The sequence below is a fragment of the Pezoporus flaviventris genome, unplaced genomic scaffold, assembly GCF_033815535.1.
Source record: "Pezoporus flaviventris isolate CSIRO_AGI_PZ_B2104156 unplaced genomic scaffold, CSIRO_AGI_Pfla_v1 ptg000176l, whole genome shotgun sequence".
Taxonomy (NCBI): domain Eukaryota; kingdom Metazoa; phylum Chordata; class Aves; order Psittaciformes; family Psittacidae; genus Pezoporus; species Pezoporus flaviventris.
In genome coordinates, this window is record NW_026892724.1 from 886229 (window position 1) to 1010692 (window position 124464).

Consider the following 124464-nt stretch of genomic DNA (forward strand, 5'->3'; position numbering starts at 1 on the left):
CGTATTAACCACCAGGCTCTGCTAACTGCGAGCTGGAGATCACTGCCCTCATTTATTGGGGCACTTATCTATTAGCCCAGCAGAATTCACATGCTAATCCTCATCTAAAACTATCCCCTTTGGGCAAGATCCTCTTCAGGCTCAGCACCACAGCTGGAAGCTACCAGAGCCCTGCTTGCAGTCGCTGACCCCATGGCAACAGTGCCATCACAAGTGACAGTTTCAACCCCGGGTCCAGAGAAGCCCATTGCTCAAGGGGCTGGTATAAACCTCAAGAGCTCTGCAGCAGGTAATGAAAGTGTGTGACTGCCTCTCATCCTTGGCTAAAGCAGAGCAGAACCAAAAGAATACATGGGTTTTTTTTTCTCCTACGCTGTGGACAATGAATCGGATGAGCAGGAAGGCTTCTCCTCCCGTGCTCCCACACGATGATTAATCTTCCCAGCATTTGAAGATGTTGGTCGTTATATCCTGGCTCGCTTTGAAATCCACTCTTAAAAAGCAGCAGCAGCAGGAGGTTATGTTTATATGATGAAAGATTTTTGTGAAACACGCATTTGTTTCAACGTCCTTGGAGCAAATCTAACCCAAACCCTTTAAGGAGAGCAGAGATTATCACAGCTGGGGGAAAGCAGAGACTGCTGCAGACGGCGATGTCTCTGGGTTCGGGCCTGACAATGGACTACACAGCTGATGGTCCAATGGAAATTCACCCTTTGAATTCTTTTTCCTTCAAAGAGAAACCAGTCTTCAGTGATGATTACTAAAAGCCTGGCAGTTTCTGAAGGCATCATTCTGCTTGCTCCTTCTGTGGCTGGAAGATTCCTGTGTGCTGTCAAACAGGCTCCCCGGCGCATTTTGGAGCCATGCTTGGTCCCCACCACCAAAAGGGAAGACTGTAACCTCCTGGTTTCTTTCCAAGGAGTTCAGATGAGTGCAGACTCGTTAGGAGACCTTGAATAGCCAGATTTTACCTGAAAAGGAGAGATCTTCCTGCTCCAAACAACTCGAGATAAAGCCTGCTATAGACAGAGCGTCATTCATTCCCCAGGATGCCATTGGCCCCACCACATCTTACACAAACTGCTTTTTGGATTGACTCCAGGCACTCTTTTGACCCATTCCAAATATTTATGTTTGGTTTCAGACTGTTGGGTTTTCTTAATGCTTCTGTTTGTCAAACCCCCTCCTTGTTTCCCTTTCCTTGGAGTGCCGAGCAGTTTCATCAGCTTGTCTGCGGTTCTGGCCAGCCGGAGCTGCCTTTGCTGACAAGTCAACCCCTTGCCTGAAGATTATTCTTGGCTCTTTCCACTTGGGATCTTATTTCTGAAGCCATCTAAAATAGGACGTTGCTCCACATTCACGACAGCAAATTCATTGCATTCTCATGGCCCTTACCTTACTTAAGGAGGGGAAAACAGAATACAGACACTCTGATGATGCTGGATTTAATGGGAAACAAACCCAGCTTGTGTAGGCTGCTACATTAGTCACCTGGTGTTCCAAGAAAGGAATAAACTAGAACTGCTTCTGCTCTTTCCTCCCTGTACCTTATGCTATGTTTCTGGTTTTGCATTATTCTTCCTCTTGTTTTCTATTTTCCCTGGCACAGAAGAGGTTAAGACTGTGGAGATGTAGACCTTTACCATAACTAAGCAAGATTCTTCCTCTTGTGAAAGCTCATTCCTACCCAGTTCTGGTTTAAGAGACATAGAACAGATTGTTATCTCAGACGTGAATGGCTTTTTCCCTTGTTCCTAGAAAACATAATGCTGGCTGAGGTTATGGTGGGTTTCATATTGTGTAAATGTCTCTCCTGCTAGCAGAGAACTGCCATTTGAGTTCTCACCAAGGCTTCCGTGCAGCCCTAAATGTGAGTCTTAATTCAGATAATTAATATCTTCTATATATGAATGCGGAGTGAAAAGGAAAGCAGTGAAACCTGCAGAGCAGTGCATGATGATGTGTCTCAGTTCAGAGGTTTGGGGGCTAGATCTGCTGTTTTATGGCATTTCAATAGCTTCCTAGGCAGGGTGAGGTGACTGCCTTCTCTGCATCAGCCATTCGCTTTTGACTGTCAAAGGGATGAGCAGGCTTGGAAGCCCCTTGCTTTACAGGTTTGGCACATAGAATCATAGAATGGTTTGGGTTGGAAAGGACCTTAAGGTTCCAACCCCGTGCCATGGGCAGAGACACCACACACTAGACCATGTCACCCAAGACTCTGTTCAACCTTGCCTTGAACACTGCCATGGATGGGGCATTTATCACTTCCATGGGCACCCTGTGCCAGTGCCTCAGCACCCTCACAGAGAAGAGCTTCTGCCTTATATCCAACCTGAACTTCTTCTGTTTCAGTTTGAACCCATTACCCCTTGTCCTATCACTACAATCCCTGATGCAGAGCCCCTCTTCAGCATCCCTATAGGCCCCCTTCAGACACTGGAAGCTGCTCTGAGGTCTCCACGCAGCTTCTCTTCTCCAGGCTCAACAGCCCCATGTTCTCAGCCTGGCTCCATACAGGAGGTGCTCCAGCCCCTGAGCATCCTTGGGGCCTCCTCTTGTTCCAACAGCTCCATGCCCTTCTGTTGAGGACACCAGAACTGCATCCAGGGTTGCAAGTGGGAGTTTTTATGCCTGCACACCACAACCAAAATGAAATTGGGATATAATCCACCACTGGTTTATCTGTTCTTGTAACTTAACAGCCTGCAAACTTCCTCCTTGGCAGGACAAGATGGTCAATGGATGCTGACAGGATCATTTGGAGGAGGAGGAAGGCTATTCCAAAGATGCCTTAAACTTTTATCACCTACTTTATACTTTAGTTTTCTGGCACCATATGGAGGCTGGTACCCCAGGCTGGAGGGAACTTACTCTGTTGGCTGAAGTTATCTGAACTATACAGACACGCTGTCTAGGTGACATTGCCATGGTTACGTTATTATCATCACTATTATTACATTTCAGCCTTTCAGGTGTTTTATTAGAATACCTCCTCCCAAAACAATCCCAGTAATCCATCAGCACATGGACTCATCTAAACAAATGTGCTTTTCACTTTGCTCTTTAAGTAACCCAAGGCACACTCTCCTAGGTTAAAAGCAAGCTACTACCTACCCTGTGAAACTGCAATCCACTTTCCCAGAGCAGATAACGAAGTCCTTAATTATCTGGGCTGCTCAGGAACCCTGTGTTCTGTGCCTGTATATCTAAAACCTTAAAATAATCAATATCAGACAGTTATCAGCCTGAATCCTTATGGGCCATCAGGGATTGTTTCTCTCATCCTCACTGCCTGTAGATGAGGGAGTTTAGGGCTGTTGTTTGCATAATGTATCAGCCGGTTTAAATGCATGGATTTACCCTTCTCTGATCACAACCAGATAAAAGGAGGGCAGCAGCAGTGGGCCTGACAGCCTACACACATCTAAGCCTTTAAATGGTCATTAGGGCCTCGCTGCTTGCAGGGGAGGAAGAGCCGCCTTGGGGCTGCACAGAGATGGACGATGCCTCGGAAGCTCTGTCCTCCCCACATACAGGGGAGAGCTGGGTGGGAGCACCCATCCCACATGGTGCAAGCCTGCAGGGACCCGGCAGCTCCTCAGATCAGGCTTCAGGAAGCAGAGCAGCAGATGAGGCTCCGCGCCGCCGGGAAGCCTCAGAAAGCCCTTAACGGCGTGCGGAAAGCCGGCACCTTGTTCTGTCAACTGCCGAGCTTGTTCTCTCAGAACTAAAGGAGCCCTTCCTTTTTAAAGCTGGCAATTTCGCCCGGTTCTGCTGTCACTACCTACGCTTTGTAGTAGCTATCAACAGTTTAGGTGTTGTCTGGTTTACATGCTGAGGCTGCCCTGCTTTACAATGCATTTCAATGCACTTATCCCTTTCTTTATGCTTGCGTGAGACAAAGCGGGGTGGTTGGGTTTGGGTTTGGGTTTTCTTTCCTTTTGCAAAACCAACTCTGTTAACTCTGAAACTGGGCCAGTAACAGAGAGGCTTCTCTCCATCTGCCTGCTCCATCCTTTCACTGCCCTGATGCCTAAAAACCACAGGTTTCAATGGTTCTCAGAGTCACAGAGGGCTTTCTGGCTACCATTGGAGTGCTGCTCGAGCACCAGGACACATCTCAACCACTGCTGCAGCCTCAACAGGAGCATTTCCTGCTGTGAGAGGGGGAAAAATACAGCCTATTTTCAAAGACAGGCTGGAGGCTTGAGCGTAATTATCTTGCCAATCTCTTTTGCCTTGAGTATTATCTATCACCCTGTAGTTTTCTTCCTCCCAGAAAAGCAGATATTAAATTCTACTTTTCTTATGGCCATAAAAGTAATTTTCTCCAAATTATTTCTTCCAGTCCTGCTAAAAACAAGACTGATAATGCAGCAGGACCCCCATCCTCCCAGTAATTACACTCTGCCTCCTCACTCCTTCAATACCAATTTCTCAATTTATTTGGCTTCTGTCTGGAGCTGCAGCCACACACAGACTGGGCTCTCTGTCTTCTTATTACACAGACGAAATCGCTTCAAAAATGTAATTAAACGTTTACCTTGAAGACAACGCTTTGTCTTCTTTAAGAAGCATGGTATCTTAATTTAACCTCATTTAGAAAACCTTGCCTTTCTAAGCTTCTACCTTCAAGACATTACGCTAAACACCAAGCAAAACAGAAAGAGTTCTTCATTTAACCTAATTAAAAGATAAGCTTTCAACTTCTCCATCAGTGCTGTGTGAAACAACGAGCTTGGCATAGCCTTTTGGTTTGATCCAAACTGTCTATTTTATTATCCCTCTGCTTCGTTCTCAGCTGTCAATTTTATTATCCTCCTTGACGCCCACAAATCCTCTTAGAAAGCAGCATTCTCCAACCTTTTCAGTCCTGGGCCCATCTGTAAGAAGATGAAGGGACCACTATCACAGTAGTGGAGGGTTTAGGTCTGGGGGGGGGGGGGTTTGCTCAGGTTTTGGTGTTTTCTTTATGAGGCTGATACAAAACACAGCTTGAGGTCCCCCTGGGGAAGAGGAGGTCTGAGGAGGGTGAAGGATTATTACATTTAGTCTGAGGCCAAGGAGATAGGGGATGGAACAAGGGATGAGGGAAGCCCATGGTCTGCTGCTGGTCCCTGGGGACCACCGTTAAACGCACAAGGCAGGGCAGCAGTGGAAGCGCTCCCAGCTGCACCAGTGCTCCCAGTGATGGCTCCGGCAGCTGGCTGTCAGGGTTCAGGACACATCATCACTGAGCCTCAATTGAACAGCTCAAAGTGAGGGGAGCCCTGACCCAGGAATCAGATCAGGCATTCCATCCCCGTGCTGTCTGTTGCTTAGGAAGGAGCACACTAAAGCACAGGGACTCAAGGAGCAGATGACTTCTTCCCTCGTAGCTCCAGCTCCTTGCCAGCCTGCAAAACGTTCTCTTATAGCTCTTACAGTTTAGTCACATCAGTGGCTGCAGCTCACCCTCTGCTGTGAGCCTGCTGCCCCTCTGCCTCACGCTCAGTCCCACCTCTGGTGACCTCCTCCACTCCCCAGCTCTGAGCAGTTTCAGTTGCCTTTGGGCGCCCTTTTTTCTCTTTCCTCCTAAGATTTTGCTGGGGTTTGGGGGCTTTTTGTGTTTTTTTTAACATTTACGATCAGAAACCCTTTGGTTCACCATCCTCCCCTCCGGTACAGCACAGCTCACAGGGGGACTGTCAGATGTGGTTAGCGCTTGTACGGCACACTGACGGTTAAGGCGTGTGATGAGGCTTTAAGCACTCGGGATCCAGGTGTGCCTCGTGGCAGCTGGCTACGGGCTTATAAACCCCAACGGGGCAGGTTTGTGTGCAGAAAGGCCGTTCCCGAGCCCTCTCCGAGGCTCCCGCTCCTCACCTCATGCCAGGCCCCTACGGACACCCACGGACACCCACGGACACATCACCCCGGGCACCCTGACGGCCGCGGGCCTCGGGACCGCGCACACCGGGAGCAGCAACGGAGAGACGAGTCCCGCACCTGCGCCCCCCGCCCCTGTTTGAAGCAGCCGGACGCCCCTCGGCCAATGGCAGCGGGACTGGTCGCCCCCGCAGCCAATGGCAGCGGGACGGGCCGCCCCCGCAGCCAATGGAAAGCCCGCTGGAGGGAAGGGGCGGGGCGAGCGCGCCCCCGGCTGGAGCCGGGCTGCTGTGGTAAACAAGCGGGCGGGTCTCCCGCTTCCTTGGCGTTCAGGGCAGCCAATGGGCGAGCGGCTCCTCCGCCACCCAGCCAATAGAGAGCGAGGGCGGGGCGCGAGCGTCACGGCGGGCCTCACCCGGTCCGCTGATTGGCTGGCGGCGCCCCCGCCACCTCCCCCGCGCGGCCGGTGGCAGGGGGCGTGGCTCGGCGAGGGGCGTGGCCGGGGCGGTGCTGCCGGCGCTGTCGCAGTGAGCGGCGGGTGCGGGCGGGCAGCGGGAGGCTGCGGCGGGGCGGGAGCCGAGCGGCTCCGAGCGAGCGGGGCTTTCCCCCGGTGCCGCATGGGCAGAGCGGGAGCCGTGCCCCGGGAGCGCGCAGTGCGGCCGGCATCGTCCGCTGGGGTTCGCGGGCAGGGCTGAGGTGTTACCACTGCGGGACCCGGAGGGGCTGGGGCTTGCCGGCGGGTGAGTAACGGGGTGGGAGAGCAGCGCGCCGGGGGGGGGGGGTTGGCGGCGCCTTCGGGGTCGTGCCCGCCCGGGCGAGAGGGCTGGGCTGGGCTGGGCTGGGGCAGCTCTTTCGGACGCGTGCGGCTGCTTGAATGGGGTCCCGCTCCCGTTCCTGGTCCGAAAGTTAAGCTTTGTCTCCTCCAGTGCCCGTAAGGAAGGGACTGGGGGGGAGAGGCAATGGAGAACTCTTTACAGCGAGGCAGAGGTTTGGGAGAAGGGGGGAATTTGCCGGGATCTGTTCAGCAAAAACAAAACCCGTGGAATTTTTTGCCTCAAGAAACTTATCCCGAGCCGAGCTTTCTCGTGGCTTGTTACGAGCCCGCCCGTCCCCAGCCCCTGACAGCTTGGAAAGCGGCGGAGAGGAGCCCCTCGTCCCCTTCGCTCTGGCCCCTCCGGGGGTTCCCTCGCCGGGTGCGGATCTTCCTCTCCGCTGCCCCGCCAGAGGAGCCCGGAGCCCTGGGGACGGTGCAGAGCTGGGAGCCGCTTGCAGGCTGGGGACTTGGTGGCAGATCCGGATAGGGAAGCCGGGCAGGAGGGTGGGTGAGCGGCTGGGGAGACGGCAGCTCCTCCGGGACAAAGGCTTACACCGCCGGCTGCATCCGTCCTGGTGCTGAATGAACGCGCTCTTCTCTCCCCCGCCTCGCAGGGATGCCGCAGCATGAACCCACCGCTTAGAGAGCAGCGATCGCGCCGCCTCGGCACCGCTCCCTGAGCCAGCCCGACAGCAGCGTCCGGCGCGGAGCCTGCACGGGGACTGACGCCGGGAGCCGCTCCGCCGCCCGGCTCCGGCGGGATGCGATCGCCGCCGCCTTCATGCCGGCAGCAGGGACTCTGAGCCGCCGCTCCGCGCCCTGCGAGCCCCTCGGGCAGGGACCCCGGGCAGCGGCGGGGCCCCGGACGGGAGCCGTGCACGCATCGCCCGCCGGCGGCTCCCGGTGAAGGCGCCCGCTGCAGCCGGCGCTGCGAGGGGGGCACCCCTGAGCCTTTCGCCGCCGAGACAAGCGGCGCATCCCGGGGTGGCGGCGGGTCCCACCCGGCGGCCGCGATCCGGTGCCCCATGGTGCTGCTGCGGAAGCTGCCGGGCATGCCGGGCTGGCCAACGGCGCTGGGGCTGCGGCTGCCGCAGAAGTTCCTGTTCCTGCTCTTCCTCTCGGGCCTGCTCACGCTGTGCTTCGGAGCCCTGTTCCTCCTGCCCGATTCCTCCCGCTTCAAGCGCCTCTTCTTGCCCCGCCGCGCCACCGCCTCCACCTCCTCTTCTTCCTCCGCCTCCTCCTCCTCCGCCGCCGCCTCCTCCTCCACCCGCGACACCGACCTGCCCCGCAGCCCGCCCGCCGCCGCCGAGCCCCGCCACGCCAGCCCCGCCGCGCCGCGCCGCCTGCGGGAGAAGCTGCGCTCCGCCGCCCGGCCCGCGCCCCGTGCCCGGCAGCAGGTGCAGGGCGACGGCCGAGCCGAGCCCGCCACCGGCGCTGCCCCCGCGCGGGACACGCGAGCCCCGTTCCGCTTCGACTACGAGCGGTTCCGCCGCAGCCTCCGGCACCCGGTGCGGGGCAGGCGGCCCGGCGAGGACCCCGAGACCCGCGCCCGCAGGATGAAGATAAAGGAGGTGAGGAGCAGCCGCGGCCCCCTCGCTCAGCCCTCGCAGCCTCTCCACTCTCCTCGCACCCCCCTCGCTTCCCCAGCCGTGCCCCCGCATCCCACACGTCCTCCTTGCGCCTCCTTTTCCCAAGGAAGGCGGTGGGAATTGGGGAGGGTCTCTTTCCAACGGGCGTCCCGCAGCATGGCCCCACACACGTGCCGGTCAGCATCCGCACGCATCTCCTCCCTGGAGAGGAAAGGTGAGGGCAGGCTGTGACCTGAATTTAAAGGGATGAAATTAGGCAAAGGGAAATCTCATCTTGGTTATTAGGGTAAAAAATCATGCTTGGGGTGCAAGAGGCCGCCCTGGTGTCCATGTAAACGTGGCTGAGCTGCTCACTGATGAACGTTGTGCTGGTCCATGGGGATGGCGGGATGGGATGTGCCCCTGTGGCTGTCCCGTAACCCGCTCCGGTGCTTGCTCTGGATGGAGCTGGCCTGGGGCTTGTAACCCACTAACAGCGACCCTCCGAGCCCAGGGAATGTCACCAGCAGGGAGGCACGGGGGTGACGGCGGGGACAGGCTGGCCTGGTGCCTACAGCTTGTGCATAAAAGCCTGGCACAAGCAATGCAGAGCAATCTGTGACCCAGTTAACTGAGAGCTATAGATTCTGTGTAGTATTTGATTGTGTTTGTCGTATCTTTTGCTATGATGGATAACCAGCTTGGAGGGATTTCTGGTCTAGAAAGAGCTGCCAGTAAGTAAAATGCATGGATGTAATTAAGCAGAGTACAATATTCCTGGGTTTGCTCTCTCACAGAGGTGTAGGCATTCACCAGAGTTGCTGCCACAGGTTGAACAGAGAAGGAAGTCACAGGTAACATGCCGAGGGCTTTCATCCACCATATCCTGCATTTTAAAACCAGGGGCTTTTTAAAGCTCCCCTCCTGGTATCTCTGACCATCATGAAAACAAAGGCTGCACCGCTGGTAAAATTCCAGCTTCTCTGGCAGACAGCAACCCAAGGTGCTGTGTTTCTTCATGATCCCAAGCAGGATTGAGCCACCCTGTCCTGCATCTTGGCTGCAGGGTATTCAGAATATTCCAGTTCCCACCCCTCATGTGCTTGGAGCTGTGGAGCGTGTGCTTGAATGTGCTGCGTATTCCCACTGTCAAGGTATGCTGGGGTAGCAGAGCACACCCATGAATAACCCAGCTTCTACTCTGTACAAACAAATCGAATTGGAAATTGCATTTCTGGAAGCTAGTGGCACACAGTGCTTTAGTTGTAGTTAATTAGTTCTGAAATATAGGATTATTCCAAGTTGCATGGATTCAGCCCCATCTGTTTATAACAGCCATAATCAGTGCCGGGGAGCAGAGCTAGATTTTTTTTCAAGGATGAGAATCCATAAGTACTGGGTTTATGCTGACAGCTAATTACTCTTCAAACAGAGCCCTTATTCCTTAAAAGTGCCTCTGCCTCTCTTTATGCAGAGCAAGAGAGAAACAAACACCGTGCTGAGATGGGAGCCTGAATGCGCAAAAGGGACACAAGGTGCAGCCTGTGGGAGGGATAAGGTATGTTCTTTCTTCATGACTCAAAAAGACATGAAGAGAACAAACCAAGAGAGGCTGGAAGACAAACGCTGTATAAAAAGAAACAGATAGGAAAAAAAAAAACACCAAAGAAGAAAGAAGTCATGATGCAGCATTTGGGTTTAGCAGAGATTCTTCACGTGATGTGAGAGACGCCAGCAGGGGCAGGCAGTGGGTTTGCTGCTGTTGGAAGGTGGTGTGTGCAGTAGCTTTTCTCTCCTAGAGCTCTAAGCCCTCGACTTCGATAGAACGTGTTGCTGACTGGCCTGGTACTTAAAGCTTTGGGTTCCCTGCCTGCTCTCCTTTAGCCCATTCTTGCAGGTCAGCACCTCTGTAACAAGGAAGATGGATAGGGTTAGGATTTGTTTTCCTCCAGCTGTCTGCCAGAGCCTAGATGAAAGCCAGGAGAAGGAACTGGTGCAGGATCAAAGACTAGGGCTGATGTGCAACCTGGAGACTTGGATCTTTCTATCTTCTGATAGGACCCTTCCATCTGAGCAGGCGTCTGCTCTTTCCCACCCAGCCTCTAAGCTGCTTGATGCTTCAGCCAAAGAGGAGGATGTATCATTAGTTTCTTGGCTGTTACGCGTGGAAAGGATCAGCTAATGTCCTGTTAGACATTTTCTGCTTAGAAGACAGTGCTGCCCAGAGTAGGAAACCCACCACTGTGGTGGCTCCCACTTTACTGCTGCCTGGGAACACTGAGCAGTACTGGGGCATCAGAGCTGCTTGGAGATGGGTCTGGCTGGGGGGTTATCTGCCTCACTTGCCATGTGCTTTGAGTGCTGTGTTTCCTACTAATGCAGCAAGGAAGAGAGGTGGGTTAGAGGGTTGAAATGACTCCTAGAAGCCTGTTAAAAGGAGTAAGTGGTGCACTGACCTGAGCTGTTGTGTGCATGCAGGTATACTGGTTTGCACTGGTGAGTAACTTAGCAGAGTGGCTGGCCGCTTAGGTTTGACTTAAGACAATTCCAGAGGCAATGAGCAGTTGTTTTCCTGAGAAGGAAAGAAGAGATGCTCTGTATTGCACTGGCTGCTGGCTGCAAAAGGTCGTTGGTCACCTGGAGAATTGCCTGGGATGTGCTGCTCCGTGGTCCTGTGGGCAGCCGAGTGTCGGCGGCACGCTGACCTTTCAAAGAAGGCTGCAGTGAAACCAGGTGACAATCTCCCTATGCTGCAGGCTGGGAAACATAAAAGGGCCTGGGATTATTCATCTCTTAAAGTGAGCTCTGAGACACGTTTCAGTTGTGCAGTTGATCAGTCAGGCTTGGCTTCGGGAATAGCTGATTTTTCACACGTGCCAAAGGGTAATCACTGATGTTCAAGAAAGGATAAAAAGAGAAGGGAAGTGGCTGCAGAAACGCCACAGTGGGATTCCAGAGTTATTTGCTCTCAACAATTTCCAGCTCAGATTGTGACTTTTCACTGAGCCAATGGTTTCCCCTCCAAGTGCCACTGCTGCGCACTCAGAGCTGGGAAAATCCGACCGTGTGGTTTCTGCCTTTTGCATCATAATCACTGAGAAAGGTGATGCTGTTGGAGCTGAGCTGACAGCTTTGCTGATGCTGGGTGAAGCAGAACGGAGTGCTCCGTGCTGTTGCTGTGTTGGCTTCGTGGGTCTCACAGGTAGGGAAGTAGTGGGGAGAGAGAACAGCTCTTCCCTAAAGTATTTTTACACCAGCTCTGTTAATGCCACCCAGTGCTTAAGGACAACAGCTGTGACAAGCTGGACCAGAAAGTGTTCATCAGTGGGATTAAGCTAGCGATCTGTCTTCTGGTCATGAGATGATGGGGAGAATGGAACAGTGAAAGAGATTTACTTTTTCTTTTCCTCTTTGGGCACAAAAAGCAAGTTTCCTTGCCTGGTGTCCGAGAATACCCAATTCCTGATGGTGTCCTTTGTCCCTTTCAAGTAAGGGAATATGTCAAATTCAGGCAGGCTTTTAGCCCTCTGCTGGGATCGTACCCTTGGGTTTGACACATGCATTCATTTCCTCCAGACTAGTAACACTGAAGCCTATTCATTTTACAATATGGTTCTCTTCATCCTGGCTTTTCTCCTGTCTCCACCTTCCTCTCCCTCTCCTTGCTGTCTCCTGGCCTCGTTTAACACAGCTCTAAAGATGGATTGGCTTTTGAAAACCAGGCCCCAGGGGGAAGAAGTCCATCAGAGGCGGTGCACGCAGCTACCCTGCATCGCTCTCCTGTTAAGCTTAGCAGCTCCTGTTAAGGTAGATCAGTCTTTCAAACACAAACATATTGACAGTTTGTCACGAGAGGATCATTGGCAAGAAGCAGGAATGGTATCAGGAGCTCAGCTCTTCCGGACAGCTTCTTGGTGCTGGCTGCTGCTCCCATTGTGGGGTTTCACAGCCCTGAGCTGCCATCCGGGAGCAAGCTCCTGGTCTTGGGAAGCTCTGCTTGTTCTCCTGAGCCCGAGATGCTGCCCTGGTGGGAGACGTGCCTGGTGGAGTGGGGCTTGGAGCAGCTCTCAGGTGAGTTACAAGGGGCCTGGTCACACACCTGTGAATCCCATTCTTGGTTGTCCTGAGCTATTTCATACCTGAAGCCAGCAGGAGAAAGACTTCAGACTCTCCCTTTCCCTGCCCTGTGCTACTTGTATTCCTGGAGAAAAAGCCTTTTCTGTCCGTAATCTGGGGGTGAGCAGTACTGCAAGCAAATAACGGAGTCCCTCAGTGGCTTCCACCTGTATTTAACACCACAGCACGTCCCCATGCACACCTTTCTCACTGAGATCCATGGAAAACTCTTATCTGAGAGCATTTCTCCGCACTTTGAGGCCCTGGCTGCCTCCAGGCTTGCTGGAATTTGCCTTTGCTCCCTCTTCCTTCTCATGCATTTATTTGCTGAACCTGTGCAAAGGGGTTTTCTATACTGCACATCCCTCAGGCCGTGCATCCAGTGTGGGTTTTGCTTCCCCAGCCTCCAGTGGATTCACACAAACAAAGTTTAGACCTCGCCTGTCTGAGACTCTTTTGGCTGTTGAGGATGCAGGTAAAGGACTGAAAACTTATCTGTCCTATTGGCATGATGCATGAGTGTAGATAGTAGTTCCCATGCTGTGATCCGTGCTGCAGTGCTGTTTGCCATAGAGGTGCCAATGGCACCTTAGTGCATTTTGGAATTTGGGATACCGTGAGGATGTTTGTTCTTACCTACAGAATGCAGGAGGAAAGCACTTGTTCCACAACAGCTGAGTTTGGTGCAAGGCTGATTTGGAAACTACCACTTAGAGACAAATGCACTGCTCATCACACGACAAACTGGCTGGAGTGTGGACCTCTCCAGGCAATGTCTGACTGTGTGTGCTGGCTGTGGGGAAATGAGCTTCCAGGACACACACGTGTTGTGCAGAAGGATTTACACCTTGTGAATGCACACAGGCTCTTTGAAAGTTCTCAGCTATACGGACAAGGGGGTTGGGCAGCAGGGCTGGAGCCTTGGTACCATCCCATACCCTGGGGGGGGGCAAGACCAGATGTGGCTATGTCTGAAACAGGGGGTGCATGGCTGGGGGGGTGCATGGGGTGAGGTGCCCCTTGCTAGGACCTAGAACTAGTATGGGCCAAGCTCCCATCACCCCTTCAGGCATCAGGCTGGGGACTGTGTGTGTGCACTTGTGCAAATATTTACTACAAAGCAGTCGCCTGGGTTAAGATTCCATCTTTCCAGCCAAAATATTTATAGGCTCCTGATTAACTTTTTAATCAACAATTAAATCTGCCCCTTAATGGAGAAAGATTTTTGCATCTAGTGTTCTTTCCTTTGGATCTGTATGCAGGGCTTTACCAGATGATGTTAATCAGTCGTGTTTGGTTTACTCCATCAGCCTATTATTGTTTAGCTTGTTTATCATCTCGTTTGGATGCTTTTCAGTATTTAAAGCAATTCAGATTTTAGATGGGAGACAGAGGGGGAAAGGAGAATGTATCTTGGATCAGTCTGTCATTGGGTTCTGAATATGAGACTTAGATGAAGCTGCCAGAAGGGGAAGGAAGGAAACAGCATTCACCTCATTGGTGGGAAGAGGGAATCGTGCGCTTGGAAAATTCTAATTTTTAAATATTCCCCCCCCAAAAGTCCTTTTCCGTGAATGCTGTGGCTGGATTTGGCAGGAGGAATGAGCACACTCCATGACTGCTGTCTGTACTGCATATCCCCGTGGTGCTTCAGGTCATCCTGTGACACAGTGTTCTGGAAGAGCTCCAGAGAGGCTGTCACCAGCAGTGGTGTCAGTGAGCCGTGCTTAATGGGAGTGGATTGTGCGTGATGGACCCAGACCACTGCAGGACACAGAGCACAGTGGGAACACTGAAGGACTGGGTAATAAACATCCTCTATTGATGGCACAGGGATGTTACTTGTTTGTAATCATATTAGAGGGGGCAGAGCACCTACTGTTAATCAGACCAGGACACATGGTCCCAGGTTCTGTTCCTGATGGCAGATTCATCGAGTCGCTCTATGGATCCAATTTGCATCTCTGTAAAACGGACACAGGGGTTTTTTATCCCTAATCCAGCAAACTGATATGTGGCAAAACTGTTCCAGGCACTTGAACATTCCCTGGGAGTACTCCGGAGTGTAAGTAATGGCTAGAGGTTGTACTCAACTGAAGTGACTTCAGTGCTTCCCTTTTGCATCCGCTTATCTTGACAGCGAAGACGCAGAGTCCCTTGTGTGGATGTCTGCTGTGTGCTAGAATCAAAGGCGAGATCTCGACGGTGTTTGAAAAGGGAAGGTGTGAGGTGTGCTCCTCAGACTGACTTCTTCCCTCAGCAGAAAGGTAACGGAGCCTGGCTCTCTGGCAATAGGAGTCCTGTTGTGACTTTCCCCTTCCTTGTGTCTGTAGTTCCTTCTGTGTCACCCACCCCTGCCCAGTGGCGTCTTCCTCCTCCCCGTGTCTGTGTGAGCCAGAGGTGATGCTCCAGCTTCAGGTGCTGGTACCCACAGCTGCCTGCAGCAGCCTGTGATGCTCCCCTGCCTTCCGTGGGGCACCCTGCGGGTCCCCCCCCAGCCTGGGGGCTGTTTGCCCTGAACTTCTTTGTGTTTGTGACCTTTACCCTCTGTCAAACCCCATTGGAGTTTTCCAGCTCAGGGGTTACTGAGGAGGACAGGCAGGAGACAGCGGAGCAGAAAACAGTTCTCAGGCTTCTCTGAGCTAATTGTTGTTATGGTCCCGACTGAGTGGGAGCCAGGAGCTCATTAGTTCTAATCTGGCTTCCAACAATTCTATGGCATGGCCACAGAACTGTTGTTACCTTTCTCTCCTGGTTTATTAGTGGGTAGAGCGATTCCTAAGAGGAAGGCTGCAGAGAATAATAAATGCAAGAGATTAAGAAATTCTGCAGCATCTCATGGTGCCAACAGCACTTGCACAGGATGATGATATACAATGAAGTTATACATTCAGTACATCCTAGAGAATGTCTCTTCTCCGAGAGCTGGTACTTGCTTCAGAGGATGTCTGACACAGCTCCCACTGATTTATGGAGCTGGATGGCTCTGAGAGGCTGTGCTGAGAACTGGAGCTGCGTTAGTAACGTCCGAGCAAGCCGTGCTTAGACCAGGCTGCTTGCTCTAATTGTGTTAACATGATTTCCCTGGGCACTAAAGAAAGTGCATAACCGTGTTCTTTGCAAAGTAACGAAGGTAATTATAATGTAATCACATTTCATCTGTCCTGAAACCCTCGTGCTGTCTGGGTTAGCCAGCCCAGCTCATGAATAACAGAATTCCAGTGGAAATGGGTTGTTTCTGGCTCTTCCTCCATCCGAGCCTCTGTTTTAATCCAGAGCTATCTAGGAAGGAGACATGTTTATGTTGGTAGCTCAGCATCATGCTGGATGAACCCAAACCAACCCTTGGCCGATTCCTGCCGCTGTTTTGACTTTCTTGAGAGCCTTGCTGCAGTACTGAGACCACATTAGGGTTCCTGCCGTAGTTGTATTTGATTATCTCATCTATCAGGCGTTTGTTCTGCGTGTCGGTGGCCCTCTGACAAGCAGAAGGTTGTCACTGTTGGGTGTGGATCTGCCCACTCTCATCGGTGGCTGCACAGTGCAGTAGTTCCAGTGATGGAGCTTTTGCGGCAGCTCCCTGCCTGGGGTAGGGTGACGCAGTGGGCGGTTGTCTCCTCTTCTGGGTCTGTCACTTCTACATGTCAGAGCCTTAAAATAAACATTTGAGTGGAATATTAGGGTGCAGTTTGGTAACCGGAGCAGTGGGAGTTTGTTCCTCAGGTCTCGAAGCACAGTCAGAGCAGTACTGTGGGAGCCATTTCTGCGTTGACAGGGACATCGAGTTTCTGACCTGGGAGGTGCCTTCTGTCTCTAATTTTGATGAATCCTTATAGTTCTTATCTTTAGTTTATTACCCACATCCCTGAACTTGCCATTTCTTGCTTTATTCTTTCAGTAGTTCATTAATCATTGTTGTATGATGACTGTCTAGTGCAGTGCTGGAGCGAGGCCAGGCACTGGTCCCTGCCGTGATGGGAGGTCAGGCTAAATGAAAGCGAGCCCTTTTCCTCCTGCAGCTCAATTCCAACGTTGTTCCAACATCCACTCCACCCGCCTCGGTTATATTAAAGATCCAGTATCTGCAGCCTGATTTCTATGATTTATTGCTGCCTGTGGGACTCTTGGAAGAGTTTGTCAGCCTCTGGCTAATAAATTTGTTACTGTGGTCCAAGAATTCCTTGTAACACTTTTGTAAGGTGACAACTCTGACTTGGGGCTCTAGGAAGGCTGTGAGCAAGATTTTTGTGTCTGTTATTAGCTATTACCTTTGATAAATTATTGGACTGATCTCTGCTGTCTCCTCAATGCTTGCGAATTGCTCTGTTCCTCTCTTCAGAAGTTCACATCACCAGTAACTTGAAACAGGAGAGGAGGCAGAGGACAGCGATGCTCTGGTCTGCGCCTCGGAGCAAAGTCTGCAAAGACAGATGGGGAGCAGGTGAACCAGCAAGAAAGCATTAAACTAAACTCATCCTCCCACATCTCTCCTGTTAAGCCATCCAAGTGTGCGATAAAGCACGAGGTGTGCTGCCAGTCCTTGACTTCCCTCTTTTTGGCCTGTTCCAGCATTTGGATGGAGACAAAGGCAGTTTTCAAACACATTGAAAAAGAAAGAATAATGTCCCCACACTCCCCCGCCCCGCAGTCTGTCCGTTTTGGGTTAGTTATCACTACAGCTTCTTTTAGAGCATCCCCTTGGGCGCTGGCTTTCCAGAAATGAGAATCCTGTGCAGATGGTGTCTTTAGGGAAGGAGAAAATCGCTTACCTTGTCATAATGCAGGTGTGGAAAACCAGTCCCTGCTTAGCTTTTGTGTTTCATCTACCTTCCCTTTTAGTGTGGGGGTCCTTTTAGTGTTCTGGCCTGGGTGTTTAATTGATGGATGTGCATAACTGACCTGGAATGCTGGTCGCTTTTAAAGAGAATTTGTAGTCTGTGTGCAATTAGGGCTTCACTGTGAAGACTGTGCTGTACATGCTTGAAGGGATGTAGTTGGAGTGTAAGAGCCCTAAGGCAGCCCGTAGGTATGTCACGGTGCCCAAAATCTTGAGAGCTGGGGGAATTTCCTGCCTGATTTATGCTGCAGGCGCTAAGCTCAGGAGGGGGACTCGGAGGTGACATTTGAAGGAGCACACTTACGAGGTAAGTCATGGTTTCCAGTTCCTTTCCTCAAAGCATCCTGGAATGAAACAGGAGTCGCTAAGAAAAGCCATTGCCAGAGTGCCCAGCCTAGAGGTGACTCGAGAGCCCCTGCTGATGGTGCCAGGCACAGCATGTTGCTCGCTGTCGGGGTCCGCCTGCCATGCATTGTGTTTGCAGCCTGGCTGTAGCTGTGGAGTTGTGTGTTTGACAGACATCTCCTATGCAACTTCGCTAGCAAAAGTAATCTTGGGAGGTGAACCATTGCACGAGGATGTAAGGGTGATGACCTGTGACATAGCAGTAGTGCTGGGGAAGATGCTTGAGATGCCTCTTTATGCATGGAAGTCTGTACAGATGCGTTTGGATCCATGGCACTGGCGCTTCCAAAGTGCAGCACATACAGTAATCCCTGAAATGAGCATCACAGAAAGTATAGCACGAGTGATGGAGTTCATAGGTATATTTTAACACTTTTATGGATCTAATATTCTAATATTAGAATATTATTATTTAGTATTCCAGTATTTTACAAAAAGACATTTGTTTCCCATCTCCTGTTGTTGCTTGAGCACATTCTGATGCCTTCTACTTTGAAATCACTTTGAAGTGCTGCAGACACATCCTCACAGCTTAAATTTGCAGGTTTGAAATCTGCATGCACGGAAGCAGTAAATGAGAGCTAAGGTCAAATTTTGCAGAGACTCAAACCCCCCTTAAGGACCTTAAATTGCTTTCCTGATTTCTTCATACTCACAGATGTTGCTGAAATTACTACTTTTGCCTTCATTCTGCAGTAATAACAAGGGAGATGGGAATGATTCCTGTGCTCATCTCTCTGGAAGTGTCCTCTCCAGGTTTTGATCTTTCCTGTATCTCGCTATTCCCTTTCTGTGTGTTTGCTGGCAGGACATCTTCACAAGCTGTACTTAGATTTGCTATTTGACAGTGACCCAAATGGTTTTTGCAGGATGCCCAATTACCTTTTGAGTGTCCATCTGTGAGAGAAACCATGTCTCAAGTCTGACAGAGTCTTAACAAGGGGTGATGGGTTCAGACTGAAACGGGAGGCTCAGGTTAGATATAAAGAAGTTCTTTAGTGTGAGGGTGCTGAGATGCTGGAATGGGTTGCCCAAAGACACGATAAATGCTCCATCCCTGGCAGTGTTCAAGGCCAGGTTGGATGAGCCTTGGGCAACACGGTCTAATGTGAGGGTTGGAACTGAATGATCTTAAGGTCCTTTCCAACCCAAACCATTCTATGATAAGAATCTTCATGGGCTTGTTGCTTGCTCTGTTGTACAGTGTCAGCTCAGCCGTGCTCTGGGATACTGTGTTTGATCAGTCCCAGAGGCTGACAGCATTGGGGTGGCCGAGAACACAAATCCCTTTTCTTTCTCTTACAACTTCCCACAAGCTCTCATTCCGGGAAGCGAAGGAGATGAGGCTCCAGCTCTGCTCGTCACTCCACTAAATCACCCCGTGCCTTGCTCTAGACTTGCATCTTTGCTCTCAGACCCGCTGCCGTCCCCTTGCAGGCTGGCATCTCATTAGGAAACTAACTGCAAAATCAACTGCTCTTGCTGACATGTTTCCTGATTTAGATGCAGCTGGATCCAGCTGGGTCTTAATGCCTCAGACAGCCCTATCAAAGGATTATTATTTTTCCCCTCTTGACACAGTTAAATCTAGTTGCATGAGGAATTTAATTAGGAGTTACTTTAATTGTGTTTTGAGCTGTTCTCTCTCCTATTCAGCTTCCCTAGCAGGGGCTGTGAGTCAGGAAGACTCTTGGCTTCTATTTCTGTCCTTGTCACTAACACTGACGACCTTGGACTCTGTGCTGGGTTTCTTCAGTTCCCCCAGTGTTCAGGTCCTGCTTTTCTCCTGGCTGTGGTGGGAGGGAGGGAAGGATGCTTCCCCCTGCCCCTCTGAGCTCTGTTTCACCCTGCTGCACCCGCTGCCTGGGAGCAGAACCTGGAGCTCTCCTTTATTGCAGCTTGCTGGAAGGAGCCCTGTGGCTGTCTGATGGAAGGTGATTTCTCCTGACTTCATAGAGAATTCCTCCTTTGCTTGCAGTGCTGGAGACCAGTTTTCTGTGCCATGGTCTGCTGTGTCTTTGGCTGTTGTGCAGGAGGGAGTGAGCCGATGTGATAAAAACCACCCGTGCAAGTTGCAAAACAAGCTGCCAAGGCTTTGCCAGACACAGCTGAAGCAAAGCCCCACTCACCCGCTGCCTGAATTGCTCGGTTATATTTGCTTACAGATGCAGCTACGTGTAGCAAGTAATTGCCAGTGTCTCTCGCCCATCTAACACGGAACAATCAGCTGCTGTATCTGCAGGCAGTTGGCTGCCATGCTTTGAAATTTGGGGTTAGGATCTGTTGCAGGAGCTGGAGCCCATGGGAGGAGCTGTGTGCTCAGGCTGGTGCTTGGGCTGGGGAACACCAGCCTTTATCTCGTGCTTAGGGAGCAAGCGAGTACAGCAGTGGCAAAGGGAGCTGTCAGAGAGCAGAGGCTTTCCTGAGCCTTGAGCATCATTCCAAAGGGTGTCTGTGCAGGAACTTGCTTTGGAGGAGGTGGGTTTGCAACAGGAACCAGTCCTGTGTTATCTGGGGGCTGATTGACCTCCTACCCTGGTACAGCATGTGTAATCCCAGCGTCCCACCGCACACATCACCTCTTACACCTAAGGGTGTACGGGGAGGGTCAGGAATGGGAAGCAGAGAGGAAATACCCCTCCTGTTGGAGTCAATGAGGTTATCTCCACCTGGCTTTGGCACTGGGTACAAACAGCCTCAGGTTTCCTGTGCAGTCACCCCTTCACCATCAGCTCAATCAACATGATCACGTTGGATGGACACTGAGATGAGGCTCTCAGGAGTTACCAGTTGTGTGAAGGCCATGGATGAAAACAGCTGCAATTCACTGGTTTATTCCAAGGCAGAAGCTAACATGGATGCTATAAACTAGGCGGGCTACCCAGCATGTCACTAAATTGCTCAAGTTCCTGTTGGGATCTATTGGATTTACTGTAATCTTTAATTATAAAAGGTAATTACTTCCAAATGGATTATCAGTGTTGGTGTCCGTTCCCGAGGGTTGCTTGGTAACGTCTCTCATGTGCTCAAGCACTGTGTTTTGTGAGGAACAGGCTCGGAAACTCGGCAGGGAAAAGCCAGTGAGTGGATATTAATGTTGCCTAAATGGAACCTTTCCATCACCTGGAGTTAACACGCAGCCTTTTTGTTCTGATTTTGCTGTTATATAAAAACCTTTCTAAGGGCAGTGTCCCAAAGAAGCGGCCTGAGAAGTTATTCAGCTTCACATTAAATTCTAGTATTGTATAACATTCTGCCATGCTGTCTGTATGGAGGTGTCTATATATATATCTCCATATGATAATGTTGAAGCAGCAGCAGATAATAAACATGGTGCTGTTCCATTACCTTTCCCACAGCCAATCCTGAATTATACAAGTTTATGCAAGTCTGATTAGGAGACAATACCATCCATCATTCCCAATCGGAATGGCTCATCCTGATGTGCTCGGGCAGACTTTTACTGTCTGCAAGACTGACAGTTGGTTCCTCTTTTTTTCTCTGCATCTGGCAAATCATTTTTATACAGCTGGGGAAAATGGCATTATATTGCAGGTTAAAACTCCAGCCCAGACAAGGGCTATTCTGGGGTAGCAGGAAGGTTAGATATTGGAAAGAACAGGTCCTAAAATTGAGAGTAATGACAAGTCATCTTCCTCCTGCTGAGAAAGGAAGAGAAACCTTTCCGGTAATTTGAGGTGGGAAAAACCAAGCAAGAAATGCAATTGGGAAAGAAATACTTAAAAGTACACCCACCACCCCTTTTTACTTGGAAAAAAAACCCAACCCACCACCACCAAACCTGCAACCCCCCTGGGAATTTCTGAGCTAGCCTAATGGTTCAGTATTTGAAGGGGAGTTGAAGAAACGAGATTAAAGAGCCACAAAAGTGGTTACCTTGTGAAAATAATGGCTTTGTGTAATGTTCCTTGGAAGTACATGGAAAGGGCTGCTTGGTTGCTATATTTAGATTTCATCTTTTAAGCATTTGCTAATTATCCCAGCCGAGATGGACAAAGCTAATCAAATAGCTGTGTGGGAATGCTCCGAGTCTGCCAACAAAAGGAGGGCAAGTGGAAGGGGGGGATTTGGTCTTTTCCCTTCTCATCTCTCTGTGTTTTGCCAGCACAGGACACCAGGGACTGTCAGTGGTTCAGTTATTACGTCTTAAAGAACATCACATTTGCACAGCTCTTCAGGGTGAAAGCACTTCCTTGGTCAAGTTTTTATCCTGAGCCCTGGTTCTTCACCAGCTGGATCACTTGCTATAGGTCTTTTGGGGCTGAATTCTTCCCGACTGCCTTTCCATTGGAGTTTGATTTTTCCATGACCTCAGGTTCCCTGAAAATCAGGGAAGATGCTTTTGTTTCCTGGGCCTGGAGTGGGGACTTCCAGTGTGTGGTTTGGCATATTTGAGCTCAGAAAGCATGAGGAGTCTTGCTAAGGCACATCAACAGCAAATGGTAATGGGAGAATGGGCAAAGCTGTGGTAGCAGCGTAGGTGCTGCTGTGGTGTGCTCATTAGGATGGAGAGGTTTGGGGTGTCAGTGGAAAGCATTAAATACTTGTGTGATTTCCTGTAATCTATGAAGGAACACAAGCATTTAGTGTTTGACCCAGTATTTTAAAGGAGAGTGCTTGTAAAGCTGATTTCCAAATGACAGTATTTCCATACATTGAAAAGAAAAGCCCTGGAAGCAGTTTTAACCTTGTTCTACACTGGGTTTGTGCAACCTGAACGCTGAAGTGTCAGGACCCTGCTAAGATGTAGTTGAAGACCCTGAAGCAGCAAAGAGCTTGGTGCAGGACAATGCCTTCAGTACCTGGCTCCGCATGGCTGCAGGGTGCAGCCCCTGTGACATACCTGGGGGCTTGTGAGTGATGTCTCTGTTGGGCTTGGCTGGAGCAATCACAAGCAAAGGTAATGGCTTGAATGATCAAAGTGGCAGGATTCAGTTTAGCTCCTTGCAGTTGATTTAACAGGTAATCATCTGGCCGGGAGCTGAAACTTCTGAAGGTAAAAACTCCCTCTCAGGTTATAGAAAAGAGCCAACCTGACAAGTTCCATTATAAATTTGGCAGTCTCTGCTATAGATCAGCTGAAAGCCAGGGTGCGGCGAGTCTCAGGGCCAGCTAGATGATTGTCTATCAGAAGGCACACTGGTTAGAACAAAATCTAAAATGATGGCTCTATTTCCATAATTTTGGTGGTTCTGGTGCCATTTTTCAGATCTAAACTGGCATAATGCTAATGCTGACGTATTGTGATCTCTCATGACGTCAACGACATAAAATACTTGCTTCTAACGTTGGCATCTCATCGCAAAGCTGACTTGAGCACCTCGCTGTGCAGTTTTGCACCTCTCGGCTCCATCCCCTTCTCCTTCAGCTTGGCATTCGGAACCTCTGTCAAAGCTTCTGAAAGCTCCATCTCAGTCCTGCATGCAGTATATAAATGTGGAGTCCCCACTTTTAGAAACTTGATGAATCTCTGTAGTGGTTTGGAAGTGGAACTGCTAAATTTGGATTGAAAAGACAGCTGCAGAAAGCCAGAATGGGCAGAATGGTGCAGATGCTTTTGGCTTCTAAACTTTTCCCGTGGCTGCTTTTGGACCCATCATTAGAGGGAGGAAAGCTTAATCTTGGAAAATGGAAGGGTACCACGTTATGCATCCTGCCTCCCAAACACAGAGGGTTTAAAAGCAGTGAGCAAAATCCTGCTCACGTATAGGAAAGCTGTCAGTTTGATGCCGCAGAGCCTCATCCATCCCCTGCCTGATGATCAGCTCAGGGCAGAACAGAGAAGGGGAGTTTTAGACACTGCAGCCAGCACAGCCCAGGAAATCGTTTTGTAGTGGAACTTTTGCAGCACTGTGACAAATGCAGCTTACATGCTTCAATAGGCAAAGAATAAATGTATTAATTCAAAGCACAAGAAAAGGTAATGGCCTAAATGATGAAAGTGACAGTGAGTCACTCCAGGGACTCTGCAGCAGCCTCACGCAGCTCCTCCTTGTGCCAGGAGACAGCAGGAGAGGAGGGAATTGCCCTGGTAGGATCTAAGTGGCTGTTGGAGGGAAACCTGGGGTAGTTTTTTGCCCGTGATAGAGGTACCAGTGAGCTGGTCCCAAAGAGCCAGGGATGGGGCAGAGGGGCCTGCGTCTGGTGCAGGCTCTGCAGAAGGAACTTCAGCCCCGCTGGGATGGAGCAGTTAAAGTTGAGGGAAGGACATGGGTTTCATACTCAGCTTAAAATGAGGCTGATTCAGAATTGCAACACGAGGAGTTTCACGCAGCAGAGCAGAGCCATTTCCACATCCTGTCCATGTCCAGGCTGTCTGTGTGCCAGAAGGGTGGGTCCTCCTTCCTCAGCTCTGATTTAGAAGAGAAGTGAAGCGAACAGATTGCCTGGCTGTTTCCTGCCCGGGGCACGAGCCCTATCACTCACTGGGGGAAAGCTGTCATTATAGGAACACCATCTTCCCAGCAGTAAGCTTCAGGATCAAGCTCTGAGACATGCAAGCATTCACTCAGTACCATCAGAGGGAGTGCAGACATACCCTGTTAGGTTAATGAAGAATGAGAACTTCCCGCTCACAGTAATGCTGCCACCAAACCCCCCCCAAACTCAAGTGAGATGATGGAGATGTGTTCGATGGATTCCGTGGAGGTTTCTCCCCGCTCCCTGCCTGGCCATGGTTCAGTTTCTCGGGAGCAGAGCGCTCCAAGTGACTGACTGCTCCACGCTGGCTGTGTTTGCCCAACATTCCTTCTCTCGGTGGTGCCGGAGTCCGAACGTTACCAATCGATTCAGCAAATGTTTATCCTCGTCCGTAGGAGCAGCTCTGGGAAACTTTGCTTTGGAAGGCTGATGTTTGGAAAGGGGAGGGGGGATGTGGTGGGGGGGCTCTCGGGGTGTGTGTGCTAGTGAAGGAGAGGAGGTTGCCAGAGGCTTGCGGTGTTGGGTTTGTGGAGCACTCGGCCGGAGGGAAGGAGAGTAAGAGCTGAAACGATGCTGGCAGTTTCAGACCAAAGAAGCCTACGTGTTCTGGTGCTGAAGCAGAGCAGTAAATGCTGTTGCAGGCACTAGACAGGGGTGCTCTGTAGAGGAATGATTTGGTTTAAACTGTCATTTTCTCTCAAATGTCTTGTTTGAGTGAAGCGTGTTCGAGGTCTCTTCTCTCTGTTGGCTGGCAGTGGAGAATCCTGTCAATGCTCGGAAGCAGCCTTCTCCCCTTGGTTAGCTCTCTGCCAGGGACTGAAGCAAAGAAGGTGCAGGTCACCGCCACTGCTCCTTGTCAGGCTGTGGGTATTCTAAAGGGCAGCTTTCTTTAAGGCGCTCCTTAGAAGCTGACAACCCCAGGCCCTCCTGCTGAGCACGGGGTACTTGGAGGTTTAAGTTTTCCTACCAGCTGGAGCCAAAGGGGCAGGAGGACAGAAAAAGCTGTGCTGGGCTCTGGGGCTGTGTGTGTTGGAACCTGCACAAAGACACTGCCTTGCGGTCCTCAGGCAAAGGTCAGTGGGCTGAGCCCGGGCAGGACAGTGCAGATGTCCCAAAAGGAATTGTTGGAGTTGGAAGGGGTTTCTCAGAAATCACCCAGCCCATCTCAGGACTCGCTTGAGGAAGCACGTTTGAGTTTCATAGGAAGACACCAAAATGTCCTGGGTCTCCCCTTTCTCCTTTATGAGCGGACTCGGTTAATTCATAGAAAACTTCAGTGCAGTCCTTAAACAAAGGCCAATTTCTCCTTTGCTCACTACTGTGTTAAGTGCATCCTGTTCCTTCGTGGGCCTGCATGTGGGAGTGCTTTTGCAGTTTGATCAAGTTTTATTTGCGCTATGATAAAGAAATGGGAAAACCAAGAAGGGAACATCCCTGTAATCGGGGATGCCTCAGCTTTGGCCTTAGGTTTTTAGCCCATTTTAATCCCCATCCTGTGTAACCTGCTGGAGGTGGCCCTGCCTTGGCAGGGGGGTCAGACTCGATGATCTCCAGAGGTCCCTTCCAACCCCAGTGGTTCTGAAATACTGCTGCTCCATGGAAAAGGTCAGGACTTCTGAGATGGAGACATCTTCCCATCGTGCTGGGAATTGGGGTAGTGCAGGAATGTGCCGGTCCCAAGCTCTGCCCAGGATGAGTCTGAGGCTCCAGCAAACCGCTGAGTGCAGCGCTGTGCTCAGTGTTCGGTGCCAGCTGAGGTTTTATAACGGGTTGGTTGTTGGGTTCAGCAGTGAATGGGAAACCCCTGCTCCTTCCCGGGACGCTCGCAGTTCTGTTAAGCACTTCCACTCAATTTTTCTTTCTGCAGATGATGAAATTCGCTTGGGATAACTACAAACTCTATGCACTTGGGAAAAACGAACTGCGACCGCTGACCAAGAACGGCCACATCGGGAACATGTTTGGTGAGTCCTGGAGCAGGGTGGGTGCAGTTGCTTTGGGGTTTTTGAAGGGCACACATCCGTGTCCGTTCCTGTCTCTGCAGTGCACTGAGGTACCTGTGGTGGCCTTGATTTCTTTCCTCTTTCTGTTTTTATGACACTTCCAATACAACTCCTAGGGGTTACCTGCCCACATCCCATCGCCGGGAATCTCATTCCTACAAACATCCCTCAATGCCCAGCCTGTATCACCTGTGTACAGACCTAGCACCAAGCATGTCTGAGAACAGTGCTAAAACCAACCAGTGTCTTTATTCAAACATGAAGGCAGTCCAAACCTGACGATGCTGCTGTTTCTCTGATCAGATAGACAGCAGGACATGACCAAACTGAGCATTTTCTCTCTTGTTGCTCCACTGTTGAGCAAGATGTGAATCCCATAAAATATTGAATGTCTGAATCAATAGTAAAGGCTCTTTATACCATGTGCTTACTGGGCTGTTTAGTTGTACTCTTTAGCAGATTACCTCTCATTGTATGAGCCACTTGCATCATTTCAGTGCCATCCCCTGCCTGTTCCAGTGGGATACTTGTTGACCTTGGAGGATATAAGTTGCCTCTTTCCTCATTTGCACTCAGAGCTTTTCCCTGCTCTGCTCACTGTGCCCTACCTTGCAGCTTTGGGGAGCTGCAAAGGTACATGTGGGAATGAATGTTTGCAGGTGGAAATAGCATCCCAGGTCTGCTAGAATGGCCAAAACCTTGAGGAGCAGCAGTCCGGTTTGGCCTCTGGACTGCAAGGGCAGGTGGCCCTGCTGGAGATGCTAGACGAAGGGCTGGCTTTTAGTTTAGCCACAGCACAGAGAGAAACCTTGGTGCTCTGCTTGTGCCGCCACCACCAAGTCCTTTTGTTGTTCCAGGTGAGGCACTTGGCTCTTTAGTTCCTGCAGAAGTACCAAGAGCGTTAAGTCACATCTGGCTGTGCAATGCTGCGTGTTGTGTGGAAGCCACGTTGCCAGTTGCTGAGGTATCTGGAGTTCTGGACGTGTGCCTTGTACTGCCAGCACAGGCTCTGTGTGACCAGCCCCTGCTCTGGTCCACTCTCACTCGGTCAGGAGCAGTGGTTTGGGCTTGTTTGCCCTTTGCCTTCCCCTTTCAACACCCCAGGAGCAGCAGGTTTCTTACTTGTGAATGAATTTGCAGTCACTTCAGCAGGATTTAAGCGTTTTGTGACTTTTCCATTCTGGCAAACTTGTCAAAATTCCTCAAGGAACGTGCTATAAACAGGCAAAGTATTGAAAGCTTTTAAATGCATTTATCATGCTGAAACAATTGGCAGTACTTCCGTTTGCTTGCAGCGTGCGGGTGAGCACTCTCAAGGAAAATGCTTGGGAGCACAAGGATTTGCAGACAGTTGCAGAAAAGAAGCTACGTGGTACATTTCAGACTCCTGATGAGCTTTTCCTCCTTGTAACTGTGGCTGGGAAGGAATGGGAGCATTAGGCAATCCATTCCTGCAGCCCTGTCCCTCTTGTCTTCAGAGACTTCTAGAAAGGAGGACAGGGCACTACTCACCTTCTTCATTGTTGCCTCTTCCCCCTCCTGTCACATCGTGCATCTCTGATTCCAGACTGGATGTAATGGAGGCAAATTGGGTGCTCTCTGGGCTGGAGGTGTCAATATTAAGCAGAGATTTCTCTGCAGCTGCTTCCATGTGGGAGGGGAGGAACTTTTCACAGTGTTTGTGTGCACGAGAAGCAGTTGAGCTCTTGAAGGGTGATGCGTTTTCCTGTTGTGGATGCGATGCTCCCGTGGAGGCCAGCCTGGGGGAAGGGGGGAGATGGTCTTTATCAAATATTCTCTCTAATCGAAGTAGAAATACAAAATAAACACTCACTTTCTGCTCCTTCATAGCATTCTGCTGCTCTTAACAGCCCCGAGCCAGCATCCCTGCCCTGCATCTGCCCAGATGGCAGGAAAGTCACTGGCAGAAACCTCTCGTATCTCCACCCGAGTTCATCTCCTTTCTCCTCTGCCTTGGAAGGCAGCAGCTCACATCTGGGAGGGTATCTGTGCAGTTTCCATGCTGCTTCATAGCCGGAGATCAGAGCTGCCCACTACCCAAGTAAGTGCAGGGCTGCTCTGTACAGGAGGGCCGCGTTACCACTCACTTGGACTTCGATCTGGTGACTTGGTCTTAACTTTCTTCCTTGTCATTGGTGCCCTCCAGGCTCTATTGCTAGGGCATCAATTTCATCAAGATTCTCCCATGTTCTCATGTGGCTTATTTGTACAGAAGTCTTCTGATTGCTGTAATTCACAATCATTGCAACCTGAAAGCCCTTTCATTAAACCCACTAGCTGTGGTCCTTTGAGAAGCTTTATTTATTCATGTGTGATGCTTGGGATAAGATGCACTGTGCTAAACATCCCATTCCATGCCCTCCAGTGGGGTAAATATGTTTTATACTTGCAGCTGTTTCAGATGTGTGATGATTTCCCTGGAAATTACACCATGGAAGTGGGCAGAGCACACTAGTAGGGTGGAAGGATGATCTCTGTTAGTATAAAACCTGCACCACAAGATTCCAGTCGGAGTGGCTGCACCACTGTGGGGTTTTCAGGGTGATCTGCAGCACTTCTCTCCACACTGCAGCGCTCTCAAGGAAGACCTGCAGAGTATCTGGCCACTGTTAGAATCAGGCTTGTTTAAAGTTAAATGGCGTAGCTGGGCCATGGGTAAGGGTGAAGGCTGGAGGTGCACAGGCGTGGATTCTGCTCCCAGTTATTTTACCCTTCCTACCCCAGCATCTCACCATTCCCGTCTTTGGTGCTGTGAACATTAAGATCATAGAATGGTTTGGGTTGGGAAGGACCTTAAGATCATCCAATTCCAGCCCCCTGTCATGGACAGGGACATCTCACACTAGACTGTGTTGAATTCCTTGGAGTGAGGCTGCTGGAGAGATGCTTCAAGATGCTCCTGTCCTGTGGTACCCAGCATTAGGTGGCTGTATTCTCATCTGCCTGCTCCCTGCGCCTGTCAGAACCACTTATTTTTCTGACAAAATGGTTTTAAACTCCTGTTAGCTTTACAGAGTTTCTCTGGCTATGGGAGAGTGAGCTGGCATCTATTTCTGCTCGTGCATCAACTGAACTGTCAGCTACATTTGGATTGCAGAGTCTTTTAACAAAGATAAGGTAAGAAGCCTGATTTTCAGATATGTCTTGAAGTGTGCAGTGCTGGCAGCAGAAGAATCCTGCTTTGACTTTTAACCTGAGCCAATTTGCTCTGAAATCAGTGACAGCAAGTAAATATGGAACCTTGCTGTGCTGTTAGTCATTTTCACCACCGAACTACACATTAGTGTATTAATGTTCGTATAAAAATAGCAATCCTTAACTAGGTTCCCCCCCCCCCCCCCTTTTTCCCCTCTCTTCATTTGAAATCATACTTAAAATCATGCCATTGCTTTTCTCAGCATATGCTGGGTTTGTGCATCGTTGTGAGGCTCTGTAGCTTTATCTGATGTGAATCCATGTCGCAACCGTCACATCTAGGACACAGCCAGGTCAGCAGGCCCGGGTGGCGAAGACCTGAGAGCAGCTGGAGCTAAAAGATGTAACGTGTTTAGGCTGCATCCCGATGTTGTCCCACGTTTGACTGCGTGGTGACGGAGCGCTATCTGCGCAGGATGGATAACAGTTCCTGGAAGAAGCAGTGCTCAGGCAGTGTTTGCGTACTCGGCTCAGCCCTTGGCCTCAGCTGTCCTGACAGTTTGTTTTGCGCACAAGAGGTCGTTGCTCTCGGTTGCCAGGAAATCCTTTGCTATTTTGGCTCTCCAGGATAGGGAAAGGGTTTGAAGCGCTGGGGAGGAAAAGCAGTGACCACATGGATATGGCCAGAGAGGCCTCTAGAACGTACCAAGGTGATCCTGGCGTTCAGAAACCTTCAGGTGTTTTTCCCCTGGCAAATGCAGGGCGATCCCACCGCAATTCCCCTGCTCTGTGATGCTGGGAGCATCCCAGCCTCTGCTCTGGACGGAGGTTCAGGTGACATCTCCCTGCAGGACCTGGCACACCAAGCTCCTTTCAGCAGGTAGAGAGCTCTTTGCCAGCCACTCCAGTGCTGGACCCAGTTGGACACAGAAGGCTCCGCATCGCAGAGTTGGTCCCTTCAAGCAGCCAGTTCTGCCTCGTGCGTTTTCCAGATGGCTGCTTCCTTCCTCAGTGGTTTAGCTCAGAAGCCATGGAGCAGGCAGGGAATGTGCCCACCTCAACTAGAAGCAGCAGGAGTTGATGTATGAATATTTAACATGGGAAACGTAATTGCATGAAAATATTAATTTAGCCATATCCACCCTACCAGAGGAGAAATGGTAACCTCCAATTGTGCCATCATTTGGGGCAACTTTTCTGCCCTGCCTGTGAGGCTCTTTCCCTGTGATCACAAAATTACAAACCCCTGGAGTGTCCTTTTATCTGATTCAAATAATAATAACAATAATACTAATTGCTCTCTGAATTTGTATGCTGAATTATTCCTGCTGCACATGACACTGGATGGTTGGCTCCATGGGCTCTTTAAAGAGAAAAACATACTGTAAGGAAGGTGTTGCCAGAGCACTGTTGCTCCCTGACTTCATCATCCTTCTTTCTATGCATAATGTTACTCAGTTGAATCTTACTTTCAGGAAGGGCATTTTGAGTTGACGTTGGCTTTTGCTGTCACTGAAATCTGCAGCAGTAAACTTATTTCCTGTCAGCAGGAAGCAGTGAATCAGGATATCCTCCCAGTACCAAACTGTTGGAGATTGGTTGCATGAATCATGTTAGAGCTGACATTTATGCCTGTCATGTGTTTCTTTTCCCTGCTTTCTACCTGCCAAAGATCACTCCTTCCAGGCACCAGGGTTGTCATAGGAGATGTGTTCAACTCTGCTCTCACCTTGGGTCCTGCTGAGAATGGTGGCTTCCTTCAAACGTGCTGTTTCAAGCATGCGCTCAAACATGAGGGTTTTGAGCCCTAAATTCATGCAGAGATTTAAGCTTATTACGGTGGTTCAGGTTGTAACTTGTCAGCTTGAAACAGTCATTTAAAGAGTTTAAACAGAAAAAAAATCATTAATGTCTCATGTAGTGGCCTGGGGCCTTCTTCAGACACTCTTGCTCGAGCTGGACCCGGTCAGCGCTGTTGTGGCAGCATTCTTGACAAAAATAATGTATTTGAACCCAACAGATTCATCTCCCCTCAGCTGAGATGAGAAACACCTTAGAAACAGAAACAAACTCGAGAAACCCCATGGGGAACAGCCTTGGCTCAGAAGCAAAGAGCAGACGCACGTTCCAGTGTCCTGTTGGGTTCAGCCCTTCAGATACGAGGAGAGCTGCACGGAGTGGGCAGCAAGGGTTTGGTCTGAGCCTGCCTTTAGCAGGAGGCCAGGCAAACTCCACGTTGTCTCAGGGTAAAGCCATTAATCATCCCAGGCTTCCTTACGAGTCTCATGAACTTTCCATTGACCCTGAACAGAGTCCTGAGTTTAATGAGGCCTTACAGTAGAAGAATGTCTTGGGATGTGTCAGAACTACTTTGCACAGCGAAATGGAGGAGGAGGAAACAAGAACATTTAGGAAAAGAGCCCTTAGAGCAGCGAACAAAGGCAAAAAAGGAAGGAAATTGTGTGGAGATGGTATGATCAGAGAGGGTTCTTTGGGACCTCTTTGAAAGATGCTGCGGAGTAGAACATAGAGTGGCGTGGAGGAAGCAAGCCACGTGTGCGCAGGGGATGGGTCCAGGCTGTAACTGTCTCTCTTCAAGGGACCTTCTCTTCAAGCTTCTCTCGTCTTTCTGTTTAATCACCCCGTTATGGATGTTGTTTGTGCCTCATTCTGGACCCTGATTATGCGGAAATAATTGTCTAATCTTCAGAGATATCGAGCGTGTGATTAAAAGGCAGCTGCGAGTGGGAGTACTTGGACTGCTCACCGCTTCCTCGCTGGATTACAGAGGCGTCGGTGGCAGCTCCACAGCGAAAGCCGAGCTGGAGCTTTGGCTCTTCCAACTGGCTTCATCCAACATCTTAACCGGCACCCGCTGTGGCAGCTTGGTAGTAACACGGAACGTAGGGAGCTGGATGCCACGCTTGGAGCTCCTGACTGCACACAAACCCGTGCCTTGGTCAGAATGTGTCTCTCAGAAACGCTGAGGGCTCTTTGTCTTCCAGCCACCGTTTGCAGTCAGATGCTTTCCACAGGGTCTGCTGCAGACACGAGCCCACCTGCAAGATGTGCGCTATGTAAAACAGCAGAGCAAGTGCAGAGGATTTTCAAATGTGCTTTTCGCTCTGCATTTTTATGTTGGAAATATCTTGAGGCTTCTGGTTTTCATATCTGTATCCCTCTGTATTTAGCCTTGCCTTGTTTATTCAGAGGAGATGGATGGCTATAAACCGTGTTAGCAAAAAAACCCCACTGATCTTCTGTGGTTTTAATTCATTCCTTTTCCACTCTTGAAACTTCTGAAGAGCTGAGGCAGGTTCAGAACTTGCTTTGCTGTGGTAGATCTCACATTTAGAACATAACTGCTTTATCAGGGAGCTGTTGGAGCGGGTCCGGAGGAGGCCATGGAGCTGCTGCAAGGGCTGGAGCAGCTCTGCTCTGGAGCCAGGCTGAGAGAGCTGGGCTGGGTCAGCCTGGACAAGAGAAGGCTCCTGAAGGGGAGACCTGAGAGCAGCTCCAGTGCCTGAAGGGGCTGCAGGAAAGCTGGAGAGGGGCTTGGGACAAGGGATGTAGGGACAGGCCAAGGGGAATGGCTTGAACCTGCCAGAGGGGAGACTGAGATGAGCTCTTAGGCAGAAGCTCTTCCCTGTGAAGGTGCTGAGGCGCTGGCACAGGGTGCCCAGAGAAGCTGTGGCTGCCCCATCCCTGGCAGTGCTCAAGGCCAGGTTGGACACAGGGGCTTGGAGCAAGCTGCTCCAGTGGAAGGGGTCCCTGCCCATGGCAGGGGTTGGAGCTGGATGAGCTTTAAGGTCCCTTCCAACACAACCCATATTCTATGAGCACATCTCTCTTTATGCTACTGCTGAAGTTTCTTGCCACCTTCATTATGTATCTGGTAGATTCTGCCATTCTTCTGTTCACCCTTAGACGATCACATCTCAAACAGCTCCTGCTCCAGAACTTTCTTTTCTAGAATTTCTCCAGGTCCTTATTTCCAAATTGTTTTTTTTTATAGATATCTACTGCCTTTTGTGATGAGCAGTCTCGTATCTCACTTGATCACTAGGTTTAACATCGTCCTCTAGGATGCCGACTTCCAGATTTGTCATGGGTTTCAAGGTTGGATTTATGTGTTCAGAATGTTGTGGAAGGCATTTGTCATTTGAAGACCTTGATACCTTTAAAACACACCCCCTTTCAGCCTCCTGGGATTGTTCTTGTTGCTAGAGTGAATTGTTTGGAAGCTCAGGAAAATCCCTTTAGCCTTTGCTGGAGGCATCAGTGTGAAGAATAGGGAGGATTTTTTTGGACTTACTAAAATTGTTCATCCTTCTTCTGATGTTTTATTCTCAAACGATCTGCTGCACCCTAAACCACCCTGTAATGCAGCTCCCAAAGGAAAAACAGGGGAAGAAACTCAGTGCAGGGAAAAGAAGGTATTTCAGGTCCAAGTTCTAAAGGCAGAGGTTATTTCCATACCAGTCTCGATATACCCATAACTTCCTCACTCTAATACAAACATGCGGTTAAGAACACCTGAGTTATGCCTCTTTCTTGCCCTGTTCTTGGGGGTCTCATTGCTTCACAGAGCTGGAGGATGGGCAAGCACACACAGTGTGAGTGCTGAAACGGAGTGTGCTCCAGCATCACAGCATTCCTGGTGATGGTCATCGCAGCAGCCTTGGTTTGTCTGCCTCTCGTCTCCATTTCCAAACTCAAATCTCTGCTGTGTCCCACGAGCAAGAGCAGGTAATTCAGGAACAAAGAAACTGAGGATCGAGAGAGCTTTCACTGAGGCCTTCTTCAGGCATCTGGAAGTGGAAGTTGCCTTCAGGCATTAAAATTAACACCTTTTGACTAGGCTAGAACATTCCTTCTCTCTTGGCAGGCTGCATCCTGGTTGCTGTGGGAACCGGCATTTTTAATTTCCTGACTTCTGTGTACATCCAAAATTGTAACTGTGATGTGCTCTGTCACTAAGGTAGCTCTGGGGCTTTGCAGGGAATAGAGCCATCAGAAAGCATTTGACATAGCACTTCCTGCCCTCGGAATCACTTCGGTGCGTCTCAAGGGGCATCTTCGTGAGGCTTTTTTGGGGACCTGCAATTCGTATCAGCTTGATGAGTAATCACAGAATAAAATAGGAACAGTGAGAGGTTGTTTAATCCTTCCCTTCTTCAGCTATCCCTAAGCTACCCCATGTTGGAAAGTCATCACAGGCATTCTGCTTCAGTGCTCTCCAGTGTTAAAGCTTGCACTGGTGTCTGACCTCGCTCTCCTGGGGCAAGTTAAGCTGTGACTGCTTGGCCTCTCCTGTGTTGTGCAGAAGGATTTGCCATCCTGTGCTTTGCAGCATCTCTCTGCCTCTTTGCAAAACGATGCCAAATTCCCTTCAGTCTTCCCCCCTCAAGGCTGAGCAACCCCAGACCTTTCCAGCTTTAACTACAGGGCACGTTCTGTGGCCTTCTCAGGGCCATTGCTCCCCAGTGATGTCTCCAAATGAGCCAAATGTTTCTTGGTGGAGTCTGTGCCCTGGCTGAGGCTCTGCTGGTGCAGAGTGGAGCCCATGAGCCCTTCCATGTCCCTGTATCCATCCTGGGGTGGGGTTTGCTCCAGTTTCCACCATTACTGCATTGTTGGTTGGAGCTGCAGTTGTGATCTGCTGATGCCTCAACACTGTTTGCTGCAGCAAACCATGTATTCTTTATGCTTCATGGTTCGTTGTTCTTCCCTCAGGGCGAAACACATTGTGTGTCCTTATTGGATTGCATCCTGGTTATTTCAGGCTATTTTCCCAATTTGCTGAGATTATTTTGATACCTAATCCTGTCAAGCAACATGCTGGAGAGCATTTGGAGACTTTCAGCCAGGGTCTTGTTGACGGGACTTCAGCAGTGCGGGAGAGAAAAGGAAGAAGATGGACAGATGGTTTCAAGTGGTGGAGTTACCATGGCTTGATGTGTTCATGCTCATCAGCTGAGACATGGTAATCGGCCACTGGCCCTCTGCATTCACAAGTAACATGTATTTAGGTTCTGTCATTGTTGATTATTAGGAATCTTAGCTCATGTGCACAAACTTGAGTGCTTAGCAGGATAGGGGTTGACAGGAGGTGTCCAGGCCCAGAACCTCCCATTCTGTTGCATACTAAACACATAATTAATCCCATTGACTTTCTTTTGAGGTTCCTCTATGTTTGAATTCTGCCCTCACATCTGGGCTCACGTTAAGGACCAGGTCATTTCTGAGAATGTTCTGTGAGAGGTGATGTTTGCTTGTCTGGACTATAGATAAACCCACATCAGGGATGAGGAGTTTTAGAACCCAGAGTAGAACGCACTGTCTGTTCTGCAAAGCCCTTCCAGCACTATCTTATCTGCTGATGGAAGTCTGCTGCCTGGCGTTACAAGCTGCATCTCCCTCCTGGGCTGTCATAACACACCTGCCACAGCCGCTTTTTAGGAAGAGAGTTGGGAAGATAGAAGGGCACCTTCTTCCTGCTTATTATAACAAAGTGTCTCTCCTTGGAATAGCAGTCTCTGCTCATTAACTGCTCCCTGGGTCTCCTGGAGCCCATGGATAATAATTGCAGGTAGGATGTGCGTGTTTGTTTTAACAGGCCTGTTGGGACTCCTCGCGTTAAACGATGCAAGTCCTTCAGGAGCTATGTGAAGTAACAATAAATAGTATGTAATCAGATTACCTTTACCAGTTAAAATTAATTGCAGGCATCCAGAAGAGGAGAGACCAGCAGTGGTTTGCCCCACTAGTACTGCTGCTCCTGTTTTAACCTTCTTGAACTGTTCCTCCCAGGATCGCTCCTCGCTTGCCGAATTACCTGTATTTGCCAGAAGCAATTTCCTCCGCTTCACTGGCATCTGAGCCCCGTTGCCCAAAAAAGTGCTCCCTTCCCAAAGGAGCATTTGAATGATTATTGCTTTCAGTTTTCTGCTGCGCTCTCTGGAGCCGGCAGAGTCTGCCTGCGGTAGAATCTGCGTGTCATGGGTTGGGTACGTGTGGAGAGTGGATTTGCAGTTATCTCTCCTGTATCGGGGATTGTGCTCCCGAGGCTCAGTCGAACTGCTTCCCCCTCTGTGACACTTTCAAGTAGGAGCAGTTTGATTTGAGCTCCAGGAGGTCTGGAGTCACGCAGTGATGGGACAGTGCCTGGTGTTAGAGGATTGCTAAATGATGAAAGATGGTTGGAGAAACTGGGGAGAAGAGGATTAAACTGGGGAGCTGCTGCCAAGCATTAAACGCTTAAGACTCAGTCGGCAATATGTGCTTATTGTCTGTCTTCTCTCCCCTTCTACTGAAGGAAACAGATATCTGAAGGGCTGTTACTGTGACAAGCAATTCATTTTTATGCTGAACACCTTTCTGTTTCTTTCCCCAGTGTGCAATAAGAGTATTGCTAACCTGTTCCCACCAGCCTGATCTCCACAGACACATTCTGCTTTACCACGTTCCTAAATGAGCATGAGCTTTCTCTTTCTGTCTCTCCCCCATCACTTGTTCAGGGGAGAGCTGCCAGTGCTCGTTCAGTTTGAATGATAGACTTAATTCTTTGGGGGAAATGGATATTTGAAAACCATGAGTGGTTCGTAATCCAAAAGAGCTGTTTCTTCCCCAGCTGGAACACATTCTGTATTAAATTTGATCATAGCAACCTAAAAGCCAACACTTCAAGATGCTTCTCTGTGATGCCAGATTCACCTAGAGACTGTGCAGCACATCTGCTGACACCCATTGCTTGGTGCAGCTGGAACCCTGAGTCATTATCACTCCCTGTGAAGTCGCTCCTGCTGACAAGGAAGAACAGATTGAGCTGTCTTGTGGGCCAGACGTTTGGGCCATCTCCCTAATGCCTTCAAAATCCCTTGCCTTTAGGTGGGAGGTGCATCATCCTTGCTTGGCAGATGGCTCTTTCAAGGTGGTGTTACCTTTTAGTCTCTGCACAGCCTGATGTACCACAGGCTCTGCTTCTTCCCAACCACATGCTCCGGTATTAGCAGCTCTCCTTCTTCTAAGCAACTTTTCAGGGAATGATCAGCACTTTGATCTTTCCTTAGTTGGAGCAAGTGTGATAGTATCCACGTTGTAGGGTATAGGAGTAGGTTTTGAGTGGATTTAGGTATAGAATCACAGAATAGTTTGGGTTGGAAAGGACCTTAAGAGCATCCAGTTCCAACCCCTGCCATGGGCAGGGACACCTCACACTAAACCAGGTCAGCCAAGGCTCTGTCCAACCTGGCCTTGAACACTCCCAGGGATGGAGCATTCACAACTTCCCTGGGCAACCCATTCCAGTGCCTCACCACCCTTACAGTAAAGAACTTCTTCCTTAGATCCAATCTAAACTTCCCCTGTTTCAATTTGAATCTGTTACCCCTTGTCCTGTCACTACAGTCCCTAATGAAGAGTCCCTCCCCAGCATCCTTGTAGGCCCCCTTCAGACACTGGAAGCTGCTCTGAGGTCTCCACACAGCCTTGTCTTCTCCAGGCTGAACAGCCCCAACTTTCTCAGCCTGTGAAGCTCATAGAGTGACAATAACTTCAGCATTATGTTGAGTGATGCCCTGCAGTAGGTCCACAAAGTATTTCTTCCCGAACTGCAGGAAAATCTGCATCTTAGCATCAGATGATTGATAGCTGAAGAGATCAGAGCCAGCTGGTAGCCTGCAAGGCAGGGTCATGGGCCTGTCCGCCACCAGAGCTAAACCTGTAAGGAATCACGATATGGCAGGGATCAGAGGTGGCATGACAGCGTCAAGGAAGCAGGGCTGGTGTGCTGGGGTCTGCGGAGCCTCGGCACGATCCACCCCGTGTCTGTTGCCCCTGCTGCAGGGCAGGACAAGCAGCAGGGAGAGGCAGGCTCTGAAGGCAAGCAGCCTGGTGATCTGCAGCCATGGCAATGTCCGTGTGTTGCCTTTGCCTGGAGGCTCCCTATGGTGGGTTCTGCTCTTCTGCACCCTCACCCCCTGCTCTGCCCATCAGGGGTGAGGGTAGCTGGGGGATAACCTTTCAGCCAATATCTGCAGAGAAGGGTGAGGGAGATTAATGTGAAGGAGATGGAAAACAACCTTGGGTATGAAGTGTTCCGTGCCGAAGTCCCTGAAGGACAGGTACAGGGGTTTCTTTGGAAAGCAAATTAAAATGAGGTTGCTCAAAAGCTAATGGATTATATATTTTTTGTAGTCTGCAGCAGAATGTGGTGATAAAAAAAAACACATAGATCTTTTCTAATTGGGCTACTTTGTGTCCCCTTTATCTCTCCACTGCTGCCTTGTTACTCAGACGCAATTTGTTGAGTTTGCCTTACGTAAAGGGAATGCGGTTACTCTGGGTTGTAACTATCAGGTTCAGGGACAAAAACCTAAGGAACTGAGAGGCAGTGGCAAGGCTGTAACTCAGCTCTGGTGGAACTGGCTTTGCTGGCATTGTCTGCAGTACATAGGTGCTGTTCACAGGCAGCTGAAGGACTGGGTTATAATGAGGCACTTGTGAAGGTGTAGTTCTTTCTTCCTGAACAGGCCCATAACCTGTTTCCTAGTTCCTTTTGGGGTTTCTGGTTAACTTGTGTCAGCTGAATAAATAGCACCAGGCATGTCCTAGAGGTCACTGACAGCCGGCTTGATTCTACTTGGAATGTGAGCAGGTTGGTTTTCTGCTGGAGAGTATCTTCTGGAACCGGAGCATCCCTCCAGGTGCTGATGCCTCATGGGAGGTTCCTGTGCTTGAGGGCAGCTCCGGCAGGACAAGTTAAAACTCAGCTGGTGGGCTTGGTTTTGTGTGGCCGTTCCAGGGGGGATATGAGCAGGTCCTGCAGGGTGCTTATGAGCAGAGGCAAAAACATGAGCTGAGACAATGGTGGGTAAACTCAAGTGATGAAGGCAGATGATGAGAGAGCAGCGGACTGGGGGACAGGCCAGCACATGAGGGGCTGCTTCCTTAGTGTCAGAGGAGCAGCATGTGCCTCGCTGCCTGTTGACTCCTGTTTCTTGTCTTGCTGCGCTGGGACTGGGTAGAACAGACTAAAGCTTTGGTCAGCGGAGGCAGCACTTCTCCTCAACGTGGATTTGTAAATCTCTTCATTTCTGTAACCACCACGTTACCTTTATCTAGACGCTTTCCTCTTGGAGGCAAATGCATCCTGGTATTTTGCTGACAAAAGAAACTAAGGCCCAGAGCAAGCAGGGAACTCTGGCCTAAACCTGCATCCTAAGGAGCTCAGGATCCCCACACTTGTGCTGCCTGAGGCAGAGCACTCTGCAGAGAGCACGGGCAGATCTCTGCTGCAAAGCACTTTGTCCAAGAAGCTGTGCAGTGGTTTTCACAGTTTCCCAGGGCCAAGGTGAGGAGCTGGACAGTGCCACCCCCAGAGTGTCTGGTGACGTGATCCCAGCCGGCTCCCAGGCTTCTTGCACAAAGCTCTGGATAAATGTCAGCCTCAGCCTGGGCTCCGAGCACTGTCAAGGAGAAAAAGGGACCAAAGGAACAGAAAAGCAGCGCTCAGAGGTGGTCGCTTTCCATTCTCCTGTTTTACCAAGGCGCTGATTCTGATCAAAGCCAGTCCCAGCGTTTGAAGCCGTCGCTGCCAGCATCACCAGAAGAAGGGATCGCAGTGTTTTCGGTTCTTGTTCTTCCCTGCGTCGCCCGCACCCCAAGAGGTGAAGATAAATAACAGTAACGACTGGAGTCTTTTGTGCTTCGGCAGTTACCGAGTGCTTCGTGTTTCGTAGGAACTGCATCCTCATTTTTATTCCAAACAAGATTTCAGCTCTAATTTCTGTTTTGACAAATCCAACCTGACATCAGAGCAGTGGGAGTCAAGACCTTTCATTTTTGATCTAGGTTTACATTGCGCTGATCTAAATTCCTCCCCCTTTCGCTCCTGCCTTTCAATTGTAAACTTGGTTATTAAAGTTTGCAGAAAAAGCTATTGGAAACTCTCTGCTCTGTAGCATATAAACAGGCCCGCTCTATGCAAGATTAAGTATGATAGCTTCCTAATGACTTGTGCTGTTCGTTTGAAGCATTGGCACAGTGTGTTACTGTACAGACTTTTTAAATGGCTTTGTTGAAAATGAAGGATTTGGTTTCTGTTCACTGAGAAACTTCATAAAGGCTCATTTGCCAAATGGCAGGGCCAGGCCCCCTGGGGCTTAGTCTCCGTGACATTGGAGATGACATTGCTTAACCTCCTTGCTCTAGTGCTTTGGCGCTGCCTGCTGAATAGTTGTGTTGGTGAGGTTAGGTTGGGCTTCCATCCATCTCTGTGGCAGAGAACTCCCAGCAGCAGGTAAAGCAACAGCAGGGCTATGGGAATCTCTAAATGCAGGTGGTATGGCACGAAGTAGGATTTTATTTGAGCTAAATCCTCCCATCAGGGAGATGTGTTGAAAAGCTGGTGAAGATGCTTCCATCTCCAGCTGCTTGGGAATCATAGAATGGTTTGGGTTGGAAAGGACCTGAAGATCATCTGGTTCCAACTCCTTGCCATGGGCAGGGACACCTCACACTAAACCAGGTCACCCAAGGCTCTGTCCAACCTGGCCTTGAACACTGCCAGGGATGGAGCGTTCATAGCTTCCCCGGGCAACCCATTCCAGTGCCTCAGCACCCTCACAGTGCAGAACTTCTTCCTTAGATCCAATCTAAACTTCCCATTTCAGTTGGAACCCATCACCCCTTGTCCTATCGCTCCAGTCCCTGATGAAGAGTCCCTCCCCAGCATCCCTGTAGCCCCCTTCAGACACATTCCTCACTGCTCTGAGGAATCCTGGCACCGTGTCCAGTGTTGCACAGGCAGTGCCTGTAGGCACACGCTCAATCCATCGTTATTCCTTGCAGCTAGCCTGCAGAGCTGGTGGGGTTGGAGGCAGGGAGCCAGCCTCATTGCAGGAGGTGTATGTGCCGGTTTAGCCTTGCAGCAGGGCGGCCACACTTGAGGTCCTGCAAGCCACCGTGTTTGGTGGCTGCCCAGGATCACAGTGGCTGTGGGAGCTGGGCAAAGTGGCTGGTAAAAGGCACTTCTCCTTCCTGATGGAGAGAGCTATTAAAGACCCCACTCTCAGCTACCCATTGCTGAAGCATCGCTTCTGCAGCCTTTTTAAAGACTCTCAAGGGGCAGACTTGCAGCTGGGAGCCCTTCAAGTCTCATTTCTGGCCCCTGATACTCCCAGTTGGCTATTTTGGGAAGGAGGGAGCGATGGAAGGCGACTTTCTCTGTCCCTCCCATCACAGCTGCTCCACTTGGGCTGGAAATTCCAACGTTTGCTAAGCTATGGAGGCTGAATAGGTCCTGGGGTTCGGCCCCTTGTTTAGCCTTTGGGAGAAGCAGTTGCAGGTCTGTGTGCTACGTCTGGGAGCAAAAGGACTTAACAGGTAGATCCTCAGCCTGTAGGTACCATAAAGGGCAGAAGGAAGAGCAAGGTCTTGGTCAACTGTATGAGCTGGTGCAGGGAGCATGGCACAGGGGTGTTCTGTGAGATGCTGGAGTGGAATGCAAGCTGCTGGACTGGCTGCCCCTTCTCTTTGGGCCTGTTCTGCATCCTACTTAATACAAACCCTCTTGAGGTAGGTCCGAGGTAACTGCTTTGTTATCAGTGAGTCACTCTGTTGCCTGACTATTGTCTCTTCTCTGGTCAGTGAGTCACTGACACCTCATTAGAGCAGCCTACAGACCCCAGGCCCTCTTCCCACTGGAAGGAGCGTGGTGGGGCTGTGTTTGGACTGTATCAGCTGAGGGTGGCATGAGGCTGCAAGGTGGATGGGTTTCCTCTGTTACAGGTAACAGTTCAGCGGTTTGAACTGGTAAGAGCAGGAGCAAAGCAGGGGAAGACAAACCCTTTTCTGAGCACAGCAAAAACCACAATTTATCTCCTGGTACCAAGGGAACGCATTGAAAATATCCTGGGTGCTCTCACAAATGCTCTGCGGTCTCTTTGGTTTTCATTTTTCTTTCTTCTTAGCCTGGTTCTGTTCCTCTTTCCTGATTTTCGTGCTTCCCTTCAGTCCCTGCTCACTCCTCAGTCCCGTAATAAAGCGTACCCAGGACTGTGCAGCTCAGCTTGCTCTTGTTTGCCCGCAGGGTGCAGAGGAGGCAGAGGTCCTTGCAAGCTGAAGGTCTTGACCTTGGCTGCAAGGAGCCCCTATGAAAAGTTTCTCTGACATAAACTGTCTCCTGTTGCGTGCAGCTCCCACAGAGACTGAAGGAGAAAGAGCTGGACCCAGGCTAATGTCACAGTCTCCTGATTAAAGGCAGTTCTTTGGTGTGAAGACTTTGTCTTTTGCTCTGCAGATCATCTTCCTAAAGAATGTGATCCTGTCCTTTGGGCCCTTTCTAATGGAGGGGCTCAGCTGTGCTGTGGGAGCAGTGCCTGGATCAATGTTCTGGCCTGATAAAACATGTGGGCACCCCTTGCTATGGAAGCAAGCCTGGGTTGTAAATGTGAGCAGATGCAAAGTGTTCACATCAGCTGAATGGGGCTCAGGAAAGCTTCAGCAAGTCGCATGTAAACTCATATTGCTCGCCTGAGGATCAAGCATGCGGTTTCTGTTGCATACCTGATGCTGGTGGGTTTGATTTTCCTGTTTCTGCCTAAATTGTCGGGTTTGCTTTGCAGATAATGGGTAGCTAAAAGGAAGTTCACAAATGCAGCAGCAGTTGTGCTCCTTCCACAGTTGTACTTAGTCCCTGCTTGGTGCTTCGCAAGTGCTTTTCAAGTCAATTAGCCCTTACACGTTTGGCAGGAGGTAGGGCAGGTATGCTCCACCTTTGATCAGCCCTCATGACCTCCCTTTAAACTATATGCTGAGAAGAAAGCTGTTCCCTTTTCTGCTCCAGGCACAGGCCTGTGGGATGCTGGAGGAGAGCAGGGCTGTGATTGACGTGCAGAGGGGCCCCATGTGCTACGCGGAGGTTCTCCACTCACCTCACGTGGAGGCTTTCACCCTTCACAGTCCTCGCTCAGGTTGTGAGCTGCACCTCAAACCTGGCACTTCGTGACCAGTCTTCATCCGTGCTCTTTCAGATAGCACTACCGTTAATTGCCATGAAGGCCACCCTGAGACTGAGTTGCTTGAATGGTCTTGCTCCTCCAGACAAGCATTACAGCCCATTCCCACTGAGGCTGTGGGGAAGGGGGTGTGTTCAGTGCCACCTCCTCCCCGTGGAGCGCCCCATTCAGCACCTTTCACAAGCAGCAGTTAATGGGATGTTTGTTGGTGGTTTCTGTGGCAGCGTTCACAAGCGAGCGGGTGGATGCTCATTGCTCTGGGTGGGTGGAAGTCGGAACAGAGCAGCCTTGTTGCCAACGTGGATGTCTCCATTCTTCTCATGCACAAAAGAGCAAATACACGTGGGGCTTGGACGGGGTGGTACAGGACCTCCTTCAGCTCAAGAAAAGATGAACCTTTGTATTGCTACCATGAGCTGCTGCTTCTGGTGTTCTGCTGCTCCCTCAGGGCTGGAACTGCAGGCCCTGCTGCTTGCTGCCACGAAGTCCTCCAGTTAGAGATGCCCCTGGACAAGCCCCTGTGTTGTGCCTGAGGTCCCAGTTCTTCCCACCACTCCCAGTGCAAGGTTCCTCCTTCCATTCAGGATGGCCGTGGGCTCTCACTGGGCAGTGTAGGAGCTGGTGTGGATTCCAGAGCTCTGTCCTTCCCTTTTGGCCATCGGTGAAGTGACCTTGCCTCTCCTGATCGAGGTGTATCTCCACCCCAAGAAGCCAGTTTTGCAAGCAGGATCATAGCACACAGGGCCTTAGATTTGTGGGGGCAGGTAGAATCTCAAGCATGGAATCCTGCTTAAATCATTGCTACCATTTCTGGGTACTTCCAGAAGGGTTTCTTTTGAGAATTTCATGGTTTCTACATCAAAACTCCCTCAGAGGGAGTACAATGAGGCTGAAACCAGTAATTTAGAGTGGGGAGTGTCAGCAAGAGTCAAAAGTGACAGAGTGGGTTTTGACTCCGTTTCCTTCTGAAGCTGCTTCCCCTTTGATTATATCCCTCACATTACAACGTGCAGATCTGGAAAGGTGACTGGTTTTTAACGTCTCTCAAAATAAGCAGCATGTTAAGCAAATATCACCACCCTTGTAAGCGGTGCCTGTGTATTGTAATAAACATGCTACAGTATGTATAGCACCATCTTTTGACAGCTGAGTGTAATCAGAGCCGTTGGACATTGTATCATGAGCTCTGTCCTGATGTGATGGAGCAAAGTCTGAGCAGGAAGGAAGATGCTCCTATAGTGAAGAATGAACGTGCCAGTGTGCACAGGGGAGTCAGGATCCTTCCTCTGCATCCTCTGTCCTGGCAAGTACCAGGGTGCTGATGCCCGGTTTGCTCTCTGCATGGTTGTGGAGGTTCTTCCCTGTCATTCCCGTGATGGCTGAAGCTGCCATGGTGGCTCTCGCTCTTGCGATGGCCGCAGTTAGGTGCAGGAAGAAGGCAGCCGTGCAGTTTGCAGTTGCTTCAAAGCTGGTGCAGAAGAAAGGAAGCATCAACAAGACCCTTGTACCGAGCACGCAGCCTGCGGTTCTTCACATAGCCGCAGTTCAGGGGAGTGTTTAAACAAATGTTTGACAACCCAGCAGGGAAGCAGGCTTTGCCTTCCGTGGTGTCAAGCACAGGGGAGGGAAGCTAAGCAACTCCGAGCTACGCTTTAGTGAGCATGTTCCTAATCCCCAGTGCACTTCGTGTATTTATCGCACTTACTTGCTAAAAACATACAAGGCTTCCTCAGGTCGAGCAATATTCTTCACTTCAATTGATCATCCCAGAAACTTGTCTGTCTCTTTGCTCAGTTTGAGCAAATCCAACTTTTCTCCTTGTCTCTCTGTAGATTATGAAAGGCTTCGTGGATTAGATCATGAAATGCAATCGAGCCTGGTGGTGTTGCGCGCAGAGTATCACAGTGATGGGCTGTGCTCAGGTGGCATTGCCTTTCCTTCTCCTTTGAAACTGTTCTGCCTGCGTTGCTGTGAGCTGCTGTCTCTCCCTGCTAATAGGAATGTGCATAAAGCTCACATAATCGTTAATATTGAAGAATCATTAAGGCTGATAAAAGCAGCTCTGGCTGCGATTATGTTGTTCTTCATGGTCACTGCTTGTGGAAAACATGATAGACAAACATCAGCTCAGCTGCCTTTTAGAACCCACCAGTTGATCTAGTGGCTGTTTGACTCCATCTATTGCACACTCGGAGATAGCTCCAGTTAGATGCTCATTTTGCAAGCCTGCAGGAATAAATGGATTTCTAGAGGCTGTCTCTGCTGCCCTCATCCTTTTTCCACAGCCCCTGTTTCTGATGCAGACAGCGTCCGAAAGGCAGCAATCTGTAGCTGAGCACTGAAGTCTAGGTTGGCTTTTTATTAAGGCAATGATGTGCTGACTGGCGGAAAAGTGTCAAAACTGCAGTCTTGTAACATCAACAAAATAAGGCAGGTTGCCTTCCTCATGGGGACGAGTGCTGAAAGCAAAACGGAGCCCTGCAGGAAACCAGTGGATCTGAGCGCTTCTGCTGTGGGAAAAGCATCCACAGTTGCTTTTTTCCCTTAATAAGGAAAGGCCAAAGTCCGAAGGTTCATGACTTGACTTGCCTTTGCCTTCCTCTCCCCTCTGCAGTAGTTCTCAACAGTGCATCCGGCCGGGTTTTCCCTCTCAAGCAGAACTGGAATTGAAGTAACACGGCAGGTGTTACAGGAAGGAGCATGCAGTGAAAGGCTGGGAAGGCTGGGGGGATTTGGGGTAGTGTTCTAAAGCCTGTAGGTGAGCAAAAGGAACTGGCCTGCAGCAAATACAGACATGTCTCAGGAAACCCCCTGGGCACGAGCGGGGTGTGTGAGGCTTTGTGCTTACAGTGGGAAGGGAGATGATGGGGACAGAGCCTGTTCAAGAAACGAAACCTGAACCTCATCCAAGTGATTTCCAAGAGACTCAGCTCTGGCTGTCAGGGGGTGGTAGGAGCGGGGCTGCAAAGGAGCTGTGTGTGTGGGCCCGCACGTGCAGCCTGTCACAGCAACACAGAGGCAGCTTCACGCTGTGGCCCTGGTGCGTTACATGTGCGGAGGGATGAGTGATGAGGGTTCCAAACTGGGATCCTCCACGTGAGCATTAGTGTTTGCAGAGTTACCCAGGAAAGCAATGGCCTTTGTAATGAAAGCACAGAGGGGTTTGAGGCACAGTGTGCTTCCCTACCCTTGGCTTTCTCGTGCTAGAAATAATTCTAGGGAATGCTAACAGAGATAAAACTAGCACTGAGATGTTCCAGACCCAGGGTTGTCAGCATGTCTCATTTAACCTCAACTGCTACAAGACTGACTGCCTCCACAGCCACTGGAGTTTTCTTGGCATGCCGTGCCATGCCACTTCATTCTGTCTCACTGGAAGTTGTCCTGCAGCCCGTCTGTGTAAGACAATGCTTGGCATGCAGTTGTTTTGCATCAATGGGCCAAGTTCTCGATTGGCATTTGCTTCATCTGCATGTGTCCCATTGCCATCTGCTGGAGGCTGGTGCGTGTGCTCCTAGGGACTGTTGTGCCAGGCAGAGGAAGGGAGCTGCCCCTGAGGCCACCCACTCCCTGCTAAAGATGCGTTGAGGTTAGTTCCTGGTCTGTGCTGCTGGTGATGTGATAGTGCTGTTCTCTGATGTCCTGGTAACCCTAGGTCATGGGATGTGCCTCTGATAACAAACACCGCGTCAAGGACAGAATGACCAAAGTCCTGTCTTGGATGCTCTTGCACAATAAAAGCACCAATTCTCTCACCTATGCTTGTAACTGGGTTAGAAAGAGGCTGAATTTTGGGTTACAGCTGAACAAAGAGTAGGGGTGGGATTGCCGAACCGCTTTGGTGTAGACAAGACTGGGAAGCAAGGCCAAGGCGTGCAGCATGCCCGGTGGCTTCAAGTGTGGACCCTGAGCTCTTCCTCGGGGGTATTGTTTCAGAAATGGAAACTGGGCCTCTCCAAAGCAGCCTGTTTTGGATAGCAGAGCTCACTGGTCCTGTTAGCCACAGCCAGTCTGGACCCCATCCAGACATCCCCACTACTGGGACTGGAAGCTGCTGCCTGTCCCAGCTCCTGCGGATTGATGTAGAGCTAAAGAAGACTGCATGGATGGGGCTTCATCACGCTGTTCTGTTTGCAATGCAGGAGGCCTTCGAGGAGCTACAGTGGTAGATGCCTTAGATACTCTGTACATCATGGAACTCGAGGAGGAATTCCAAGAAGCAAAGAAGTGGGTGGAGAAGAGCTTTGACTTGAACGTGGTGAGTCAGTTCCTGGGAATGCCTGTCCATGTCACCAAAATTCCCTGCATTTGGTCACTTCTGGTCACAGCTTTCTCAGAACCATTTGGGGAGGGGAGCTGTGGAGTCTGGGGGGGGAGAAACCACTGTCATGATTCTTCTGCCTATCCAGGGCTTCCAGCCAGGGGCCATCAGCTCAGGCTCCCAGTGTCTACCTGGAAATGAGATTCGGTGTTTAATGTTTCTTGTGTTTTGGTCTGGGTTACAAAGGCAGCTGTAGTCACTAGATGTGCCAAGGAAGTTTATTCATCAAAGAACAAGTTCTGTTTCATCTCAGTTAAATGTCTGCTTGTGGTAAGACAAGTTTTCCTTTTGCATTCTGTAGATTAAGATGGAAAACGCTGATCTCATTGACTGGGTGCTTTGTTGGTATGTCAGTGCTGTGAGCACAGCAACGTGCAGTGTCTCCACAAGTGTCCACGCTCCACAAGTGTCTGCACTTGGAGCACTGTCTGCAGATCATGTCTTCAGCATAAGATGGACATGGAGCTGTTGGAGCAAGTGCCTGGATTTGGAAGGAAGGGCATCGCTCTCTGGGCCCCTGTCCAAGCCACTTCCCAGAGCTAGTGTTAGAGCTGCTGGGCCTCTGGGTGCAGCACAGTGCTGTCAGATGAAGGATGCTGTCCTTTATCTCACTTTGTGGATGGGGCCCCTTGCATAGCTCTGACTGTTGTCTCCCAGCCAGCTCTCCTAGTTCTCATGGAAGAGCTGATGGGACCTTGTCAGGGGCATATGGAGAATGTTAAAACCCGAGCAGGGTTTAAACTTTGAGGTTTTTAATGCTGGCCCTGTTGTCTGTTGTGCAAAATGGTTCTCCCCATTGAAACAATGCATGCAGCTGCCTCATAGAAAAGCATCATTTGGGAGGGCACGACTGACATTCATGTATTCATAAAAGGAAGACCACATCTGATAAATCTGGTGAATACTCTCAGTACGTTACTGAATCAATAAACAAGGGACAAAATCAACTGGGAGATAATTTATCTGGATTTCATAAAAGCTTTTAATCTTGGCCTGCAGAATAGATTGATCTGCAAAGACAAGAGTGAATGCTCTGGATTGATCGGGGGAGTCAGGCAGCGCAGCAGAGGGGGAGAGGAGGGAAATTCATTACAGGTTGGCTCTGTACAAGGAGCACTGACAGTCCAGAAACGGGGCTCCAGCGCCCACTGCCTCTGGTTGAACCTGGGTACCGTGATGGCTCGTGCAGTTTCAATCATCATCTGAAGGAAGCACCTGCTCTGCTCTGTAACCTGCAGGTGTTTGGAAAGGGCAGGCTAGTGCAGAGGTGTGGGTGCCTCTTTGTTGCTGTGTTGGTGGAAGAGCTTTCTGAGTTTTGGCTCTATCCACGTGAGGGTAGGAATCTTTTCTCATGCAGATTCAACAGCCAGAAACACCTTGTTTTTGACAGTACGTTTTGCATGCAGTCATTTTGACGTTGGCTGCTCATCAGCTGAGTAGGTAGAGCAAAACGTGTTCCAGGTGAGCGTGTTCTGGAGTGATTCAGGGAAGCGTAGCCACGTGCATCTGCTGCCTGTGGTGGTGGCACATGGACACCACGCAGGTTGTCTCTGTCAGCGGGCCTGCCACAGGCTCCCTGCAGGCTGCGGTCCTCTCTGAGCCTGCAGATGGGCGAGTTCTTGAGTGACAGCAAATACCTGCCAAAAGCAGGCAGCGCACCAGGTCTGTCTGGTGCAGTGCCCTCTTCACAGGGAAATGCAGGAAGTCGTTTTTCCTTGTGGCTGCACAATTTTCTCTTAAATGAAGCATTTCAACAGGCAGATTTTTGCCCTGAACTGACAGCTTTCTGCAAGGCATGACCCAAGTCAGGGTTGGATGGATGGACAATGCACCTGGACATACTGTCAGCTGGGGATGAATAGGCAGTTTGGGTATTTCTCCTCCCTTCAAGCTCCTTGTGTCACTGTAGAGCAGATAAAGTGCTGTGAGATCTTAGACAAAAAGCTACGTTTCACTGTGGGTGAGGACTGGGAGACTTTAAGTGTCTGCCTGCAGTCTGTTCCCCTTAGCTGCCATTTGTGTGTGCAGACTTTGCAGTCACGTCTATCATTATGTATTTTCAGAACGGAGAAGCATCCTTGTTCGAGGTGAACATTCGCTATGTTGGAGGACTGTTGGCCACATACTACTTAACTGGAGAAGAGGTTGGTTTCTGCAGCTCTGCATGTCTCACACAGTCACCACTAATGAACTGAGAGGGTTCTCCAGCAGCTCTTCTCTGAGCATCAGAAGATCCCTCCATGAGAACAGGCCAAACCTGTCGTTTTTCTCAATATCAATATGCCACTAATGTTCTTTTAATTAAGTCTCACATAATTACCTTGCACACACTGTGCATGGCTCATTGGTAAATCTGTTCTCCTGTGGGCAATTCCAGCAAGACCCGTTTTCAGCTGGATACAGTGTTCCCTGGTGAAGTGCCATTTGCAGTCATCATTCTCTTTGCCCTTGTCTCTTTGTATTTTAAACATAGGCAGGATTTCATCAAGCATCATTCCAGATTCCGCCTCAGACTAAGGAGGGTGACTGCTTAGTGGCAACTGCCCCAAACTCCTAAGTCAAAGTGCCCTGGGCTGCAGGGAAGGGACCTGCATCCTGCCAACAGAGTGCTGCAGCAATGCACCATGTTCCCTTGCCGAGCAGCTGTGGGTGCCACAGACCCATCATAGGGAAGCCACCCTGCAGTGGATGCTCCCGTTCTGGCTAGAGCCATTTCCCTTCTTTCTCTCCAGCCTGCAGAGGCCAGGGCTTAATGCCATAATCTGTTTTATAATGTGCCTGGCCTGCAATTCCACAACTGGCTGTAGAGAGATGAAGAGATTATTCCTTTGCTCTGGAAGTCTTAGGCAAGCAGAAACTCTGATTCAAGGGGGAGTTTTGTGAGTGAAGGAGCTGGAAGACCGGTTCTTAAATGAGAGCTTATCTCCCATGCCAAGCAATGACCATGGCTGGGTGTTGTCCACCTTAATCGGATGGGATGGCTCACCACTGATCCGTGGAATCACAGGAGCAGCACAATTACTTCCATTGCATTTTAAATGAGTTCCAGGAATGGCTTCTTTCCGTGATATCCCTCCAGGGAAAACTCTCACAGACTCCAGTGCCCCAACTCGGGCCTCGTCTTGATCACAACTTCAACAGGCTTCAGATTAACAGAGCAAAAAGAAACAGCATTAAAGCACAGAACTCCAGCAGTGACCTCTTGAGATGCAGTCAGCAGTGATGCTCAGCAGCCAGGGCAGTGCCTGGCCTATTCCCACTCAGGGTCACCACACTGAAAGGCAAACCTCATGTCCCACTCTCTTGCTTTCCCTTCTGAACCAAAGCCCTGTCTCCTTGGGAGCGGATCACAGGTCTGCAGCCCCACAGGAGAGCTCGGATTTCCTCAGTGCTGTATTTTTAGAGCAATAAATTCCTGCTTTCTGTGCACTCCTGTGAGAGCTCGGGCTGGTGGGGGGGGGGGGCTTCATCTCCTGAGTCACTTACAGGCTTCCCTTGATCAGAACTAATCTCTGGAGCAAAGATTGGTGCTTGTATCAGCTTGTGCCAAAATAATTGTGTGCTGCCTTTGTGCTGCAAGCCACCATAAGCTGTAACTCGATTTGAAAGCCCAAAACTGAGGCATCACAAATGGAAAAGGAGCAGCTTAGCCACGAAACCATGAATCCTTCCTGGAAAAGAGTTGCAAGTAAAAGATTGATTGTTGGAAACCACGTTTTTTCCAACAGGAGATGACACAAGTGTTGTCAATCTAACAATGCTGCACCCTCGAAAGATGTCTTTGAATGCTAATTCAGTCATTTCAGCTCCCTGTGTCCTCTGCCACCTTGGGAAAAGGGTGGAATTTGGCCCCAAAGACTCCTCTTTGGATGAGTTCAGATCCCAGAGGTCTGCTGCTGAGACACTGGGGTGTTCTGAGCTCTGCAGCTCTGACTGTGCTCAGCCAGGCTGAGGGTTTGGCAGGGGCTGGGCCAGCTCTAGGGGAGGTTTTTAGAGGACATTCGGGTAGATCCCAACATTCAGCAAGAGTTCTGGTTCGGGTCTGTCGTGCAGTGGAGCGAGGGCAGCAGCGTACCTGGAACAGCAGGCTCTTACAGTGCAGCAGGCGGAGGTTGTTATAATGGTGTATGTGAAGGAACCCGGTGTGACTGGTGCTCACAAGCAGCCCATCACATACCGATCCTCTCTTCTTCTTTTAACAGGTCTTCAAGAGCAAAGCTTTGGAACTGGGAGAGAAGCTTCTGCCGGCTTTTAACACCCCCACGGGGATCCCGCGCGGCGTCATCAATTTGGGCAGGCAAGGCTCACGTCCCTCCCAGCGCATCGTTCTGGTTGTGGATGTTTGTAAAAGGCCAGGATTCAGGCAGGAGCAGCAGCAGCTCCTCAGAGGTGCCCCCCTCTAGTGCACATTCCTCCAGGTCATTTGTTTTGCCAACTCAAACCCCAGAGGTGCCTTGGCAGGGATTGCAGGGGACTCAAGTTAAACCCAGCTGTGTTTCAGTAACCTGGGGCTCTCTGCAGTTTCCTCCTCTACCTCTTGGCAGGGCTCCCTGCTGCAATAGCAGTTTCCTCACCCTCATCTGCTTTGGAAAGTGATGTGTAGTCTGCACCCAGCATGCATGTAGCTCTGTATCTTTGGAGAGTGCCCAACAAGATGAGGGTGAATTTATCCATGTTTGGAAAACTTGGGAAAGGAACTGGCTGGGCCTGGCTGACAGGTTTGGTGCTAGAAAGGGGGGTACTGTACAGATCCTCCAGTTTTCTCCTTGCTGCCAGCATTCAGCCGTTCTCCTTCACTGGGAGCCAGCACGTTTCATGTCAGGTAGGTGGTGGTGTCACGCTGGAGGGGAGCTTTGGGTCAGATACCTTGCTGAAGGTCTCTGAGCAGAGGCACACGAGGCAGCCAGAGCACCAGCCTCTCATTCATGCCAGCAGACAGTGTTCCCTGCCAGTGAGGGCTCATTGGCTCCTTTTGATGCCTCCACACAAATCCCCCTGGGCAAAAGCTGCAGCTGAAGCAGAGGCAGTTGGAAATGGGGGTTAACCAAAGCCTTTCATCCTCACCTCTTGCAAAACTCCGAGTAGGAACCATGAGAATCATTCCAGCTCTCCCGTTCCGTTCGTGTCTCTGTGCAGTGCAGGACTTTCAGGTGTTTGGCTCAAGCTGCTCCATTGCTCAGGTACCACTGACACCCTTCAGTTGTCTCGTCTGCACGTGAGCCTGGTGAAAAATGGAGCCACCGCAGCCACTTTAATTGTTGCTTTCACAGAAGAGACTTTCTGCTTCCTCTGTGGCTGATGAGGGCTCTGTGGCACAGAGAAACCTTTCACAGAAATGCCAAACCTCCCCTGCCCTTCCTGGAGACAATTGGAACAGACTCTGCCTGCCTGGGCATTCCCAGCATGTTTTGCTGATGACCTTGACTAAGAGCAAAGCAAAGCAGCACTGAGCCTGCAGTCAGAACCAATGTTACTGGCTTAAGCCCTGGCTTCAGGGCCATGAAACCGCTCTGAGGGCTCAGAGGATCGATTGCTCAGGAGCAAGGATGAAGTAGTCTGACTATTTCTACTGACTGCTACTCCTAAATCTGTAGTCTGACTGCTGCAGGCACATGATGAACAGCCAAAGGCTGTGAACCCAAAGGGGCAGGGAGCTACTCAGTGTGAGGTTGCATGCGGAGGTGGAAGCAGAGGAGAGCGAGGTGGTGCTGTGCACGCACACTGACCCCAGTGTCAGGGCGAAACCAAAGCCCAGAAGGAATTCTCTCTCCAGTTCTACTTTCGCAAGGATGTGCTAATTCCAGAGAGACCTCATCAACCCAGAAGGGGGGGAGCCTTGCCGCGTGTGTAGGTTCTGGTGGTGTCGGCCCGGGGGGGTGTTAAGAATGACATCCAGAGATTTGAAACAAACAGAAGCTGGCATTAAGTCAATTCCTACACGGGTTTTGAGGCCCCAACTACCCCAACCCCTCAGCTCTTCCCAGAGCTAACTGCCTTTATCTCTTCCTATCACTTCACACCACCTTTTCCTCTTGTGTCCCCTTTCCGCTGATGTGCTTCCCTGTGGCCTCCTGTTTTCGCACAGGCACTGTATCATCTCACACAGGCTTGTTTTCCATCCTGCTGCTCCAACTGCCACGCTGTCTGCCAGGTGCTGGAGTACATTGTCTTCCCAAGCTGCTGCTCCGTGCTCCCTGCCTATGTGTTGCTGCACTGTGGTTGCTCTCCTGATGCCTCCCATTCTGGGTCCGTGATCCCTGCTTTCCTTCCCTTAAGCCCTCTACACCTCCAGATTTTTCTTCATCATCCTCTCCTGGTCTTTCTCTTGGTTTGGCTTTGGGTCTCTGTGAGGGAAGGAGATGATCCAACCCCGTTCAGCAGCTTCCAGGTCCTGCCTGTCTGACCCGGCTCAGAAGACAGCTTCTGTTTGTGAGGTGGTGTTTGTTAGAGTGTCCCTTCAGGGCAGTAAATAAAGGAAAAGTAATTGACTCCTTTAGATAGAACATGGTGGGATGGTTTCACACCCCCAGTGGCTGCCAGGTGGTGTCCAATGTGATATTAAAACCAGCATCAGCCTGGGCAGGCTGAAGGCTGCACGGGGAGGTTTGTGCCATAGGCGCTCCATGTTCCTGGGTACCAATTTCAGCTGCACACTGTGTTTTCGAATGAAAAGCTGGTGCTGCAGCCTCCTGACATTTCCCAGGAAGGCTGATGCTTGGCAGTGACTGAGCAATTGGAAACAGTGTGAACATATTGCTGATCTAATGGCTTTTTTTGTCTGGAGGCGAAACAAACAGCTCTGGACCTGAAATGGTTTTCCATAGATCACATGGAGGGGAAGCTTTTTTTTTCCCCCTCGGAAAGACCATTAGTTTTGGCCTCCTGTAAACAGCAGAAACCCTTTTCCTTCTCCCAGACACTTTTCAGGCGCCATCTAGTGCTACCCTCCCCATCACTGGAAACCTGTTCCCTCATCAGAGTCAGCTGCAAACAGAGATGTGAAAATCAAACAACCACTTCCGAGTCCTGAAACTGTGTCCTGCTGGGACGTGGTGCATGCTGCAGGCACATAGCAAAGGCAGGGTCTGTGCTGGGGGGACCTCAGGCTGGTTTTCTTGGCAGTGAAGGTTCTGTTTTCTCTCTCTGCAGCGGCATGAGTTGGAGCTGGGGCTGGGCATCTGCTGGGAGCAGCATCTTGGCAGAATTCGGTACCTTGCACTTGGAGTTCCTGCACCTCTCGGAGCTCTCTGGCAACCCCGTGTTTGCAGAAAAGGCGAGTACTTCCCAACCTGGTCTTTAGTGAATTGGTCTCTTTATAGTGCTGGGTCCGTGCTGGAGCAGAGCAGCACTGTGGTCTGCCTGCAGCAGATAACATGGCAGCAAAGTGTTCCTTTTCCCCAGTACCAGTAGAGCTCACCAGAGGAGAAAGCTTCCGGAGTGGGACACGGGTTCAGAAACCTGTCTCCAGGCCTCAGAGCATCTCTGAGAAGGAGGCAGTGAGCTCCTGTTGGAGATCCTGCCACACCAAGAGGCCTTGGAAGGCAGCTGCCCCAGTGCTTCCTTTGGCTGTTCCCATTTGCTGCAGCCCCTTTGCCTGCCTCTCCATCACTTGCAGCCCCTGAGGAGACAGAGATGTCTTTTCCAGTGTCTGTTGTGTGAAATTGTAGAACAAACTCACTCAGACAAGGACACAGTCCAAATGAAACCATCTGTTGGATGAACAGATGAGAGAGGCTGTGAGGATAATTGTTAATTCTGATATCCTAATAGTAGTGCCTTGTACTTGCAGACCTCTTCACTCTAAATAGGCATTAAATGTACGCTCCAGCCAGCAAGAGTTCTGCTGAGGTTTCTTGTGTAGGCAAGGCCTGACAGTTGACATATTGGATTCCTTTTGTGGAACTTGTAACTGAAAATCTATTAATATTATACATTACCTTGAGCTTTTTTTTCCACAAGTGATCTTCTAGTGCATGTGAGAGCGACTTAATAAATATGCTGCTGGATACCAGCAAGCCATTGACTTGTGCTGCACGTCCCTGAGGAACCAGCTTCGAGGGAGACAAACTGTTCCAGTTAGAATCCAAATGCCCCCATGAGCCCAAAGGAAAGAGGGCCTGTCCAGGGTGGGCTGAAAACAGGCAGTGGTTCTAGGAATGCCAATAAAAAGCTCAAAATGTGACTTTTCTAGGAAATGCCCAGTGCAGATCTGTCAGTTGTGAAACAAGAAGGGAATGTGAAGAAGAGACAGGAAGAGAAGGAAGAAGCTAGGAGACCAGAACGGAGAATAGGATGGAGTGTACGGAAAGCAGTAAGGGTGGGGTAAGCAAGAGGAATGTCACAGAGGAGTGAGCAGGAGAGGAAAGCAGAGGGTGAGGGAAAGCTAAGAAACCAGGGGAACTCTGTAGGGGAGATAAAAAAGGACTGGTGATTTGAAACACAGGAGACAGGCTGAAGATCCCTGAGGACAGTGATAATGACAGACTGCTCAGAGGAAGGGGGGAGCTGAGGAAAGACCAGTAAAGGAAACAGTGGTATGGAAAGAAAACGTGTGCGAAGGCAATGAAGGGTGGGGGAAGAAGATGAGCACTGGAATCACAAGGGCAAGAAGATGCTCTGTTAAAAAACTAGAACGGGATCCATGCTCTAGAGCCAAACTGTGGCATTTTGAGCCAGAGTCAAGCCTTTTCCCCAAGCTCATAAGCCCAGGGAGGGGTAAGGGCAGAATGTTTCTACTGGAGCCTGCTGAGCAGAGTGTGCCACAGGACATGTCCTCGCCTTCCTGCTGCCAGCCTCCGAGAGAACACAGAGGATGGTGTGGGCTCCATCTGCCCATCCCCTGGGAAGCTGCTTGAGAGGAGCAGATTAACTCATTAACTTGCAGCTTGGGACTGGTGTGATTTTAGCAGGAGTAGAGTCCATCTGTGTCTTTTATTCAAACATGTCATTACTGTGCCACGCTGCTGGACTCCCGTGAGTGCTCTGCAGCACGAGGACTTACTTGGAAGCACCAGCTTAAGTCTGCAGCCAGCTTTTAGTATACACATTCTCTAATTTGATAAAAGGTTTAGAGTGTATTAGCTGCTCTGTAGGTTATAATAGAATATTTATGCTGCATACCATTTAACTTTGTCCCTTATGGGAAGGGCCTATTGGAGTTAATGGGGGTGAAGCCAAGGGAGGTTTTAGAGCTGTTCTAGTGTATTAAAGAAGCTGTCTGTTGTTGAAATTAAAAGCCCAAATTTATCATGTTAAGTGACCACATGGTGAATTCAGGTAGTATGTGAGTCACTCATCCCTGCCACTGCTTTCCTTTGGATCATAATAAAAATCACATACCTTTCCACCCTCAGGACTGCTTCTGCAGCACTGTGAGTGAGCTGTTGCCACTGCTTGCTGAACTGAACTGGGCCTTGCAGGGTTTGTAGGATCATCTCTAAAACCCAGCACTGAGGAGCTGCAGAGCTCTCAGTGACACTGCAGGACCATTGGCTTCTTCAGCAGAGAAGTAACAGAGCTCTTGTCTCTCATCTCTCCTAGGTGATGAACATCCGCAAGGTCCTGAACAGAGTTGAGAAGCCACAGGGCCTCTATCCCAACTTCCTCAGCCCGGTGACAGGGAATTGGGTGCAGCGTAGGTATCACTGCGTTCACAGTCCTGCCGGGAGCGTTTCAGTCTTTGCATTGCTCTTTAGGAAGCAATAGTAACTGTCAGAGCAGCACGCCAAGAAAATGTCTTGTCAGGCAGCCACTTATACACGTGATTAGATAACACAGCCCCATTTGTAAGATGCAATATAGTAATTGTACGCTTATTCCATCAGGCTTGTTTCCACCTGAGTGTCTCACCTCCAGGAAGAATTAGGGCCTTTCTTGCATGGGGGAGGATAATGGTACATGGTTCATCACACACATGTCAGAAAGCAGCACAGCTCTTTTAAGACCTCATCCTGCAGGCATCACATAGCCCACAGGCCTGCCTGGGAGTTGCATGTGTGGCTGTGAGCAGAAGCACAGTAAGATTTCCTTCCCAAGTGTGCTGCAGCAAGTAAGGAACCACCAGGAGAGGCAGAGGGCTTATGGAGCCTCACATCCCCTGAGGGTCTAGGGATGCATCCTCCTGTATGCGTCCGTGTACCTCTTACCATGGTACCTCTGTGTGTTGCAGTTTGGTACAAGGGTACAACAAGGATGTATTCTCTCTTGTTGGGAACCCAGCACTGGCCAGCAGCGAAGACATGGGCATTGAATAGATGCTGTTCTGATACGAAAGAGGAGCAATAACTAGGAAGGGACTTGAAAAGAGCAAGGAAATGATAGAAGCAGTGTAACCAGGGGAAGGTTATTTACTTCCCTGCTCTACCCACACAGCCCCTTCCTTACCCAGAAAAGAGACTGTACTTCTCTTTTTGTGCCACCAAAGGGCAGAAGCTTGCCTTCTGGTAGGCACATGAAAGGCTACTTCTGCTGTTGTGCCCCACATCTCTGACCTCTCTGTTGGGGATTTGCTTGGTTTGGTTGCTGGATTTCCTGTTGCTCTGTCAAAGGAAAGAAAAGTCTTGTTTTTTTTTGCAGAAGCTGTTTTTAACCTGTCCCTGGGTTATGTTTATCTTGTTGAAGCCGTTTTCTTCGAGTTACTGCATTACGTGGTGTTCTCCTGACTCTTGCACTGTTTGCTCTGCTCCAGCCCTTTCTAACTACTGTGCTAATGGCTCTGATTGTAGCTGACAGGCAGTTGCATGAGACAGAGTGGGAGCTCTAACCCTGAGCAAGCTCTGGTCTTTCACTACCGCAGCAGTACCTCTAATGATAATTGACAGGGCTTGGCTTGAAAGGTGTCCCAACAAAGCATCTGAATGGCTGCGGTTGTCCCATTAAACCGGAGCTGGCCTTTGGTGCCATGAGGAGAGAAAATAGGCTTCTGTGTTTGTCCCATTCATTGATGTTCAAAGTTATCCAGTCCCTTTGTAAGCAGTTCAGCTGCTCCTCCGCACTGCTCTCTGCAGAGTTGCTGCAGTATGTTCCGCTTGGAAAGCAAATCTCCCGCACCCTGAGGTGCCATTTTCCATGGGTTATTCCCAACCAGCAGCCACCCTTCACGTTTTACCAGACACAGCATTAGTTCTGCCTATTCAAGGGTGCTGAGAGCTCTCCTAGAGCTCCAAGTCATGAGGGCAGCTCATGGGGCAGGCTGTTTGCAGCAGTGGTTCATGATAGAGCCTTGCGGTCTGAATCAGCCTCTTCTGCATGTCCAGTGGTGAGAAAGAGATTAGGACCGAAGCAGGGAGGCAGCTGCAGCCTGTCACAGAGATGTCCCCTGTAGGTGCCAAGCTCTCATTTTCTCTCTTGTCATTAAAGCTCTTTGCAGGAAGCAGTTTTTCTTGGAATTGCTGTGATTTTCTTAAAAGGTGTATCTTTGACCTGCCTGAATGAGCACATCTTGCAATGAAGACGCAGTGCTGCGCCTCTCCCGAGTGCAGTCCTTACCTGGAGAGAACTAAAGCACAGTCCCCTGATGAAATCAAGAGTTTGATTATGCAGTGCCTTGGAGGCAAATGCTGGCAAAGCTGGTGCCATATGGAAAACAATTATGTACCAGAGCTCCTGCTTTGGTGCTTTTATGAATGACACGCTCAGGATCACAGAGCTGCTCTGTAAAGACAGGCTGTGCAGGCCGTGTTTGCAAATAGTCTGTCCTCTGTTTTGTTGAATTCATGCGTCTAATCTCGTTGTTTTGCTTTGGATTATTCCTGGATCATTGGGCACACTGTATCAGCAATATTTGCTCTTCAGGTCAGGATGTCATGGCTGTTGATCACTTCTTTTGCTAGGATTTAGCATTTAGGATAAGTCTCAGGACGTTATGAATGTACAGAGGTAGGGAAAACACAAATCTGACCAGCTAACTCCAAACCCTGCTGCATCTGCTTCATTGGCAATGAGGACGCACACCAAGAGGTGGACACTGTTCCTTAGCAGGGATGGTACAGTCCGGGGTGGGTAATTTGTCTTGCTCTTCTAAAAAGGGGCGAACTTGGCTGCTTGGAAGAATAGATGCTGCCTTTCCCCCTGTGGTACAATTTACAGACACACTGCAGCCAGCCTTTCACCCAGGCAGGATCCTGCCGCTGCCATCCCCATTTCACAGTGCAGTTCTTCAGCATCCTCCTGTAAGGTCACAGCTCCGTGTGCTCAGAGCCGATCGCCTTGAAAATCTCTGCAGAAGGAAATATTCAGTGCACATCCTCGGACCTGACTTTATCATTTTAATATGCCGACAGCCCCAGCCTTCCCCAGGGCACTGAGTCCCACCATGAGCCAGGAATACAAATGGCATGATGGAGAGGTCCCTACAGCAGCCCCTTGCTGGCAGCTCTGTGTGATCCAGCATGCTTTTTCCCTTTCCTGAGGCAGGGAGGCAGCACCCAGTGGCTTCATATAAGTAGAGATCTATCAATACCTGCCATTGCTTTTGGTTTATGAGGCTGGGATTTATGATGATTGCTTCGTAAATAAGAAGCATCTTCAAGTTGCAGTATAAATAAGTTGCAAAGTTAAGACCTCTGCATAGTTTTGGTAAGGGATACTGATGCTTTGTAAAATGACTGAACATTTTTCTTCTGATTGCACTTTCCACCTTTCTTGCTTTTTGAAAAAGAAATGCTGCAAGCTCTCCCCAGGAAACTGGAAAGAAGACGGAGAGAACAAGGGCATTAAACAAGACATGGTTGTTTGTTCTTTGTAAAGCAGCTGCTCACTGTATATCATGAAGCTGAAGTTCTCTTCTGGCTTTCCCACTACAGATCACGTCTCCATTGGGGGGCTTGGGGACAGCTTTTATGAATATCTCATCAAATCTTGGCTGATGTCGGACAAGAAAGACTCTGAAGCTAAAAAGATGTATGATGATGCACTAGAGGTAAGGAGCAAATTGCTGCTCTATATTTTGGGGGAGGAGGACATTGGTTGTCAGACTGTTTCAGGCAAAAAATATCCCATATCTTTGGGTTCTGTGGTATTTACTCCACTCCTTTCCACTAAGTAAATACTTAATAAGCGACTTGCTGTCCATTATGTATCTCAAAATCCTGGTTTTCATCCCTTTAGGCAATAGAAAAGCATTTGGTCAAAAAGTCAGCTGGAGGATTGACCTACATCGCTGAGTGGAGGGGTGGTGTCTTGGATCACAAAATGGGCCACCTGGCTTGTTTCTCTGGGGGTATGATAGCCCTTGGAGCTGAACACGCTGGAGAAGAGAGGAAGCAACATTACATGGATCTCGCTGCAGAGATAACAAGCACATGTCATGAGTCTTATGCACGCTCAGGTAAACCTGTGGACTGCCTGGAAAGTATTAGTAAGGGGTCACCTACAGCCTTAGGAGGCTCAGCTTTGGTGTGGCAGAGGTTTGCATCCCTGTGTGTGATTTTCAGTTGTCTTTTCTGGGCTATCTAGAAGAGAAAGCAATGTGGTTTACAGCTGGAGCAGAGGGACAGGCAGATGGGAGCTCCTGTGGCAGAGCTGGGAAGACAACCCACAGCTTAGTCCCACCCTGAGTCACAGAACTGGCTTTCTCCCAGCTAGACTATAGTTTGAGTCTATCTTTTCACATCCCTTCGCAGACAAAAAGGGGAGCTTAACAGATTAATTGCAAAGCATCCCACTCGATGGAGCAGAGCAGCTGAGAAGCCCAGCAGCAGAGTGTGGGAGGCCTGCAGCTGCTGGTAGGAACAAAACAAATGAAGTCTCTGCTGCTGTTGAAGAGAGGCTGGCTAAATCTTGCTCCTTCCCAAGGCCTGGAAAATTAGTTTCAGCACCCAGTGTGCTTATCAGGGAGGGCTTTGGGTGAGCAGTGACCTGATGAATGAGAGTCTGGGTTATTCTGTGCCTGCAGGGCTTTCAGCAAGAGGGGCTTGCTTTGGACACCACTCCTTCCTTTGTAGGCATCTCTGTAGCTCTTCTGAGACTGCAGGCAGCGAAGCAGCACGCTGCTTTCTTGGACCTTGTCAAGCACAGGTCTGTCTGCTCAAACTGTTCCCAAAGGTTGTTTCACACCTTCACCACATCAGCAAGCCCATGCTGGCAGCCAGTGTCCAGCACGTTTGCCCAATGAACTTCAAGCTAACCTGAAATGTTCACAAATAACTCTCCTTTTCCCCCCAGCGCTTCCAGAACTAAACCAAGTCACCCAAACTAATAACCCTCTGGTTGTGAGTGCCTGGAGCCAATTTTCACCTTCAGCAATACCCATCAGCATAGAAAGGACGGTAGCAACCTGCCCCCACTGGTGACAGTGCTGTCACTTCAGCAAGCTCATTGATTTACAGAGAATGCTTGTGCATGTCACCCTGGCTCTCAGCAGATGGCCCAGCACTGTTAGATCCCTGGGGGGAAGGTGTGCAGCACAGCTGGAGAAAGAAAATGACTCCCTGAAACACGACCACACATGGGAACAGCAGGAGAAACCTTGTGGCATGAACACAGTCATAGAGTCACAGATTGGTTTGGATTAGAAAGGATCTTAAGATCATCAAGTTCCAGCCCCCAGCTTTGGGAAGGGATGCCTCACACCAGACCATGTCGCCCAAGGCTCCGACCAACCTGGCCTTGAACACTGCCAGGGATGGAGCATTTACTGCTTCTTAGGGCAGCCTGTGCCAGGGCCTCACCACCCTCATGATCAACCTCTGTGCTCAGTTTCCCTGGTTTTTGAACACAGAGAGGGTTGGTGTTGGAAGTAGGGATCAGAGTGCTAGCCAGTGCTTGCAAGAGGTTGAGATGCTCATGTAAGGGAAACTCCAAAAGACCCAGGTACTCTGAATGTGTTACTTACAAAGTCCCAGTGAAATCAATGAAGCCTTCCCCATCATCCTGATGTCTTCCTTCTCAAAGAGGCTGCTTGTGGACCAGAGGAAAGGCAGAAGAAACGATTGCAGGTCCCAGATACCACTTCTTACAGCCTCCTTGCTGCAGTGCAGCTGGAACAGCTCAGTCTGGTGGACAGATAATTGTGAGGCAATTCCTAGGAGCAAATAGCAGCCCAGCAAAAGTGCTAGGCCATGGGGTAGATTTGTGCCTGCCCTCTGCATGCTCAAATCTGCTCCAAGTTTGTGTTTTTTCCCACCCTCAGAAACACTTCACCCTCACCTGGATAGTACCCACATACCACAGCATGAGCAACGCCTCGAGCAGCAGTGGGCACAGCTTGTGCACTCTGTGGAGCTGCCCCTGTTTTGACATCAGCGTGAGGCTGATCTGATAGACAAGCACGACTGCTCTGCTCATGCAAGCCTTAAGGACACGTTGGCAGCCTGAGCAGTATAAAAGCACGTGGAGAGTCTGTTTCCTTCTGCTCAAAATGATTATTGCATGTGTGTGATTTTTGTCCAGATACCAAACTGGGCCCCGAAGCCTTTCGCTTTGATGCTGGCACTGAAGCCATGGCAACCAGACTCAGCGAGCGCTACTACATCCTGCGGCCAGAGGTGGTGGAAAGCTACATGTACATGTGGCGGCTGACACACGATCCCAAGTACAGGCAGTGGGGCTGGGAGGTTGTGAAGGTATGGTTGGAATAACGCTTCCAGGCTGCTGCATTCTTACACAGCTCTTTCCTTTGGAGAGAAAAGAGCAGACTCTCAGTTGTGTTGGGCGCTAAGACACATTAGCCGTGCGGCAGGAATGCACAAAACAGCTCGATGTAGTGCGGTGTCTGTTGATCATTGTGAGTGTTTTCTTCTCCCTTTTGGGCTACACTAAAAACAGTCAATCAGAACAGTGGAGGTTTATGGAGAGGAGTGCTGCAGACAGCAAAACCTGCTATTAATGAAGCAGCCCTCTGCACAAAGGAGTCAATGTACTATCTGCAGTATCTAGGCTGCTCAGAACCATGGGTTTGTAATGGGCCAGGAAAAAGCAGGAAACCTGCCTTTGCCCTGGCTTCTGTCTTCTTCCCACAAAGACCTCCGAGCCAGAAAGTCCCTCACCTCTTTCTAGCTCATGCAATAGCCTGTTAGCCCCTGCCCACATCCTAGCAGGAGCTGCATTTCAGTGGCACAGCTGTCATTTGTCTTCTTCCTGGAAAAGAGCCTCCACAAGCAGCAAGTTACCACTTGAGATCTGGTTGTGCTATTTCTGTAACATCAAGGTCAATCAATCAACTAACTTAGGTGGTTGATGTTTCTCTTGCTATTTCATTAGAACCAACTTTATTTCCAGAGTCTGGAGTAATCACTACACTCCTTGTGAGAGACAGAGCCTACTGTAATCCCAGAATTTGATTTGTAAAGCTGAATTGTAATGGACCTGATGATGATTAATGAGTTCCTACTCCATGCTGTTGTGTGTTACTGAGATTTCTTTTCCTTTCGCAGGCCCTGGAAAAGCATTGTAGAGTAGAAGCTGGTTTCTCTGGCATCCGAGATGTTTATACCACAACCCCGACCCATGACAACATGCAACAGAGTTTTTTCCTCGCTGAGACTCTGAAGTAAGTCCAGTGTCACAGAGACCTTTCAGAGTAGCATAATTCCTGCAGCATCAACACTCGTCTGCTTAATTAGTCTCTAATAATAAGGGGGAAGTCTTACTCTCTGTGGGGAAAACTGGGCAAGGCTGTGGGTGCTGCAAAGCTTTGGCAGTTTCCTCCTGTAGCACTATGCTGTCATTGGCACTCTCAAGGTTTTTGCTCATGTGGGGGATTTAAAGGACTCTTCCTGTGATTTACTGCTGTTCTAAGTGGGAGGCTCTGACTGCTGAGCTCCCTTGTATTTAGCTAAGAGACAGCATGTCTCCTCTGCCAGGCTGATGCCCTGTATACAGAGATGTGACTGTGGCCTGAATTTGCTGCCCCTTGGTGCAGAGCTGCCTTTCACAGGTAGCATGAGCCAATGTTGTTGCTGATCACAGATGCCCTCCCCGTTGTTCCACCTTTGCACCAGGGCTGGTAATTTCAAGCAGGAGAGCCCGGCAGGGAGTGAGGGAACGTGTTACCATAAACTGTGGCAGCTGAGGCCAGTGGCAGCCCCCATCACAGTCCTGCTGCCAGTGCTTGTGTGTGCCTGGAGTCCCACTCGCGTTTCCTTCCATCTCCCTCCTGGCTCCAGGTACCTCTATCTTCTGTTCTGTGAAGATGACGTGCTGTCTCTGGACGACTGGGTGTTCAACACAGAGGCTCACCCCCTGCCAGTCAACCACACGAACTTTAAAGCAAGCGTGCAGCAGTGAGGCCACTGCCCAGGCCCTGCTGCTGCAGCCTCGGCGCGTTACAGCTTTTCCTTTCCATTAAAGGAATTTGCATTGTTCCTGAAATGGTATTTTGGGGCATAGTCCAATTCCGGACAGTATTGTATGGGGAAGATGAAACCGTGATGTAAGCACCTTCTTTTCCTCTGTGAGGAGCAATATTAGCCTGATACTGAGATGTTTATTCTGGGCCATATTGTACACAGTTCATAGACATTCCTTTATACAGAGAATTTATATGAAATCCACTGACTTTGCTTTATAGTGGCCAAAGGACTGGAAGTTTGCCATAAAATAGACTTCACACACACACAAACATCCTCCTTTCGTTTCTCAGTTTCATTCTTGCCTTTTATATACTCCTGGATTGATCACCTTTGTAATGAACAGTTGCCAATATACGATGCTTCCTAGGCACTTAGAAAGGGCAGGACAGGAGCATGAGGAAGAGGAGATGCCCTTTATGTGGGAGAGCAGGTGGAGCGCATGGAGCTCCATGCTGACTGTGAGCTTATGGGTTAGGATTGAAGAGAAGACATACAAGTGACATTATAATGGGTGTCTGCTATAGGCCACCTGACCAGAAAGAGCTCACTGATCAGCAAGACAGGGAACCTGATTACATAGGACATGGAAACAGTTGAAATACCAAATGTCACCTTTGTCTCAGTCTTCACTAGCAAGACTTGTCTTCAGGAATCACAGGTTCCATAGACCAGGGGGAAAGGCTGGAGCAAAGATGTACCTTTGGTGGAAGAGGATCAGGTCATGGAATACTTAAGCCAACTGGACATAGATAAGTCCATGGGCCTTGAGGGAATGCACCCACAAGTGCTGAGAGAGCTGGCAGATGTCACTGTCTCAATAATCTTTGATTGACCATGGCAACTGGGAGAAGTGCTCAAAGACTGGAGTAAAGCAAATGTTCCTCCTGTCAACAGGAAGGGCAAGGAGGAAGACCCAAAGAGCCATATGCTCATGAGGCTCACCTCAGTCCCGGAGAAGGCGACATTATCCTGGAAACCATTTCCAGGCACAGGAACAACAAACAATTCCTCAGGAGTAGCCAGCAGGGCTTCACCAAGGGGAATCGGGCTTAGTCAACTTGCTAAACTTCTATGCTGAAATGACTGGCCTGGTGGATGAGGGGAGAGCAGCAGATAGAGTCTTCCTGGACACTGTCAAAGGAGATCATCATAGACAAGCTGTTGATCTATAGGCTGAGCAGCCAGTGAGGTGGGTTGAAAACTGGCTGATGGTTGGGCATAGAGGTGGTGATCAGTGGCACAACGTCTGTTAGAGGCCAGTAGCTAGCAGAGTATCGCAGGGATCAATACTGGTCCAGTCCTGGTTAATGTCTTCATTAATGATCTGGATAATGAGGCAGAGTGTACCCTCAGCACGTTTGGTGATGACATAAAACTAGGAGGGGTGGCTGATAGACCAGAGGGTCGTGCTGCCATCCAGAGGGACCTCAACAGGCTGGAGAAATGGGCTGGTAAGAACCTCATGAAGTTCAGTAAGCAGAAGTGCAGAGTCCTGTACCTGGGAAGGAACAAGCCCATGCTCCAGCATGTGCTAGAAAGCATCTTGGCAGAAAAGGACCTGGGGGTCCTGTGGACACCAGGTTGACCATGAGCCAGCAATGGGCCCTTACTGCAAAGAAGGCCAGTGGTATACTGGGCTGCATTAGCCCCAAAGCATTGCCAGCAGGGCGAGGGAGGTGATCTTTCTCTGCTCGGCCCTGGTAAGGCCACAGCTGGAGTGCTGTGTCCAGTTCTGGGCTCCTCAGTACAAGAGAGACATGGACATAGTGCAGTGAGTGCAACAAAGGGCCACAACAATCATTAAGGGACTGGAACATCTCTCCTACGAGGAAGAGCTGAGAGCTGGGACAGTTTACCCTGCAGAAGGCTCAGGGGGAATCTTTTATATATACATGCATTAGGAGGGAGGGTGCAAAGAGGATGGAGCCAGGCTCTTCCCAGTGGTGCCCAGTGACAGGACCAGCACAAACTGAAACACAGGGGAGTCCTGAACATCAGGAAACGCTTCCTGTACTGTGCTGGTGACTGAGCACTGCACAGGCTGCCCAGGGGGCTCTGGGTGGCCGTGCTTGAGCAAGGGGTTGAACCAGATGCCCCAGAGGCTCCTGCCAACCTCACCCATCCTGTGATTCTGTGGTGTCAAAGCTGTAACTAAATCAAAAGCTGTCTGCAGAGTTCTTGATTCTAACGTATTTTTGTATACTTCTTCTGTGCTCTTAAAACACATTTCCCACACGTGACATCTCATTTCACTGCCCTTCATCGGTTTTGTGTTTTTCTACTTTCATTTGGAACTAAATGTTATGAGTCACTTGTAATAATTTCACTGCTGTAATAGTCAAATCTGTGAAACAGAATAAAGTCTTGTAACATAAAAAGCATGTTTGGGTTGATCCTCTGTCAAGCCATCTGGCAGAGACCTGCTACATCATGCTTGGAATAACTAGGTGACAATACTGCTTGATTTCAAGAGTATTTCACAATAGATGTTGATTTCCTGAGTACTGTAGCCAGTGTGTGTGGACAGCAATTCCCATCTGCACCAGCTCTCTTAAACTGCTTCTTCCCCATCTGATAGGGGTTAGCAGAAGCTCTACTAAATGTCTCGTTTTTCTAGCACAAATAAATAATCCCCAGCCAAGTTTGCGCTTCCGTGTGCGTTGTTTCTGGAATGAAGTAACACAAGGAAAGGAAAGGGAAAAGCCCGAAGCCAGGTTGTTCCATGCCCCAGGCCCTGAGCCAGCGTTCAGCCCGTGCGTCCTCTGAGCGGGACGAGTGTGCAGGAATGCTCACGCACAGCTCCTGCTCCAGTTTTGAGTACCTGCTTCACGCTTCTTGCAACAAGGGCTGGATCTGGGATCTGGAATCGGCCTCCTCCCTCCCAGCAGCCGTTCCTCTGGTCGCTGCAAAGCTGCACGGCCCTTGGTGAAGGGTTCTGTGCCTTCTCTCGCTAACTGCTTCATCCAGCAACTTGGGAAGAGAAAGTTGCTTTGAGCAAGCTCGAAAAACAAAAGATGTGTTTCTGAATTCATGCCTGTGTAATTCCCCAAGAGAAATACAGTTGTCAGATGGGGACTTAGCATTATCCCAGGGATAAAGCTGCTGGCTGGTAAGCTTGGCCTAGAGGAATGGGTTTTGGTAAATAAACATCTTGGGAGTGAGTTACCAGAGAGATTTGGATACCAGGAAGCTGGTTTAGCTCAGAGGGGTTTTATAATGGATTAAGGGAATTCCATAAATAAAAATGTCCTGCTCTTGGAGTAACTCAAAGCTCTTTGCCTGGCAAAATGTAAATCCCCAAAATAAATAGCATGGTTCTAGTTTCCTTTAGAAATAGATCCTTGGTATTATATGAAAACTCTCTGCTCGTTTTCTCTTCCACACAAGTGAGCAAGAAGAGTATTTGTAAAGTCACATCCACACACTGCTGAAGGAGAGCTGCTGCTTCCTGCACCTCAGTGGCTGCATCACAAACAGAGAGGGGGTTCAGCTGCCTGGTGATGTAAATCTTACTGATAAATTTGCTCACCAAGACACTTGTATGGGGCTTAGCACCAGCCACAGCAACAGCTTTGTGCTGCAAACAGCCATGCTTGGAAATTGCTGCTCTCCCACACCACAATCCTGCAACTATTTCTGCCTGTGTTCACAGATACCCACAGTTAAAGCCCTGAGGCCAGCGGATTAATTGCAGGCACCAAGTTAAGCATGCATGTGTTTAGCAGGAATAAAGATTCATCCCAAGGATCAGCTTTGTTCCAAGGACTGGCGCTGGTCCACAACTGGGATTTTCTGTCCTATGACAACAGAAGTAACGGGGATGTTTCCCCCACTGGTGTGTTGAAAAGCTCATGCTCTTGCCTTGCTCCTCTGCACACTCGAGCCTTGGCTGGATGCTCTTCCTCAAGCAGAGCCCTCAGCTCTGGGAGCTCTGTGTGCAGAAGCAGGTTCTGGGATGTCCCCTCTCATTTTCCACCTACCTTGTGTCCTTCCTCCTGAGTGGGGTGGTGGGATGTCTGCATCCAGATGGACGATGCACATCTTTGTCTTGGAGTAGGTAAAGAAATGGGGTGTCATGTTGAACCAGAGGTTTGGTTTTAAATGTCTAATGGAAAGGACCTGGGAAGATGTGTGTGCCTGAGCTGCTTTCCTGCCTTTCAGTCTCAGGCATGTGGGACATCAGTAGGAATGCTGCTCTTAATTTACAGTGGGTTTTTTTTACTTTGGAGTTTCCTTACCAGGAAATGCGACGGGCCTACATGATTTCCCGTTTCCCCTGTTACACTCACATTCAGAAGCGGTGGTTCTCATGTTAAGTTTCACCATCAGAACATGTGGCCTTATTTATGTCGGCAGGAATTTCTTGTAAATGAAGTTCTAATGAGAAAGTTGCATCAGTCAGAGAGATGAAAGCTCCTATGGCTCGTAGAACGCCTTAGCTGTTGTCACCGCCCATACAAGGAGGGAAGACAAAACCATGCAGAAAACAAATGCATCTTTTTGTAAGCCACACTTCATTTTTACAGCGTTATTCAATTCCCTTGGAAGGCTTTCAGTGCAATTGGTTATTGAATTCAAAAGCCTGGCAGCCATGGGATTTTTCCACATACATTTTGATCTGCTCTATTTATCTGATTGTTCCACATGTGATGCACTAAGCGCTGGCTCCCAGTGGCAGCACTTTCAAAGTGTCAGCAGTTACTTCTGATCACGTTTGGGTCTTTGGCTTCATTCCCTGGGGAGCCTCAAGCAGGTACTGTGCTGTAATTAGGAATCCTCTCAATAAACCACCCCTGCATTGTAATTGCTTTTGTTTAGTGAGAGCCGGTGAGTGTCAGAACTGCAAGTGACCCACCAGGTTGGACTGCTTCCAATTGGAATAGGAAAGGCCAAGGGGGAGTTAGAAATTCAGGCCCATGGGAACTGGGTAGGCATTGGCTCTTGCTCTTCAACTAAATGGTCTACTTTGAAATGTCTCAATCAAACTGCATTTCACTCTGCAGCCTTTGCTGGGCATTCTTTCCCAGGATGAACTGTACGCTTCCCATGGCTGTGAAGCTTGGCACAGTGCATCCCGGAGCAGGATTCAAACACCTATTCTACAGTAAACACACCTCTCATTTTCTTGTTCCCTTCAAAAAGCCCATGTGAAAGCAGACTTGAATACTCCTTTTTCCTTACTTCTTCCAGAGGTAATCCTGGTTTGGGTTTGGCTCAGTCTGATTGGGATTTGCTTCCTCCAGGGGGGGAAAGGGGAGATCTGTTTCCAGGTGCTTTCTCAATCTGTGCATAGAGCTCATATTTTAATGCCATCTTCCATTACACCATGACGGCTCTGACTTTCAAACGGGCTGTGGTTTCAGGCTATGGGAATAGGCTATCAATTTAAACAGTTCCTCTGCTCTGGAATGTGGAGTTACTGCATGGACTTTCCATATGGAAAACCCATCCCACTACGGCAAAAAAAAGTCAGTCCAAGTTTTTCATCCCTGCTAGGGATCTGTCAGTATCTTTCCTACCTTCAGCCAGGCTCTTTCCCTGCTGGCAAAGGGGAAATCTGGGATAGTTCTTCCTGCTGGGTGCATTTTCTTGGTTCTTTCTCTACCACAAGGATTTCCTTTGATACAGGTGTGCCTGAACGGGCCACATGGCAGATGTCTGGGTACTTAAAATGCTTCGTGAGCACTGTAACCCATCATCTCGGGAACCAGCAGTGTAGAGCCAGGAGCTGTTGGGTTCATTCTCTTTTGAGGAGAGTTAGTTCCCAGCGGATGCCCTGAAGTACTTCACCTTGTGTCTTTCATTCTTTTTCCTAGCAAATAATTCATCCATTTGTCATCTTTATGTGGTCGCTGATGACACTGGAAATGATTCAGATGTAAAACGAGCCCCTCTGCTTCTTGTCTAAATGATATCATCTTGGCTCTGCCAGCCACCCTGTCAGGTCTCCTTCTTCATACAGGTGTCTGCGGGCTTGGTCAACTCATCTCACCTCTTGCGCTCACTCCAGACACGCAAGTACATTTATCCTGTTTCAAAGCTATCTCATCCTGTTACATTTTGTGCTCTAAAGGTACTTGCTAGGTTATTTGAGGTAAGCAGCCGCTCTCCACACCTCGCTGCCCAACCTAATGAGTCCGGCAAGTTTTAAAGCACATCTGCTTGAAGTGCTTTGAGCGCTTAACTCATTCACACCCATCTCTGCTGCCAGACGCTATTTCAATGTTCTGCTAATTCAGTTCTTCTCATCTCCTCCCCATGGCTCAAGCACCAGTTCTTTGATGGATGGGGAGGTGGAGGGCAAAGAGCGGTGGCAGTTTCATGAACGTTTTCTTCTGTGGTGGAGCCGGCAGAAGGAACCTTCTCCTTCCTCCATGGGCTGTGTAGATGTATGACACTGACCTGAGTTACAAATAACCCGGTGTTTATGCTGTTGCTGGGCTCCCCAGTCTGGTCCATTGCGTTGCACCATCACTGCAGGAGAAACACCAGGGGCTGTGTGAGGATCTATGGCAGGGAAAGGAACAGTACCCAAGGAGAAGGCTGTGCCTCACCTTCACTGCCCAAGCCCTGTTCCCTCTGGTCTGGCTTGCTGGCAAGATCTCCCCACCTTCCAGCTTGCTCTGCCTAATATTAGCAGCCTCTTCCTCCTTGCTTGATGCAGCTGCCACAGCCCTCTTAATGGCTTGGTCATGCTCCCCTCATCTCCAACCAGAACCCTCTTTAAACCTAAAACAAAACTGATTAGGCAGGCTTAGGAAACAGCCAAAGCTTCAAAGGATTAACCGCTAAAGCTTCCTGCTACCCTTGGAGAGATCAAACACTGGATGCTGTTAGCCCTACAGCAGCAGCAAATGGTACTAAATCTGCCGCAGCAATCAGGGGATTTCCGTGGCAGAGCAGGCTTGCAGGAGGAGCAGGGGCTGAGCTGTGAGATTACAATGACTAACCTGGATCTCTTGGCCAAGCCACCGCTCGGGGGCAACGAGACAACCGTGCAGAAGAACCTGGAAGGCACAAAGAACACGGGGAGGGTGGAAAAGTTCAGGTTGGGGTGTTGTAAAGGACAGGAGAAATGGTTCAAATTGTGGGGTGATGGCAGCAGTGGCTCAGAACTTGGGGATCACAATGTGGTGGCAGGAGGATGGGGCTCGGGCATGGCTGTAGATGGGCACCGTCACCCCATGGCTGCAACATCCATCCCAGCCCCTGACTGCCATCCCTATCCCTGCCATCCATCCCTTCTGGGGCTAAACCCCAGTGAAATCACTGCAGGTGAAACCACCCGTAACAGGAAGGGTATCCAGCTGTGAGCTGAAACCAGCTGCAAGAGCAGGATACGGCTTCTGGGGGGAAATGCTGACTTAAGGACCGAAGATGGATTTGTTAACCCATGGGGGCAGGACACAGCCCTCTCCCATCGATAATTAAAAGCAAACCCCACTGAAAGCGATGGGGCTGCTGAAGAGCCCGCTGATACTGCAGCAAATTTAAGGCCAAAACATGGGTTTTTTTTCCGGTCTGCGCAAAAGCCCCCACGGAGCCGGGGGCGGGGAAAGGGGCCCCGCGGGGCGGACGCAGGCCCCGGCCCGAGCCCCGGCCCCTCCTCGCCGGGCGCTGCCCGCCTGACGCCTCCCTCGGCCGGGCGGCCATGGCGGCGGCGGGGCGGCGGCGGCGCTGAGCGGCGCGGCCATGGCGGGTGCCGGCGCGGCCCATCCGCGCCTGGCGCTGGCTCTGGCCGCTCTGGCGGCGCTGGTCGCCGTCAAGTACTACCGGGACGCTGAGGCAGCCCGGCAGCAGGTACCGGGCAGGGCGGCGGGGCGGTGCTGAGGCCGCGCGGCCCCTCACGGAAGGAGGGAGGGTTGTGAGGGAGGGTTGAAATGGCGGGCGCCGCCGTCGTGAGGGAGCGGCGGGGGCGGTGGCGGGGCCCCCGGGGGTGAGGTGGCGGCTGCTGAGCCGATGGGAGCACCGCACACGAAGGGGAGTAATGGGCGAAGGGGCTTCAGGTGGCCACCGGTTGAGGTGAGCGCCGGGCATCGGTGGCCACTGGCTGTAAGGTAGCAGGGCTGAGGTGAGCGCGGGGATGAGGGGGGTGCCGGGGGTTGAGGGGACCGCCACACACAGTGGCCACTGGCGTTGAGGTGGCTCAGGTCACCGCCAGGTATTGGTGGCCGCTGAGGTGGCCATGGGGACCGAGGTGACCACAGAGGGGTGGTGGCTGCCGCTGGTTTGTGGTAGCCACAGGGCACTGGTGGCTTCAGCCTTGTGGTGCTCACAGAGCAGGAGCTTCACACCTCGTCTCGCCAGGTCCTTCCTGCCTGCCGTGTTCCCTGGAAAAGGCCCCAAACTCTCAAGTGTTCGTGGGGTTTTTCTCGCTAGAAACGTACTTTTTGTGTGCCCTGATGGATGCTGGGTTTGGCTGGAATTCTGTAACTCAGATGGCTGCTGTGTGCTTTGGAGAGGGCATGTCTCTGCTGGAGATCCTGCTTCCCAGGCTCTTTGCTTTGGCATCCTTCAAAGAGGTTTGTGGAAAAGAGCAGGCTTCTCGATATTTCTGTGGCGAAAAGACAAGTGTTTTTAAAGGAGGCCTCTTCCCTTTGTCTCTTCTTGCACTGCAGGAAGGGGAGAATGGCTCAAACCAGGTAAACAGAAGAGTTTGTCTGCAGGGACAGGAGGGTCGGGACAGTCCTGGCTGGGAGGACCCAGCCCTGCCTGGCAGAAGGCCAGGGCTCCAGGAGGTTTTTGTGTTCCAGAGCACAGGCAGCAGGCTGTGAGTGGGGGCTGCTGGAGGGAGCAAAACATGACCAGAGCAAGGGGTTGGTTTGTCCTTCATTTTGCTTAAAACACGCATCCTGTCGCTTCCATAGGGATGTTTATGTAGCTAAACAAGGCACAGGCAGGTGGGGGAAGAAAACTCTCTGTGAAAAAGCCCAACTCTCCTCCCCTGCAGAGTCCAAGGAAGGTCGGCTTTACTCTGGCACAAAAGGGAAACTTTTTATTTCTTACAATCCCAGATTATAAAGAAAAAAAGAGAAAATCCACAAGCTCTGGAGCGCTTGCTTTGATGTGAATGCTATCAGAAAGGAAAAGGCCAAGCCCTGACATCTCACTCCCCTTTTAAGCCCAGCTTTCATCATCCCTTTGGACTGGTGCGTGCTCTGGGAAGCCGTTGTTGGGCTCCTCCCTGGCTGGGGTCTCCCGGGCCAGCCGGGTGCTCCAGGGTGCCGGTGGGTCAGGCTGTGCCCGTGTTCATGCAGTGCTGTCGAGCAGGAATGAGTGTTTCCAAAGGATGTGTCCCGTGAGGCTGTGTGGAGCCATGTGCTGTCAGTGCTGCCTGGAGCTGGAGATGTGGCTGTTTTGCCCTGCAGGGACAGGGCAGTGGTGTCCATGAGCAGGAGGCTGTGCTTAGCCAGCTGCTGGCATGTGTCTGACCACAGAGCTGCCGTGTCTCTGGCCACTTGCTGTTGTAGAAGGACATGGAGCTGTTGGAGCAAGTCTGGAGTTGGGCTACAAGGTCAAGGGGGCTGGAGCACCTCCTGTATGGAGACAGGCTGAGAACACTGGGGCTGGTCAGCCTGGAGAAGAGAAGCTGCGTGGAGATCTCAGAGCACTTCCAGTGTCTGAAGGGGGCAACAAGGATGCTGGAGAGGGGCTCTTCATCAGGGACTGGAGTGATAGGACAAGGGATGACGGGTTCAAACTGAAACAGGGGAAGTTCAGGTTAGATATAAGGAAGAAGTTTTTTACTGTGAGGGTAGTGAGGCACTGGCACAGGGTGCTCAGAGGAGTGGTGAATGCTCCATCCCTGGCAGTGTTCATGGCCAGGTTGGACAGGGCTTGGAGGAACATGGTCGAGTGTGAGGCATGCCTGCCTCTGCAGGGGGTTGGAACTGGATGATCATCAGTCCTTTCCAACCCAAACCATTCCATGATAATTATCTGATGGTTCTGCAGCTGGTGGGGGTTTATTGCTTCACCTGTGTGAAAGTGCAGGCTGAGGGGATGAGAAAGTGCTTTCAGTTCTTGCTTAAAAACTGATCTTTGGATGCTAACATCCAACACCCAAGCATCCATGTTGTCCTTCGCATCCTGCTGTTTTAGATGCAGTCAGAGATGTTCTTCTCTGTGTGGGGGGTGTGACTGGTTCTCTTTCTGCTTTCAGCCCTGTTAAGCACTGATCGTGACTTTTTCCTACAGCAGCAGGCAGTCTAACCAACTACAAACTTTGTTGCTCATTTGCCTCCCATCCCTTGAGGTCCCTGTCTGTGAAGTGCAAAAAGAAGAGAGACTCTAAAAGATTCATCAGCAGGAAGTGGCTGATGTGCTGTAGAGACGACTGGGAAATGGAACATCTTTTCAGAGCTCAGTACACATCCAGGACAGGCTCCCCTGCAGAGGAGAAGCCATCATGCTCCAGGCCTGCTTCCCTGCTCTAGGAGCCCACTCTCAGTGAGCAATCACATGTGAGGTTAATGCATTCCATGCTGTGCACAAGCTTGCTCAAGAGGTTAGAGGGATACTGAAACCTGGCCCAAGGCTCCATGACATGACCCTGGCACCTGGCTGTTGGGGAAGTTGCTCAGGAAAATTATTATCGATTTACAGGGGTGGGCATCCCTGTTCATTTGAGGAACAAAGGCATATTATCTGGCCCCAGAAACATGGACAGTCCAGAGGATTGTTCCTGTATGTAGATAATCCTTCATTCCTTTTTTCAGCTGTACAGTTCCTGCACGCTCCCCTCCTTGTCTTTCCACAGCCATGTCTGCTTCCAGCTCTCTTGTTTTTATTCCAGGGTCTTTATTTCTGTCTGTCTCAGTCCTGAATCTGCCCTGGAAGGCTCTTAAGTGCTTTTGTTGCTTCAGTTGACAGGAGCAAAGCCTTCCAGGCTGTATTAGTGCTGCTTCAGGCTGGCAGGCAACAGATGGAGAATAAACTAGTTCAGGAGCTCTGGGGATGGTGGTGGTGCTGCAGGCAATAGAGAATAAACACCGTTAAACAGCAGAATACAGAGTATTTATCCTGCAGCTTTAGGCTTTTACAGGGGTGGCAGGGGAAGCTGTCCCAAATGATGGGTCACAGGGGATGTGCTGCAGGCTGTCTGCCAATGATGTGGCTTGTCTGACTTGCTCTATGTCTCTCTTTTCCTCTCACACCAACATGGAGCTCTCTTATTCTGCCTGTAGGTTGTCCCTTTCCCTTCAGTGCTCAGTGCTGCAGGGTAGAAATGACCAGAAGCATCTAAAGCCTTTCTGGAGCTGCTCCAGGGGAGACATTGCATTTCAGTGGTGTTTTCCACTGGATGAGCTCCCAGTGGACTTTGAAGAGAAGGAAACTGAGGCACAGCGTGGCTGGGGTCTTGCAGAAGGTTCTGGAGAAGCCCATGGGATTTGTGGCTCCCCAGTGTATGGCTGACTGAGTAGGCAGGAGGCAAAATGCTCCATCCAGTCCTGCAGCTGGAATTTTGGAGGGGAGCTTGACCCGAGCAGGGAATTGTGTGTGTGCCAGGGGAGGTGTGGCATGGAGCTCTGCACGGGTGTAAGTGACTTTCTGCAGTTCCAAGGGCTCCGTTCATTTCCTTTGTGATTTTGTGATGTAGACAGTCACGGCTTTGCCTTTGTTTCACTGCACATCACTTAATCACCGAATCACCATCTCCAGGTGCTCTCAATAGCTGCAGGTTTAGCACTGTCTGGAAAAAGTTGGCTTTTTTTCTGACAAAAGACTTCAAGGCTGCCTATGAGCAAACGATTCAGTTGGAATTACTTAGCCAGATGTAGTTTTAATATGCTCATGCCAGCAGTTCCTGGACACCAATCCCTATTGTAAATAGCACAAAATCCTGCCAAGGGGCGTTAATCTTTTGATTTAATGGCTGTGTTTGTGTGCTGGAAAGAATTTAAATTAACTCTGAAGCTGAGAGGGGCATGGGTGAATTTCTGCAAGAGGCTCGAATGAAATCTCACTTGCTTCTTCCTGAACTAGGAGCTGGCGCTGAAGTCTCTGGGAAGTGAGGGGCTGTTTCTCTTTTCTTCTCTGGACACAAACAACGATCTGTACCTCAGTCCTGAAGAGTTCAAGCCAATAGCTGAGAAGCTGACAGGTAGATATCTGTCTGCCCTGCAGAGCTCTCTGCACAGTCCAATCAAAAGCCACAGATAATGCACCGAACTGGTTTTATTCATGTCTTTATTTTTTCAGGGCACTGTTTTGAGTCTTATTTACATGAAGGAAGGCTGCTGAGCTTTACAGAGGTCTGAAAAGGCTTAAGCACTAGACATATATCACTTCCACAAAGTAGAGGGGTTTGTAAGACAGAAGATCCCATTGCTAGGCTAGCAAAGAACAGAAGTTACTTTGTCTAGAGCTTAAAGGGGATTTGGGCTGGGTAAATGCAACAGATACAGCTCAGCCCAGGCAAGGCCAAAACTTAGTTAAGTGGCAGTGTTTCATCCATACCCTGGCTGAGGCATCTCTTCCAGATAGCAGTTTGTGAGTGATCCTGTTTGGAGGCTCTGTCAGCCTGTATCATGGTGGTGCCACACAAGAAACAGTGTCATGATGATAATTTACAGTGCATTCCCAAGACAGTTGTTTGCTTGTGCGTTAATTCATTGGGTAAAGCGTGTATTCTGACCCTTCAAGGTGAAGTGAGGCTGTTCAGCCAAACTATGGGGTTTAGAGAGTTGTCTGCTGAAAGGAGAGCTGTGCTTCATCTGGTTCCTGGGGTGTGTCCCGAATTCTGCTGCTGGATGAAGAGCTGGGAGACAACCAGTACTCCTGGATTTGCCAGGATAAATGTGTAATTACTTCACAATTGTTTAAAAGGGGAGGGAAGGGAAACAGCTGCCTAAATTTCTGTTCCTTTGTCTAGGGGTTGCTCCCGTCTCAGAATTTGAAGAGGAGGAGACGTCTGATACAAGCGGGGAGACATTATCCATCGTGGCTAAATTCCAGCCTTTGGTCATGGAAACAATGACAAAGAGCAAAGACGGTTTCTTGGGAGTAGGTGTCATGCAGGATGTGTATGGCCACAAATTCTGGTATAAACACATGCAAAGGGCTGGTAACATCACCAGCAATAAGTGGTAGGGTGGGGACATAGTCTAGCTCTAGGCCATGGGATTTGCTTTGATGAGCAAACTCGCTGCTTTCTGCAGCAGTTCATTGTTCTCAGCTCACTCAGTATCACTGTGCCCCACTTAATACACCCTCAAAGCAGACATTAGAGATAGATGTGGAGCTAAGTCCAGAAGTAGTGGTATGTGCTACTTTCCCCTCTCTCCCACTTCCTATTACTCACATGGTTAAAAGTTGACAGAACTATTTGGTGGTAGTTGGGGTGGTAGAAAGAATTTAAACCATTAGAATTCTTTTTCGTCTTCTCCAAAGCCTCCGTACATCCGTGAGCATGACTGCAGGATTGAAGAGGCTGGTCAAGGCTCTGACAGTATCTTCTGTTCACAGATTTCTCATGTTGCTCTGTCTGGGCTGAGGAACTGGACTGCCCCAGCAGCCCCTATGAGCGTGCTGCTTGCCAGGCAGTTTAAAGCCTTTCTTCCTCCAAAGAATAAACTGGATCTTGGGGATCCATGGTGGATAATTCCTAGTGAATTGAACATCTTCACTGGGTATCTTCCCAACAACAGATTTTACCCTCCGCCTCCCAAGGGCAAAGAGGTGAGATATGAAACTCAATTTCTATATACCTGAGAAGTAGTTTGTGAAAATATTCTGCCTTGTAGCCCAGATGAATCCCCAAAACCCCTGGAGGGACAAGGCTACTGCATTCTGTCTCCCTGGACTTCTAAAGGGAGCAAAAAAGCTGCAGCTTGCAGCCAGGAGGACTGTCTCCTAAATTGGAGGTAAAACTGAGAGCATGCAAAAGCGCTGGGTGTTTGTCAGGGCCAAATGCAGCTGATTTGAGTAACTCAGGCTGGGATGATGGGAACTTGGAAACAATGGGAAGAGCATAAAAAACATGGAAATGGATTAATTTTAAACCCAGTCTCTTGCTTTAGCTCCTTGTTTTGTGATGAGGTAGTCTCTGAGCTAATTTTTATAGCATAGCAGTTCTCTTGCCTTCCTGATCGGGTGGGGAGCTACTTTGGAGCTGCAGCTGGCCTGTGGTGAAGGAACTGTTCTAATTTTTGCTTTCTTATGTTTCACTCTCTAGATCATCATCCACAAGCTTCTGAGCATGTTCCACCCACGCCCCTTTGTGAAAACCCGCTTTGCTCCTCAGGGAGCTGTGGCCTGCATCCAAGCCATCAGCACCTTCTACTACACCATCGCCTTCAGGTGAGGCCGTGGCCTGAGGTTAGAGGAAAGCTTCTGAATCTGTTCTGTATCTCAAGGGAGCAGAAAAGGCTGCTGTGAGCCTGTGGTAGAGAGTGTGTGTGTCACTGCATGTTGTGTTCCCAAGCAAGACCAGATGTGTCCTGGCTGGGAGGGAAGCAAAGCAGCTCAAGGAAGAGGGTGGTGTTCACAACCAGCTCTTGCCAATGTGTGATACTTTGCTGATGCCCATGCTCCCAGAGCCCCTGGTGGGGCAGGGACTGTTGCCCAGATGTAGGACATTGCCCTTGGTTTGGAGCTATCCCTGACTGAAAGGAGAGAGTCTGATTAGCAGGAAACGTGTTAGGTTGTGGTTAATGGGGGTGGGGGGTATGCCCTTCCAAGGGGGAGAGTCTAGGAAATTGTTCTCTTCCTGGGAGCATTACACACAGCTTATACTTGCCTGATCAAGCTGGAAGGGAGGCTGAAGGGGTGTTAGGCTGTTCTGTGTTTTAAGGAATGATAACATAATTTATCCTTCCTGGATGGATACTTACTGCCTAGTTCCAAAAGGCATCAGTACTGGAGATGATTGTGACCCCAGGGATCTGCTCCAGTCTTTTATCACTGTGTGACATGAAAAGCTTTTTGAGCTGAACCTCTCTGCCCCAATTTAGCTTCATAATTTCTGGTGCCTGGAGATAACTTTTCACTGCTGTCATCTTCTCTCTGCCCGGCACTGCAGCTCATGGGTCCCTTCTCATTTCAGGATCCACGCTGAGTTCCAGCTGAATGAGCCACCACACTTCCCCTTCTGGTTTTCCCCAGGCCAGTTCACAGGTCACATCATCCTCTCCAAGGATTCTTCCCATGTCCGAGAATTTAAGCTCTTTGTCCCTAACAACAGGTACAGCTGTTTCTCTTTCTGGTGCTGAACAGACTTGAGGGTTGTATAAATGAGGCCCAGTGGAACACAGGGGCTCTGGGATCCTGTCCTGTGTAGGGCTTGGGGCTGCGCACGGGGGAATGCTGGTTTGTTCTCTTTATGTGAAGGTATGAGTGCAGCAGCAGCCCTGTCCCTTGGGGTATGTGGGCATTCTGGCCTGTGCAGGGCAGGCTGAGCTTTGGGCAGCCTAGTTCTACAGTTTGCTTATCTGCTTTCCCCACTCATCCTTCACTGCTAGTGGTCATCACAGTCATCATGTCCTGTCCTCATCCATGTGTGTCTTGATGTCCTCCATCATGCCTCCACTGCCCTAGAGAGGGGCAGCATCCTCTTTGTTAGCAGCACTGCTGTGAGCACTGCTCCCCTTGACCAGCAGTTTCCAGCTGGGACAGGGACTCCTGCAATTGTCACATACCTGTTGTGACAATGTGGCTGCAGAAGGCTCCTTGTGTGTCTGTGATGGATGAGCTCACATTTTTCGGCCAAGTTCCTATAAAATCTGAGTGAATTGAGCTCTGCTGTTGCTTGTAAAACTGGCAAATGCATCTCTACCAGTCGCTGAGCATCCCTGACCCATTTCAGGGTCTGATTCAATCACCAGTTACTGTCCCTTGGTACTTGGAGAATGGGAGGGATGGGTAGGGTGTGGGGACCAGCCCCTGGCGATCCCAGTGCCTGGCTTAAAGCACTGTAGTCAAGCAAAGGCTGATGCTCTTACTTCAGCATATTTTTTGCCTGGTGTTTTACAGGTTGAGGTTTTGTGTGCAAAGCTTTGCACTAGCTCATTCCTGCTCTCTGGCAAGTAGCTGGAAGTGTTTCAGCTTCAAATCTCTTTACCCATGACAGCTGGAGTGAAAATTCTGTTATAACATTACCCTGGCGACTCAACCCCTATGGCTCTGTCAGCACATTTCTTACAGCAAGCAGACACTTGCATCTCTGCCAGCAACTTCTTACAAAAGCCTTTTGCTTCCAAAAAAACCCCACCACTTTTAAAAGTTCAGCAGGCTCAGAATGTGCAAGTTGAGTGTTGGGAAGGAAGGGGCAGCAAAGTCACCTCTTTCCTGTACTTTGGCAGTACTTAAAAGGTGTGAGCGTGTTTGCCCAGAACATTGAGTGGGTGCCTGGACCCTGATCCTGGGCTCCAGTGTTGCTGGTCTTGTGCAGGGAACAGTGATCTCCAAGGAGGCAGGGCCTCTGGGCTTTAATGCTGATCCTGCAAGAGGAGCATTGGATGCTGTCATCTGTTTGGGGTTTGCCATACCCAACCTTATCCTTGGGTGACTCTGAACATCCCTGGTTCACCTTGCAGGTCTCTGAACGTTGATATGGAGTGGCTGTATGGAGCAAGTGAAAGCAGCAACATGGAGGTGGATATTGGATACCTGCCTCAGGTCTGTAGACACTCTCAGTCTTCCATATGCATGCAGCAGCTCAGCACGGATTTATGCTGCCATGGCCATGAGCTGTATGACCTTAACTGTCCCTGTTCTTCAGAGCTTTCTCATGCATATTTCAATCTAATAGTATAATCTCTGTTGATCTGTGTGTGTCCTCTGCAGCTCTGTGGCTCCCTATTACCAGTTGTTGTGATACTGTAGTTTTCCCTTTGTGTGGGTTGAATCCTGCGCTCCTGGATACGTGTGCCACTTTCCAGCTTTACAGAGTTGTCTGAGATGAGGATCTGAACCCAGGCCCTGAGCCAGAGGGGGTGTATGAACAACAGTGTGTCTGAATTTAGAAACTGCATGAGGTTATTCCTCTATTTTGTGGTAATCCCAGCTCTTGTGACAGGAAACATGAGTCAGGATTTTAAATGCCTGAATTTAACAGTCCCATTTGGTCTTAAACTAGATCGATGCTTCTTTTTAATTGCCAAGAGCTGAGAAAACAGACTTGCAAAATCATTTGAGTTGTCCCAGAACGGGGAACTGGGGGAAGCTCCTGAACAGCTTTTGTATTGCTCCCCCTCGTGGTTAGCCACGAGCTGGGTAAGGGCTGTGCAGGAGATAGGAGCGAGAACATCAGACTAGCCCTGCGGAGCTGTGATTTGAAGGACCTGGTGTCCCACTGTCAGAAGTCTCCACTGGGGAAGTGGGAACACGGAGCAAACAAGTCTCGTGCAATTGCCATCTAAAGAGCACAGTCAGACAGTAACAGAAGGAAATGAAGTTGCTTTCCTGCTATTCTCCACTAAAAGACATCTGCAACTGGTGAAGTGCAGCTCCAGTAGACAACAGATGGAGCTGTATCTTCATTGGAAGCTGCACAGTCTTATTTTGCCTATTCATCCTGTCCTGGAATACAGATAAACCAGAAGTGGGATGTCTGCAATGTCCAGCTTTGCCTGTTTGTTTTCCTGCAGATGGAGCTTGAATCAACTGGACCTTCCATCCCCTCTGTGATCCATGATGAGAACGGAAATGTGATTGACAGTAGGGATCCCTCAGGGGAGCCCATCCAGTTTGTGTTTGAAGAGATAACCTGGCAGCAGGAAATACCCTGGGAAGAGGCAGCCCAGAAACTGGAAGTGGCCATGTATCCATTTAAGAAGGTGAGGAAGAGGGACCAGGCTCTTCCTTGGCATGTTTATTTGGGGCAGGTTGTCTTCACTGGGATGTCCAGTCACCTCGAGGACCAGCAGAAACCAGAGGCCACAGTCTAATCAGTATTCAGCATAGTGTGGGGGTCTCCTCCCAGCACTGTGTGTGCCACTGGATGGACTTCCAGTTTCCAGATGAGGGAGTACAGCATCTCTAAAAGGCCATTTTTGGTTGCACAGCAGCACAGGCAGGAGCAAAGCCTGATGTCATGTGTCTCAGGTTTGTAAATGTGGGCTCATCCTTCCTTCCTGTTATCACTAGCTGCCAGTGTGATTTCTGAGAGAGGCAGCTTACAAATGCTTTTCCTCTGGCATTACTTCTGCCACGTTGAGCTACCTTTGGACCAAGCTTTCCTTATCAGCAGAAAACACACAATCTGCCTGTGCCTCTGCATCCCACAGTGAGACACAAATTGATAGCATTGGGTGACCCAAACTATTTAACATGCCAGTAGCCTGTGGAGCAGATGGCTACTGCCTGTCACTGCTTCCTTGGCTGAAGGGACACGTTTCAATGGCTGCCTCCTTGTGCCTGAGCTTACAAATGTCTCTTTGAGCTGCCAAGATGTTAATAAAGTTCCCTTCATTTGAGTGATTGGAATAATCTCTGTGCAGGCTCCCTCACAGCCAGATTTTAGGCCTTTTCAGTAAGGTTTTGTAACAAAATACCTCACGGCCACATTTCCCAGGCTGCTGAGGGGAGTTTGCAGCCAGCCAGCTCGTAGTTGTACAGATGCTCTCTGCAGTGTGTGAACAAGGGGCTCTGCAGTTCCTGTAACAGCCCGCACGCTCTGAGGGCCTTGCTGTAATCTCACCAGAGGATAAAGTTGTCCTGGGGGATACCACCACAGTTGTCATTTGCTTTCATCTGCAGAATCTACTGCAGGTTAAACTGTGTACTTTACCTGTGGGATGTAACAGGTCTGTTTCCTTCAGACCCTGCTTGCATCTGAGATGGGCTGTTCTGTGTCTTGTTTCTTAAGCTGTCTCTTTGCCTCCAGGTCTCCTATCTTCCCTTCACACAAGCTTTTGAGAGAGCAAAAGCAGAAAAGAAGCTGGTGCACTCGATCCTGCTGTGGGGTGCCCTGGACGACCAGTCCTGCTGAGGTGAGGACATTCCCAGTGTGGCTGGAGGAATGATGTGCCTCATTCAGGCTCTGAGGAGAGCTTGGGGTCAGAGAGCTGGTCATGAACCAGCAGTAAACATTGTGTTACTCATTTTGGCTCTGAAGATGCTGAGTAAAAAAGGCTGGAGGTGGGGAATCATTGGGATCTTAGGTCCCCAGTGGCAGGATGAGATCTGTTTATGACAAGCCCTAGACAAACTCACCAATTCTTTGTCAAGGTGAATGCATGGGTCTGGTCTTTTTCCTTTCTCTTTCCCTCTCAGTCTGCTTGGTTAGAGGCAGCATCTGCAGGGTGAAAGGGACTCTGCTCTTGCATGTGGGAAACAGTCAGCTTTGGAAGTCTGTCACTCAAGGAGAAAAAAGCCAATGTGCTGGGTTGGGGGGAGCCTGAGCCAGCTGCCACAGCAGCCAGAGCTCTGGTGTCGTGGTGGCATTAAACATGGCACCAGCCAGCTGAGGAAACACAGCAAACCATTGTCTGCTTCTCCTGGGCCAGGTTCAGGGCGAACTCTCCGGGAGACCGTCCTGGAAAGTTCGCCCATCCTCACCCTGTTGAACGAGAGCTTCATCAGCAGCTGGTCACTGGTGAAGGAGCTGGAAGAGCTGCAGGTCAGTGTCACATCCACCTTCTTTGCAGCTGGTGCTGGTGAATGCAGATGGTGCCTGGCACGAGGGGGGAGCTCATGCCTGTGCCAGGGGGGGATTTCAGTTCCAAGCCCTCCCTGTCCTAGTGATCGCAGGGGGCAAGCAAGCACCAGATGGAGGCAGGTTAAGCAAATGGCACAAGGACTTCACTGTCGTTGTGCCAGTTTTAAAAGCTAAACCAAATGCTTCACTGTAAGATAGCTCTGCCCAAAGCTATTTGTGCCATCAACAGACTGACTTCTCTATCACCCAGGGAGCAACCAAATACTGCGAACCTAGAGTCTTCCAATTGCACCTTTCCCCACTTGTGACCGTGTCTCTGGGCCTGTGCTGTCAGCTGGGATCAGTCATAGAGCTGGAGACTCTGGGAAATGCTTGGATCAGACTGTTGGTGTGCCTGGGAACTGCCAGTGATGGGTGATTTTGTTCTCTGGGGAGAATCTACAGCTGAAATGTGTGAGAGGGAGAGTGACTGGAGGAGTATCATAAAGCAGATGGTGCAAAAAGAACCAGTTACCACTGTCCTACAAAGCAGCACTTTGGTCCTTCCCTTCCTCTTGTGTTCAGTGTACTCCTCCTGCACTGTTCTGCTAGTTTTGGTGTATGCAAACATCTTTCTTTGGGCTCCCTCCTCTCCTTACAGAACAACAGAGAAAATGAGTTCTACAGCAAGCTGGCTGACCTGCACCTGGAGAAATACAACTTCCCCGTGGAGATGATCATCTGCCTCCCTAATGGCACGGTGGTATGTTGGTTACTCCTTGTCCTGGGTTCAGCAGTAGCAGTCATGTTTCTCCTTCGTGGTAGCTGGTGCAGTGCTGTGTTTTGACTTCCAGCCTGGGAACAGTGCTGGTGATACCGATGGTTTCTGTTGTTGCTAAGTGATGTTTACCCTGACCAAGGACTTTGTGAGGCTCATGCTCTGCCAGGGAGGAGGGGAAGCCGTGAGGAAGCAGAGATGGGGCACCTGGCCCAGGCTAGCCAAAGAGGTATTCCACACCACAGCACGTCATGCCCGGGGTGAGGGGTAACTGGGAGTTACCCGGAAGGACACGGGCTTCCGGGTGGGACTCGTTTCTTGACCAGTGGTATCGTATTCTCTTCCCTTGTTATTTTCTCTTATCATTGTCGTTGATAGTAGCGGTGGTGATTTGTGTTAGCAGTGCTGATTTGTGTTGTACACTGGTTGCTGGACTGTTCTTGTCTCAACCCATGGGAGTTGCACTCTTTCAATCCTCCTGGAGTGGGGAAGGGGCTCTTCATGTTCTCTTCAGGGTTGTCTGCAGACCCTGGAGTGAGTGTCCACTCCTGCAGCCATTCCCTGGCTCCTTGAGCCTTGCTGGGGCCATAATCCCTCCCAGTGCTGTGCTGTCAGGGATGCTGTGGCAGACAGACAGCAACTCTATGAAAAAACCTGGAAGTGTCTATACAGAGACAGAACAATAGCAGCTCATTTGGGGGAACAGTCAGACTTGAAACAAATGTCTGCCTGTGCTTCTTCACTGTCCCTGGTTGAAGTCAGCAACTTTTGGGAAGCCACTGTAGCTTTTTCCTGCACCCCCTGTTCCTTCTGCTGATTCTCTGCAGAAAATCTCTCCTCATCAGCACCTTCTAGCACATTTCTCTTTCTCTTCATTCCCCAGTTTGTCACAGCCATTAACAAGTCCACATGCTTCAGCTCTGCTCTGCTCCCCAGCAGCCCCCCACCTTGAGTTGGAAGAACAACAACTGGACTGTCTGCAGTGGAGGATCCTGCCAGGGCTAATCTGATCATACCCACATTTGCCAGATATTAGCTTGTGATACAGGCAGTGACCTCCTGCCATCTCTTTAGTGGGCTGCTGAGTGACCTCAGCTCAGTCAAGGGTGCTGTGGTCAGTGGCCACATGTCCCCCTTTCCCACCTTGGAAAGGGAGCAGAAAGGCCCTCAAAGCTGTAGGGCTGGTTTTGCAACTATGCTGCACTCAGCAGTGGCTTGGCTGGGCTGGCATCTCCCAGTCCTTACTTAGAGCCAGGTTTTACCCCTGCCTGATTTGTCTCAAATCACCTTCATCTTCTTAACCTAAGTGAGGGGTCAGCACTCTTGGTTGGGGAAACAAACAGACCATTGTCTTTCCCACATTGTTCTCTGACTGTAAAACACAAACCCTGAATCCTGGATGCTGAATAAGCATTTGCAAAGTATTAGAGATTCTTTAAGAGTTGTTCCAGTCTTGTCACTTGCATCCTGGCTAGAGGCCAAGACAGTGGATGGGGGGGTTGTTCTGGCCCTTAAATTCTTCTATCTGTTTTGTTTCCCAGATTCACCATATTAATGCAAACTACTTCCTGGACATTACTTCTATGAAGCCTGAAGATGTTGAAAGCAGCATCTTTAGTTTCTCAACCAATTTTGAAGACCCTTCAACTGCAACTTACCTCCAGTTCCTGAAGGAAGGACTGCAAAGAGCAAAGCCATACTTGCAGACCTAAAACCAAAGGCACCTGAATGCCCCACAGAGATGGACAAAGACTTCAGAGATCTACTTTGACTACAGAAATTCTTCCTTGTCTTTATGCCAGACACTGATGCTAAGATGCAGACCCAGGGCTGGGGCTTTGCTCTGGATGTTAGTTTGAGGCAGTTTCAAGTGATACCAGTTTACATAACCTGCCCTTCCGAGGTCAGGCAAACTGTGACAGGAGTGAGAACACTTGAATCTGTAACCATTCTTGGTGCATACTCCTTGGTTTGCCAACCACCTTCATGTTTTTCCAGACTCTGAGGTGAAAGTCCTGTACCAGCTCTACCACACGTCACCCAGAAAGCCCTGACCCCAGGACTGGACTGTGTGGGATCCCGGAGAGCAGCATTGCCATTAGACCCAGCCCTTGTGGTGTGATGGTGCAGAACCCAGCGCAGGTGGGAAGCTCCCTCCTGGTAGCCAGTGGCCTACACACACACACCTCATGTCACATACCAGCTCTTCATGGCAGCATTTATGGACAGCTGTGGCCACCAGTGCGTGATGGGACTGTGCTGATCATGGGTAGATGTAAATGCAGGTGGAGCTGGAGCATGGGGCTCTGGCCTCCTCCCACCACTGCTGGGGTGGGAGAGTGGTCTTGTTTATTCAGGTTCTCTGTATCCAAGGGAGATGCTGAGGTTGGCACAGTAGAATGGAGACCATGGCCTTAGAAGTAGGGTGCAGCTCAGAGGCATGGATTCATCATGCCTCTGGAGCAATAGGACAGGGGGTGATGGGTTTAAACTAAAACAGGGAAAGTTCAGGTTAGATGTAAGGAAGTTCTTTATGGTGAGGGTGGTGAGGCACTGGCACAGGCTGCCCAAAGAAGTGGTGAATGCTCCATCTCTGGCAGTGTTCAAGGCCAGGCTGGACAGAGCCTTGGGTGACATGGTCTAGTGTGAGGTGTCCCTGCCCATGGCAGGGGGTTGGAACTGGATGATCTTAAGGTCCTTTCCAACCCAGACCATTCTATGGTTCTGTGATTAACAGGGGGACATGGGGTCAGAGTCCTGCAGGATGTGCATTCCAGGCTGTGGGACACGGCAGTGAGCACTGCCCAGCCCCACTCCCAGCCCCCAGCTTTGGGAGCTTTGCTCAGAGGGCATTGGTTTCATGCTCTGTCCATGTTTCATTTGAGCTTCCAAGCCCCACTGAATGAGGAACCATGACATTCCCTTCAGGAACTGCTCCAGGAGTGTTAACTGGCTAAGAACTGAGCAGTTCTAAAAGCCAGCAGCACTCATGGAAATTCCAGTAGTTTTCCAGAGAAATGCCTTGGACAGACTGCCATTTTCACGTACCTGTAACCACCCTGAGCAGTTGCTCCTGCTCCATACCAATGCCTTCTACAGAGTGAGCATAATCTGGACAAGGAAGGGTTAAATGAAACAGGTTTCAAAGCCTGTTCCTGTAGAGGTGAGGAGACAAAAGCATCTTCGGTAGATGGCTGCAGACAGCCATGGCTGGGGATGCTTTTTCTGCTCTCTTGAAGCACAGTTTTGTTGGACCAAGTCACACGGGGGGAGGGAAACCTTTGGGTGTTTTTTGGGTGGCTTTTTCGGGTTGTTTTCTTGTTCTGGGAGGAGCCCAGGGGTGAGGATCACCCACCCTGCCCTCGCCCTCCTGGCTGTACACTGGGCTGAGGTCGACCTCCCGGCTGAGCCAGCGTAGCTTCACTAATTGCTCCAGTGAGATGAATTCCCCTTGGGCTGTTTCTCAGTATCGGCATTCTAACTATGCATTACCTCTGCACTTTTACCCACTCCAGGGGCTGCAGTACCGACAGCCTGGGACTGGGCAGCATTGTTGGCTGCAGACAGTGCCACAGTCCCCGGGCAGCATTTGAGACCGAGCTCCTGTTGTCTGGTGGCCTCGTCCCCTGAGAGGACTCTGGCCCAAAGGAGCGAGTGCCTGTGCCCCCTGCTCCGCGTCCGTGTGCCCTCCTGGCTGCAACAGAGCTGCTCCTGCGGTCTTGTTGCCCGTTTCCCGAGCCCCTCGAAGCCGTGTCTGGTGCTTGTTGCCGGGGAAGGGAGGCTCCGTTCCGTTAGTGTGCAGGAGGGGCCGGAGGGAGCAGCGGCTGCACAGCCCGGGATGGCTCCTGTCTGTCGGGGCTTGGCAAACCGGGAGCTACGGCGGCTCCGAAGGGCGAGGGCAGCCCGGGAGTTGCGGGCGGGCCCCGGGCAGGAGCCGCTGACTCGCTCCGAGCTCCCCGTCTCTGTGTAACTCGAGTGCGCGTTCCCGGTGGTACCGGCCGAGGCGCCGCTGCCCCCGCCCCTGCTGTGCTGGGTGACGCTCTGGCCTGAAACCCGCGGCGGGGCCAGGGCCGATGTTTGCCGGCGGGGGGCGGTGGGAGCGGCGCGGCTGCAGGTGCTGTCACACGTTAAACCCGTCCCACGAGCTCGGCCTCCCGCAGTCCAGTCCTTGCTCCGGGGGGCGGGGATGCGGCGGGGGCGCCGGTTCCGCTGCGGGGTCCGGTGCATGCGCGGGGGGTGGCGGAAGTGCGAGGGGCGCGTTCTGGTTCCGGGTGATGGCGGCGGAGGGGTCGGGAGCGCAGGTACCGGCGGGGCGGAGGGAGGGGGGGAAGGAGCGGGACGGGCTCCGGCCCCGGGGTGAGGGGGGGGCACGGCCCGCAGCGAGTCGCTTGTGTGTTGCAGTGAGACCCGGCGGGAGCGGGGTAAGATGAGCCCGGCCCGCAGCACCCAGCGCTGAGCCCGCCCCGCGGCCGCCGCCAGCGCCGGAGATGGCCGCGGAGTCCGTAAGTGAAGGGCGGGCGCGGTTTGCGCAGCTCCGGCAGCGAGGGGCCTCGGTGGTGAACCGAGCGCTAGAGCCGGCTTGGAGCCCGCTTTGTCCCCGTGCGGAGCCTTGTGCTGCGCTGTCGCACTGCCACGGGGCGCTTCACCACCCGGACCCGGTGCAGAAGCACCCGCGGATCGCGCTGTCTGAAAACATCCCCCAGGGCTGTGCCCATCGGCCCCGGTTGGGAAAGGCATTGAGCAGACTCATCGCTTTGCTGTCAACAGCCACCCGACAGTGCTGCTGCTGTTAAGGAGCATGTGGAAGTGAGGCTGTCCCCTTAAATAAGCCTTTCTCCTGAGTTCGTTTGGCCCCTGGGCCCCTCCCGTGACGCTGGGTTTCTCTTCTGATCCCTTTTCGTCTGCTGTTTGGTGTCTGTCACTGACTGCTTTTAGTTGTCAGTCCTGGGAATGCTCCACCCGTGTTTAACTTGCCCCTTAGGAACTGGCTGACTCTCACTTGTGTTCAGCCAAAACAGAGTTTTATGAAATAAAGATCATGGTTATTAGCAAGTTCCCAATTCCGATCATCACTGAACAAATAAAAAGTCAAGAGAGCAGAGCCCCAAGCTGATTTTATAGGACAGTTTCCAATTTGACAAGATCTCAATAAGGGGAACTGACTTCAAACATTAATTCTATCACATGGGTTCTTGTAGACGATCCCCATCTGGCAGAACAAACCCCATGGCTCAGCACGCAGCGTTGTCAGGAGAATCGGGTCAAACCTCCCTTTAAAGCCCTGTCCCAGAGCAACCTTTGAGGTAAGAACTCATCAGGGATATGGTGGTCTGGGCACTGCACTGTTGTGTGGTGCTGCTGGTGGCTGTAGAGCTGCAGGATCATGAATGCTCAGATTCCTTAATTTCTTTTTAATTCTCTTCTTGTGAAGTGGTTGTTGGCAGCAGAAGGTGCCTGCTCAAGTGCTGTCTGTTTACTGGGTTAGCAAGCTGGAGGGGACAGAAGTATTGAGCTGCTGAACCAGAGCTTTGTTGTGTGACCTCCACAGCCACGTGCCCTCTGGGCCTGTGCTGCAAAACAAAAAGCGTTTCTGGAAGCACGTCCCTGTTTGAGCTCAAGGGCAGCGCTGGGACTTGTAGAGGCACGGTGTTGCACATGGGCCTTGGCAGCGTGCTCAGCTGGATCAAGTGTCCCTTTGCTGCCTTGCAGCTCAGGCTTGGAGAGCACAGTAACATACCACACACCCAGGAGCCTGCAGGAGCCAAAGATGATGTCTCCCTCAGCCAAATGGTGGTGTTGTCACACATCTACACGTGCAGCTGCCAGCCTGGACAGAGGGGAGGCTCTGACAACCCGTGCAGCACATCTGGAGATAGGAGATAGGGTCACCATCTTCTTAATGTAACTTCCTTCTTTTTAGGTTCTACCTAATGTCTCAGAGCTCTATTTAAATGACGTCCCTCCAGTCCCCACCTTGGCAGATATTGTGTGGATAGCGGCAGATGATGAGGAAACATACGCCAGAGTCAGGTTGGGTTCCTCTTTGTGTCTGCTGGTCCTTACTTCTATATGCTGGTTTATTTCTCACAGCATAGGTCTGACATTGATTAAATGACTGCAGCTTTCAGCCCTCTCAAGGTCTGATGTGGTGCCTGTTGAAAGACATTTTTCCCAATGATGGAGATGGAGAAAAAACAAATTGGGCAAAGGATGCTGGGAGGAATTCCTGTAGGCAGTGCTAGGAGCCTGCGTCATGCCATGTTTTACCTACTGATAGAGCTGCTTAGAGCAGCCCCCTTAATCTGTGTTAGATTCTGGTTAGAAAGTTGGTAACTTTCTGGTTAAAAAATTGAAGAGTTGAGTTCCCCTGGGATTGAAATGTTCTGGCCCTAGGAGTCTGGTTCTGGTCAGCTGAACTTTTGTACTTAAAGCAGGGCAATAGTAACAGGTATCTTGTGAAAGACAACAGACTTTGAAGTCAGAGGTAAAGTTAATCAGTAAGTGATGTTCCCTCGTGCAGCCAGCACGCTGTCTGGCATGGAAACACAGCTACCAGGAGAGAACTGACTTGAAACTGTGTGCGCACGCCCCAACTTTTGTCCCTGTGTCCTCCCAGCAGATCTTGTGTCATGATACCTGTATTCCTTATAATTTCCTATGGTTTCACATTGCTTGTAATGCAGAGAGCACATACAGTGGCACGCACAGCACAGTGGCACAGTAATTCATTGTGTTGAAGTCTTCTGCTGTCCTGAGGTAGAGGCAGAGCTTTGCCACATTATTGTCATGGAGGGGTCTGGGCCTTGTAAATGACCAATGGGGTTTTGTCCTGTAGAAGCGACACTCGCCCGCTGAAGCACAAGTGGAAGCCGAGTCCCTTCACTGTTATACAGCGAAATGCTTCAGTCCCCAACCTGAGGAGGCAGGAGGAGAAGCTGCTCGCCTTGAAGAAACCTGGTTTACCAGCACTGAGCCGAACAACAGAGCTCCAGGATGAGCTGAGTCACCTTCGGAGTCAGATAGCTAAAATAGTCGCTGCAGAGTCAGGTAGGAACATCATGCACTTTGGTTTGTTGAGTGAGAAGGGTTGACTTAGTGAACCATGTTATTTCCCCATGCTGACCAGACCTGCAGGTTGTTTTTCCAGCAGAGCTGTGGATGCTGGTCGTGGGATGCCACCTTTGGTGTCAGCTCTGCGCTGGTTCTGTGTTCAGATGTTTGCATCTGTTTCATTGGAGGATTCCAGCTTGTTTTGTGAGATATAACAATTGCTGCTTTGTGACTGCATTTGCTGTGGAGGCTGGGGCATCTTGAGTATCTCAATTCATGAAAACATTTGGTTTATTCTTGCCATTCCTGCTGCAAGCTGGCCATGAGCAGGAGAGATATGTCTTGATTTGGGTAGGAGGGAGATGTCAGTGTTTGTTTCTGGTATGAAAGTGGCGGTTCCATTTCTGTGGCAGAGAAGTGTTTGGGGAAAAGCTGATTTATTTACAGCTGAGCTGGTTGATGTATTTCCTTTAGTAAAATTGTATGCAGTTAAAAGCCATGTTTTAGCCATAAAGCTGGCTGTGAAGAAAGGCTTTTTACTTCTTTTCCTTTCATGGTTTTTCCTGTATACTCAGCTCAGAAAATACAATGATATTTGGTAAGATCCACATCCAAGTGGTTCTACAGGTCTTTGCTTTTACAGTGGCTGGTCCAGAGTATGGAAACTAGTATGAGAGAAATACCTTGGTATCCATTTATGAAGTATTCAGAGGCAGAGATGTTGCTCTCCCCACTCAAAAACTACTGAACAGCTTTGCAAACTAAAGGAATTCAGTCCTCCTTGAGCACAGTTTTTCCAAAGAGCTGCATTTCTTCCCTGCAGAGCACTCTTGCCAATAACCAAGGCAGCAGCTGTGTTGTTGCTGCTTCCCAGAGGAGAAGGAGCTCCTCTAATTCTTCCCATTGCTTAAAAAAAACAAAAAGCAACCCAACAACAACAAAAGGGGATTGTGCCACACTTGAAGTGATACCAGGCAGGTGAATTCCTGTTTATGGTGGGTAATAGTGGCTGATGAAACCTTGCTTATCGTCCGTCTGAGAGCAAGTGATGTTTTTCATTCCCAGATGGCTGGTTTGCGCTGTGCAGCGTGCAGAGACCAAACCTCTGGTAGTTGCCTGATGATTGGAGCCCCAAGCTGCAGCTTGCAGCTTTAATGACAGCTTATATTTAACCCAGCTATCTGCGACCCATCAGTGCATTTGAACAGGAAATAGGGTTGTGGTGTTTGATTTAGTTCACATGCTGGTTTCTACATGGCAGATTTGGACTGGGGCTTTGTTCACCTCAGTCAGTGGACTCCAAGAATCCACTTGACATCAGTAATGTAAATGCTTAGGCAACCAGATGAGAACACATGAGATGCATTTAGCTGTGGTGCAGGGTTGTATTTAGATGAGATGAGGTGCTTCTGATGATCTTCGTCGCACTTTTGTAGTTGTTGTATGCACACACAGAGAGCACCACCTCCTTGTGCTGGTGTTTCTTGTCATCTTTGCTCCTCTCCCAGGACACTGGATCCTGACACACCACTTGCCTCCACTGGTACAGTGGCACATGAGATTGAGGCCAGTCTGGGCCTGAGGGAGATGCATTACCCTCAGCTCTGCAGGGAGCAAGCACAAAACAAGGCATCACAAATGTCCCTTACAGACAGGCTGCACGTGTCCTCTTTCTTTATGCAAGATCAGAGGAACAGCTGAATTGGAATAAATAACAGGGGAAATTCCGTGTTTTCCTTCTAAGTGTTGTCTCAGCTCTACACTTACGGTGTGCTAGAAAAGTCTGGGTTAATTCAAGGAGAGTAATAATGAGGGAAATTTGAGATCCAGATGGGAGAAAAATGATTTAATCATTTAATACCTTTCTCTCTCCCTCTCCACTCAGCCATGGGCCTGGCTGTTACCAGCTGGCATTTGAGAACAGTTCCTATTGACTTCATGTCCTTTAAGTCAATAACAGGGAGCTGTGATGTAGGGCCCTGCTGTGACTTGTAATCTGATGAAGGAGATAACTGTTTAGCAGACTTATTTTGGAAAGATTGATGTCAACAAAGAAATACTGTGCAATCTGCTTTGTTATATACTGTTAGAGAAACCCCTGTGTTGGAAAATGGTAACTATCTACAGGTTTGCTCTGAGGCCAAGGGCATTAGTGCTTTAAGGTGCAGTTTGTTTTCAGTACAGGAAGGGTCTTTCACAGAGGTGTACACTAAATGCATTTCTGAGGGTTTGGTTGTTTCCCTTAATGTTTTACACTGGAAATACTGAACTCATTTTCACTTAGCACTTGGAATTTACACAGTTGTTGATCCCCTCACTGTGTTTTAAAGTGTGAGCAAATCAATCCCATCTTCCCTGCAGAACCAGGGGGATGCTATTCTCATTGTACAGATGGTGATGGAAAGCAGAACAGGTCAAAATGCCTGCAGTGACAGAGTGAATCACTGTGACTGTCTAGTGTAAAATGCTGGAGGTCCTGAACCAGCTCTGCATTCTCACCAGGCAGGATGGTTATGGGGGGAAGGAGTGTGAAAGGAACAGCAAGGCAAGAAGTTCTCATGGTGCTGAAGAAAAACAGGAGAAAAGTTAAAACAACTGAGACCTGCGTTCTGCTGCAGGGTCCTGCTGGGACCTGGAGCAGCAGCTCCATCTCTGTTCCTTACCTGTAAAACCACTGTGAGTTAGCATGGCCTGGCAGCAGGAATGGGGTGCAGTGGGGGAACTGGAGGAGTGATCTGCTGGTGGGCATGATAGGAATAGAGATACATGAGGGGGGTGGTGAGATGAAAGGTACTGGAGGTGTTGCGTTGGAATGTGGTGGTGTAGGAAGCAGAGTCGACATGGAGGGGATCAGAGAATAGGATGACTTTTTTCTCTCATATCTTGGCTGATGATGCCTCTTGGTTTGTGTTCTGTTTGCCATGAGTTGATCTATCCACCTGTATTGTTTTCTTTTTCAGCTTCTGCTTCATTCACACCAGATTTACTGTCTCCAGGAAGTTCAAATGCATCTTCTCCTCTACCTTGTTTCGGACCCTCTTTCCAGTCTACAACCTCCTTTGTCATTAGTGACATCACGGAGGAGGAGGCAGAGCTGGAGAGCCCCGAGCTCCCGTCCGTGTCCCTGCTCTGCTCCACAGCCTCTGAGTGCTGCAAAGCAGAGTCAAAGGATCCTGATGAGGAGGATTCTGTGTCTCTGTCCAAGGCCAGCAGTTTCGCAGACATGATGGGCATCCTCAAAGACATTCATAGGATGAAACAAAGCAAAGACTTGTAAGTGCTTCCTGAACACCCATGATTTTATCTTCTTTTCTTTTCTTCCTGCCTGTCCAATCACTTCAGAGGCTGGATGCTGCATTCCCTGTTCCTTGGTGCTGCTCTGTGAGTCACAGTGGGAAAATTCCTCTTTATAGCAGAACGTGGTAGCGTGTGTCAGGGTTTGGGGTTTTTTAATGGTGGCTTTACCTGCCTCAATAGAAAGCAGTGGAGGGGAACCTGCAGCAGTAAGCACAATATTTGCCTGTTCCAGCTTGTTTACCTACACTAAAGGAGGCCCATGTGGATCAGCAGCCTGCTTTGCTTGCAGTGCTTCCAGGGGCTGGTGCTTACAGCATCCTGGAGGCCTGGTTAGCATCCCTGGAAGCTCAGCAGCTTTTTATCACATACAGGAATTAATACATGGAGCTTCTCATCTTTTGCATCTGGCCCAGCTTTGAGCTTTGGGCAGGGTTTTGCTTGTCTCATGATGAGGCAAGGTTCTGCCCAGCTGATAGAACAGCTTTAACATCAGCTCTGCTGCTTTTGCTTTAGTGTGAGATCACAGTGAGGAAGTTCAGTTCCCCCATTTTCCAGCTTGAATCCAGTCATTAGGTTGTGTCATGTTCCTGCATTGTGTGATGCCAGGATATCTTTGCTTAATTCAGTTCAAAAGAAATTAAATTCTCAGCACTGAAATAAGTGATGGAGTCAAAGGAGGGAAATGTGTTCAGCTTTCCTAGGTGTCAAAGATTACTTGAAGCTTGAACACTCACTCGCTTTATATAAATGCCTGTAGTCTCTCCTGGGGGTGAGTAGGACTCATGGACCAACAGATGTGTTGCTCCTCTTCCTTCTCCCTGTCTGTTGCAAAGCCAGTGAGCCTGAGCTGGGTCACGCTGCTGCAGCTGCCTTAGGAACACCTCAACACAAGAGTTTGAGACTGTTCCTGCTGGAGCAGAACTGCTGTCCCTTCAGCTGCTTCTCCACCTCAGCCTCTAACTTGCTTCCTGCATTCAGCAGTGACATTTTAGGGTATGGTTATTGTAGCTTAAGGAAAGCTGTTTGACAAATCACAGGCAGCTGAAAAATTACCTTAAATAAATCCTAAATCCCTGATGTTCCTCACTTGATGAGCATTAATTCCTAGACCCCATTCCCTGGAGCTGATGCTGAGGAATGAGCAGCCCTGTGCTCGCTCTGTGACGTGCAGTTCTGCTCATGTAGCACTTGTTGCACTTAAAGAGTGTGTGATGCTTTTAAGTAGGTGAAGGTACCAAATGATGCTTAATGAGATAAGTACACAGGCTTCTCTGATACTCCTGTTTAAGACTCGGTACTTAAACACAACCCTGGGAGCTCCAGGAATGAGTGAGAAGCATTTGCAGAACTGTGCAAGAGGCAAGATGCTTTGGTAACAGAACACTACAGGAGAACACATGTGCAGTAGCTAAGCGAAGGGAAATGTGTACCAGTCCTCCTTCAAAATACATATAAATACCCATCTTTAATTAGGAGAGCACCTAGCCATTGTATAGCTATCCATTGTGTATGAAAAAGAAGAAATCCTTGCAGGACTTCACCTCCAACACCACTTGCAGATTCCTGTAGAGGATATGTTGCTGTAAATAATGAAGTTTTATTTCACTTACTTGTTATTAACACAGTTGAATAAAAATTATAAAGAGCTTCAGTGCTGAGCTTTTGATCCACAGAATGAGCTCCAGGTTTTCTAAGCCAGCAGGAAAGGTGACTGCTTTTAAGTTTTAAATGCTTTTTGCATCTCCTCCGCTTGGGCAAAAGCTAATACAGAATGGTTTGGGTTGGAAAGGACCTTAAGAGCAGCCAGTTCCAACCCCCTGCCACTGGCAGGGATGCCTCACACTAGACCATGTCTCCCAAGGCTCTGTGCAGCCTGGCCTTGAACACTGCCAGGGATGGGGCAGCCACAGCTTCTCTGGGCACCCTGTGCCAGCGCCTCAGCACCCTCACAGGGAAGAGCTTCTGCCTTAGATGTAACCTGAACTTCCCCAGTTTTCAGTTTAAACCCATGACAAAGGCTGCAGAAAGATACTTAAGACTCTCAAGCCAGAGCTGTAAAGCATCGGGCTGGCACTTCTCTTGGCTGACACGCTGTGCTTTTGTCTTCCAAGCAGAAACCGAACGTCTCTGAAGGAGGAGGACCCGGCGGTTCTCATCGCAGAAGTTCTGAGAAGAAAATTTGCCCTCAAGGATGAAGATCTGGCCCTGAAGGAGAAGTGATGCTCCTGGCATTAAACTCTGCAAGCGTTACTGCTCCCACAGTATTTTCCACAGTAGCTGCCTTCCTAAGGATGGAGCCTTTTGCCTCTTTTGTCAATGAGAAATGGTTTCTGCACTGGACCCTGACTTAGGAAAGACCCTTTGGATTTGGTGTGTTTTCCATGTATTGTTACATTTAAGACAAACCTTTTTAAGAAGATGGAAATTCTTTTCCACCTGTATTTTGATGTTGATTATTGCTGAGGATCTTCTAGAGTGAAACACGTGCTGCTGGATGATGTTCTTCCCACCTACAGTTTTCCTTAGGTTCACATTAAGCATTAGCTTGTACCGGCCTCGTCCCAGTGTGACCAGTTACCATTTCCAGTATAAAGGAATGCAAAGAGCCCGTTCTGTCGCTTGTTCTGAGCATGGTACAGAGCTACTGAGAATAAGCTACCCAGCGCTTCCAGGCCCTCAGTGTTTAGGAGGTGGTTAAATGACAGCAGCAGAAGTTGTCCTCCGGGTACCTGTGTCTGCCCCATGGCAGGATGAACCCATGGGCATTGATCAAATCACCCGGTCCCACCGAAGGGCCGCGGGGTGGTTTTAGGCTGCCCTGGGTATTTCCAAGTAAGTTACCCCACAACTGCATGACAGAATGGCCTTCATTTCTTGCCAGTAATTTAATGTTTCATTACTAGTCCTTGTATTCAGATAATGTACTTCATTTAGCACTCAGAAGGTCTATTTATTGCTAAGAACCAAGCACCTGCCACAAGAGCTGTCACTGAGGAAGGGAATGAAGGAGCTTGGCATTGCCTGTGGCTACACTTCTCACTGACTGAAGAGCTTTCCTTCAGCTACACCTCTGCAGTGTTCTCATGGCTGTATTTAAAGGATGTTGGATTTTATTCCTTTATATAAAATGGAGCCTTAATAAGACAATGGCTGTCCTTTCATATTGTTAATGCACGTGTCCAAACATGTCAGCGGGGGCGTTTGTATCTTGGGCAGGCTGGGGAGTGACAGTGACAGAGTTCAGCTGCTGCAGCCCAGGTGGGTGCTGGTGGTGCTGGAGATGAGCACACTCAGATGCCAAAGCCTTTGTTAATGCACCGGCCCTCAGCCCTGGAACAATTAACTCCTCATCCCCACCTTAAAAGCAAAAGAGGCCTGTACCTGCCTCTGGCCAGCAGGAGCAGGAGTAGCAGGTAAGACTTCATCGGTTTCTTAGGGAGCTGATACAACTCCTCCCCCTCAGATGTGGGCCAAGAGCCAGCAGATGATGTGACCCTTCTCCCTGTCCCAGTATAAGGGTTTGATGGCAATACACCTGCCTGTGGATAAGATGGAGCTGTAACCAAGAATTCCTGGTTCCTAGGAGCCTGCTCCATGTGCAGACTGGATATACAAGTGTATCAGCACAATTCACTTCTGAGCTATGGCATAACTCTTGTTCGCTCTATTGTACATCATAATTATTGTACATTAATCTGGCCCGAGGGGAAAGTGAAGCTGTCTTAAAAGGTGCCATTTGCAGTGGTAAAGGAGGACATACCTGACATTTAAAAAGAAAGAACAAAAGGTGGCTGCTGCTGCCAGGACAGGCTGTTCTGCAGCCTGATGGTGCTCACAAATGGACTCTGCTGCTCGTGACCCTGGGGTTTTGGAGCAGCTGGTCTCTGCACTTTAAAACAGGTAACATCTAAAGTAGCCCATCCAAAAGCAGGGGGTTATGTTGAACATGCAGCATACAGGATGTGCATACAGGATGTTCCACTGTTACTGAGACTGCAACTGCCACAAGCAGTGACACCAGCACAGACCCATTGTATTGCCCAAGCCCTCACTGCTCCCCACAGCAAGAGCTGGAGGCCATAACCCATTAGGGGCAGCCCCACTGCACCGAGCTGCATCCCACCTGCACAGGAGCTCCCAGCCCCGCGCTGGCACTGTTCACACTCGGGTACACCGTGACAATTCCTCCTCTTTGCCACAACTTCACTCTGAAACTCGCCTCAGGCACCCGGGCTGTAACCAGGAGTCAAACACTCAAACCACTGCACACACAGAGTGCTTCCAAGTTCTACCTTTATTAAAGCATAATCTCAGTGCACAGGGGGGTCCTGCCTGATGCACGGGGCTGCTGCAGGTGCTGCCTAAGCCACACTCACAGAAGCAGCAGGGACACCTGCCCAGTGCTGACAAACAAAACGCTTTCCAGAGGCTGCCCAGCCCGTTCCAGGGCTCGTGTCAGTGCTTGATCACTCTGCCCCCCTCCGAATCCTGCGTGAACAGCAGCTCATAGCACAGCTCCGGCTCCTGCTCCCCTTCGCTCCAGCTCCATCCTGCAGCGCCGCTGGAACAGCCCTTGGAGGGAGAGCAGGGGAGCTGCCTGCACGGAGATGGGACCTCCCAGTGAGCGATTACCCTGTTCCCCTCCGAGTCCTGGGTGAAGAGCTCCCTGCAGGGACTGTCCCATCCCGCCTCGGCTGAAGCAGCACCCGTGTTCTGGCTGTGCTCTCGCAGGGGCCACATTCTACCTGGTCCCTGCGGAGATGGATGAAAGCCGGGAGCCCCGGTCCTGCCGCTCGTGACAGCGGGGTTTCTGTTCCCAGTAAAATCACTTAAAGCATTAACACTGCTCCCTTGCTGTGCTTTCTTATTCTGCTCTGCACCAAGTCTCCAGTGGAAGTCAAGTCCAGCCTTTGCCTCCTCAGGGGGTTCCTGGCCCTCTGGTTTGCATCCCCTGCTGCTGCTGGACGAAGCTGCTTCTCCAGCCACCAACTGGGCTTTGTGTGTGTGAGGGATGAGCTGGGTGCCCTCTGAACAGCGCACGAGGCCGGAGCAGCAGCGACCCTCTCCTGCCCCACTGGAGGCCTCCACCTGTGGCTCTGTGACAGGATCTGCACAACACTGGGCTGTAACCGGTGCTGTCCCCTCCTCGCCTCGGAAGGGCGGTTGGTGCTGGGCTCCTTCCATCCGTGGCAAAGCCAAGATCTTCACAGGGCAGGCAGCCACAGAAATACCTTTTCCTTTCCAGTCCTTATGCGGGATGGAAGGAGGCGGCCTGCAGTTTTCCTTGTCTGTTTCATCTGAAAACAAGAAAGAATCAGGTAAAACCCGAGCTCATTGCTCGGGGCCAGTTGCTACCATTCCTTGATGCTCGGCACAGAGCTGCCACTTGTGTTCTCGAGGCCAGGCTGGTGCTGCCACCACCTCCCTGTGGGCTGCTGCAGGTGAACGGCAGCCTCAACCACTGGAGGAGGTGGAGTTGGCCACCTTCCCAGCGGTGGGATGCTCCAGTCCCTCCCGTCTGCATGCAGGCAGCTCCCTCCTGACATTCCCTTCGGAAGCAGCAGCTCAGGAGTTACCAAAACAGCCCCAAAACACAGAACTTCACAGTGAAACTCTGACAGCTTTGGTTGCCTGATGAAGGTACCAAGTCCCATGTTTCCTTCTGAAACCCTTCCATATGAAGTCTAATACAGTATATCTGTCAAGATACACTATATAAATACTGATAAATCTCTCAGTATAAGTGAGGTCATTCTCACTTCAGGACAAGCTAAAAGAACAATGAGCAAAAAAACCCCACAACAATAAGAACCACTCCGACACACCAGGCAGGAGCGTGCGATGAAGCCAAAGGCACACAGTGAATAAGTAAAGGCATTGGACTGAGGGAATCCAACAAAAAAAGGGAGAGGAAAGCACACAACACGTTCAAAAGGAGCAGGGATATTCCCGTTCCCCTGTGATTCCTTCACTGGTTCAGCCAGGATTAATCACCGTTCTTTAGAAAAGGCTTTGTCCAACCCCTCATAAACCCTTTCCTCACTCACCTCCAGTGGCAACGCTCTTCCAAGGGCACTTAACCAGCAGTTTAGGGCTGCTGTTGTTCGGAACAAACCTGGCATGAACCCCCCACCGCAGCCCAAGCAGCGTTCCCAGCTGGAGCATCCTTCATGTGATGCCATCAGGAACCCAGAAGGGAACGCTTTCACCTGGACACGTGTCAGTGCTGGGGCTGAATCAACCTTCCCAACGCTCCAATGAGAACTCCGGTGTTGGGAGCCAAGCCTGGGGCTGTGCTTAGTGCTCAGGTTGCTCCCCAGTGAAGCCTGGCTGTGACTGCTCTCACTTACGCTTTAACCTAACACTGGAAAAGGTGCCTGCATTCAGCTCAACCATCGCAATAAAACCCTTTGGGGATGCAACCCTTTAACCTTTGCTGTCCTTGCCACAAAACGCACTTTGCTGCCCAGCCAAGCTGCCGAGGGCACAGCGAGGAGGGGTTCCCACTACAGCCCGAGGCTGCTGTCCCCCAGGGCCACACGCAGGTACCTGTTCTGCTGAAGAAGGACGAGATCCTGGTTTGCTTCGTGCGCGGCCGAGAGCCTCTGCTCTGTGCGGAAGCAGCGGAGCGGCATCTCCTTGCCAGGACCCGCAGAGGTGCTGTGGGGTTGGCTCCGAGGGGCTGCGTGTGCAAAGGACCAGGTGAACGCGCGCTGCTGGAACCAGCAAATCCTCTCCTCCGGCGCTGCGGGGCAATCCCCGCCTTTGTTAAACGCTTCAGCTCCGCCTGCGGGAAGGGGCCCCTGGGGTCACCTCGCCCAAGCCCCAGCAGGGTCACGGAGCAGGGTGCTCAGCACCACGGCCGCAGCCCGTCCAAGCAGGGTGCTCAGCACCACGGCCGCAGCCCGTTCACGCAGGATGCTCAGCACCACGGCCGCAGCCCGTCCAAGCAGGATGCTCAGCACCACGGCCGCAGCCCGTCCAAGCAGGGTGCTCAGCACCGCGGCCGCAGCCCGTCCAAGCAGGATGCTCAGCACCACGGCCGCAGCCCGCTCCTGGCAGGATGCTCAGCACCGCGGCCGCAGCCCGTCCAAGCAGGATGCTCAGCACCACGGCCGCAGCCCGTTCACGCAGGATGCTCAGCACCGCGGCCGCAGCCCGTCCAAGCAGGGTGCTCAGCACCACGGCCGCAGCCCGTCCAAGCAGGGTGCTCAGCACCACGGCCGCAGCCCGTTCACGCAGGATGCTCAGCACCACGGCCGCAGCCCGTCCAAGCAGGATGCTCAGCACCATGGCCTCAGCCCGCTCCCACCGCGCTCTGCTGCCCGCCCCGCGCCCTCCCCACAGCTCCGCACCCCCGACCCTCCCCTCCCTCTGCCGCTCCTGCCCCAAGGACCCGGTGCCCCCCCCCCGCCGGGCCGGGCCCCACCTGCTCCGCACCGCGCTTCATCCCGGCCGTGTCCAGCCACACATCGCAGCCCCCGGCCGGGCCGGCCCCACACCGCCCGCGATCCATGCCCGGGCCCGCAGCGCCCCTGCGCGGGACCACCCCGTGCGCCCGCCACCGCGCACGCTCCTGGTGGACACTGACCAATCAGAGCCGCGGGATGGGATGAAGGGCAGGTGGAACCCCGCCCACCTCCGGCCGTGCCCTATAAAAGGCGGTGGCGGGCGGGAGCCCAGGCTTGGCTGAGGTACCGGGGGTCAGAGCCCGGCGCCGGTTCAGGGCCCTGCGGGCACGGGCAGCTCCGCTCAGCGCCCAGAGCCATAGGAGGGGCCTGAGCCGGTAACAAATAAACTCGCTCCTTTGTCTGCGGTCTGCTCCCGTGGGCAGGATCCCACCGCTGCCGGCAGCGAGCAATGGGGGGATCTGCTCACCTCTTGCTTTGGCACCAGCGCACCGCTGTGGCAGGGCTGCAGCGCCAAGGTCATTTCATTCATAAGATTATATATGGGTAGATATAAAATATTCTAGATCTAGCATAAGATTATTTCATTTAGAAAAAGGACATGGAACTGTTGGAACAAGTCCAGAGGAGGCCATGAGGATGCTCAGGGGCTGGAGCACCTCCTGTATGGAGACAGGCCGAGAGAGTTGGGGCTGTTCAGCCTGGAGAAGAGAAGCTGCATGGAGACCTTAGAGCAGCTTCCAGTGTCTGAAGGGGGCCTATAGGGATGCTGGGGAGGGACTCTTCATTAGGGACTGTAGTGATAGGACAAGGGGTAATGGGTTAAAACTTAAGCAGGGGAAGTTTAGATTGGATCTAAGGAAGAAGTTCTTTACTGTGAGGGTGGTGAAGCACTGGAATGGGTTGCCCAGGGAAGTTGTGATTCTTCCATCCCTGGTGGTGTTCAAGGCCAGGTTGGACAGAGCCCTGAGTGACCTGGTTTAGTGTGAGGTGTCCCTGCCCATGACATGGGATTGCAACTGGATGATCTTAAGGTCCTTTCCAACCCAAACCATTCTGTGATTCTATGATTCCAACTGTTTATTCAGACGTGAATTAAAGCAGGGACCATTGTAAGTGCAAGCTGGAGTTAATTCTGAATTACAACATTAAAAGCAGCTCTTACTTTGCTCTTTCCCTCCCTACAGAGAGCACTGCTGAGTAACAGCTCACAAAGCGCTTCATTCCTCTTCTCTAAACCTGCACCCGAATTCGTGCCAGCATCATCTGGCTCCAGAACAACCGGTCAGGTGAGCTCACCCGCTTCTCCTTCAGAGCTCTTACTCTTCTTTGAAGCTCAGCTTGTTCTTCACCTTCCGGGCCATGTAAGCAGCAGTGAGGACAGAGCAGGTCACAGTGAAGAGGCACAGGGCAGAGAAATTATGTGCCAAATCGCCCTGAAGAGTGGAATAGATCTGGCGCCTGGACTCGTAGTCCAGCACCACCGCCTCGATCTGTGCCAGCGTGCAGAGCACCAGGAACACGTGGAAGATCTGATGGCTCTGCCCGAAGAAGTGGCATTTCCCAGGGAGCCACTTCTCGGGGTAAGGGTGTGAGAAGAAGAAGGCTCCGATTAGGAAGAAGAGCACTTGGCACTTGTGGTAGAGCAGGGCCGGGTCATCGCGCTCAGAGCGTGGCGCGATGCAGATGCGGTGAGCCACGGGGCTGATGTCCAGCATGTAGGCCAGGCCAGAGGGCAGCTCCTGGCAGAGCCGGCTCAGGAGGCGAGTGGACTGGTGGTACCGGTACTTAGCGTAGCAGGAGCCGGCACAGGACAGCCACGCTAAGAGGGCTGCTGCTGGCATGTAGAACCCCTTGATCTTCTCGTGCCAGCTCGGCTCAATTGCATAGTAGTAGTGCACCAGAGCGCTGCCGTACTGGTAGATGGCAACCCCCACATAGTCCATGAAGAAGAAGCTGTAGTGCCAGAACTCAGATTTGGCCTGCAGAAGGTGAGCGAGGCTGCTGAACATCAGGTAGGTGATGGATGCCACGATGATGATGAAGAGGGGCTGGGCATGCAGGTCCTGCCCAAAATCCACTCTCTGAGAGAGCTGCTGGAACCGTAGCAGCAGGATCAGCGCTGCCACCAGATGAGTCCAGACATTGATGGCCTCATTGTGCTGCTGGAAGAGCGTCGAGAAGTAATAGCGCCAGGTCTGCTGCACGGGCCGGTAGCCGGTGTGGATGTAGGGCTTCCAGAAGACCTTTGGCACCTCGGAACTGCTGACGGTGGAGGGAGAGAGGGGAGCCAGCAGTTGAGGGATCTGCCGCACGTTAATGAAGAGCCGGCTCAGCCTTTCAGTGACCACTGTTGCCATGATGCAGCTGAACGGGGGGGTTCCAGCCACGCAAAGCGACCTCTGGGATGGGAAAGAAAGAGCTTTGCTTTGCGGTTTAAGAGTGACTTTACAGCAAATAAAACCAAACCAAGCAGGGGCTGTTGGAGCACTTCGTTTTTTTTCCCCAGAGATAACGTAAACTCCCGAGTGACTGGAGAACAGCCTCATCAGAGCTGAAATAGAAGCATTACCCAAAATAGTGATAGGAAAGAGGCTAAAGGGAGATTTAGGAACCCCTGGAGTGCCCCATGCTGCACAGACAGATGGTCTGGAGGAGCACAGAGGTGTAGAGGACACGAGTATGGGGTTAACTGACAGTGTTCAACACACCAGGATGCACCAGTTCTTAGCTCACCCCTTCCCAGCAGCTTGCCAAACAACCCAAACATCCTAAACAACCCTCCTGCTCCTGCATTTCCCCCTTGGTTTGCAGCATCTGCCTTTACAAAGAACAAGCCACGTTCCCACACAGCACTGGGACATCCTGCTCTGCTTCACGAGGGGTGCATTTGAGAGCATAAATACCCAACGGCAGTGACAGATCTAACTTCTGTGTTTGCAGTTCTGGCTGCCTTTTTGCAGCTCCTGCTTTTCCAGGCAGCTTTGCACGAAACCAACACAGTTTGAGTGAGCTCATCCGGTTGCATCACCGAGATCCAGCAGCGTCATCTGTGCGAGCCAGCGCTTCCATATCTGCCATTTGGAAGCTGCTGCCCTTATCAAGACAAGGACAGCCCCGCTGGCTTGCTCTGCCTTTTCATGGCAACTTTCAAAACACACTGAACAGAACGTGCTTGAAATGAGATTCCTCCTCTCTACCTGCTCTTGCTCAGGCAGGTTCTGAAGCCCAACTCCCATCCAGCTCTGGTGGCGATTTACACCTCATCTCCTGGCAAGTGCAGTCATTCTGGGGACAGCTCAGACGGGAAAAGCTCCTTGAGGCTCAGGAACAGGAGGAGGTGGGGATGGGACTGTTTATTGTTAAGATCTCTGCAATTTCCTCACCAAAACAGAGTGGATCCATGCGTAACTCGTGCTGCTGCATGGCTTCCTCCTCTCTACTCTTTACCCAGGTTAAAGAGGCCCCCAGCCTGGCCTGGGGCAGCACCTCACAGAGGGCAATCCCGACCCTTGCTTGGCCTCGTAAACCCTCTTGTACCACCACGACATGAAGAGGCTGCAGTGAAAACCTGACTTCATCAAGCTCTTCTCACAACCTCAAGTTGTGAGACCTCACAACTCACAGCCTCAAGTCCTGCCGGGGAGACACGGGACAAAGCAGAACTCCCCGGGTTGAGCTGTTCTGAGCACAATTCAAGGGGCAGTTTGAACTGAGAGGGCTGCCTCTGCCCAGCACATCCGGGTACAGGGCTCAGCTCCAGACCATGGGACAGCCACCAGAATACAAATGCCTGGATCTGCTCAGGGAGATGCTGCAGCGGGGGGGAGCTGCATTCCAGGCAGCTGAGCACAAGGCAGGAAAAGGAGCGGTATTTACCTCAGGTCCTCCAAAACTTGTTGGAGCAGGAGTCGATTTGCAAAGCTATTCCAAGCTATGAAGCCTTGGGCAATGCTCGGTTACAAACAGAGCACATCCTCTGCGGGGCTGGAAATTATTAATCTGCCTTCTACGCTGAATAACCACCTCCTCATACCTCCGAGATGTCAATAACGTCGCTTCAAACGCCTGTTATACCCTACAGAGCATTTCCTGTCTCAAGCAGCATCCACCCATCCCACTGGATCCTCCCTTTACGGACACAGCCTCAGCCGCGGCGCTCGCAGCCGCTCTCCCCTGCGCTCACATCCGTACCCAGCCGGTTCTTCTCAGCCACGATCGTGCCTTCACCTTCACCGCAGCGGCCGTGCCCGGGCAGCGCCTCCCGGGGCGGGCAGGGATCGGGCCCGCTCTCAGGGCCCTCCCCTCCCCGTCCCCACCCCGTCGTCCCCCCCCGCCTCCGCCAAGCCGCGGGATCCCCCCAACCTGCTGCGAGCTCCGCTCCGCTCCGTTCCGCTCCCGCTGCGCACCACGACCCGCAGCGCCTCCGCCCCCTGCGCCCGCCCCGGCCCGCCCCGCGGCCGCTCCTGCCCCGGCTGCGCGCCCCCCCCATCCCTGACCGCGGCCGTTCGGGGCTCTCCATCCTCTCCGCTTCGCTCCAGCGCGGCTTTTCCTGCCGGAGACACCGGTCCCGCTCTGCCCGAGCAGCAGCTCCCGCGAGCTGGTTCTTCCCCCCCTCCATTTTCCCTTCTCAGATCACTGCGTCTTTTCACTGTTTGCTCCCTCAGATCTCGTTCCCACCCCCCAAAACTTCCATTGCCCCACAGCAGCTCCGAGTATTTGTAAAACCAAGCTCAGACCCTGGCCATAAAGCTCCAGTTAAGCTTCACACAGGCAGCCACACAGAGCAGGACTAAGCCAGGGGAACAGAAGGCCCTGAGCTGGGATGTGACAGCTTTGGCAAGTCAGAAACTCACTCTCAATGTCTCTTTGTGCTTAATAACCATTTGGGTATTGGCAGTGCCATCACCCTCCTCCTGCAGCCCTTGAACAGACAACAGCAACCCCACACACAGTATTTGGGACTCTCCTTCTTTCCTCAACAAGTGAAGGAATGTATTAACAATAACCTGAGGGTTTTGTCATTGCTAATTATGCCTGATCTTGTACATGGCATCTGACCCAGCACTCACAGCTCCATTATGCAACGCTAGAGCTTCAACCTCTTTGGTAAGCACACTATGGAGCAGGTTCAAGCTTTTGCCTCAAAGGTCAGCTCTGTATTCCCTGGCCCTCCCGCACATGGAGCCTGGCCCACAGCCCCATGCTCTCAGCTTACACAAGATTGACATGTGCCATTAAAAGCCCTAAACCTGCCCTATGCCTCTGCTGCAGAGGGGGTGAAAGTACAGGATCAAAACACTCTGAAACTCCTTCAGGGAAAGGACCCAATCACAGCTGCCTGTGCCTGGCTTATCTCCATTCTTCCTTCATTCAAACAGAGCAGTATCAGCTTTTAGTTAAGTACAACTCTGATGCAATCAAGGGTAGCAAGTGTGATACATAAAAGCTCTCTAAACTGAGATTCCTTCTTTAGCAAGCCCCAGAAGACGTCAAGAGGTCCAGGATGCATTAGCCCCTTAAAGAAAACAAGAAGAATGTCACTTGGGCAGTGCAGGATGCTCCATATGTGGAGCCATCCTGCAGCCGAGCCTTGAGATCAGGAGTGCAAATGGAGGAAGACAGGTGCTCACCAAGAGCAGTGCCACCACTGTTTGACACCCAAGGCTTCCCTGCTCTGAGCGCACACACTGCAGCAGAGACTTCAGAGCACGAGCTTTATGCTGAAGTTCTGTGGCTGTGCATACCCCAACTGCAACCTTGCCTTCCCCACAGAGGAGCATGAGCCCCTACAGATGGTGCTTAGAGGAAGGGTCTGGGGTGTTTTCAAGGCAGCTGTACCCTACAGCAACTCTGTACCCAACGCACCCAAAAAGCGCCTTTCCTCAGAGCACAAGTGCACTCATACCCATTCCTCACACACCAGAACACAGACACACATCCCTGCACGCAGGAGTTAATCTCCAGCCTGAGGCACAAAGTGCTGGCCCAAGGCATCTGGCACACACCAAAACAACTCTTGGCCACAGCACCATTGTCACTGGGGCAGGCAGAGGATCCCAGCACAGAACAGGTCCCTGCCTTCCATGCTCTGACACCACAGGATGCGGGACACAAGTCCCCATTGAATAGAACAAGTCATCTTCTAGCAACCCTCATCAAAAGCAGGCTCAGATCAGTCATGTGGTAACAAGGACTCATTTGTTGAAGCATCAGCACCCAAAGGGAGGTGGCCCTGAACTCCTTTGGACAAAAACCACACAACAGCTGACGCCTGCTGAGGTGTCCAAACAAAGCTCTGATTGTAGAATGAAGACAATGAGAGTGCTCTAGGAAAGGCAGCAGCATGGCCATGGATGTGAGGACCCTCCCACCCAGCACTGGGAGCCTGCTGCCCACCTCAGCCAACCCATGTGGTTTCTCATGCCATTGTCAGAAGTTATTCTCATAACAGCACTGTGCAGCTTTATTTAGTCACTCAGTTACAGCAGTATTTTAGCAGACTGGGACAGAGTCAGATTTTTGAAGTGTAACATATTTAGCATGGAACAGTATATTTTACTTATTCCTTTCACAAACGTCTTACAGAGCTGATACAGTACTAGCCATCAACCCAGCAGCAAGCGCGCTGGAGTAGAAAAGGATGCAACAAGAAGATAGCTACACTGGAAAGACAACACTTTAGAAAAAGTGAAACACGGAAGGTCTCTCCTCTAGCCCCCACGCAAAGTGTACAGTTTGGATCTAATTTTACAGCTCTACATCAGTTTCTAGAAACTTAAAAAGAAAAAAAAAACAGAACCGAAACAAAACCAAAGAGAAAACCACTGGCCAGTACAGTCTTTGGATATTTAGAGGAGGGGGAGAGAGTCAGTTTCCAGAATGAAGTCAGTCGGTTTCAGCCTCACCAGGGTCTTTGCCTTCTTTGTTCTTTCTAACCTCTTCAATATGCTTGTCCTGCAAGGCAACAGCAAGGAAGCAGTTAGCTGACGGGCAGGCTCCAGCTTGCTCCCCACAGCAACCTGCGAGCACAGGTTACTGACACCAGCTCCACGATGAAGCTGTGTAAGAAAGGAGGAAGATGCTGCTCCAACTGCATCCATTCCCTCTCCCCAGCAGGAGGATTTCTGCAGTCCTCTGCAGATTTAACCTTTCAAGATGAGACCAGCACAGAACCACCACGTTGTGTGTCTATAGATTCATAGCACCCCCCTCACTTGGCCATTTACTCGGCTTTATTTAAGCAGGATTTGAAGTAAGGAGCATGGATAAACTGGCTCCCAAAGGGGAGCTGGGACTCCACACCCACCTTCTCCCTCAAGCGCTCCAGTTTAGCAGCCATTTGTGCCTCACGGTTTTCTTTGTTCGCTTCCATTTTGTGGGTCAGCTTCTCCTCTGCCATTTTGCTGAAGTTGTTGTTTTCCTCAATGGCTTTCTGCAGCACCTCCTTCTCGTGCTCCCGCTTCTCAGCCAGCTGCTTCAGGACTTCTGCTTCATGAGACTAATGAAACAGAGGAGGGGTGCTTTGACATGAGAGAGGAACCACAGAGACGGCTACAGCTGCGCTGCTCACAGCTCCCAGGAGGAAAGATTTGCTGCTGGTTTACAACAGCATAACTTTGATACAGGACCAAGCTCCCTGGTGCTCCCCTACCCACAGAACCGGTATTTCACCATCGCAACCTCCCACAAGACTTCCGTTTCTGTTGTTACACACAGGTTTTGTTAAATGGGGTTTTCTGGGGGGGAAAAAAAGACCTTTTCAAGTATTAACACTGATGGATCTTTCCTAGAAGGTTCTCACTTCTCAGAATGGTGAATCTTTGTGATTCAGGTCATACAGGGGCACTTCCATTCGTAAGCCTCTGCATATTCAAGAGCTCCAAGCTACATCTCAACAGCAGGATCCTGCACCAAGTTTGACACTGCATTCACACACCTTCTCATTGCACATTCACCACTACGTCTTCTAAGAGGAAATGGATCTTACAATGTTGAAGACCAGGAAACACTTCATCCTGAAAGCACATCCCCTCTCAACTACACATTTACTCTCCCAGTTTTTCAAGTGACCATTCAAGACCACTTTGGGAACAAAGCTGGAGCTTTGCAGACCATAACAAAGGTTCCCAAAAGCCTCACAGACTCCAAAGGAGTTCAATGAATACTCCATTTACCATAATACAAATTGAGGATCACTTGTCCCATGCATCCAATTAATAGTAATTTACAAAGCCAAACAAAAAGCAAAACAACTTGCCCAGACTGCTTGAGCAGAGCTCACTTAGGCTGATTCAAGTTTACCTTACGCCTCTCTTCTGCTGCTTCCAATTTCTTCTGGATCTCCTCCAATGACACATCCTTCTTCTTTGGGGGAGAAAGAGGGAATTCTGGAACGGCTTCTTTTGAGCGGGGACTGAGTATCAGCTCAAATGCCTGCCCAGAAGCACGCTTTTCCAGTTCCTTCACTTGAATATCTAGGAACATGAGGGGGGAGACACAAAGAAATAGAACAATATTTTAAGCTAGGAACTGAAGTAACTTAAACAACAGCCTCCAAATACTCAGCCTCACAAAGCCCACCTAGGAAAGCAGTTAGCATGGGAGCCAATGCTCTAGTTTTAAGCAGCAGCATCACCATCCAAAGCCACGGCAGGCAATTTTGTTTGCAGTTTTTCATCATGCATTTATGAAATCCAAGCACCTGACATTTGATTTTTAGCCTTTAATATCCAGGGCCATGAAAACAAGATTATCCCCATTGCCAAGGAAAATTCACCCATTCTCCAACGACAAGTTTAAGGAGGTTTCAAGGTGTCTGCCTAAGGACCTGACACCAGGTTTCAAAGAACCATGCAAGCCAGCCTTCTCTCTTCAAACACCTATGAGGAGACACATCAGGCCCTGGCATGGTGTCAGCTGTACCAGCACACCAGCTTTGATCACCAAGATGATCGTCAGTTCTGTTCACAGAGCAGATGGCATGCAGCTGAGCTGAAGCCCATCTGCTACCAGCCTCCTCCGAGAGGGCTTTCGTTATGTTGTCACAAGCACCCGGTTCCAACAGCTTCTCCAAAGCAGCCTCGAGATGGGTGAAAACCCCCGTGACAACGCTTGATTTTACTAGACTGGATTTTTTGAATCATTTCTGAGGAAATTGAGAGGAAAAAAAACAACATCAGAGCATTTAGTGCATATCACATACCAGAAGTAGCCATGACCAAGAAAATATGACTCCAGAAACCAGCTCTGCAAGAACGCCAATCAGTTGGAGTCCTAGATAACAAAGAAAGATGCTTTTGAACAGCGAGTACATGGATTTCATCTACCTCCTAATAAGAACCGTTCAGCGCAACCAGACCCGCTGAACAAAAGACAGTTAATGCAGTCGGCAATTCCAGCCTGGGAGGCTGATGTACATGAACAGCAGAGACGTTCCCCATTATGGATGCTGCAGGATCTATGGGTACGGCTGCAGGCAGACGGTTTCAGTCCCCGTCCGCTCCACCGTGATTAAGAACCGCAAACAAAGGCTCCCATCGGACCGCTCATTCAGCGGCGGCCACGCCACGGTGCTGCGCAGGGCGGGTGCCCGGCAGGGCGGCACAGCCGCGCCGAGCTCCTTCACACCCGCGTCGGTCCGAGCGGCTGGAGCGGGTCGGGAGCGCGCACACGGCCGCGAGAACAGAGCCAGAGCGCGCGTTAACCCCGCGGGGATGCTCCGGTCCCAGCCACCGCCGAGGCGCGGCCCCGCGCCCTGTGCGCGCTCCCGGCGCCGCCCGGCCTCCCAACGGCACCGCCCCTCGCTCCGCCGGCAGCCAATGGGAGCCGAGCCCGAAGCCCCGCCCGCGCCTTCCCGACCGCACCGAATTCAAACCGCCGGGGAGGCGGAGAGGGCGCGCGCGCGCGCGATCCCGCGGGCGCGGGGGGCTCGAGGGAGGGCGGGGCCAACGGCAACATCCGGGCACCTGCCGCCCCCCGCCGCAGGTGCGGGCCCCACGCCCCACCCCGGAGCGAGGGGAACGGGGAGGGACGGGGTCACGGGGGCCGCGGGCCGGGTCCCCCCGCACCACCCCTCGCAAGCGGGGCTCAGCCGCGGGAACCCGAGCGCGGTAGCGCCGGGGCGCCCCGCCCGGGCGCCGCCCCTTCCCCACTAACAATGGCGGGGTCCTGTCAGCGAGGGGAGGGGGCGCCGCCGCCGCGAGCAGGGCGTCGCCCGCTCCCGGGACAAAAGACCCCGCGCTCGGCGCCGGGAGCGGGGCCGGCGAGGGGCGCCCCCCGCCCATTGTCTCCCTTCCCTTTGTCCCCGCGACGCCCGAGGAGCGGGCGGGGACGCGACCCCCGCCATCAGAACGGGCAAAAGCGCCGGACGCGGCGCCCCCTTCCCCAAGCGCCCTCAAACGACTGCGGCCCCCGCTGCGGTCTCCCTCCTCCTGGTCCCCCATCCTCAGACCCCCCTCCGCTGCGGCACCGCCACCCGCTCCCTCGGAGCGCCCCGGGCTCCGCGTGCCAGCGCCCCCGCTCTGCCGGCACCGAGGAGCCGCGGACGCCCCGCTCTGCTCGCGGGGTCCCGGTCCCGGTCCCGGTCCCGGTCCCGGTCCCGGTCCCGGTCCCGGTCCCGGTCCCGGTCCCGGTCCCGGTCCCGCTGCGCACCCACCTGCCCGCGCCGCCGCTCCGGCCGCACTCCGCTCCCGCCCGCCGCGCCGCGCACAAAAGCGCCAAACAATGGCACGTGACCCGCCCCGCCCCGCTGCCATTGGCCGAGCGCGGCGGCACGTGCCGCCCGGCGGGGGGGAGGTGGGGAGACGAGCGAGGTGGGGGGCGCGCGCCCACTCCCCGCCGCCCGGTGCATGCCGGGAAGTGTAGTCCCGCCCGGGGGGGGGCGGCGCGGGGTTTGGGGACGGGAGGGGGGGGGGCAGAGATCCCCGGGAGCTGCGGGGCCCGAGCAGGGGGTGCGGGGTCTCGCAGCGGTCCCCCCCCCCCCCCCCGCTCCCCCCCGTGCTCGGCGGCTCCGGGACTCCCTTTGTCTGCTCCGCCGCGGAGCCGGGAGCGGTCAGGAGCGGGGCTGGGCGCTGAGCTCAGAGCCCCCGGTCCCGTCGGGGCAGCGCTGCTCGGGCCGTGTCCGGGTCCGGGTCACAGCCGCTGCAGAGCAGCCCTAAAGCCCCATGCACTGCGTTCTGGGGACGTGGCCACCCCTTTGGGGTGACAGCAGGGAGTCAAAGCACATCCGCAACACCCGTGTCCGTGCGGGGTTCCATGGCATGCACATAACGGCCCTGTAAAGATGATCCATCCTTGCCCCATGGGCTGCACTGGGAGCATTCCCCTTTCCAAGATAAGGCTATTGCCAAGTGCAGGGAAGTGGTTCGCATGCAAATGTGCTTTTAATGAACCGGCTGCGTTTGTGCATGCTCCATACAAATGACCTGGGCACGATCCCACGGTAGCCTCGTGCTCCAGCCACTTGACTTACACCGAGAGTCAACGTGCACAAAGGCAGATGGCCGCAGGACAGCGCGCACGTTCTGCTGCAACGCAAGCCCAAAACAACAGCATCCCTGCCCTCAGTGCTGAAGAAAGGACTTTTCCAAAGGACCCACCCTTGTGCGCACCCTTAAAAACGAGGATTTTGCACCAAAAAAAGATAAAATACCAAAACCCCACCTTGCACGCGGTTAATATTGTGACAGAACCACACAAAGCTTTCAAAACAGAGATTATTTTAAACACTTGCCCTGTTTTTCAGTGATCTGATGTCTATTTCCATGGAAACCACATCCAGCCGCTGAGCTGCTAGGACTGGGAGAGTTTTCTGCTGGAGCGCCTTGCTGGGCATGGGAAGAGCCATTTTCCAGCAGCGTGTTAGAACCTTCCTGCGTGCCTGAAGGGGTCTCAGAGTCCAAATGCTGCGGCTGCTTGGCCCTTCAGGTCGTGTCTGGTGCAGTCACAGGGCTCCTGGCTCAATAGCAGCGGTGGCTGCACAGACAGCACACACAACACGTGTTTTTAAGTGAAACATCTTGAATGCTTGGATTACATTGCATGAAACGCTGCTGAAGACAAAGCAGCCAAGAGAGCATGCCATCAGCCTCTGTTTTACTTGATTGTTGATTAATTGTCGTCTGTGTAGATCAACAGTGTGTTGGATGCTTTAATATTAATGCTTTTTAGTCAAATCAGTGAGCTTATCCTAGGATGATCTCAGCATTTCCCAGAGGAAACAAGGCTTCCTGGGCTCAGGGCTTTCTGTTTGGTACCTGTGTGACTGCCTCCAGTCAGCCCTCACCCCCTGAGAGACGATGATGAAACACCATTTGCCACCACTGAGGAAGGGATGCAGGCTGAGATAAACCCAGGAATCACGCAGGGGCTGTTCTCCGTGATTTCCATCTTATTTCCTGGGCTTCTCACGGGGGGAGGGGAAAGGGAAAGAAAGGAAAAAAGGACCTGAATGTAACTTACGTTCCTTTGCAGGTTGGCTTTAAAGCCAAACCCGTTCCTTTCAGATAAGAACTCGCTGATGTAAAAGGCAACCTGGTTTATTGATGAGAGGCACAGAGCTGGGGTCTGTTCTCAGCTCCGGCGTTTTCCATGCTGAGCCCCTTCAGCGACCACTTTACAACACCTGCCACGGCTGTTTCCAACTTCAACCCAAACCGTTGAGCATTATTGAGGTACAAAGAGAAACAGTGGCTCCTGGCAGCTGGGGAGGCACAGAGGCGATGGCGGGTTTGGCTTCGTTGCAAGAGCAGTTTTATTTTGGGACCGTTTCATCAAACCCATTTATCTCTGTGGAATTTATTTTTGTCTGATCTCGAGCAGAACGGAGAATATGAAAAGCTTTTATTTCACTTGCATTTGATTTGTGTTCGTCGACACATCTACCACAGCTCTAAACAGACTCCTCTTCCCAGCAGCGTGTGGCTGTGGCAGGTTCTTTACCTACTGAATTCCTTATCACCAACAATAATTGCTGTAATTCCAGGTTTCCCAAAGGAAAAGAGCAAGCAGCAGCAGGAGAAGTTTCCTCCATCATGTCACTGTTTAGCCCCAAAACAGGGTTTGAGATGGAAGATACCATTTCAAACCCAACTCCAACCACATCAGCCAGATGAATTTCTGTATCTTGAGGATAACAAAGGACCACAGCAGAACCTGCTAAAGATATTGCCTGAGTAGAAAGAGCCAAAGGCTCCATAAATTAGGAATGTGTCCTACCCTCAGGATGGATCCGAGCCAGGGATAACTGCACCCACTTAAACCATTGCCCTTGTGCAACCCAAGTCATGCCACAGCTCAGGGGGTGCTCAGGGCCCCTTGGTCCCACACACTGTGCTCTCAGTGGAACAGGTCCATCACAGCCCCGTCAGAACACTCCCTGTACGTGTGAATTTAGGACGTGACATGCTCAGATTTAGCATCGAGATTAAAGCGTTTCCTCTCTGGGCTTCTCAAAACATCCCACAAGGAGTCTGACATAACCAGGAGACAGCTCAGCCCACAGCAGCTTTGTTAACTCGCAAAAATATTCCATCTCCAATGAGAAAATGTGCTTTCTGAGCATTAAATTGCCACCCTCAAGCACTCGTGGTGGAAGGGCTGACAGCTGTTTGCTCATCAGAGAGTATTTTAAAGCACTTTGGTAAGTAATATTAGCAAATATTTGCTAAGATTTGCAACAGGCACTGCATTAGCAAAATTCATCCCAAAACCAGCAACCCAATTCAGTGTTTGACCCGAGTCAATCAGCTGCAGTGATTTAATAAATAACCTGCTAGCGGAGATAGCCGTTCAAAGGAAACCTGTTCTCGGCAGCAGAGGGGACATTTCTTTTTATCCACGTTTCCTTTTATCCATGTTTCCTTTTATCCATGTTTCCTTTTATCCATGTTTCTCAGTCTTTGCATTAACATTCAGACAAGTCTTTCCCACACCGCAGCCTCCCCCTCTCCATGCCGGCTGTTCCCATCCGCTGCTGCCCGAGAGGCCTCACAAGGTATCAGTGCTCCAGAGGTCTCACTGACCTCCTGGTTTAACCCAAATGCAGCCGAGGAGCCCATAGAACTGAAGAATAAACCAAGACTTTTGGGGAGACTTCTGGTCTCCCAAAGGTAAGAACTGCTTAAGGAAATTGCTGTTGACTGGAGGTATTTGAGCGGATGTTGTGTTTCTGCTGGCAAACACCATGAAGGAAATGTTCCCTTCGGAACAAATTTGCACTTGCCAATGAGCTGTTGGAAATGATTTAATTGTTTTCAATCAGGCAGCGAGAGCTAGGAAAACATAAATTAACTGCTTCAATATTGGGGCAACATAACCCTGAAACGTCGCACGCGTGAGCACCTTCATCCTGGCCACACCAGGATGCTGAATGAGATCTGGGTTGTACCCAGCCTGGCAAAGGAACAGCACAATTCCCTTCCCAGCCTGCTGGGAGATCTGCTGGCATGTTTTTCATTCTTTGTTTCCTAGGAAAGTGATGGAACAACTTGTGTATCTCCGAGGAGCTTTCTCCCCCAGCTCTTAGGTTTGGGAGGCAGTCTCTGCCCCTCCGATAAACATGGATAACAGCTCAGTGACATGAATTCCACAGATTTCTTGAGAACAGATGGCTGGGGAGAGGCAAGAGCGAGGAAAAGACTTCAGCACAAGCCCAACTATTATTAGAGCCCAAAGACTTCACACCAGCGGGAGCTGTCACAGCCACTCCCAGGAGCGGGTACAGTTTCAGAGCTGGTTGTTTCCCCCATGGCACCAGCAGATCCTCCAGGACACCCATGTGCGGCTGTGCTCTCCCAGCACCCCCATCCCAGATCCATGGGGATGCTGGCTCCCACCTCCGCTACGTCCAGAAGCACCCAGTGAAAGACCCTGAGGTCTCACATTGCTCCCCCTTTGGGAGCAGGGAGCCTCGCCCCATTTCTCTGCATCCTTGCTGCTTCTCCCTTTCTGCTCCCAACAGGAGCTCACAGATTTGCATTTCCCATATGGAGCACCAGGAGCTCTGCTATTCACGGAAGCCCATAAACAACTCTGCTGAGGGCTCAAAAATAACTCCGCTGCACGGAGCTGCACCTCCCAGCGCTAGCGAGGGGCTGGGAGAAAGCACGAGGAAAGGGGGTTATGGGCTGGGGTTGGTTTGCTGCGTGGGAGCCGAGAGGAGATGCACTAATTAGATCTCCAAGTGTCAGAGTCAGCCCCTCCAGCTGGGGTAGAGCAGAGACTGTGATTTTGACAAGCGATGCCTCGGGAAGCCATAAAATATTCAGCAGCTATAGAAGGTTCCAGTAAAGACGTTGGCTTTGGCTCTGTGCAAATGAAGTGGGGACACACACACACACGCACACACACACACAAAAGATGGGTAAAGCACTAATTGCTCCCCAGTTCCTTGCATTGAAGATATGGATTGGGCTCTACCAGCAGCTCAGCAAACCCATTGTGTTAGAATACTAACCTGGCATGATAGAGTTAAAAATATACCCTGTCAAGACAAAATGTAGCTTGGAAGTGTCACAATGGGAGGAGTTCAGGGATGGAAATCCTCTTAAAGGAATACGACCTCTCCGATGTCAAGTAAACAATATGGATGAGCTTGTACCAGCCCCTGTTCCCACTAAGAGCAAACGGGAGGATGATGCTCGGTGCAGGGCTCTGGGCTCTTTGCTCTCAAAGCTGTTTCACTGACAAAATCAATGTCAGGGAGCAGGCTTCAGTTATCCTTGAGGGAGCTCCTGGGAGCAGGAGGGGTTGCGGCTCTCAAGACCCTGGCTTCCTTCAGGCTGATTCCAATCAAAGGCAGGGATTGGAGGCATCCCCCGCTCCTTGCATCCAGCCCCAGGTAACACAGGAGATCCTGACCTGCCCAAGTGCCACACCACAGCTCAATGTTTTAGGTGCTGTTTACGGGTGAGATCTGTCCCCAACCGTCACGACACCAGAATAAAATGTGCCTTTCGCACAGCATTTGTGAGCCAAGGAAACAAGTCCCTGTTCTATCATGGCACCTTTTAACTTGAGCCCAGATCTACGCTTCCACACCTCCCCTCCCAGCTCCACCAAGCATTCTGCATAAAAATGGGTTAATTCCCACTCCATCCCACTGGCTCTTCACCCACTGCCTGGAATCAGCAGCACCGGCACGAAAACAGCACCTGCACTTCACATTTGCTCAGCGTTTGATCCCTCTTTCCCCTACTAATTGGAGTTCATCATAGATCAATATATATAGTAAAAGAAGAAAGAGCAGGCACATCCAGTGCAGAGGGGAGCACAGGCAAACAAAGCCAGCCTTTCTGGAGCAAAAGCACATCCCTGTCTCCTATGCAATAAACCAGCAAACTGCTGCCATGCACTGAAAGCCATACTCCTGTTGTGATTCAGTTTAATTAGAACCAAACCAACCCCCAGGCCTTGTGTGATGGATGCTGTTAGAGCTGCTCTCAGGGTGAGGAGATGAAGGCATCCTGAAGCAGGGGGGGGGGGCTGGGAGGGCTGGTGCCGCTGTGTCCCATGGGATGGGTGCTGACAGTACCAGCACCTCCCCACACCCCGGTCCAGGGTGAAGGCGTGAGAAACAGGGTTTAAAAGGAGGATGGGACATGTGGGTCCTTGCTCTCCCCTCCCCTCGCATTGGGGTGAGGAGCAGGAGCATCCACAGGGCTGAGCTTAGCATCCTAAAATGGGGGAAATCTGGGAATTGAGCAAACCCCATCCCTCCCATCTGTTTCGGGGTTGGTTTTGGAGTAGTCTGGAACTAGAGAGTCCTCACACAGCCCCTTCTCTCCTGCAGCACCTCAGTTTCCCTTCTCAGCCCTTTTTTCCTCTCTTTATTCAGGAACCATGGTCAGTAACAGACAGCTCCAGCCTGAAATGGGGCTTCTGCTGTTTCAAAGCCCCAGTTGCGCCCTCAAAACCCTTGCTGCTGCTGGCCGAGAGAACAGGAGCCCTCCTAGCCTGCAGCATCACACCCACAAGGCCAGGGGACTCAGCAAGCATCGTGCCTGCAACCCGGCCCAGCCCATGCAGCAGAGCCCCAGTCCTGCCCAGTGACCCAGCCAGGAGGAGCTGGTGCTTGAGGAGGTGACAACATTGAGATGAATTCCCTGTGACTCTGAGCATGGGGGCTTCCAGCTCAACGCAGCCTGGAGCTGATGATCTACAGATGATAACTGGTGAGCACTCAGATGGTAACGATTCGCTTTGGGGATGGAGAGACTTGATCTTTTCCTTTGGAACTGCACCCAGAGCAAAGCTTCCATTTGCTAATGGAAAACCCGACACATAAATGAAGCATATACTCACCCACCAAAGGAATCCAAGGAGCCCTGCTCCAGAGGGTGCTGCCGAGGCTGGTGAGGAGTGGGGTCAGGATGCACCTGCATCCACACTGGTCCTCAGGGCTGGTCTCATGGCTGGACACCAGAGCTTGTGCAGCTCTCACTGCTTGCAGGGCCATGGACATTCCTCAGCCATTGTGAATCCCCCTTAGCTCTTTCCTGGCAAATACAAGGAAACCCCCCCACACACACATACACCCCCCCAACAGTGTCCCAGTCACTACAAGGAGGTTTTAGCACGTCTCAATTTGCATTCATTAAATCAACGGGGAAGTTGGTTGAGTAAATGAGGGGGTTTTTAAGCAGCAGCAGATGCTGTGGCGGGCTGAAGCCGGTAACTCCGGTTTGCTGCCTGTGTGAGCAGCGGGATGGGATGGCATGGGATCTGCGGGAATCTGGATCTGCCGGAGGGAGGGAGCCGCCGGGAGGACGAGCAGGGATGGGGAGGGTGGGAGGAAGACTCAGCTCTGAGACACCAAGAGCGGGTCCGTGCCGACATCTGGGATTTCAGCCCCGAGCCGGCAGCATGGAAAGCTTTGGAGCCGAAGCGGGTCGGAGCGCAGAGGTTGCTCTGCGGAGATAAGCTGTGGGGAAGAGGAATGCGCCCATTCAGAGCACAGCCATGGAGCAGGCATGGCTGTGAGGGGAATACAAATGGGCAGCAGGTTCTTGTTTGTTATCACTTTTCAGGCCACCGGGTGGAATATTAAAGCAGCTCGGACATGGAGATGCTCGGCTGGAAGTAAACCCATTCCAGTGCACAACCCTCAAACAGGGGACTTGTGGGTGGCTGCCCCCCTGCCATAACGGGGCTGGTGTTTCCTTCCCACTTCCCTGGGAAGCAACCCCCCCTTTGTGGATAAACCACAAGGCACTGATGGATTAAACCCTTGCTGGTTCACGTTCAAAACTGAGCTTCTGCATTGTGAGGACACAGCAACCAAGAGCTGGTGCTGGTGGCAGAGCCCATACCAGGCTAACCCTTCACTCCTGTGCAGCCCAGGCAAGTCCAGAGCAGCCCGAGCCACCCCAAAAACCAGGGGTCACTGCTAGCAGGGAATGATGCTCTGTCCCTGCCCATGGCTGGCCTGGGAAACACTGGCTCTGGCAGAGCTGCCCCAGCCTCTTTCTTTCCAACCTCCCATCAAAGCAACCCAAGCAAGCTGGGATGTGGGGAACTCCTTCCTCGTGTGCTGCATCCTTCAGGCACGCTGCCTCTGGCCCCCGGGCTGGAGGATACAATGGGGACATAGCTTCAGGCTGGATTTTAGCGCAGGTGCCGTCGGTGAAGTTGGAAAACGCTCAGAGAGGGCTCCTGCACCACCACATCCCAAGAGAGCAGAGCAGGACCGATGGTGTCTGCCCTGCCCAGGGGACCCCAGGGCTCTTTTGGACTCTCTTCTGGCAAGGTTTTCCTCCAGAGCACAGTGAGGGACAGGTCCTGGGCACAGAAGCCATCTCTGGGGCACGGAGCAACAGGGGCAGGCAGAAGGAACCTGCCCAGTTCTTCACTCGCACTGGGATGGGAATAAGCAGCTGTGAGCCTGAGGGACAACAAATGTCAGAGGCACCCTCTGAGCACAGCCTCAAAAGCCCTGCATAATGGTCTCGAATTCATAGCCTGTCTCAGCTGGGCCATGACAGGGCTGCTTCCCTATAGCTGCCAGCACAGATCTCGGCCATGCTCATTCAGGGAGGAAAATGGGATTTGATTTCTGCACCAGTCGCTGTCTCTCAGTGTTAAAATGGGACCTGATGGGCTCTGTCCATCCCCCGAGGCTGCCCACATGACTCATCACATACATCAGCCCTGCATGTCCCCAGCCCACCCTCAGCATCTCAGCAGAGCAGTCCTGAGGCTCCCGAGCTGCAGGCCCCAGCCTGCTCCCAAGGCTACAGTTGTGCTGTTCGAGGTGTAAAACAACTCAAATCAATCAGTCTGGAAGCCTCAAAAGCGCTGCTTTCTCCGTGGTCCTGTTCACAGCAGTCCTTTGTGTCCCTGAGAGCAGAGGAGACATTAATGGATGATTCCTCTGCTGCTGCACCGAGCTGTGTCCTGCCCCTGAGGCCATCCTGGAGCATCAAAGAAGGAGGACACAAACAGCTCAGCAGCAGTGAGTGAGGTGCTGCTTTTCCATTCCCCTTCCTTCCCCTGGGGAAAGGCTTTGCCGGGACCCGTGTCGCCCACTGTCACTGCCCTGTGCTCCCAGCAGGAATGCCATGCTGGCAGCGGTGGGACAATGACAAAGCAGATGATGTGCCAGGAGCCTGGGTGTTCCCAGGGGCAGCATCTCCCATCACAGCGCCAGTGAGGACCTGGGGCAGCATCTCTGGTGGGGTAAATCCACGCAGCTCTACCAGCTTCAGCCTCACAAAGTGCCCCTTGCTCCAACAGCTCCGGTGTCACCCAGGAATGTGCTGTAGGCATTTCCACAGTGCCTTATTCCCACCACCACCATGCGCCTGTTTGCAGCACCGTTCTTCATGCTGCAAAGCCACGGCCGGGGGCAGCTGTCCCCATCCCTGTCCCCCCCTGATGCTGAGGATTGGGAGGACACTGCAGAGCTGGGGCGGCACTGGGGATGTGTGAGGAAGGGATCAGTGTGGGGCCCTCCGCCAGCGCCGAGCATCCACGGAAGTACAGGGGGAGATGGGGTCTGCACCCTCCCAGTGCAGAACTACACCTCCCAGTACGCACCAGGCCCTCGGACTACACCTCCCAGTATCCCCAGCCCAACGACAGCTCTCAGAGCTCCCCCCAGCGCCGCCGGACACCATCGCAGCCTCCCGTGCTCCCGCACCTCCCAGTGCCGCCCCCGCAGCGGCTCCCAGTAACCGTCCCAAGGTCCCAGGGCTCCCCCCGCTCTCGGTTTCCCCCCGTGCCCTCCATTCCCCGCTCCCCAACCCCTTCCCTCCGTACTCACCCATGAACCGGTCACAGCTCCCAGCGCGCCCTGCACTGCAGCTCCCGGTGCCACCCGCGGATGCGCGCTGCAGCTCCCAGTGCCCCCAGTGCGGGGCGCAACCCCAGTCCCCCCCCATCGCACCCGCCATGGCCGGGACCCTGCCTCTGGCTGCACCCGGCAGCGTTCCTGTCCCCATGTGCCCCCCAGATCCCCAGAGGTGCCCCCGGGATTCCCGCTGCCCGTCCCCAACTTCCCTGTCCTCAGTTAATCCGCTTTCTGCAGCTAAAGCAGCCCTCGGCCCCGTAATCCCCTCCGTGCCCAGGATTAATTCCATACAGGGCCAGGCCCGGCAGACAAATATCCACAGATTCGGTATAAACCCATCCGTGCCAAGCAGCCCCACTCCGGCTCCCACTGCTCTCCCCTGGGTGCACAGGGAAACTGAGGCACGGGTTGGGCACCGAATGGGGCTCTGGGGCTGACACTGCGTGTGGCAGCGGGTCCCATCTGGCTGCTGGGGCAGGGAGAGGGGACCCCAGCCATACCCACCAGCACAGCCCCCCGGGGGGCCCTGCCCTATGTGGAACCCGGAGCCCTGTCCCCCCGCAGGCTGAGCCCAGTCACGTCATTACATCCACGGGCCCGTCCTGCCTCGCCCGGCCGGCGGGGCAGGGCGGAGGGCGGCTGGCGCTGCTGGGGATGCCAGGGTAGGGTGGGAACGGAGCGGCGAGCCCCGGCCTGCCCCTGCTGCCCGCGCCAGCTCCCGCAGCGGGGCTCAGCCCCCAGCACCCCGCATCGCCCCAGCAAAGCCGCTCGCAGGGGCTGCTCGGGGCCATCCCGCTCCCGCCCCTGATGGAGCCCTGCAGGACACGGGTGCGGGGTCCCGGTCCCATGGGTGTCCCCGGGGCAGAGCTGCGGCCGGCTCTGGGGCTGGCGGCGTTGTCCCCGCGCTGGACTCGCACGCTGCCTGCTGGGGTGCTCTTCAGGGGGATTAACTCCGGCCACGCTCCCGCTCAGCTCCTGTCCCGGGCAGGAGCATTCACAGCCGGCTGCGGCCGCTTGATGCGGGAGAGGCGCGGGGGAAGCCGAAGGACCCCGCACCCGAGGGCTCAGACCGGCGGCACGGCTGCGTCCCCCGGGTCACCGGCACCGCGGGCGGGCGGCGCAAGGACCCTGCGGAGCTCCCCGCCCTCGGGGTACCCCCACCGCCCCGTCCCACGTGGGCGCTCTGCGGGCGGCGGGGCGATGCCAATGGGAAG

The 124464-nt window shown here is 51.3% G+C and overlaps 6 protein-coding genes across 9 annotated transcripts; 3 read left to right on the plus strand and 3 right to left on the minus strand.

The window, feature by feature from the left end:
* The first annotated feature begins 7187 nt into the window (after window positions 1-7187).
* MAN1C1 (mannosidase alpha class 1C member 1) lies at window positions 7188-64866 on the plus strand. Its single transcript, XM_061480134.1, has 12 exons — window positions 7188-8259; window positions 25923-26019; window positions 47378-47493; window positions 49620-49700; window positions 51759-51853; window positions 54706-54829; window positions 57097-57190; window positions 60360-60475; window positions 60664-60883; window positions 62947-63119; window positions 63930-64045; window positions 64662-64866. Exons 1-12 carry the CDS (start codon window positions 7714-7716, stop codon window positions 64780-64782), a joined length of 1899 nt encoding a protein of 632 aa, XP_061336118.1. The 5' UTR covers window positions 7188-7713; the 3' UTR covers window positions 64783-64866.
* A 7607-nt stretch (window positions 64867-72473) lies between these two features.
* On the plus strand, window positions 72474-89348 carry SELENON (selenoprotein N). Its single transcript, XM_061480135.1, has 12 exons — window positions 72474-72647; window positions 76833-76950; window positions 77722-77852; window positions 78315-78527; window positions 79024-79148; window positions 79894-80031; window positions 81383-81464; window positions 82436-82624; window positions 83674-83779; window positions 84296-84408; window positions 85088-85189; window positions 86746-89348. Exons 1-12 carry the CDS (start codon window positions 72540-72542, stop codon window positions 86914-86916), a joined length of 1596 nt encoding a protein of 531 aa, XP_061336119.1. The 5' UTR covers window positions 72474-72539; the 3' UTR covers window positions 86917-89348.
* Window positions 89349-89398: 50 nt separating this feature from the next.
* Window positions 89399-98698, plus strand: MTFR1L (mitochondrial fission regulator 1 like). Of its 4 annotated transcripts, none has more exons than XM_061480139.1 (7): window positions 89399-89505; window positions 89606-89706; window positions 90403-90507; window positions 91125-91234; window positions 92040-92251; window positions 95215-95527; window positions 97663-98698. In XM_061480139.1, exons 2-7 carry the CDS (start codon window positions 89692-89694, stop codon window positions 97769-97771), a joined length of 864 nt encoding a protein of 287 aa, XP_061336123.1. In that variant the 5' UTR covers window positions 89399-89505; window positions 89606-89691; the 3' UTR covers window positions 97772-98698. The 4 variants fall into 4 exon arrangements, with proteins under 4 accessions (XP_061336123.1, XP_061336124.1, XP_061336121.1 ...); XM_061480140.1 differs by having other exon boundaries at window positions 97666-98698; XM_061480137.1 differs by lacking the exon at window positions 89606-89706 and having other exon boundaries at window positions 89464-89505.
* Window positions 98699-99826: 1128 nt separating this feature from the next.
* LOC133283440 (uncharacterized) lies at window positions 99827-102844 on the minus strand. Its single transcript, XM_061480182.1, has 3 exons — window positions 102626-102844; window positions 102101-102338; window positions 99827-100848 (listed from the first exon to the last, which is right to left on the minus strand). The coding sequence occupies exons 1-3, from the start codon at window positions 102842-102844 to the stop codon at window positions 100007-100009; spliced, it is 1299 nt and encodes a 432-aa protein (XP_061336166.1). The 3' UTR covers window positions 99827-100006.
* Window positions 102845-104022: 1178 nt separating this feature from the next.
* On the minus strand, window positions 104023-105407 carry PAQR7 (progestin and adipoQ receptor family member 7). Its single transcript, XM_061480211.1, has one exon. The coding sequence runs from the start codon at window positions 105318-105320 to the stop codon at window positions 104280-104282; it is 1041 nt and encodes a 346-aa protein (XP_061336195.1). The 5' UTR covers window positions 105321-105407; the 3' UTR covers window positions 104023-104279.
* A 4001-nt stretch (window positions 105408-109408) lies between these two features.
* STMN1 (stathmin 1) lies at window positions 109409-113696 on the minus strand. Its single transcript, XM_061480204.1, has 5 exons — window positions 113618-113696; window positions 112166-112236; window positions 111265-111437; window positions 110270-110461; window positions 109409-109917 (listed from the first exon to the last, which is right to left on the minus strand). The coding sequence occupies exons 2-5, from the start codon at window positions 112176-112178 to the stop codon at window positions 109849-109851; spliced, it is 447 nt and encodes a 148-aa protein (XP_061336188.1). The 5' UTR covers window positions 112179-112236; window positions 113618-113696; the 3' UTR covers window positions 109409-109848.
* Window positions 113697-124464: the final 10768 nt, after the last annotated feature.

Coding starts and splice junctions, on each gene's coding strand:
- STMN1 (XM_061480204.1), bottom strand. Junction 110,462..111,264: donor CAGCAGAAGAGAGGCGTAAG/GTAAACTTGAAT, acceptor CTGTTTCATTAG/TCTCATGAAGCAGAAGTCCT. Junction 109,918..110,269: donor TGGAGCGCTTGAGGGAGAAG/GTGGGTGTGGAG, acceptor GTTGCCTTGCAG/GACAAGCATATTGAAGAGGT.
- LOC133283440 (XM_061480182.1), bottom strand. CDS start 102,844: ATGGTGCTGAGCATCCTGCTTGGACGGGCTGCGGCCGTGGTGCTGAGC. Junction 102,339..102,625: donor TTGGACGGGCTGCGGCCGCG/GTGCTGAGCATC, acceptor CCCTTCCCGCAG/GCGGAGCTGAAGCGTTTAAC. Junction 100,849..102,100: donor GTCCTTCTTCAGCAGAACAG/GTACCTGCGTGT, acceptor TCTTGTTTTCAG/ATGAAACAGACAAGGAAAAC.
- MTFR1L (XM_061480137.1), top strand. CDS start 89,479: ATGGCGGCGGAGGGGTCGGGAGCGCAG. Junction 91,235..92,039: donor GAAACATACGCCAGAGTCAG/GTTGGGTTCCTC, acceptor TTTGTCCTGTAG/AAGCGACACTCGCCCGCTGA. Junction 95,528..97,662: donor ATGAAACAAAGCAAAGACTT/GTAAGTGCTTCC, acceptor TTGTCTTCCAAG/CAGAAACCGAACGTCTCTGA.
- MAN1C1 (XM_061480134.1), top strand. CDS start 7,714: ATGGTGCTGCTGCGGAAGCTGCCGGGCATGCCGGGCTGGCCAACGGCG. Junction 49,701..51,758: donor ACTACTTAACTGGAGAAGAG/GTTGGTTTCTGC, acceptor TTCTTTTAACAG/GTCTTCAAGAGCAAAGCTTT. Junction 51,854..54,705: donor GGCGTCATCAATTTGGGCAG/GCAAGGCTCACG, acceptor CTCTCTCTGCAG/CGGCATGAGTTGGAGCTGGG.
- PAQR7 (XM_061480211.1), bottom strand. CDS start 105,320: ATGGCAACAGTGGTCACTGAAAGGCTGAGCCGGCTCTTCATTAACGTG.